At 34.4% G+C, this 144,179-nt stretch overlaps 2 protein-coding genes and 1 pseudogene across 3 annotated transcripts in view; all 3 read left to right on the top strand.

Annotated features, from left to right (window-relative positions):
- Positions 1-2,520, top strand: part of LOC145249470 (uncharacterized) — a 15,431-nt gene extending 12,911 nt beyond the window's left edge. For both annotated transcript variants that reach the window (XM_080111042.1, XM_080111043.1), the window contains exons 5-6: positions 624-793; positions 1,841-2,520. In XM_080111042.1, the coding sequence (XP_079967168.1) occupies positions 624-793; positions 1,841-1,922 (252 nt within the window). In that variant the 3' untranslated portion in view covers positions 1,923-2,520. The remainder of the gene's footprint in view (positions 1-623; positions 794-1,840) is intronic.
- Positions 2,521-3,108: 588 nt separating this feature from the next.
- Positions 3,109-3,225, top strand: LOC145249797 (5S ribosomal RNA; annotated as a pseudogene).
- A 51,976-nt stretch (positions 3,226-55,201) lies between these two features.
- Positions 55,202-114,328, top strand: LOC145249468 (rRNA N(6)-adenosine-methyltransferase ZCCHC4-like). The gene is made up of 12 exons (XM_080111041.1): positions 55,202-55,366; positions 58,380-58,581; positions 64,547-64,736; positions 71,899-71,990; positions 74,448-74,520; positions 78,734-78,950; positions 88,752-88,852; positions 89,344-89,462; positions 91,074-91,149; positions 92,277-92,400; positions 110,693-110,768; positions 114,182-114,328. The coding sequence occupies exons 1-12, from the start codon at positions 55,294-55,296 to the stop codon at positions 114,243-114,245; spliced, it is 1,407 nt and encodes a 468-aa protein (XP_079967167.1). The 5' UTR covers positions 55,202-55,293; the 3' UTR covers positions 114,246-114,328.
- Positions 114,329-144,179: the final 29,851 nt, after the last annotated feature.

Raw genomic sequence — 144,179 nt, 5'->3', positions numbered from 1 at the left:
AGTCTCCTCAACGTTCCAGTTCTCTTGGCACTCATCCAGTGGAGATCTAGCTAGTGCTTTCTCTCCTTGGACTTTCCGTCCTCCTTCACCTTCCACGACTATTTGGTGTGATGCCAATGAATGCAAACACCTTTTCTGGGGTGGGGGCGTAACTAACTTATAGTTATACAGTTTCAGTTTGCTTGATTCGATGTGTTGTTGTTGTTGGTGGTGGTGTTTTTTTTGGGGGGGGGTCTCACTAGAAGTTCTCACACAGGTCAACATCCGAGATTGCTCACTGATAACACTGATAATAACCGGTGGAGTCTGGGTGAGAAAAAGTTACCACCTCTTTTCGATAACCAATGCAAATCATTTTACGTTATCGCAACAGCTGTTTACCATTGATCTCTTGCAAGCAACAACCGTTGGTTTTCTCTGGAATTTCAGGGGCATTAGGCCTCTTTAAGGTTCCAGTACTCTTCACAAGCTGCCCCTGGAGGTCTGATTAGTGCTCTCTATCCTCGTCCTTCTATTCTTCTTTTTCTTCTTCTTATCGTTGTTTTTCTTCTTCTTTTCTTCTTCTTCTTTTTCTTCTTCTTCTTCATCATTCATTTATTTATTTATTTATTTATTTATTTCAGAACAAATATCTTTATGCGTGGGACGAAGCCAAGAAACAGGTGAAACCGAATCATGTCTTCTCTATCCGTCATTTCTGGGAAAATGTTCCATCCAATATCGTTGCTTCTATGCAATATAAACACATCGATAAAACTGTCTTCTGGAAATGGCAGCCCGGAAGCATTATGCGGTACGTTATTGTTGTTGTTGTTGTTGTTGTTGATGATGATGATGGTGATCTTAAAAATTGGCGCAATTTTTTAAAATTATATTTTAAAAAATGTTGGTACTTGTACAGTTTAATCAAGACATTAAAAAATAAAAACACCGAAAAAGTTATATTGTATGTAGCCGTTATGGAATGAAGTTCTCCGAAGAAAAATTCACTTAATTTGATCAAGTATTTTTTTTTTTTTTTTTTTTACATTATTTTTTTAGAGAGGAGGAGATAGAGAGTGAAATTTAAGATTTTCTTGTTAAAAAATGATCCTATTTTTTTATTTCTTATTGTCTATATTTTCAATGGGGTTTTTATTACTGTACATATAGATTCGAAAAAGTTGTCAACAAACAAATATATAACGAATAAATGTTATCAAAGGCAATATAAGTTACTTTTCTACTTAACTGGATATGTTTTTAGTGTTTTTATTTAATGCAACATGCTTATTCAGCTCGAAAAACATACAGTGTTTACCGATGTATTGGAAAATTTAAAATGGCGCCCGACTCTCTCTTTGACACGGTAAATTTGGGAAAAGGGCTTAAAAATTAAAAAAATATGCAAAATGCTGTTAAAAACCCACCGAATATATGTCAGTCTATGTCACGGTAACATATATTAAGCGAGTTTCTAACCGTATTTTGTCTAGTTTTTTATTTATAACTCCCTTTCCCAAACGTACCGTGTCAAAGTGAGAGTTGGGTGCCATTTTAAATTTTCCAATACATTACATCGGTAAACATTGCATGTTTTCAAGCTGAATAAACATGTTACATTAAATAAAAACACTAAAAACATATCCAGTTAAGTAGAAAAGTAACTTATCTTGACTTTGATAACATCTATTTGTTATATATTTGTTTTTGTTTTTTGGGGTTTTTTTTTTACAACTTTTTCGAATCTATGTGTACAGTAATACAAACGCTTTCAATGCATTTAACATATGTCAGTTTGGGTCATAATAATAATCTTTATTTATCTATTTATTCATTTATTTTGTTTTCTTTATTGTAGATACTATATATTTGACAACGCATCAAGAAGGAGTGTCAAAAGTGGAACGTTTTCCTCTTTCTTTCCTTTCTGCGCTCATTAGAGAACGAAAGAAAGCGACAATTATTATAGAAGACACACGAATACCATTGATCCCATCTTTCAAGTTTTGATTTGGAAACGGCACCAACCCATCAATTATGCATGTCATTTACCATTCATTTTATTTATTTCTTCGTATCATTCAAAACGTCTTTACAGTAGTACATCAGCGTATTTCATAAACTTGTCTTATCATAAATACGAACATGCGTGTGTGTGTGTGTGTGTGTGTGTGTGTGTGTGTGTGTGTGTGTGTATTTATGTGTGCTTGTGTGTGTGTTTAGTATATAACCATATTTATAACCCCCCTCTTTTTTGGGGTGGGTAGGCATTTCGTGTGTGTGTGTATTTATGTGTACTTGTGTGTGTGTTTAGTATATAACCATATTTATAAAAATCCCCCCCCTCTTTTTGGGGGTGGGTAGGCATTTCGTGTGTGTGTGTATTTATGTGTACTTGTGTGTGTGTGTGTGTGTGTGTGTGTGTTTACTATATAACCATATTTATAAAAATCACCCCACATCTTTTGGGGTGAGTAGACAGTGTGTGTGTGTGTGTGTGTGTGTGTGTGTGTGTGTGTGTGTGTGTGTGTGTGTGTGTGTGTGAAACGATCGAGTTATTATTGGAGCATATATTGTTTTGTGATTCCGTTTTTAAACATATTTATTTATTTCATTGTATTTATTTTCAAACAAAAGCTGAACTGAGAGTATTTGCTTAAACTTGCCTTACTCGGATACTACTACTACTACTACTACTACTACTACTACTACTACTACTACTACTAATAATAATAATAATAATAATAATAATAGAATGTACAATAATCGTTTCTATTGGGACACGTTTTTTTCTAAATGAATTAAACGGGTGGGTGAAGTATTTGCAGATACTTTGACCGAATCACGTGACTTTATGATAAAAAAGAAAAGAAAACGATAAAAAAAGAAAGAAAGGTGTCGAAACGATTATAACTTCTCAGGTATCGGTGACAGGTGACTCACTGTAATTGGAAATGTAGTATCGTTCATAGATACAATTCGTTATACTGAATCTCTCTCTCTAATAATATATATATATATATATATATATATATATATATATATATATATATATATATATATATATATATATATATATATATATATATATAGAGATATATATATATAATGTGTTGTCGTATATGTATGTACGGCATAATCACGTTGACACACCGGTTCTCGTCAGATCACCGAAGTTAAGCAACGTTGAGCCTGGCTAGTACCAGATGGGTGATCATTTGGGAATTCTAGGCGCTGTATGTGCTTTCCGCTTATCTCGGCATTGTTTCCAGTTGTCCTGAACCTCCACTTGCTACTGATATTCAACAATGTCGACTCAGGAGAGGTGTGGTTGGAGATTGCGCAACCTCTTGCTACAAAGATTTCACGCGCAGGCACCCTTAACAGTGGGTATCCATAATCTGTGAAGACTGAATGAAGCCTTTGTGTGTGTGTGTGTGTGTGTGTGTGTATATATATATATATATATATATAAACCTTTATATCAATATATTCTTGTCCTAAACTTGCTCATTAACCCTTGTCCTCGAATGGCTCTCCGCCCTGATAAGTGGTGGACCTAAATACTAAAATTGGATGATCCTTCAATTTTTTGTGATTAATAGTTTATTTACAGAATTTTAATCTGTTATGTTCGGCAGAAGGTATGAACCCCAAACTGATTATGATTAATGTAATTTGTAAAATGCATTTATAGTAATGCGTTTTTATATGTATGGGAAAATCTTTCCAAAATTATATTTTTTTATAGTTGATGATGAATGCGACATGTTGTGCAAGATCGAACCGTGATCATCGACTCCAACGATTTGGACATTTTTTTATATTAATATTCCCTCCAGATCGTGTGTGTTTTTTTTTAATTGTATATATTTATTTGTAATCAGGTTATTATTGGGTTGATTATTAACTATTTATTATTTTACACATTTTTACACTTATTATACATATACTTATTTGTTGCCTGTTTATTAGCATATTTTGTATGCCTGAGAAATTGTACCAGTTTATTTATTTCTTATATATATATATATATATATATATATATATATATATATATGAGAGGGAGAAGAGAGAAATGTGTGTGTGTGTGTGTGTGTGTGTGTGTGTGTGTGTGTGTGTGTGTGTGTGTGTGTGTGTGTGTGTGTGTGTGTGTGTGTATGCGGTTTATTTTTCAAAGGCAAAAAAATATATATTTATATTTTTTTGCTTTCATAATATTTTAATATATTATGAACGAAAAAATATAAATATATATGTTCTTGGACTTTGGAATGTAAACTACTGAAAATGTTAAAGCGTTTTCATTGAACTTAATTAATCGTGCCAATTGGAAAAAAAAATTTATATATATATATTATTAGTATATATTTTATATTTGAAAGTAAGTATATATATATATATATATATATATATTTTATATATATATATATATATATAATATATATATATATATATATATATATATATATATATATATATATATATATATATATATATATATATAATTAATATTCCCTCCAGATCTCGTGTATATTTATTAGTGACCAGATTATTATTGGTTGGTTTTATGATGTATTTATTATTTTCGCATTCTTTTTCGCATTTGTATATTTATTTATTGGCTATTTATTATCATCTTGATGCATACCTGGGGAATTGTGTCCACTTAATCATTTCCAATATATATATATATATATATATATATATATATATATATATATATATATATATATATATATATATATATATATATAAACTTTATCATATCATCAAAACAATAAGGAAAAGTTCAAGTGAAGTTTAAGAATAAACTTTTTAGGCCATGGCATTTCGAAGCTGATCCTAATTATTTCATAATGGCTTATATTTTTAAAAATATTTTTAAAGTTACCTACACAAACACACACACACACCTATATATATATATATATATATATATATATATATATATATATATATATATATATATATATTACCCTTTCGATTTACCCTTATATGTTGTATCTACTTTTAATTACTATTTACTATTTTATCTTGTTCCTTCATTCTCACTTCATATCTAAATGCCATTAAGCCAGATTTTTTTTATATTTTCATTTTGTATACTTCTGGCTCTTCTCCCCTTTTGATGAGAAGTATTTAGCTTCGAAAAGCCATGGCCTAAAGACATTTTTTTTTTTTAATTTCTGCTTAACTGTTGATGGCATTTGAGCACTTTTGATATTACTGTCTCAAAAATATTTGGGGTAGTTTACGCTTAACCGGGCCAGTTGAGTTTAAAAATTGTATTTTTGTGTTTGTCTTTATTTCCTTCACCCATTTTCACCAATTGTTTTCGTTGACAGAGATTGACCACTTTCGTTCCATTTAATATATATATATATATATATATATATATATATATATATATATATATATATATATATATAAACAATTATGAAGTCGATATGTACAAAAATTTTCGTAAAATATAGCAATGGGAAAATATGGAAACGCGGGGTTTTCAGTTCTTAAAAAAAACATTTTAGCATTTTGCAGTATTGCGACACAAAACACAATTATATAACAAATTTATGTTGCCAAAGCAAGATAAATTACTATTCTACCTACTGTGTAAGTTTTTTTTTTGTGTTTTAACTTATTTTAAAGCGTTTATTTACTTTCAAGCACAAATAGTGCCGAGTGCTAAGTTAGAACAAGAAAAAATGACCGACATTAGACGGTTATCTCAGGAGTCTGGATAATTGCCCAGAATCGAAAATTAATCAAAATACTTGTAGAAATACGCCCAATAAATGTCACCGCTTTGTTAGCTATACTGGAAAATAGATGAATCTATAAATATTTTCGGTTCTTCATAAACTAGGCTAATATCGTTGAATATATAATGGCCTGCTGAAGATCTCTTTCGCAGAAACATCGGCTACATAAGCTAATAAAAATAATTTCGAAATTTCAATGTTTTATTTGACTTCTTATAATATGTATAAACTGTCGGATGTTTCATTTGATATCCTGATAAGCTTTTAAAATATTCTGAGTATCGGCTTTTAAAATCGACTCAGAATTTCAGATTTTAAGCTTATGTACAGTGCTCAACACTTCAGACAGAGGGTTGTATTAATCATGATATATGAATAAACTCGCGAGGGGGTTAGAGGGAGGCGCCCTGATTTGTCCGGTCGTAAAATACGCTTAAATATGATATTTAAATTTGTCCAGATTTCGTATATATTATTAAAGCATCGCGCTTTCAAAAGTAAAAAAAAAAAAAAGTATTTGGGTGCCATCGGCTAGAATCGAAACGAAAAGCAACACTGTAGCATTCAAAGCTGGTGACGTTACCACTGTACCAACGTGACACACATATGAACTGGTTAAAATCAAAAATTGAAAATAAACTAAGATGAATGTACAAAATTATATAACGAGTTTTTTCAATGTTGACCCATTTTTGATCCCTTAAAAACTATTTTAACCGGTTAAAGACCCATAAATAACGGTCCATAAAAATCCAATCATTTGAGGCTCCTAGCGCCGCTCTGCGACTTTTAGTTTCAGGAGAGATAGAGTTTAAAGATATTGAAACAGACAGATAGACGGGCATACAGACAGGCGAGACATATCGCCTTTTCGGTCATGGCCTAAGGTTTCATGCCTTAAGTGATCATCAAACGCCCAAATACGTTTTTGTGGTTGTTTCTGTGTACTTCCGGTTTCACATATTTTTCATGTTAAACTCGACACACACACACACACACACACACACACACACACACACACACACACACACACACACACACACACATATATGTATATTATATGACAACTTTATTTAATCACATAAATTAATATACGAAAATATAATGTTATTCGTAAATTTTTAGTATTTACTTCGACAGTGCTCAATACATAGGTAGAGCTAGGTAGTAAGTTATAAAAATATACAACTCTTTGCATAAGCCTGACGATTTCTCACGAGAATGAAACGCAAATATTCTGTGTAGCTTAATTGCCATATATATTTTCATAACTTACTACTAATATATATATATATATATATATATATATATATATATATATATATATATAATGATTTTAATTACTTCCTCGGTTTAATTGTTTTTTTTTTTTTTGTTTTTGTTTTTTTTGTCTTTCATATTTTCTGTTCCCACAACATTTTATTTTGGGATTTAAATGGATTTTTGGAGGCTTTTCCCCAACCATTTATTTTCTGTATTTATTAATTTTTGCTATTTTTGCAAACGACAAGAAAAAGATTCTGCGATAGTTATTTAAAAAAAAAAAAAGTGAAATATTTATTTGCTGTATAAAACTCCTTGCATGTACATTGCATGTTTTGTGTTGTTGCAGTTTATTCAATAAAAATAATTCGAATCATTTAGCTTTCTGTTTATTTGTTGTTGAGCTTTTGTTTGATATTTGGATTGCATGTGATTTTGGTGATTAAAATAGGATTTAATCTGTTTAATTTTTCATATGAACATAAAAATAATTGTTGTAAAAATATTTTTTAAATAAGCAAACGAAACCCATTTATCCAAAATAAAATCGAAGATATGGAGTCTACCGCCATTATTTTAAAATAAATATTTTCAATAAATACTTATTGTTTCTAAGCAAATAAATATAGACATATCGCTCTTAATTTTGAGGTACTGCACACACACCCCAACACATAAAAATATTTATCAATACTGGGGAATGACAAAATTACTACTACCACTAAAAATATTATTATTTTTATTATTAATAATATTATTATTAATATCATTAATAATAATGATCAATAAAAAAATAATAAAATACAAAGAGCTATCTTCCACGGTGATTCCCTATAACCATTAACGTTCATTACAGGTATCAACCCCTTAACAATATACTAAGAAAATGCCAAGACAGATACAAGCTCACTAATGAAGATGAAAGAATGAACTACCTAATGTACATGGATGACCTAAAACTGTTTGCAAAAAGCAACTTGAGATGCTTATAAACACAACCAAAATTTTCAGTCAGAATAATCGAATGGAATTGGGAATGAAAAATACGAATTGCTGATCATGAGAAGGGGAAAATAAATATTTTAAATAAATACTTATTGTTTCTAAGCAAATATATATATATATATATATTGCTCTAAAATTTGAGGTACCCTCCCCCAACACACAAATACGGTGGAATGGCAACATTACAACTACCACTAAAAATATAATAATAATAATAATAATAATAATAATAATAATAATAATAATAATAATAATAATTTCATTTTTTCCTATGGTTTTCTTTAGGAAACATTAAAGAAAACCATAGGAAAAATGCCAAACTGAAGAGCACGAGGGCACGATGGGATACATGCATACTGGTTAAAAAAATTCACAAAATTACACGAAAGGCTAGCCCAAAACCTGAGAAGATGTATACAGGAAGCAAGCGTACCAGATTGGATGACAAAAAATAGAACCACACTGATACAGAAAGAGAAAAAGGAAGGAACGCCCCCCCCCCCCAGCAACTATAGGCCTATCACGTTCTTACCCTCTGTGGAAAATACTAACAGCACAACTGAGGAAACAAATCTATTACTCCCTGAATAATCGTGGATTTCTTACCGAGCGAAAAGGAAAGACAGCTAGAGAGGACTGGTTTGTATAGAAGACTGTGTGAATGACACAAAAAAGAACTAGAAAAATACATAACGCAAAAGAATAATTATAGCAACAAGAGACTCTAAAAAAAATCCACAAAACAGAAAACAGAGAAACAAAGGATAAAACAAGAAAAGAAAAATGGGAAGAGAAACAACTACACGGAAGATTCATAAGAATGACAAAAGATGAGAATAACGAAAACACCTGAACATGGATGCAAAAAGGATACGTAAACCAAGAAACTGAATCCCTAATAATTGCAGCACAAAATAACTCGATAAGAACAAACCACATCGAAGCAAAGATCGACAAAACACAAGAAAACAGCAAATGCAGACTGTGAACAAAGAGACAAAACAATAAACCATATTGTAAGCAAATGCAGCAAACTGGCTTAAAAGGAATATGAGAACAAGCACGATCAAGTGAAGAAGGCAGTACATTAGGAATTATGCAAACAACTGCATCTCGAACACACAGACGAATTGTACAAACATAAGCCAGTAACAGTACTTGAAAATGAGATTAACAAAATCCTATGGGACATGGACATACAAATAGATAAACTCATTCAAGCAAGAAGACTGGATGTCATAATAACTAACAAGAAAGAAAAATCCTGTCAAATTGTAGACTTTGCTGTCCCAGCTGACCACAATAGTGAATATCAAAGAAAAGGAGAAACGGAGCAAATACACAGAGCTAGCCACAGAACTGAAAGGAATATGGATGATGAAGTAGGAGCATTCGGAACAATTCCGAAAACTTTGAAAAAAGAATGGGAGAAATTGGAATCAAAGGGATGACTGGAAAAAATACAACAAACAACAGTCATGAAAACACCTTAAATATTAAGGAAAACCCTTGAATATGGAGACTAACACACATGAGCAACAAGCGCGGGCCAGACAAACTGCTGCAGAAGCAAAACATGAAGTGCTACACGGAACCAAGAACATTGAAGCCGCATATCTATAAGTTATCTACCCCCCCATCCCCCATTACCACATCACTGAACCCCCCCCCCCAAAAAAAGAAAAGAGTGAGACCAAACAACCAAGTAGAGTCAAGGAGGAAGGAAAGACTGGGAAGAGAGAACTGACCAGACCTCCATTGGATAAGTGCGAAGAGAACTGGGATCTTGGTGAGGCTTAGGGCCACTCAAATTCCAGTGAAGACCACCAGCCGCTGCCAATGAGAAATCAATGGCAAGCAGCTGTGGTGATAATGCAAATTTATTTGCAAATACTATCGAAAGAGGTGGAGAGTACTGGAAATCTGTGGAGACTTGTTGTCATTCAGCTTCCAGGGAACACTACAGGCTGTTTTCAAGGAGAGATCTTTAATGACCTGTGTGAAAGCTTATTGTGAGCCAATAATAAAAATAATAATAATAATAATAATAATAATAATAATAATAATAATAATAATAATAATAATAAAGTAACTGTAATAGGAAATAATCGAACACCAAAACAGATGTCCAAAGCCTTAACAGAGATTTTTGTTTTTCAGGAAGGCTGCTGCAAATTTAAGTTGAAACGTAATCTGCTATTCTCGAATAAAATCTGAGTTTTAAATGAGTAATTATAATTAATTTTTTCTGGAATTGTAATTATTTTGTTGTTAAATAAATCGCATGAAACGAACAAGTAATAAAATTTCCCCACCCGAAACCCAGGTGGTAAGACCTGGGAGGGTTGACCCAGGCGGCGTGCCTTAGTCTCATAATGCAAATGAGATTTTTTTTTCTATTCCATTTTCACCCCAAACAAGGCACATTGCCACTTTGTTGTAGGGGGCTACTATCAGGGACATAAGCATCAGGGGTACTGTGTAGGAAGTTGGGCAGATGTCGGTTCACGTTGCACTTGAACTTCTGCATGTCAGTACAGTCGGGGAAGCAGGGCCCCGGAAGGGAATTCCGAAGTTTAGCTGTCCTGGGGAAGAAACTACTGGAGTAAAAAACTCTCTTGCATCTAGGGATTTCTACTGTGAAGGGGTGGGATTTAGCTGCTTGTCAGGTTTGTCGAGGGTATTTACATCGAGGGGGTACAAGTGTTTGCAGTTCGTCAGAGCATTCACCGTTAAAGTACTTGTAGAATAGGCAGAGGAATGCAACATTTCGTCGATGGGACAGAGGCTGAAGTTTAGCTGACAGTTCAGGACCTATCAGATTGGCGACTCACTTTTGAACCTTGTCTAGGAGTGAGAGACGTGGCAGATGCACCAGCCCAAATATGACAACAATACTCCATACATGGGCGAATGATGGCCTTATAGAGGTATAGAATACTTTCAGGCATTAATAGCTTTCTAGCACGGTAGAGGGAGGCCGCGGAGTTTAAAAGATGTACTTCCAGTTAAAGAGTCATTGGCCATTGCTATTGGTGGTAGAGAAGGTTTCTTGTAGTTATTGAAGGAAACGAGTTTAGTCTTAGCAGCATTGAAGGTGACCATCCATTTTTGTCCCCATTCCACTATGGATCGGAGGTATTTCTCTAGTGTTTCTGCCATTTCTTTAGATATATGTTCATTTGTTTTCTTGTCGTGTCCGTTATAGAGCATGGTGTCGTCAGCATACATACCCATCTCACAGACATTTTTGTCAGGGAGGTCATTTATGAATATTAGGAATAACAGAGGTCCAAGGACAGACCCTTGAGGCACTCCCGCATTTATATCATATTGTTTAGATGTACGACTGTCAAGGATAACCTGGATTTTTCTCTTATCTAAGAAGGATCTAATTATGTTATGTATTCTTCCAGTGATGCCGTATGATCTGATTTTCTTGAGAAGACCCTCATGCCATTCCCTGTCAAAAGCCTTAGATATATCTAGAGCTACTGCTCTACCCTGCCCAATCCAGTGACTGGTATATATGTTCTGAGATTACAGTTAGGATGTCTGCTGTGGAATGGGCTTGCCTAAATCCATATTGTTGGTCAGTCAGAAGTTTAGCATCTGTAAGGTGATGGACTAGAGCTTGGTTAATTATTGTCTCAAATATTTTGGCGAAAAGTGGGAGGAGGCTAATGGGGCGATAATTTATTGGGTCAGTTCTTTCGCCAGAATTCTTGAAAACTGGAACTACAGAAGCAGTTTTCCAGTAGGCAGGAAAGCAAGATTCATTAAGGCATTTGTTGTAAAGTTTGGAGAGAACTGGAGCTACTTCAGCGGCGCACTTTTTTAATAGCACAGCCGGGATGAGATCAGGTCCACATGCTTTTGCAGTGTCAAGCTTTCTTATGATAGCATGCACCTGAGCAGGGGTGATTTTCAGATCGCCTAGAGTGGCGTCTGTCTGCAAAAGAAAGTCAGGGAGGGGGTGATTAGCAGAGTCCAGTGTGGAGTTGGAGGCAAACCGTCTGGCAAGTATGTTAGTTTTCTCAGTTGCTGAGCAAACAACCTCATGATTGTTGGATAGTGGGGGAATTGTTGATTGCCCATTATTTACTACACTGTTGTAGATTTTCCAGAAGTCTCGGGTTCCTAATTTCTGTGCTTCGATGTTGCTATTTCTTTCTTACAGTTATTTCTGGCTTCTATGTACTTCTGTCTGTTTGAACTGGACTTATGTCGGTTAAATTTGCGGTACACATGTTGCCTTTGTGCGATGGTAGCTGCACAAGTTGAAGTGAACCATTGGGGAGAGTGGGGTTTGCTATAGAATTTGCATGTGGGAACATGTGCTTCAATTGCCACTTTGAACCATTCAGTGGTCTTATTTGCGCAATGTTCAGCAGGCAGTGAAAAGATATTTTGCCATGGAGCGTCCTTGATGAGGTCACTGATGGCTTCCGAGTAAGCCTTTTTATAATATCTCGTTGTTTTGAGCCGTGGCTCTTTAGGTTTGGCTCTAGAGTTTATGGCGATTTCAACCATTACCACTGCATGATTGGCGTTCCAAAGAGGGCTGTGGGCATTCGTTACACAGTCATCAGGAACTGTGGTCAGAAACAGATCTAGAAGTGATGCATGTTGTTCTTGCTGGTCTGGAAAACTGGTTGAAAACGTAACCATCTGTGATAGGGAATGAGAAGTTACATGTCGTGGTACCAGCTGCGTCTGTGTAAGTAGAAAATCCAAGCCAGTTGTTGTGGTGGACATTGAAGTCACCAAATACATGCACTTGTGCGCTAGTGTCGAGGGAAAGTGCTGTATCTATGCTGTCAGAGACTTTGTTTATTAGGGTAAAGTCCTGGGTCGAGGGAGAGCGGTAGAGAAAATAAAAGTAACTAATATTATGTTGCATGTTAATTCTAAAGCACATAAAGGCTTGATCGTCCGATTCTAGTTTTCTTTCTCTAGTCAAGGGGAGGGTGTTTCGAATGTAGACTCCAAGCCCATGCATATGTCTGTCAGAGTCCTTACGGCAGAGTGGAAGGTATCCAGGCATGTTAAAGTAGCTAGAAGGGATGGAGGAGTGTAGGTTAGTCTCACTTAGTGCTAAGATATCTGGGGTGTTTGTTAGGAGAAATGCTTCAACATCATTTAAATTAGTTCTAAGCCCACAGATGTTTGTAAATGCGAGCCTCAAGGGAGAAGGCAGGTTGTTTTTGTTTGAGTTTTGGCCTGGTTTTAGCGTAATTTTTTAATGTACTGTCATTTTTATTTGTAAGAGTTTCAGTTTAGGTAAGGGGTGCTGAGCAAGTGGTTATGCAGAATACAAGACATGCAACACAGGCAGATCATCATCTGTCCCTCCATCTACTAGGGTTGTGGCCTCAGGATAGCCCACCGGGGATGAGTGCAGGGTCCCTTTCCATGCGCAACATGACACTACAAACATCCTGATATTATACAACTGTTGAGTTAGGGCTCCTGTACTACCAGTCGGGAACAGCAGCCAGGAACTGTCTATCCGGTACCCTCAACTCATCAGATGATGGTCAACCCAATCTGCTTGCACTGGCATTACAGTATTCAAGCACTCCCAAGTGGTTAGTGTTGTTACTGGGTTAGTTTATAAAGGTTATATATCTACTGAGAGATTATAATCCTCAAAGTGATTACGGGACATTGCTATTTCATTGTTTGTTACTGGAGGAGGGAGTGAGTAAGAGTTCATGCAGTGGAAGCAGCTATATTTGCAAACAGGTCTGTTGGAAGGAGTTAATATGGTTTAATGTTTGTTTCCTTTAAATTTATAATTGAGAAAATAAATAAGTAAAAAATAGAAGTAAAATAAAATTTTCTTCCTTTTATTTTTCTGTTGGCTTAGGAATAGGATAATGTGTTACAGAATGGCTTGATATTACGAATTAACTAAAAATTGCTGTACAAGCTCTGAATATTTTAGATGGCAGAAGGGTTATGCATATTCAATAGATACAAGTAAGTTCATTTTATATAAGTACAATACAGTACAGGTGGAAGTAAATTATACGCTATGGCGTCTACATTATGTATAATACAGTAAATAGATATATGGGGAGATTTCCAGTAGATGCGAATGTATGGGGGTTATGGGTATGAAGTAGGTTTCCATTTCTAATAAGGATATCTTCAGCTTTCGTTTATAAATCAGGAAATTGTATTTTGCGTTACAGAGTATCGGTTCAGTTTTTGCATTTAACATCGTAAGGCTAAAGAAGAGACAGCTATTGCTGTGTAATGTATAGCTGTAAATCTAAGTACAGACCGTAGTTAGTAAGTATCTACCTGGTTAAGAACAAACTAGTGCCTGCCTTAGGGTAGTAATGAATCGATGTTTAGTGATCATGACTTCCAATCGGTCAGCATGCGAAGGTTAAGGGCTGAAAGCTGAGGACCCCCATCCAAGTCGTGTGTAATGTATGCATGTTAGTGGCAGCTTGAGGAGTAGGGCAGATTGTTAGTTTTCAGGAGAGGGTTAAACTTACAGAATACAGTAGAATTAATTATTAGAATTTTGAGTGTCAAGTAAAGTTTAGTTATAAGATAAAAAAAATTTTTTTTTTTTTTAAATTTAATTTAACATGCAAATCAGACATAGGCAGTCGTCTTGGAGGTAAAGTATACATATTGGATATACATAGAATCCAGCTGGTGTTTGTACTGTAATGAGAGAAAAACTATTAGTGTATGGTGCGTCGGGATTCATAGTAAAATGCAGTCAGTTTGGTACGGTTCAGTAAAAGTCCTAGCGACGTAGCTATGGTCACTGCGTTTAAGTTACAAATATAATTGAAAGTAAAACAATGTTCAGTGATTTGATATAGCTAGCAGAAAAGCAACATTTCAATACAAGTGAGCTTATAGTAATAGATATTAAGTATACTACTTAAATAAAGTCCCAGCTTCCTATATAGGAGAAAATAATTCCTGGTTTGTGAAACATTCTGGAATTTTGTCTAGCCTTTTTATCGCTAGTTTACTTGAATATAGCATGGGTGTTTTATTCTTTGCCAAATAAACAGAATTTGCATAAAAAATAATCTAATATTTAATAGAAAGGGTTTGTATTACAATTCAGAGTTTCGAAAAAGTGGTCAAAGAGAAAAAAAAAAACACAAAATAAACATATAACAAATGCTATCAAATGCAAGATTAGCTACTGTTCTTCTACCCAACTGGAAAAATCTTACTTGATTACTATGAATGGTATGTCTCATCATTGGGACGTTGCTAGTCTTTCTCTACTCTATCGTTATTTGCATTGCATGTGCTCAACTGGGCTCCCATTGTTTTTGATACTTACTTGTAAGACATTCAAAACAAGAACTCGTCCTGTGCCATAAATGAAAATAATTTTTTTCCTCTGTATTCCTAGTATCAAGTGAAATTGCCATAAACAGATTTTCTCTTTTCTTAAAAAGAAATTCTGTTCCAATCTATGAAACACATTATCACAAGACTGTTTCTTTACAAACTACAACATGGCCATTTTCAACAAATACTTGTCATAAACCGATAGCATAAATTATCAAATTTTGTTCATTCTATTCAATATTTAAATCCTCTCATGATATTTTTCATCAACTCACGATCTTGTTAACTATTATACAGATTGGAACGATAAAATTGTCGCCCTAAAGAAAACAACACTACAGCTTTATTTTAAAACTTTTATTAAAAAAAAAAATAAATTCAGGTAACTTGATTATGCAATAAAGCTGACATCTATTCAATGTAGCCGCCTTCAGCTTCAACCACCACCTCGATATGGGTCTGGAACTGGGCGCATGACTTTTCCACAAGCGCCAGCAGGAGCTCAGCAAATACTCTGCAATCAGACTGGCTTTAGTTTGTTGGAGGTCATGTTGGTGATGTTCTTGACATATGACCAAGCGAAGTAGTTCAGGTTGGGGGAGGAGAGGGACAGTGAGAGAAGGGTACAAAGTCGTAGTACTCCTTCTGAAGCCAAGCCTGAGTCTCTTTGAACTTGTGGGCTGGCGCCGAGTCCTACTGCCACACCCAGGGTCTACTAACAGCCACCTGATTATACCAGGGGATCACCACACTCTTCAGCACACCCAAATACACCTTGGTGTTGACTTTCAAGTTGACTTCGAAAATGTGAGGTGCCATGATGTGGCCCTCACTTGAAACCACACCAAAGACTAGAGCCATGGCTGGAAACTGTTTACATAATTCTCATAAAAATTCGTTTCATCACAAATTGTCGTTTATTGTGATTTTACATCAAGTGACAATTCTCAGTTACATTTTTTCAACTTGAATGTTATGACCTAATTTATATATATATATATATATATATATATATATATATATATATATATATATATATATATATATATATATATATATATACTAGCAAAAGTACCCGTCCTTGACTGGGTTCAAAAACAGCCTACAGAAAATGGACTCTGATTTATGAAAGTATGATAGGTTATGAAAAGGAAAGGTTATAAATTTAGGTTGAATTTGGGGGTATCAAAACCAAAGCAAAATATGATTTAAGTAAAAATAAAATAGATAAACCCCATAATTTATTATACCATACCTGTTCACACTGAAACACTTATCACAATATTCTATGGATCTATATTGAAAAACCTTGTTAAACTTTGTGACATATTTCCATTCTATGGAGGTCAGGCGCAAACGAACACCTCATAATTTTATTATACCATATTTCTTCAAACTGAAACATAATTATCAAAGTATACTTATGCAGATAGATATTTTCATATCTATCTGCATAAGTATAAGTTAAAGTTTGTGCCTATTTCCATTCTATTGAGGCCAGGCGCGAACGCAGACCCCACAATTTTATTATACTATCCCTATTTAAGTTAAAACATACTTATCAAAGTATTCTTATGTACATCTATATCAAAAACACTTGTAAACGTTTTTTTTTTAATTTTTAAATTTTTTATTTCCATAATTTGTGGACCAGGCACGAACGCAGATCCCACAATTTTAGTGAACCACCGTTCTGCCAGATCAAACATACCCATTCCTGTGTCTCGATACATCTTCCATCATTATATGTAATCAGTTTTTTAAAATAGTCAAGCATATAGGAGCCTATTCGTGACCACACACACACACACACACACACACACACACACACACACACACATTCAGCTTTATATATATATATATATATATATATATATATATATATATATATATATATATATATATATATATAAAACTTGAAAATTTTAGCTACACTTCATCAATAACAAAAGATCGCTTTGTGGCCCGTTGTATTCATCCAAATTTGCAAATAATATTCTTCATCATTCATGACTATCCATCCATTAACCCTTATCCTCAAGTGCCTTTAAGCTTTCATAAGTGGTGACACATTAACATAAAAATTCTCAAATAATATTCTTCATCAATCAACCGACAATCTATCGATCTGATTAACCGTTATCCTTGAGTGGCTTTTAGCCATAACACGTGATGCCTCACTAGTAACAAAGAACAATAAAACGTTGATGACAGGCTTTTTTTATAAAAAAAAAAACTGTCAGTCACTTTTCAGCAACATGATACAGCCAGATGAAATTGGTCAGTCATTCATACATAAGGAACTTACAAACAATTTGAACGCTGTCGCGTGATATATTTATGTAATCATCTCGGTTTTTATTGTCTTTTTTTTATGCTAACTAGTAAATATGCACACCCTCCAGTCACACATTTTTTTTTTTTTGGTTTGTTCGGAGGATTGTATAATATAATAAAAATTCTACTTGTTCTACGAATACGCTGGCTGTGAATGTTTCTCCCAACCCCATTTCTTAGATGACGTAAAATTCCTACGTTACTTGACAATTTTATCTTCTAATTACTTGAGGATCGTTTTGGAGATGATTACGGGCTTATTAAGTGATTATCCTCTGTTTAGCAGCATCAAAGGATGTATCGCACCCTTTGGAACCTTGTTACAAATAGTTTCACATGAGCAAACAGTTATCAGTGAATCCAACTATAATTAATTGGCAGCCATTTTGTGTGTGCAAGTCGTTCTGAAATAGACCAGAATTCTGCGAGATTATGTTGCAAGAAGTTCTGTTCCGGTTTTACGTTTGCATCATAGATTGCATATTCATTCTGCCTTAGAGAGTTACGCTCGTCACTATATTTATTATTATTCACTCACTAGGAGTTCTCATACTGGTCATCATGAAAGATTACTCACTGGTAACAACCAGTAGTGTTCCCTGGAATCCGGGTGACAACAGGTCTCCCCAGGTTTCCAGTCCTTTCCGCCCTCTACAAATGCCGTTTGACATCGATTTCTTGCTGAAAATAGGCGGTAAGCCTTTCCAAGGTTCCAGTCCTCATCGCACTCATCCATTGGAGGTCTGGTTAGTGCTGTCTCCATGATCTTTTCCTTCTCTTCGACCTGCTTCGAATGTTTGGTGTGGTGTCAGTCGATGCTAACACTGCAATTGTTTTTCTTTTTTGAGGGGTAGGTGGTTAGTCAACTTGCAGTTTTGCGCTTTCAGTTTTCTTGTTTCCATGTGATGTTCCACTATATTTTCCCACTATATTTTCCCATTTCTCTTGCAGTTTCTATATGGCCGGTTAGGGTTTGTAGTTCATGTTGTATTAGTGTCCGCATTCGAGGATTTTCCTTGAGATTTCAGCCATTTTCATTATTGCTATCCATCATATCTTTTCAGCTTTCCTCTTCATTCCAATTTCTCCCATTCTTTTTTTTCCCACTATTTTTCGGGATTGATCCTACGATTATTGATGTTATCTTGACTTGCTTCACGTTCATCATTATTATTATTATTATTATTATTATTATTATTATCATTATTATTATTATTATTATTATTATTATTATTATTATTTATATTATTATTATTATTATTATTGGCTCACATAGAGCTTTCACACAAGTCAACAAACGATCTGATTGGAAACCTGTGGTGTTCTCTAGAAGCTGAGTGACAACAAGTCTCCCCAGACGTCCAGCTCTCTCCACCTCCTTCGATAGCATTTGCAAATGAATTTGCATCATCGCAACAGCCTCTTACCATTTCTCGCTGGCAGTGGCCATTGGTTTATACTGAAATTTGAGTAGCACTCAGCATCCCCAAGGTCCCAGTTCTCTTCACACATGTCCAGCCGAGGTCTGGCTAGCGCTCTCTCCTCAGTCTTTCAATCCTTCTTGACCCTTCTCGGCTCTTTGGTATTACTTTTCTATTGGGAGGAACGGTGATGAGACAATGGGGGTGCATGAGGGGGGTGTAGAACGTGTAGATATGCAGCTTCGGTGTTCTTCATTCGCTGTAACGCTTATTCGTTATATTGTCTTCTTGTATTATTCTCCACATTCAAGGGTTTTCCTTAATATTTCAGCCATTTTCATTATCGTTAGTCATTGTATTTTTGCAGCTATTCCTCTGATTCCAATTTCTGCCATTCTTTTTTCAAAGTTTTTCGGGATTGTTCCTAGTGCTCCTATTATTATTGGTACTATTTTGATTTTCTTCATCATCCAAATCCCTTTTAACTCTCTGGCTAGCTCTGTGTATTTGCTTCATTTCTCCTTTTCTTTCATACTCACCCTTTGGTCAGCTGGGATAGCAAAGTCTACGATTTGACAGGATTTTTCTTTCTTGTTAATTATTACGACATCTGGTCTTCTTACTTAGATGGGTTTGTCCGTCTGTATGTCCATGTCCCATAGGATTTTGAGGTTCTTGTTTTTGAGTGCTGTTGCGGGTTTATGCTTGTACCATTTGTCTGTACGCTCAAAATGCAGTGGTTTGCACAATTCCCACTTCCTTGAGATTTTAGCTGTTTTCAGCGTTACCGTCTATTGCATAATCTCAGTCTTCCCATCGATTCCGATTTCTCTTAGTTTATTTACCAAGTTCTTTTGGACTATTCCTAGTGCTCCCACAATTATTGGTATTGTGTTGGTTTTCTTCAGGTTCCATATTCCTTTCAGTTCTCTGGCAAATTCCACATATTTGTTTCTTTTTTCTGTGTTTTTGATCTTCACCCTGTGGACTGCTGCAACGGTAAAATCTACAATTTCGCAGTTTCTTCCCTTTTTGTTAATTATTATGACATTGAGTCTTTTTTGCTGGACGGGTTTATGTTTGTATCTCCATGTCCCAAAAGATTTTGTTGTTTTCGTTTTCCTGTATTGTCTCTGGTTTGTGTTTGAACCATTTATCAGCATGTTCAAGGTGTAATCGTCTGCAGAGTCCCCAATGCACTGACTTCCTTATGCAATTGAGTCTGTCCTTATATTCCTTTTGGGCAGTTTCCGGCATTCACTTATCATACAGTTTACTGTTTCGTCTCTTTGCCCACAGAGTCTACAGTTACTGTTTTCTTGTGTTTTATCTATTTTAGCTTTAATGTGGTTAGTTCTAATTGCGTTGTTCTGTGCAGCTGTTAGTAGGGATTCTGTTTGTCTGTTCATGTGTCCTTTTCTTAGCCACATCCAGGTGCTTTGATGGTTCTCTTTTTTTGCTATTCTGATAAATTATCCATGTATTCCTTTTTCTTCCCACTTTTCTTTTTTTGTCTTTTTGTTTATGGATTCATCGTTTCCTGTATTGTTCTTCCTGGCAGCGCCTTTCGCTGTAGTGATCAATCTTTCTATGTTTTGACTTATGTATTTTCCCATCTGGTTTGCGATCGAACCTTTTTGCCATATATTCGAGGTGTAGTCATCTGCAGATTTCCCAATGCACTGCCATGTAGTCGCGTCTGTCCTCATATTTGGGCTAGTTTGCTGCATTCACTTATTATGTTGTTTATTGTTTCGTTTCCCTGCCCACAGTCTATATTTACTGCTTTCTTGTGTTTTATCTATTTTAGCTTTAATGTGGTTGGTTCTAATTGCGTTGTTCTGTGCAGCTGTTAGTAGGGATTCTGTTTCTCTATTGATGTGTCCTTTTCTTAACCTCCTGGTGCTTTTATGATTTTCTTCTTTTGTTATTCTGATTATTCTGATTATGACGTTGTGTTAATCAACATTTGTTTTCCTAAATCTTTTTTTCTTATACATTAAACTAGACCTTTTAGCCTGTAAAAACGGGCAAAAGTTATAGCCCGTTGAATTAGAATAAGTGCTTTATGCCAAACTTCTAGAGTAAATGTGGTATTGTGGCGACTAATCCCTATTCATTCCTAACGGTACATCAAACGGTTACTATAATACTTTGTTACAACTTATAATATCAAAGGGCCATACAAAATTCCAGCCAGATCGGTCCAGTAGTTTTGGAGAAAAACTGGAACAGACAGACAGACAAATAAGCAGATATACTTAGAGAAATAATATAGAGGTTAAAATATTTTTTGGTTTGAAGATGGAATTATGTTTTAAAAAATCAATTTCAATAATTATAATTAATCGTAATTTGTGACCCACTCATCGTCATCTCTGGGTGGTCGAATGGGGATGGCTAACATCATAAAATGATCTTTTGGATTTCCGGTCAAAGGTGCATATATTTCAGGGGATGAGAAAGGGAGGCCAGTTAAGGCCAGCCATCCGGGTGTGATGCAGTCAGTTAAAGTTGGATGTCCGAGAATCAGTTGAATGTGTGTGTGTCTCTTAGCTTAGGATTGTGTTCACTGGACTTATGATTTGATTTGGTCAGGCAAAGGTCTTTCAGTTGCAAGTCTATTGTTCAGAAACCATATGTGACTTCAAAAAATAAATAAACCTCCGTTAATTGTTTCTGTCTATAACTCTCTCTCATTGTATGGTGTGTGATACTTCGCTCTCACTTTATACAATCTCTATTACTCTCGTTTCCCTCACTCACTCTTTCCCTATTCTTGATAAAAAAGAATACTAGAAATCTGGACGGGCGAAGCACATGTAATAACAAAAATACATAGAAATAATAAATTGTTTACGAACCATAAATAATGTGAGACACGCAGATATTTAAACAATTCTCGAGCGAGAAACTAGAAATCTTACTGATAAAAAAACAATTACTTATTCATACAGTGTGAAACAATAAAAAGTTGCTCTGGAAAAAAACGAAATGATTTCATTTCCGTTTGATGAAAATCGATTTTCGTTTTTTGTTGCAAACCATCTACTAGTTGACTAGTTGTGTACAACCCCCAAGAGCGATAAGAGCATTCTATCATGTCTGAACGTAACACAATGTTCAACGAGAGAAATTTGAGATGCGCGACTGTACAACTCATGTTCTCTGCCGATCCAAATTAGGACAACAAGACCATTGCCAGCGCCCTCAAAATGCATCGTTGGATTGCCATAAAAAACAGACACGTGTCCAAGAGGATGAAAACAAAATTTCTGGCCATGATTATGGTCTTTGGTGACGTTTCAAGTGAGGGCCACATCATGCCATCTCACATCTTCGAAATCGGCTTGAAAATCAACACGAAAGTGTACCTGGATGTGCTGAAGAGTATGGTTATCCCCTGGTGCAATCAGGTGGTCACTGGCAGACCCTGGGTGTGGCAGCAGGATTTGGCACCTGCCCAGAAGCCCAAAGAAATCCATGCTTGGCTTGAGAAGGAGTACTGCGATTTTATACCCTTCTATCACTGCCCCCCCCCCCCACTTCTCACTGGAATATTTCGTTTAATCATACGTCGAGAACATCACCAACATGACCTCCCACAGCACCAAGGTCAGCGGTGATTGCAGAAAAGGCATGCTCCCAGTTCCGGACCCATATCGAGGCGGTGATTTTGGCTGAAGGCGGCTACATTAAATAGATGTCAGCTCTACTACATAATCAAGTTACCTGAATCGATTTTTTTTTTCAATAAAACTTTTAAAATAAAGATGCAGTGTTGTTTTCTTCACTTGGCGACACTTTTATCGTTCCATTCTGTATAAAACCGTAAAAGCTTAGGTAAAGGTGGAAACTGACATATACAACTGCTTTGACAACGCCGCTCAAGGAGAGAATTAAAACAAGTTGTAAAGAATTAAATGCCCCGAAAAATGACTAAATAAGATAAAAACAAAAAATGTTCACAGATAATAAAAATGGGGGAGGGGGTGGACAATGCTTCGTAATCTATTTTCTGTGTTTTTACTAACAGGATTTACATTTTGCGTTTTTCTGGTGACGTTTTTGTATGCGGTTTCAAAGATTCTAAAAAGGGTGTGACGCATGTCAGTTGGTACGGCATGAAGAAACATTAGACTTATTGTTTTCTTTTTATTTTTCTGCATCCGTTCGCATGTTTGCTAGCTTTTCTCTTGTTTTTATTTTCTAACCCTTTTTTTTATGGGGATGGTGTATCCTAACAGATGCCAGTGACTCACCGACTATTTCAGTATTTTAAAGATTCTAATCGTTCCCTTGGGCACAAGTGTTTGTATTTCTCTTGCACTTGGTTCACCAGATATATTCGACAAGTAGATTTTAGAAATTCCTTTTTCGTGGGATCGATTGCTCCTATAATTAATGGAACGGAGAAGATCTTCTTAAGATTCCAGTTTCTTTTCATATCGTACATAACAGACACGTGTCCAGGATGATGAGAACAAAATTTCTGGCCATGGTTATGGTCTTTGGTGAGGTTTCAAGTGAGGGCCACATCATGCCACCTCACATCTTCGAAGTCAGCTTGAAAGTCAACACCAAAGTGTACCTGGATGTGCTGAAGAGTGTGGTTATCCCCTGGTGCAATCAGGTGGTCACTGGCAAACCCTGGGTGTGGCAGCAGAAGTCCAAAGAGACCCAGGCTTGGCTTGAGAAGGAGTACTACGACGTTGTACCCTTCTATCACTGCCCCCCCCCACTTCTCACTGGAATACTTCGTTTGGTCATACGTCGAGAACATCACTATATATATTTTATCCGTCTCTCTGTCCGTATATGTGCGCAAACCTTTCCATTTTGTTAGCAATAATACACACAGTTAATCCGTTAAAACCCGGCTCAAATAGGCTCTAAACTAGCGGGTCAAAGAGATCGATTCTTAATTTTTAGAATCCCCCCTCCAAACCTGGCGATTACATCTCGCAGCTAACCTTTAAATTCGTTCGTCCTTTTAGAGTAACTTCTAAAGATCGCGGTTATGGAAGAACGCGAGAAAAAAAAATCTCTTTAGACATTAAAAATAGTTTTATCTGTCATTTTTGTTATATAGGAGGGGGGGGTCCAAAAGTAATGCCTCCTATTTTTTTTTTTTTTTATATATACCGTTCGAATCAATCAGAAGAGATTGCAAATTGCATTGTTAAGACGATTGGACCGATAAAGTTTAATCTCTCTGTGACGGTGTGAGACTCTAAGAAAAGCAATCCATGGCATGGACATGCGTCAGAAGCAGAAATGCGTCATTGAATTACTGGTAAAAGTGTATTGAGAATGGTGACAACTATGTAGAAGAATAAATTCTGTGACACAAAATGTTGCTTGCTTTAATGGTAACACTCCGTTTACGTAGCTCTTCAACTTTTGGAGGTAAAAATAGAGGGCCTTACTTTTGGAACGACCATCGTCCACACACACACACACACACACACACACACACACACACACACACACACACACATATATGTATATATATATATATATATATATATATATATATATATAGAGAGAGAGAGAGAGAGAGAGAGAGAGAGAGAGAGAGAGAGAGAGGGGGAGAGAAAGAAAGAGAGAGAGCGAAAGAAAGAGAGAGAGAGACGAAGGTTGTTTCTGCATGGATGATTCCAAAAGCATGAAAAAGAAAGCAATTTAAAATTATTTCGCCCCTTTAAGTTGAACATTGTCAGGGAAATAAATGCAGTCAGCTGGTCTTGTGCAAGATTGCGATTTATGTTTGCTTGATCGCTTTAGATCGTCTTAATAACGTTATGTCTGTATTTGGCTTTATAACTGTTAAATTCGAGAGAGAGAGAGAGAGAGAGAGAGAGAGAGAGAAGGGTGGGGAGAGAAAGAAAGAGCAAAAACAGTTATTCACGGACATCTGAATAAATAACTAAATAAATAAACAGTAAATACATATATATAACAACAAAAATATTCCCTCCTCTCTCTTCCCTCTCCTTCTTTATATATATATATATATATATATATATATATATATATATAGAGAGAGAGAGAGAGAGAGACATAGAGACAGAAAGAGAGACAGATAAGACATATAATTTCCAATGTGCTCAAAGTTGTTTCTCTCTCTCTCTCTCTCTCTCTCTCTCTCTCTATATATATATATATATATATATATATATATATATATATATATATATATATATATATATATATATATATATATATATATATATTAGCATGGGTGCCCGAGTGTTTCTACGTGAGTCGATGGACAACAGGTACGAATCCAGGCGACTCGATCCGTCGAGTCACTATATTGGAGCTCTGCGGCCCGCTCCCTGTTGCTGTCCGATGATTTCTGACTTCTTCTGATTTCCCTATCTAAACTATCATCTTTTTCTAAATTAACATTCCCTGGGATTGAACGTCCGTTTTCTCTTAACTTTCGGTGTATGCTTAGATAATTTGGGCAAGCCTGTTTTTCAAGGCGTCATTTTTGCCGCCAAATTGTCTATCGCTTTTAAGTTTTATTAATCCACATTTAAAAACCAAGTGTAATATAAGTATGGTATGTCTATCGAAAGAGGGTATACTACATTATAACACTACCTAAGTTGGGAATGCCGGGAAGAGGCATTATATTATAGAATCATGATATTATATATATATATATATATATATATATATATATATATATATATATATATATATATATATATACTAGCAAAAGTACCCGTCGTTGACTGGGTTCAAAAACAGCCTACAGAAAATGGACTCTGATTTATGAAAGTATGATAGCTTATGAAAAGGAAGGGTTGTAAAGAGATAGCTTCGAATTTGGGGGTATCGAAACCAAAGCAAAATATGATGAAAGCAAAAATAAATTATTATACCATACCTGTTCACAATGAAACACTTATCACAATATTCTGCGGATCTATATTAAAAAAAACTTGTTAAACTTTGTGACATATTTCCATTCTATGGAGGTCAGGTGCGACCGAACACCCCATAATTTTATTATACCATATTTCTTCAAACTGAAACATAATTATCAAAGTATATTGACGCAGATAGATATGAAAAGTCTTTATTAAAGTTTGTGCCTATTTCCATTCTATGGAGGCCAGGCGCGAACGCAGACCCCACAGTTTTATTATATCATCCGTATTTAAGTTAAACCATACTTATCAAAGTATTCTTATGTACATCTATATCAAAAACACTTGTAAACGTTCTTTTTTTTTAATTTTTAAATTTTTTATTTCCATACTTTGTGTACCAGTCGCGAATGCAGACCCCACAATTTTAATGAACCACTGTTCTGCCAGATCAAACATACCCATTCCTGTGTTTCGATACATCTTCTATCATTATATGTAATCAGTTTTTTAAAATAGTCAACCATATAGGAGCCTATTCGTGACCGGACACACACACACACACACACACACACACACACACACACACACACACACACACACACACACACACACACATTCAGCTTTATATTATAGATATATATAGCTTAATGCGTAAGAGGAAAAGAGAGAGTTCAATTCCACAAGAGGAGACTTATCTGGATAATGCCAAGCCCAACAATTATCATTGGAACTTATACAATAGGACAACAGGAGTATGAAATGAAGTCACATATATTGGGGAATATAGATTGGTTCATTTATTGAATAATGGAATACAAGCAACATTTGGGGGATAGAAGGGAAATTTTGCTTGTATTCCATTATTCAATAAATTAACCAATCTATATCCACTAATATATAGTTTTGTGACTTCATTTCATACTCCTGTTGTTTGTTGTTATATATATATATATATATATATATATATATATATATATATATATATATATATATATATATATATATATATATCTATATATTCAAACACGTTTGATTGAACACGACTGAGTTCTTTTTTCCGATTTTGTTGGATGACTTTTTGATAACTAATCGGATGCATCGATTGAAAGCGCTTGAGAAGAATATGGCCGAACAACTACTGGGCACTATAATATACAACATGCCAGCCGGAATAAAAAAAAAAAGGCCGCTTGGCGAATTTAAAAGTTATTCAACAAAATCGGAAAAAAGAACTCAATCGTATTCAATCAGACGTGCTTGAATAATGACTTGATGAATATATATATATATATATATATATATATATATATATATATATATATATATATATATATATATATATATAGTAAGTTATAAAATATATTAAGCTACACTGAATATTCCGCGTTTCATCCACTCTAGGACTCTTCAGGCTTATGCGCGAATTCTGTGGTTGAAGAGTCCTAGAGTGGATGAAACGCGGAATATTCAGTGTAGCTTTATCGCCATATATATTTTATAACTTACTAACTAGCTCTACCTACGTATTGAGCACTTTTGAAGTAAATACTTAAAGTTTACGCATAAATTTATACTTCGTATATTAATTTTATGTGAGTAAATTTATATATATATATATATATATATATATATATATATATATATATATATATATATATATATATATATATATATAACTACTTCATTTACTCACATAAAATTAATATACGAAAGTATAGATTTATGCGTAAACTTTAAGTATTTACAGGCGCATAAACCTGACGAATCCTATAGTGGATGAAACGCAGAATATTCAGTGTAGCTTAATCGCCATATATATTTTATAAATTACTATATATATATATATATATATATATATATATATATATATATATATATATATATATATATATATATGTATATATATATATATATATATATATATATATATATATATATATATATGCGCACGGCGTTTTTATTATTTCTTTTGTTAAAAAAAAACAAAAAAAAACAATAGCCGTTGGCATCCAAAATCGTATAGCGTCCCTCCTTCTCAAAACAACTTATAATCGTTAGTTTTTAAAAGATAGATCGCCATTATGATATGAGAAGACCTTTTTGTTTTCTTCTGTAATAAATATGATCGTTGGAATTCAAAATGTTGGATGGGTATATGAAATGAAAAGCGTGTTTCTTTGTCTTTATTTATTTACTGATTTTTATTTTATATGTATATATGTACATAATGTGTGTGTATGTGTGTGTGTGTGCATATATATCTATAAAGCTTACACTGCACCTTCTCATTGGCTACACTTTTGCCTCTTACCACCTCCTCCTCCCCTATACACGCACATTCCTTCATTACACTGAGGAAAACAGAAGGTACGGTTGAAAATTGTGTTCTTGAACAAAAGTTATTTTTGAAAATGAATAAAAAAAAACAAAAACAATATAAACTTGTATACTTTTTGCATTATATATATATATATATATATATATATATATATATATATATATATATATATATATACATGAAAAGGATGCGTCCAGGATAAATGTTTTCGCATGCTTCATTTGCTTTAAGTAACTTTCTTTAAATAATGTTCTATTGTTTTTATTCAAGAAGTCTGAAGAAAGGCTGGTTATGTGAAGATTTTCAAACGACATAATGCTTGAAATTGTCCAACCGGTATTGAAACAATTGTAACTTTCAATGAAATACACTTTTTGATGCTACCAATTCATTTTTTGAAGTCTTGGTTTTGTTAATACAGTATATCAATGATAATTTTGCAGCTTACTTTTTAAGTCATCTCTTTTTGGCTTAAAATTCATTGGTATATGAAAATTTACTGAATTATACGAACCCAGTAAAATTCTGAATTATACGAACCCAGTAAAATTCAGTATATTACGAACAAGTCTCTCTCTCTCTCTCTCTCTCTCTCTATATATATATATATATATATATATATATATGTATATATATATATATATATGTGTGTGTGTGTGTGTGTGTGTGTGTGTGTGTGTGTGTGTGTGTGTGTGTGTGTATATAACTACTTCATTTACTTACATAAAATTAATATACGAAAGTATAGATTTATGCGTAAACTTTAAGTATTTACTTCAAAAGTGCTCAATACGTAGGTGGAGCTAGTTAGTAATTTATAAAATATATATGGCGATTAAGCTACACTGAATATTCCGCGTTTCATCCACTCTAGGATTCCTCAGGCAGGATATATATATATATATATATATATATATATATATATATATATATATATATATATATATATATATATATATATAACGTTTCATCCACTCTAGGACTCTTCAACCACAGAATTCGCGCATAAGCCTGAAGAGTCCTAGAGTGGATGAAACGCGGAATATTCAGTGTAGCTTAATCGCCATATATATTATATAACTTACTATATATATATATATATATATATATATATATATATATATATATATATATATATATATGATTGTTGAGCTGGATTAAATCCGACGATATGAAATAAAATGGAGGTGGAAGGACCTGGATACTCAACGTTTCGCCCGATTTATGCGGGCTTCTTCAAGAGGGATGGTCATTGACGAGAGAGTCGGAGGATTGGGGCTATATATAATGATGGGGGAGAGCAGCGTGTTTTCCTTATGTAAATTAGATGTCATATATACATATATATATACATTTTATGAGAGAAAAAATAAATTAGAGTAAACTAGTGTAGTAGATTACGTCTAAAAGATAAAATATCGTAGAGATAAAAAAAATGTTTGGAAATATAGCGGTGATGGATTAAATAAATAAAATATCATTATCTATTTTTAGACTCCATTTTATCACCTCCTATTCTTATTTTTAGATACCATCTTTTAAGTTACTGCGCTATTTTATCCCAATTCAATTATTTCTAATTTAAAAAAAGAATCTTTCGTAATCTCGTGTCATTTTATTTATTTAATCCATCACCGCTATATTTCCAAACATTTTTTTTTATTATAATCTCTACGATATCGCTTGCGAAATATTGTTATTAATTACGAGATTAACCGTTCTCCGTTTTTTTATAATAGATAATGAACTTCAACCCTCTACCGCTGCTGGGAGATACGTATCGTCGAATTATGTCTTTTAAGACTCTTTCGTCTATGTGATAGTTTTTATGTAACTGGTTACAGTAAAATATATTTATGGGTGACGGATTATTATCCCTTTCCCTACCAGCAGCATGACTTAAATTGTTAATAAACACTTTAATTTCTTTATCCACTAGAAAGTTTTGAAAATGATTATTTATCAGTACTTGTTTTATGTTTCTTAATTCACTGTAGAAGATTGTTTTACTAGACGAAATCATTTTTGCCCGTTGGATAAGGTTTTTTATTATTGCTACCTTATAACGAAATGAGCATTCACTTCTATAATTTAGGATACATGAATTAAGAGATGTGGGCTTTTTAAACACTGAAGTAATAAATTCATCATTGTTGGAATCAATATAGACGTCTAAAAATGGTATCTTGTTATTTATGTTGAGCTCATAAGTAAAATTAAGGACGGAGCTAGTTTGAAATGTACATCTTAAATCCTCTATCTCTTTGATATTATCGGCAAGTATAAATACATCATCAACGTATCTAACATAAATGTAAGTTTTTTTTGTAGAGTTGAATATTTTATTTTCCAGGTTGGCCATATAAAAATTACTGAAGGTTGGGCCCAGAACAGAACCCATTGCCACGCCGTCTATTTGTGTGTATATATTCCCGAGGTGATCATAGAACGGGACCTCAGTGGTACACATTACTAATATCTTCTTCAAAATCATTGGGTTCATTTTAAGTGGTGGAAGAACTGGATTATTATATATATTATCAATAATAATATTAATTGTCTCGTGTACTGGCACGTTAGTAAACAAACTTTCTACATCTAGTGAGGCAGTTATTTTATAATTAGTTTTTGTGGCGTGAAGGATGATAGAAGATGTATCAAGACACAGGAATGGGTATGTTTGATCTAGCAGAACTTTCGTTCATTAAAATTGTGGGGTCTGCGGTCGCACCTAGTCCACAAAGTATGGAAATAAAAAGAAAGTTTAAAAATAAAAAAAAACGTTTACAAGTGTTTTTGATATAGATGTACATTATAATATTTTGATAAGTATGTTTAAACTTAAATAGGGATGGTATAATAAAATTGTGGGGTCTGCGTTCGCGTCTGACCTCCATAGAATGGAAATAGGCACAAACTTTAATAAAGACATTATATATCTATCTGCGTAAGTATACTTTGATAATTATGTTTCAATTTGAAGAAATATGGTATGATAAAATTATGGGGTGTTCGTTCGCACCTGACCTCCATAGAATGGAATTATGTAGGAATTTTAACAAGTTTTTTTTATAGATCAACAGAATATTGTGATAAGTGTTTCAGTGTGAACAGGTATCGTATAATAAATTATGGGGTTTATCTATTTTATTTTTACTTTCATCATATTTTGCTTTGGTTTTGATACCCCCAAATTCGAAGCTATCTCTTTACAGCCCTTCTTTTTCATAAGCTATCATACTTTCATAAATCAGAGTCCATTTTCTGTAGGCTGTTTTTGAACTCAGTCAAGGACGGGTACTTTTGCTAGTGTATATATATATATATATATATATATATATATATATATATATATATATATATATATATATATATATATATATATAAAATATAAATTTCTTACAAAAAAATGGCCGCCTAAAATAATGTGATTTGAAAAGTCATTTTATCACAAAATTTATATTTCATTTTAGGGTTATATGCTAATTAATATTTTAAAATTTATTTATTTTCAGGCAAAAAATATTTTTGGAAGCATTCAGGGTCCTCAATGATGAATAATCCAAAACGTTACTTTCGCCTCCTTATGTTGCATGAGTTCAAACTTGGGCACAACGCTTACGAAACTTCTGCTAATATCAACGAACAATTGCAAGCAGTTGTTGAGCAAAATCCTCGTCAAAGTGTTAAAGAAATGTCTCAGACACTTGGCGTCAGTACTGCAACAGTTTCACGCCATTTACAGAGCATTAGAAAGGTGAAAAAAAAACCCCTCAATAAATGGATCCCTCATGAGTTCAATGAGATTCCAAGACTTAGGAGATTTGAAGTCTGCTCAATAATGATCCCTTCTTGACCAAATTGTCACTTGTGACGAAAAGTGGATCCTTTATGATAATCGTAAACGATCTGGTCAATGGCTTGATCGTAATGAGTCTCCCAAACACTTCCCAAAGCCAAAGTTGTATCAGCAAAAGATACGGCGACAGTTTGATGGTCTGCAATCGGTGTTATCCACTGCAACTTTTGGGAACCAATCAGACTATTATTACAGTAGAGATCTACTGCAATCAACTTTCCAAAATGCACGCTTCTTTGCAAAAGAAGAGGCCCGCCTTGGTGAATCAACGTGGTCTAATTCTGCCCCACAATAACGCGCGGCCACATGTTGCAAGATTGACTCTGCAGAAATTCACAGACATTGTAAAGGATGAAGTTAGAAAATAATATGTTTGGGCATATTTTTCCCCTCTCTAGTCGGCAGTTATTAGAACGAACGCAAAATCAATTTCGATTTAAATAAATTTCAAGTTCAACTTTTTAACGCATGCGTGTAAATATAAGTATTTTTATTTATTTATTTGTTATTTTCTTTATTTCATTTATTATTCATTTACTTATTTATTTATTCTAGTTTTAATTTAATTTGATTTAACCGTTTTTGTTTTTTAATTTCCGGCTGAAGGCGCACAACTCTTGCTATAAAAACGAACAGTTCATCTCCCTTGGTCATAATTCGTGGAATTTCAATCTATTTTTTATTATCTTTTTTTAACGCATGTATGTGTATGTGTTTATATATATATATATATATATATATATATATATATATATATATATATATATATATATATATATATAGTTAAGTGGTTGTATTTAAATTCTGAAAAAAAAAACAACATATAGACTCATATATTCGAATTAAGAATCAAATCGTCCAACGCATTGTTCTGAATATCATTTGCCGGATTATTCTGCTACCGATACCATTGATTTCGAGATCCATTGTATACATATTTCAATGCCCAAATTCTATCACTCACGGGGATATATACAATGGAATGATATATCCAATTAACATCTGATACACTGTGCCAACACCTAAAAAGATTTTGAAGTACATCTACCAAACACACTCAACGCACCAATGAATACGGCTGCCCGGTATACCTTTCGGAAAATCAATAAGGAGCAACCACGCTTTTTTGTTATATCGGACTAATGCCTTCTCCCCTGGACCAATACTCTGCCTACCCGGATTTATAACCCCGGAGGACATTGTACACCTTCCGATAATGGACTGCCCAGGTTATATGAAATTCCTTTTCCTATAATTATTTCCATATAATTATCATTCACCACTCAAAAAACTATTTTCAATATTTGTGCTGAAAAGCAAAATAAGTGTCTATTCACAGCTGAACATTTTGTTAACCGCATTTTATTTCCTCTGATCATGTGAGCCTTTATTGAAAATTCATGGATTAAGGAAATCAACATAAACCCTTCCATATATTCCTTTTGTCAAACAATAAATTTTTAATTCGAATATATGTGTCTATATGTTATTTTTTCAGAATTTAAATACAGCCACTTAACTTATATATTGCTCTACGCTTAAATATTGAGCTTCTCCTTTTTGGCTAGGATCGCCCTGGAAGTATTACTTCAAGTAATATCTATCAGGATCTTTCATCTGATTTCTAATCAGTGTCTTATCTCGATTATATATATATATATATATATATATATATATATATATATATATATATATATATATATATATATATATATATACGTGTGTGTGTATATATATATATATATATATATATATATATATATATATATATATATATATATATATATATATATATACTAGCAAAAGTACCCGTCCTTGACTGGGTTCAAAAACAGCCTACAGAAAATGGACTCTGATTTATGAAAGTATGATAGCTTATGAAAAGGAAGGGTTGTAAAGAGATAGCTTCGAATTTGGGGGTATCAAAACCAAAGCAAAATATAATGAAAGTAAAAATAAATTAGATAAACTCCATAATTTATTATACCATACCTGTTCACACTGAAACACTTATCACAATATTCTGTGGATCTATATTAAAAAGCATTGTTAAACTTTGTGACATATTTCCATTCTATGGAGATCAGGTGCGAACGAACACCCCATAATTTCATTATACCATATTTCTTCAAACTGAAACATAATTATCAAAGTATACTGACACAGATAGATATGAAAAGTCTTTATTAAAGTTTGTGCCGATTTCCATTCTATGGAGGCCAGGCGTGAACGCAGACCCCACAATTTTATTATACCATCCCTATTTAAGTTAAAACATACTTATCAAAGTATTATTATGTACATCTATATCAAAAACACTTGTAAACGTTTTTTTTTTTTTAATTTTTAAATTCTTTAGTTCCATACTTTGTGGACCAGGCGCGAACGCAGACCCCACAATTTTAATGAACGAAAGTTCTGCCAGATCAAACATACCTATTCCTGTGTCTCGATACATCTATCATTATATGTAATCAGTTTTTTAAAGTAGCCAACCATATAGGAGCCTATTCATGACCACACACACACACACACGCACACACACACACACACATTCAGCTTTATATTATCGATATATATATATATAAAAACATATATATACATATATATATAAACGCATGTATGTGTTTGTATATATATATATATATATATATATATATATATATATATATATATATATATATATACACACACACACACACACACACAGGGTGACCCAAAAAAAAACAGAAGACATTCAATTGTTTTTCTGAGCATTTTACAGTCAACGGAGAAAAAAGGCCAAAGACCCTAGTGTTTTGATGTGATGTTTTTAATATAATGAATTAGTTATGACCAAAGTATCATTTCATTCGGACAAAACACTAAGAAACGGGGCCTAAGTAGAGTTGGGCCCCGTTTTTTTTGGGGGGGGGGTCACCCTATATATATATATATATATATATATATATATATAACCAAAAACTCCTTGCTTTATCTCTCTCTCTCTCTCTCTCTCTCTCTCTCTCTCTCTCTCTCTCTCTCTCTCTCTCTCTCTCTCTCTGGGAAAATGCCAATAGATGCACGTTTAGTACGCTGTTCCACAAGAAAACGTATTTCTTTTGTAAACGAACGTTTACAATAAAATAAGCAATTAAAAGGTCAACTGGGTTACATTAATTCTTTCTACTTCTTTGAAGTAATAGTCAAAAATGTAACACTGGTGACTCCGACCAACATCAAACGAAATCTGATTTTCTTTTCTCAACGGAGACGAGCAAACAAGGAAACGAATTTTGGCGCCACGATACTCAAGATTGTATGAACTGGAATACTTCGACAAAATTATGCACGTGTCTGATAAATTTCAACGCGATTGACCTGTTTTCAAATAAATGCCGTGGTAAAGTCTTCTAAAAAAAAATTTTTTTTCTACTTCAAAATATATTTCTACAAAAAGTAACTTCCTAAACACACACACACAAAAAAAAAAAAAAAAAAAAAAAAAGACAGAATAAAAAAAATCAAATTTAGCTAACTAAAAACAATCTTCTCTGAACAAAACATTGTTTACAAAAATATTAGGTTAGTGCAAAAACAATATCGTTTTCTCACATATGTTACTTTTACGTGTGATTTCTGAATTAAATTCATTGATATATATAGCCATGTTATATATCATTTTGAAGCGCGTTTTTCGTTCTATCGAATCGTGTTATTCTTACCGTTCTCAATCTCTTCATTCATTTTTTTTTTTTTTGCAGGCTTTTTCGACAACATGGACAAAATTCAAATCCGCACGATTTTCTTCTTCCAGTTCAAACTAGGCCGAAAAGCTGCCGAGACAGCTCGTGATATCAATGATTCGTTTGGCCCAGGAACCACTAACGAACGTGTGGCACAACGATGGTTCAAGAAATTTCATAATTGTGACGAGAGCCTCGAAGATGAGGACGTTCGCGGCCGCCCGATTGCGGTTAATAACGAACATTTGAAAGCCTTAATTGAAGCCGATCCTCGCAAAACCACACGAGAAGTTGCTGTTGAAGTCGAGGTCGACCACTCAATAGTCGTTCGCCATTTAAAGCAAATAGGGACATCAGAAAAGTTCGATAAATGGGTGCCGTATGAATTGAACGATAATAATAATAATAAAAAGTCATTTTCAGGTGTCTTCTACACTCCTTCTGCGCAACCAAAACTACCCATTTCTTGAGTGGATTGTGACGTGTGATGAAAAGTTGATTCTCTATGACAATCGGCAACGTTCGGCACAGTGGTCGGATGCTGGAGAAAAAAGGTTATGGCGAGTGTTTGGTGGTCTGAGTCCGGTCTCATCCATCACAGCTTTTTGAATCCATGCGAAACAATTACGGCGGAAAAGTACTGCCTGCAAATTGACGAAATGCACCAGAAGCTCCAACGTATGTGCCTGATATTAGTCAATATGAAAGGACCAATTCTCCTCTATGACAATGCTCGCCCGCATGTTGCTCAACTGACCCAACCCTGCAGAAGCTGAACGAATTGAGCTACGAGACTCTGCCTCATCCGCCATATTCATTGGACCTCTCGACCGCCAATTATCACTAATGGGATAAATAAATTTGTTTCTCGTTGGCAAAAATGTATCGATTCTAATAGTTCTTATTTCGATTAATAAAGTCTATTATGAAAGGAGTTATGATAAGCAGGGTTTTTCACTGTCACCCGGGTACGCCGATGATAATTAAAAAATAAAAAAAAAATCACATCTGCCCGGCTTTCTCCAGTACTTCGAGAGTCTTGGCCTCCCCTCAGTGGGGAGCTTAACCGTTCCCTGGGACAGTCACGTTACATTCCGCCCCCCCCTTAGACCAGCGGTTTTCTGAGGAAACAGATGAGTCTAATTCATCCACACACACCGTCTCTGTCCTAACCAACCAACACTTTGCTTCTCTTCGACCCCCTGCTGTCCTTTTTTTCTTTTCTTCTGGCGCAAGCCCGCGCAACACTTGCTAATTTGCATACATGCACTCATACACTCTCTGTTACACAATGAACTTGTATCGAAGGCCAGCTGGAAAGGGATTTCTTTCTGGATATAACAGATATAGTACAGGTTGGATACTTTTAAATGACACGTTTTCCGGGCGAACGGGCTATACCTCGTCATCATATTGTAGCACAGTATATATACATGAGTATTGTGAATCTTTCTTGAGTGTTCTGTAGCAGAAACAAATGGGACTTTTTTCTTCCTCGAATTAATGCCTCTCCCCTGTGCTATTCGGCCACATCTTGACCAGTCAAGGGTACGGCGCATTGATACTTCCTATCCCCAAAGGAAATCGGGCAACATCCGGTTTGAAGAAGAACAACTCATTCTTACGCAGAGAGACACCAAACGGAACGGACCTCCTTTTCTTCTCTCTCTCTCTCTCTCTCTCTCTCTCTCTCTCTCTCTCTCTCCCTCCCTCCCTCTCTCTCTTTCTCTCTCTCCCTCTCCACCTCGGTGTTATCTCTACGCTAAATGAGAAAATATCATCCAAACACTACAAACTAGCGATTGAAGATACAAAATGCTCGAAGAATAAAAACCTTTTGCAAAATAACTGGATTCGGCATTAAAGAACCCGAAAAGGGTTGATATGCCGTAAAACAAAACAACCAAACTACTTTTTCAAAAATACTGTGTGTGGGGGCCTCAAATAAACTTCCAATGGGCAGCATGTGGCGGCTTGTGTGACGTATGTCTTACATGTCTTATATACTTTAACATATCATTGAAATCAAATAAAATTATTGATAATTTATAAATTCCTGAAGTTTGAAGGTTTGTTATTCCGAGAAGAGAAGATAGGAAATGGGAGTGGTCGCCCAGAAAATGTCTCTGGATATTACTGGAGGAAACCCCAACGCCATCATTGCTGCCAGATAAAAAAAATGACACTTAAGTAAAGAAATTATTGATTTTTTCCTGAAAGTCAAAGACATTTTTTTTTTAATATTTACCAGCTATGCGTTGTCTGTGAGTAATTGGATTCATTTTAGTAATTAAATTGTTTTTGTTTGTTTGTTTGTTTGTTTGTTTGTTTTCTGCACGTTTTCCTTTTATGAACTTTTGTAAAGTAGAAAACGCTTCTTATATATTCTTCAAGTAAAACGTGACTTATTCTGCTGATGTAACCTCCGACCGTCTTCATGTCACCTTTTCAAATTTGGAAATCTAATAGTGAAACTCAGGAACATGTACAGAATTCCGAAGTTGATTCTTGTAAAATATGGGGGGTGGGGAGGCGTGAAATGTAAGCATATAAACACCAGTAATTGTACAATTACCCAAAAGACAACCAAGTCGAGAAGTTTTTGTTTAACGTATTTCAACCTCTGGGGTTCATTTTATGCCAAGAAAAGGTTTAACTGTTTTTTGTTGTCAATTTTTTGAGCAGCTTATTTTTTTTTTCCAAATAAAATTAAGTTTTTACGTTTCTAGTTCTTTATAGTAGGAAGTCAATACCTTCAGACAAGAAAAGTTTTATTGGCGTTCTCATTTTCATTTGCGACTGCCTCGACTCACAACGTTTTGGGTCCGTTAGAGAGAACAATAACATTACAGAAGCAGTGAAATATAGAACAGATTTGCTAAAAAAGAAAAAGAAAAGAGTTTACCAGTTTTATATAAATGTGAAATAGACAAGTGTTCGTCAAATCTTAAATTTATAGAATGTACTTATCAGCTGACTTTGTAGCGGCTGAATCGCTGAATATGTCACTTCCAAAAGCAAGTAAGTTTTCATGGGAACGTGTTAAATCAAAGTATTTTCAAGTAATGAAAATCGTTTCAAACCCTAAAAGTATCAGGTCTGTTTGAAAATAATAAGCTGACACAAACTTAGAAACTCCTACAAAACGTAGAAAACAAACAACCCAAATCTCGACAGAAAGTTTTCTGGGGTGGGGGGACGTATGCTTAACAACCACTTTGTCTTTGATGACTCGCATACAAGCATTTTTCATCTTGTGCACACATTCCTACACACTAGGAAGAGTTAGGGGAACAGAAACGAACTCACAGCTAAATACGCTCTAACAAGCTAAGAAGAAGGTAAACCAATACACATACACAATACCACGCTGCCAAATACTCACATACGTTTACTTACATTACTTAGATGTGCATATTCTTCACATTATAAACATATTGACTTTGACTGCTAACTCAATCTTCCTCAGCAAACACAAGTTTTACGTAAATGAAGATTTTCATAATTGAAAGTAACTTTTATATTCTTATCTCTTGTATAAAAATGTTTTGTTATAAAATTTCATTTTTCTCAATATTTTACATTTACAAAATTTTGTTTATGTTTTAGTCAACACTTGCTAACTGGTGACCCATTTTAAACACTTATGTTTTTATTAAGACGTTACTAGTAGTAGTCTGATGGAAATTTTTCTGTCTCTATGTCTATCCTTGTGGCCATGTCACTAGTAAGGGTGCTGGAGGTAAACGTTTCGTCTGGGCTGACGTTATCTCCCTGATAGTCAGGGACCCGAACCTTAGATTTACCACTAAGGAGGCTGTCCTATCAGCAGGTGCAAAGTACTGGGGCTGCTGTATTGCCATTTGGTGAATGGATTCTGGACCATGCAGTAGTCTCTGGTGGGGCCTCTCGATGCCATACTAATGGGTAATTGTTATGGCTTTACCTTATCATGTGCTACATAAAAAAAAGAAAGAAAAAAAAATTTCCTGTCCTTTTCTCTCTTACTTTCCCTCTCTATCCTGCTCTAACCAAGTATGCCGACCTGTTCCACAAATCCCAAAACCTCAACATGATATATCTCCAGAAAAAAAACTCGAATAAACCTAGAACCCCATCTTCCAACATAGACCTCTATTACCATGTCTCCTTCTCCAACATCAGGGGTCTACATTCCAACCTTCCAGTGGTTGAAACCCAATTACAGGAGACGAAACCGGATATATTCTTTCTAAGCAAAACTGGAATAGGGCCGACCACTTTCCTAGATGAGTTCATAATTAACGGATACTCTAACTTAACATCTAAATCTGACCCCCAAGATCGCCATGGTCATGGAATATGTGCCTACATTAAACATGGCTTCCCGTGTGGCAGGGATATCTCTAGAGAAGATCCTAATTTATCTTATATGTGCTTCCGGGTTGCACTTGCTTACACCACTACATTTATATTTGCCCTCTATCGGCCCTATAACAGCGGAGATACTATCTTTAAGAGTATATCTGAGAAAATAAACCACATCCTGTCTGTACATCCCTCGGCTAACATTCACATCTGTGGTGACTTCAACGTCCATAATGTGGAATGGCTTACCCACTCAAATAAGACAGACGATGAGGGGAGGTTCTGTTATGATTTTGCCATTGCTTATGACCTCACTCAGATTGTTCGTGAGCCCACCCGTGTGCCTGATACTAGAGGTCAGTATGTAATCCTTCTAGACCTTTTTCTCTCAACTTCCCCTGAGCTATGTTCATGTTCCGACCACTCCGTCATATCAGTTAAGATAAAAATGAAATGTAATAAGTCCCCAGACGTACCCCTCCACCATACTGTATACCGATACTCCATGGCTGACTGGGATAGCTTCCGTACATTCATATCTGATCTACCTCTGCATTCCATGTTTAAAAAGGATGTGTCCTCTATAGTATCAGACCTGACTGAATGGTTACTTGTAGGCATAGACCGATTCATACCATCTAAAAAATTCCAACAAAAACCTAACAGCCAGCCATGGTTCTCCCCAGAATGTGCTGCTGCCATCGCGCACAGAAATCACATTTTTCCATGCACTAAGACTAAAGCTGCTTTCAAGAGAGTTATATGCTCAGTCTGTTAAATCCAAAGTAGCTGATCAGCGGCTTGGTTCCCACCAGTTTTGGCAAATAACAAATAGGATCCTGAACAGAAGTGTGCATTCTATCCCAACCATTATCAATGGACAAGAGGTCATCTCGTCAGCATCAGACAAGGCCAAATTATTTGCCAAGAACTTTGCAGCTAATTCTATCCTATGCGACGAAGGCTATCAACTCCCCATATTCCCTCCTATAACACAGAACATGCTAGGTAACATACAAATATCTGTGCATGAGGTCACCAAGCTAATCAAGAACCTGACGGCATCCCAATTATAGTGTTAAAAAAGCTTCAACCAGAACTTGCCCCCATACTTATGAAACTGTTTAAGTGTTTGCCTCCAACACCCTGGAAAACCTCATCAGTATGCCCTGTATTTAAGAATTCAGGTGATAAGTCATCTCCCTCTCAGTACAGACCAATAAGTCATGAGTAAGTTACTGGAATCCATATTAAATAGAGAAATAGTCAACCACCTCAGCAGAAATAACCTTCTTAGTGACACGCAATATGGTTTCCGTTCTGCAAGATCTACCGCAGATGTGCTAATGGTTATATCTCATAGGATTAGTGAATCTCTTGACAAAGGTTTCCTTTCTAGGGCAATTGCTCTTGACATATCAAAGGCCTTCGACAAGTTATGGCATAAAGGCCTACTTCACAAGATTTCCAGCTACGGTATAACTGGAAATGTTTTCTCAATCATTAAATCATTTCTCTCTGATAGGCTCATAAGAGTAGTGGTCGATGGACATTAATCAGAGGCATGCAGTATTAATGCTGGAGTCCCTCAGGGATCCATCCTGGGCCCAACTCTCTTCCTGATCTACATTAATGATCTCCCTAAACACATACTTTAATCAGTCGTTGATATCTATGCTGATGACACGACCATTTATGGCAACACATCAAAGGCCGTAAATGACAAAGTTCTCTCTGATTCTCTCTCCTCTGATCTCGAGCACGTGGTTCAGTGGGGGAAGACGTGGCTGGTTACCTTTAATGCATCTAAAACCAAACTCCTATCTTTACATCATCAACGCTCTGATCCCCATCTGGCATCAATTCAAATGGATGGCTCTCGTCTAGGAGAAGCCCCATGTTTTGACAAGCTTCTGGGCTTGACCTTTACTTCTGATCTGAAATTGAACACGTACATCAAGTCTGTTGCTAAGGTCGCTGGAAAGATGGTGGGATCCTTCTACCGCTCCAGAAGATATCTCACTACTGATGCAATTCTCTATCTATATAAAAGCCAAGTACGTCCAAGGATGGAATACTGCTGCCATATCTGGGCAGGAGCTACTAAAAACAGCCTATCCTGTCTTGACAGAGTACAAAATAGACTTCGGATGCCCTTTTCTCTTCCCTGCAACCTCTCTCCCACAGAAGAGATGTTGCGAGTCTATCTTTGTTTTTTCGTTATTTCCATGGCAGGTGCTCGTCTGAACTCCAATCTCTGGCCCCCCCTCGCCAATCTTTTACGAAAAACTCCCGTCTAGCTGAAACCACTGTCAAAAATTTTCCCCACTCTTTATCTGTGCCTAAATCAAAACGTAGATTCCATGAACAAAGCTTCTTTCTTAGAACTGCACGCCTGTGGAACTCTGTTCCGTCTGCCTGCTTCCGATCTGACTACAACCTGGATGTCTTCAAGTCCAACATAAACAAATTCCTGATGAACCGCCCCCTTAAGTAGACACTTTATTAAATCTCCACACTAACATACTGTACATGCAATAACCCTTATCCCTGAGTGGCTTCCGGGTCTTGATAAATGGTGACCACCTTGTAAAAAAAAACAAAAAAAAACTATCGATAAAATGCACTATCTGTATCCAAGAGCAGCATAGACTTCTGCTAATGGTATTTCTTTGAGAGTTCACATCTTGATCTTTGCACTCTTACAGTTAACTTCTCAACTATGGGAGGAAGAAAATATATATTTTCTATGACGTGTTTTTAATTCTTAATATACAAGATTAAGAATATGAAAGTGGTGCCATTTAAAAGCTAAATGCATTAACATTTTGTAAGACTTGCTTTCGGGACAAGATCAAAGTGTATTATCTGTTCTTCAGATGCTGCACTTCAATTTCTTGTTCTCTGTCAGTGGAGGAGAAATCCTTCACGACTGAGACAATTTTTATTCTTGTTCCTTTTCTCCACGTTAAAAAACGACCCTGGTGTCTAACTCTGTCCCGGGGGGAGGCATTGTAAATAGGAACTTTTTGTAAGACTAGTGAGATGGCATAGTAAATTTATGGCGAATGGGGGCTTATACCCAGTTAAGAGAACTAGGTGCCCCTCAGCTTCAGAAGATGTGATTGAACAAGTCAGAACTACCCTCCAATTGGCAAGAATTTGACTACTGGCTTGATGTATGTCATGACCAATGATACTCATATTGAACATCTTGAAACGTTCCATGAAAAACTTGAGATTACAAGCTTTCTGAATATACCAGATGCGTTTTTACATCCTTAATAGTTGTTGAGATATTCAGTGTCAAAATGTGCCCAAGATTTTTCGAACACGTTGTGTGTATGTGTGTATTCAGAATGACTGCACTTTTTCCACAGATTAAGTTGCAGTCATTTTGGGATCCAAACATTTTCAGTTGACTTTGCTATTTACTGCTTTGTCCATAACTGCTCAGTGAAAATTGTCCGCCATTTTTTAAGTGAAACAGTCAGCATGACTTTGCCATTTTTTTCACAATTATTCCATTTAATTTTAGTTGCTTCATTTTTTAAAGTTTTATCCCTTGTCACTTCTTTTAAACTATAAAACAATTTTGCAGAGGTTTATCCCCTTGTCATTTTTTTTAAAAATTGAAACACTCCAAAATGACTTGGCAACTTCTCACAATATTTCCATTCTGATGAATTCTATTGTAATATAAACATATCAAGATATCTAGCAGCATGCCCATTAATGTCACTCAATTGGCCACTTGCTCCAACTGCTGATATATGCCAGTTAAGATTCCACTCTCAACAATCAGTCTGGAAGAAAATGGATCATTTCGGTGCGCTTTTATCTATTTACTTACCAAACTCTACTGTTTGGTAATTAAATATGATACAGGGTGGAACGATAAATTTGTCACCTTAAAGAAAACAACACTACAGCTTTATTTAAAAACTTTTATTGAAAAAATCAATTCAGGTGACTTGGTTATGTAATAGAGCTGACATCTATTTAATGTAGCCATCTTGATACAGGTCCAGAACTGGGAGCATGCCTTTTCCACAAGCACCAGTGGGAGCTCGGCGAATACTCGGCAGATTACGGCGTCAGACTGGCTTTGGTGTTGTGGGAGGTCATGTTGGTGATGTTGTCGACATATGACTAAATGAAGTAGTCCAGCGGGTTCAGGTCAGGGGAGGAATGGGACAGTGAGACAAGGGTATAAAGTCGTAGCACTCTTTCTGAAGCCAAACCTACGTCTCTTTGGACAGCAGCCACCTGATTGCAGGGGATTACCACAGTCTTCAGCACATCCAGGTACACTTTGGTGTTGACTTTCAAGCCGACTTCAAAGATGTAGGTGGTATGATGTGGCCCTCACTGGAAACCACACCAAAGATCATAACCATGGCTGGAAACTTCAGTGAGCTGTGCCCTCAAGCTTGAACCGTCCAGATTTGCATTTTGAGGGCGCTGGCAATGATCCTGTGGTCATAACTTGGATCGGTAGAGAGCACGAGTTGTACAATGGTCCATCTCTGATCTCGCTCATTGGACATTGTGTGTCTTTCAAACATAGTAGAAGGCTCCAATCGGTTTTGGGATTTGTACACAATTGACCAACTAGTAGATGGTCTACAACAAAAAAAGAAAATCAGTTTTCATCAAATGGAAATGGAATCATGTCGTCTTTTCGAGAACAACAATTTTATCATTCCACCTTACCTTGTATAATTATAATTAAATAAATTTCGAACTTTACTTTCAATTGTTTTTTAAACATCTTCATTTATTTGCTGATAATATATATACAGGTTGTTGAAGGTATCCTCGAATACCTTAAACACTTTTAGAAAAACATAAAATGAAACCGTTAAATCGTAGAAATTTACAAATTCTTGTTGCTACAAGAAATTGTAAATTTCAACGATTTAACAAAAAAAAATTGTATAACTCTACATTTTATTTGTATCTATCTGTTAGAGAATGGATCGAGAAAGGGGTGTAAATTATATTGTAGACATGTTTACAGGAAGTGAGCGTCAGCTGATCGGATGCGTGTGAGTCATGTGATCAGGTTAGCTGAATCGAGGAGATTGGTTTTAGACATAGAAGGTGACGGACGGCTTAACAGTCGTTCCCTCCCCTTCACTGGGGGGGGGGGACGCTGACGTGTATATCGCAAGCCAGAGATTCACTTCCATTTTTCTGCGGTCGACATCTGGAAGGTGAATAAAAAACTATAAAACCAATTCATTGTTTGGAGTGAATAAATCTTCATCCCAAAACAGGTACCAGTCTCCCTCCAATACATGAGATGAATTCAGGTGGACTAACATCGTGAACGCATGAAGGTATGTCTCAAAAATACATGTACCACACACACACACACACACACACACACACAACAGCATATGAACAAATAGACTGGACCACTAGACGATCACATGACGTTCCCCCTTATTAGATAAATATACAACATATCCTCATTCGGCTTCTATCAATTTGAGTTTGAAAGCGACTGCAATCTTTCATCATGTGGTATTTATTTGTGTCCTCCATTGCTCGGACTATTGTTTCCTTCAGAGAGGATTTGATGATAAAAGGATGCTTATTAACTTCCTTTTCAATAATGCCCCACACATAATAATCCAAAGGATTAATGCCTGGTGAGTTAGGAGATCGTAAGTTTGGTGCAACACGATCATAAAAATTCTCGGTCATAAAATCCTGAAGTTTGAGAGCTTTATGGGATGGTACTGAATCTTCTTGGAAGACATCGCCCCTTCTATTAGCTATGCTGTATATCTGTTACAAGAAAAGTCTCCCTTCTCTTGTAAGTAAGAAAAACATTAGATAAGTAAAAATGAGAGTAGATAGACTGAGATTCGAACCTGGTAATCAAGGTTCAGGAATAGGGTCAGAAATGGAATTTTCGCATTGTTCGGTTTTTACATAAAATAGTTTAGATATGTTGTTTCAAAAGGAATTTAATTATTCAATTCTTTTTATGAAAACAGTTAGAAGAACGAGCAAGAGCAAGTTTAAATATGTTGCAAAAATAAGTGAGGTCGAAAAATAGGTTAGAGAAAATTCATTGTTTGCAATAGTGGTTTGGAAATGTGCCAAACAAAGTATGTTTAGGCCACGCGAGTTCTCCACGAGCTCCAGCATGTTTTAGACATGCGTATGACGTCTTTGTTGTCGTCTTTCAACCAAATTGAAGTTAATGTGAAATAATCATTGATATGAACTTTGTGCCCTCTCATCTTAATGAACTTTGTTCCCACTCTCATTTATAATGAACTTTGTGTATAAACCTCATCCTTAAGTAATGTCTCTCTCCATCTTAAGAAATGTGTCTCCATCTATATCATAAGTGATGGCTGTTCCCCTCCTGTGATAAAAGAACTGATAACCCTCCTCTCTAAATATATGTTATGAGTCCACGGACTGTAAAATGTAAAAATATTCTCCTTCTCTCTTCTATGTCTCCCCCTCATCAATATACATGTCTGCCGTCTCTAGTAAATATGAATGTCCCCATCCTATTTCTTTAAAAGATCCCATCCCTATGCAACATATCCAAGGCTTAACTATGGTTTAACGAGTCTCGACCAAGGCATCTGCATTGACTCTAAAGCCCCGTGGATTAAAATAAGGAGGCATGATGTACCTTTCACTGCTAACAACACCGAAAACTGTTGCCGGAAACTGCATGTACATAACAGTTGGAACTTTAGTGGGATCCGCACATAGCCACTTATCATTTCTAAAATTGACTTTTTGATTCTGGTCAAAGTTTTTTCATCAGAGAAAAACCAAAGATACTCCTATTCTTCTGGATGCTTCAATTTGTTTAAGTTTATCCTGCCTTGATTGAGTACAAAATAGACTTTGTAGCTTAGTGGGGGGTGCCCTTTTCTCTTCCCTGCAACCTCTCTCCCACAGAAGAGACGTTGCGAGCCTGTCTTTGTTTTAGCGTTATTTCCATGGCGAGTGCTTGTCTGAGCTCCAATCTCTGGTCCCTCCTCGCCAATCTTTCATGAAAAACACCCGTCTAGCTGAAACCACTGTCAATAATTTTCCCCACTCTTTATCTGTGCCTAAATCAAAGCGTAGATTCCATAAACAAAGCTTCTTTCTTAGAAGTGCACGTCTGTGGAACTCTCTTCCATTTGCCTGTTTCCCACCTGACTACAACCTGGATGTCTTCAAGTCCAACATAAACAGATTCTTGATAAACCGCCCCCTTAAGCAATCTAATTTATAAAATTTCCATTACTGACGATTACTACGATATTATCCCATTGATTCTGTACACGCAATAACCTTTATCCTCGAGTTGCCTCCGGGCTTTAATAAGTGGTGACTCCCATGTAAAAAAAAAAAAGTCATTTTGCATGCATTTAACGATTCTCTTTTTTGAAATTCACCAACTGTGACAATCAGGCTTTAGTAGGATGCATTCCAATTCTTGCTGTAGCTGTTCATTTGAACCTGAAATCAGAAATTGGTCAGTCATCTCATAAGATATATAGCAATTTTGTTTTTATTATTTTGTTTAAACAAAAAATACCTTTACTAAAGTTATGATTTTCAGTAATAAATAAAAAACGCAGGAATTTATTTTTGCTTTTATATATATATACTAGCAAAAGTACCCGTCGTTGACTGGGTTCAAAAACAGCCTACAGAAAATGGACTCTGATTTATGAAAGTATGATAGGTTATGAAAAGGAAGGGTTGTAAAGAGATAGCTTCGCATTTGGGGGTATCAAAACCAAAGCAAAATATGATGAAACTAAAAATAAAATAGATAAAGCCCATAATTTATTATACCATATCTGTTCACACTGAAACACTTATCACAATATTCTGTGGATAAAAAAAAACCTTGTTAAACTTTGTGACATATTTCCATTCTATGGAGGTCAGGCGCGAACGAACACCCCATAATTTTATTATACCATATTTCTTGAAACTGAAACATAATTATCAAAGTATACTTACGCAGATAGATATGAAAAGTCTTTATTAAAGTTTGTGCCTATTTCCATTCTATTGAGACCAGGCAGACCCCACAATTTTATTATACCATCCCTATTTAGGTTAAACCATACTTATCAAAGTATTCCTATGTATATCTATATCAAAAACACTTGTAAACGTTTTTTTTTTTAATTTTTAAAATTTTTATTTTCATACTTTGTGGACCAGGTTCGAACGCGGACCCCCATGATTTTAATGAACTACGGTTCTGCCAAATCAAACATACCTATTCCTGTGTCTCGATACATCTTCTATCATTATATGTGATCAGTTTTTTTTATAATAGTCAACCATATAGGAGCCTATTCGTGACCACACACACACACACGCACACACACACACAAACACACACACGTTCAGTTTTATATTATATATATATATATATATATATATATATATATATATATTATTATTATTATTATTATTATTATTATTATTATTAATAATGATGATGATGATGATGATGATGATGATGATGATGATGATGATGATGATGATGATGATAATGCTGCTGCTGCTGCTGCATCTTAATTTGTAACAATAAAATAAAATAATTTTTTACAGGAACATTACGAAAAACGCCCCTAAAGTCCGTATTAATGAATTCGATATAACTTGAAGAAAAATGAATTTCTCGAATTACCGATATTATCATTAAGTTAAGCATTGTTTATTTAATATTTTCACACACACACAAACAAAAAAAAAATTATAATAGCAAAAGTATTTCTATTTCTTTTTTAAATTACAGATTTCACATAATTTTTATATGCAAGATTTTAATAATTTCCTTGCTCGCAAGAATATGAAACTTTCGGTGTAACATAATTTTTTATATAATATTGACCATTAATTACAAAAAAAAAAATAATGTAAAAACAGGAACATAGAAAAATAATTAAATTAAAAAATGGTAAAATTTATAGAAACATTTATAATAGAAATGTACGGATGCCCAGTAAGGGGGAAAAAAACAGCACCCCTCTTTCCTTTTAATTATATCACGTCATTCTCAGAGAGCTTTTCGACTGTCTCAAATTTTGTGCCTCCGTATATTCCGTATTTCCAAACGTATGGTTTGTTGTGGTTTTGTGAACGGCAAAAACACTCGGTGTTTGGGTCTAATTCAGCTATTTTTTGTGCAAACAAAATGTGTTTTTATTTAAATTTAATTCAATATCTTAGGATTTTATATTACTAATTATCTTTGAAATAGACCCAGAAAACTAATATTTATTTTTTAAAGTATTTTTACAATGAATTTATTTAACTTCAAAATTTAGCTGAATTAAGTAGCTCGCCGTGAAAACATTTTCATAACTTATTTTTTTTCACGTGTACAAATATTTTTTTTCTTTTGGAAATTAACTTTAGTCCTTAATCTTTCAAATACAATCAAAAGGTATCTGGATTGAGGTAGTTGCTTGTCTAGCTGCACTGATGAGCTGTGAAGCAGTACTGTATGTGGATGACATATATATATATATATATATATATATATATATATATATATATATATAACTACTTCATTTACTCACATAAAATTAATATACGAAAGTATAGATTTATGTGTAAACTTTAAGTATTTATTTCAAAAGTGCTCAATACTAGTTAGTAAGTTATAAAATATATATGGCGATTAAGCTACACTGAATATCCTGCGTTTCATACACTCTAGGACTCTTCAGGCTTATGCGCATAAGCCTGAAGAGTCTTAGAGTGTATGAAACGCAGAATATTCAGTGTAGCTTAATCGCCATATATATTTTATAACTTACTATATATATATATTGAGCACTTTCCGTTGAATTAAAAAGTCGGTCAATTTAGCTCTTATGCGTAGATCATCGTATAACGATTTGATCACTGTCTGTCTGACGTAATGAACATTTAAATTAAAATGTTTAAAATTCAACGCTATTTCACACGGTTAATAGTAGCCGAATGGATACGGCCTCCGCTAATCGAGCCAGAGATGTCTCGTGTCGCGGGGTTCGAATCGTTCGACTGGTAGTAATCGTGACACCCTGCACTGAAGAATCCCGAAAGGATGAAACAATAGTGTCTGTAGGTATTTAATTATTATAGTAAAAAAATAATTATATATATATATATATATATATATATATATATATATATATATATAAATGAGATGTAGTTTGCTTGAAGCATTGTGTGAGATAGGTATATAGAAGAGATTTAAAAGATTATCACAATGCGTGGAATGGAATGTAGGAATGGAATGGAATTTGAGTAATTAACATTATTGTTGTAATTGTTGTTAGATTTTCTTTAATTTGTTTTTTTTTCTTTTATAATTTTTTTTTTTACATAATCTTTTATTTTATTATAATCATTCTTTTATTATTTATTTTTTTTATATCTCATTGCTAATGCAATTCTCTACGTGTATAAGAGCCAAGTACATCCAAGGATGGAGTACTTTTGTCACATCTGGGCAGAAGCTATTAGAAGCACCTTATCTTGCATTGACAGACTTCAAAAGAGAATTTGTAGTTGGGAGATGCTTTTTTTCTCTTCCCTGCAACCCTTTCCCACAGAAAAGACGTTGCGAGCCTATCTCTGCTTTATCATTATTTCATGGCAAGTGCTCGTCTGAGCTCCAATTTATGGTTATTCCCGCCCTGTCCTGACTTTCACAAAAAAACACTCCTCTAGTTGAAATCACTATCAATAATTTCCCCCCACTCTTTATCTCTGCCTAAACCTAAATGTAGATTCCATGAACAAAGTTTCTTTCTTAGAACTGCATACCTGTGGAACTCTGTTCCGTTTTCTTGTTTTCCAACTGACTACAATATGGTCATCTTCAAGTCCAACATAAACAAGTTCTTGATGAGCCATCCCCTTAAGTAATCCAATTTACCAAATTTCGACTACTAACGATTACTATGACATTTTCCCATTGACTACTGTACACTCATTAACTCTTATCCTCGAGTGGCCTCCGGGTCTTGATAAGTGGGGACTCACTTGTAAAAAAAAAAAAAGAAGTATTTTATGACCGGGCTATGCGGGGTGTCCCTGCTAGCTTAGATAAATACTTTTGCAGTTTTAACAAAGGGCAACAATAATATCAGGCTGTCTCCATTTACGCTGCTGAACATCTACAGAATGTCAACATCGATATATTATATTTTTGACTTTTTTTTTTTTACTTCAAAGAAGTAGGAAGAATTAACGTAACGAAGTTGGCCTTTTAATTGCTTTATTTTATTGTAAATGTTTGTCTACAAATGAAATACATTTTTTTTTGTACATTAGCGGACTATATGTGCATCTATTCACATCTTGCTTGAGAGAGAGAGAGAGAGAGAGAGAGAGAGAGAGAGGGGGGGGTTTGGATATGAAAACGTCTTTTTGTATTTTGTATCATAAAATAGATCCTGTTTTATTTCTGAACAGATATATTCCATATGAAAGAGTCCGTTTGTGGAATTTCATCAGGTCCCGCTAGTTTTTTTTTTTTTTTTTTTTTTTTTTTAATTGATTAGGCAATGCCCAATGCAGAAGCATTGGCGAGTCTAAGTCTGCCCGTACCAGTGTCAGGTGAAAACCTGTTATTGATGTAAAAGTAAACTTGTTCTGCTGACCAAACTGGATTTTCTGTTTTGGTTTAAAATAAATAAGCAAATTGGCATGAAAGAAAATCTATTAAATTTTTGTAAACATTTTTATTTTTTTAAATACATTTTACAAAAATAAGTAATACTTGATTATATTTTGCATAAATAAATAAATAAATAAAATGCTACTGTTTTTGCATTATTTAAATATATTTTTGAGAAAAAAAATCAAAATACTTTAACAAATATAATACATGCGAAGTCTATGTAAAATATTGCCGAAGTATTTTTTTTTTTAACTCCTACGGGTAACTTCCAAAATTTCCGGCATTAATTCTTTGCATCGTTCGTGACGTATCGGTCACATGTCTGTCTCTGCCAACAGTCGTCTGTGATTGTATCATTCTAATGTAAACAAAGGAGCGATAATTTGAAACTGTGATAAGAATTATAAGATGTCAACCTTAATGTAAAGCAATTAGGATGGTGTGATTGATATGGCAACCAATCCATAATCGGGATTATTTTTCTATTTTTATTATAGTCGGGAGTCACCAATTGTAGGTGTTTATCCACAGGATCATTAAAGGTAAATTTAACAGGATCGCAGATTAATAGAAAGGACTCAGCAATCTACATCCTTCCATAAAGAAATAAAAATGAAATCCGGAAAATAACAGCAGTTGGCAAAGAACATGAAATTGCTAAATTAATATAAAATAAACAGCATTTATTTATGTATTAGGAATATTCATTTAAATTGTTTCAACGTAAGTGTTTTCTTGTGTTGAATATTCATAATAAAGATTAATGAAGTGAGGATTTTGTGAGGATAGCTCGAGATTTGAAATTACTGATTTTTTATGATCAGGGTGCCGAATCAGGGCTTGGTCCATGTGGCTATTTTTGAGAAAAAACAGCCCGTAAATCCATGTAAGTGTACACATGTGTGTGTGTGTTTGTGTGTGTGTGTGTGTGTGTGTGTGTGTGTGTGTGTGTGTGTGTGTGTGTTCGTATCATAAGAACAGTAATTCGAAAAGGAGATTTAAATCCTCGCTCGATGTGGTAATTTTCCATGTTGGGTATTAAAGTTCATGCCTGTCGCACGTAAAATCATGACCAGGGTTTTAATGTCTCCCCCAAATGGAGTTTACTTGAACACGTATTGAACTTGTGAAATTGAAGAGAAAAACTGATTTGATTTTGATGGGTAAATCTTTATATTCAGGCTTTCTCAAACGTTCCAGCCTGTTTACTGTATTCATATTTTTTTATTTTTTTATTTTTTTTTTTTTTACATTTTCACCCCAAACAAGGCACATTGCCACTTTGGTGTAAGGGGCTACTATCAGGGGCAACAACTACTGGGGCACTATGTTGGGATTTGGGCAGCAAGATGTCGGTTCACATTACACTTGAACTTCTGCATGTCAGTACAGTTAGGGAAGCAGGGAACTGAAATGGAATTCCAGAGTCTAGCGGTTCTGGGGAAGAAACTACTGGAGTAGAAAGATCTTTTACATCTAGGGATCTCTACTGTCGGGTTGGTCGAGGGTGTCTACGTCGTGGGGGCACAAGTGTCTGCAGTTCGTCAGAGCATTCAGCATTAAAATACTTGTAGAACAGGCAGAAGGATGCAACGTTTCGTCGATGTGACAGAGCCTGAAGCTTAGATGCCAGTTCAGGGCCTATCAGATTGGCGACTCTCTTTTGAATGTTGTCTAGGAGCGAGAGACTAGTAGCAGATGCACCAGCCCAAATGTGACAACAATACTCCATACATGGGCGAATAGTGGCCTTATAGAGGTACAGGATACTTTCAGGTGTCAGTAGTTTTCTAGCATGGTAGAGAGAGCCTACCTTTTACGCAGCGGCCCTGGCAATGTTTTCAATATAATTGTTCCAACTCATGTTTCCTGTGAACGTTAGGCCAAGCAGTTTGAAAGATGTACTCTCAGACAGGGAGTCACTGGCCATTGCTATTGGTGGCAGAGAAGGTTTCTTGTAATTATTGAAGGAAACCAGTTTAGTCTTGGCAGCATTGAATGTGACCATCCATTTATGTCCCCATTCCACTACAGATTGGAGGTCATCCTCTAGTGTTTTTGCCATTTCTTTAGTTATGTGTTCAATTGTTTTCCTGTCATGCCTGTTATAGAGTGTGGTGTCATCAGTATATATACCCATCTCAGAGGCAGTTTTGTCGGGGAGGTCATTAATAAATATTAGGAACAATAGAGGTCCAAGGATAGACCCCTGAGGCACTCCCGCATTTATATCATATTGTTTAGATGTACGACCGTCGAGGACAACCTGGATTTTTCTCTTATCTAAGAAGGATTTAATTATGTTAAGTATTCTACCAGTGATACCGTATGATTTAATTTTCCTGAGGAGACCCTCATGCCATACCCTGTCAAAAGCCATAGATATATCTAGAGCTACCGCTCTGCCCTCCCCCGCTTTGTCCAGTGAATGGTATATACGTTCAGAGATTACAGTGAGGATGTCTGCTGTGGAACGGGCTTGTCTAAATCCATATTGTTTGTCAGTCAGAAGTTTACCATCTGTAAGGTGCCGGACTAGAGCATGGTTAATTATGCGAGGAGCGTAACATAGTTTATTTTCTTTTATGTGTGCGGTGGTGGCATCACAACGTCATGTGCCTATGCATTTTTTTTTTGTATGCGTGTGTATTTCAAAGTGGTGATCACTGTGAAATGTTCTTGTCGGACATTTATTCTAACCGGGCATAACGGTTGCCACAAACTGAAGCACTTATGCCACCTTGACGCACATACTCTTTACTTATCTGACAAGCAACAAAATCCCACCCTTTCATTGTTGAGCTTCGTAGATGCTAAAAAGCCTTCTACTCTAATAGATTTTGGAATCTCCCTCCCCCCACGTTTCCTGCTTCCCTGACTGTACTAACCTCCAAAAGTTTAAAAGTACTGTGAACAGACATTTCACTGCTCAACTCCCCAAAATCCCTTATTAGACACAATCCTAATAGTAGTCTCTAACGTCCAAGTGGCAATATGCCTTGTTTAGAGAGAAAAAAGTAAAAATAAAAAATAAATAAATTGCATTAAATAGAAAAAAAAAACCCTCTTTTTTGAGAACGGCTTTCTAAATAATAGCATTATTATTTCAGCCCGGTCCGTAAACGGCACAAGTATCATTGGAGCATTTAGTTTTTTTGTTTGATTTTTTTAGATATAACCCGATTTAAATATATTTTAATAGATATTCCAACTTGTTGGTCTTTTCAAACAATACTAGCGTACTAAAGCGAAACCGGAGATTCACTTCAGGCCCTCCTTTCTGTTCACAACTGCTCTCTTTTTACCGTCGCTGCAGTTTAGGCTTATCTTTTTTTTAATAACGAAGATGGCTGGCCAAGTAAACAACGTCGATGTTATTCTCGACGTAGATCCAAGTAAAGTTCCTTCGTGCCCACACGGTGAGTTACTTTTCAGAATGGTATTTTAAGATTGGATGTCGAACAATTATTTTAATTATTTAAGGTTCAAATCGATTTATTAATTGCCATCTTCGTCTTGGCTAATGGCCTTTTTCATGACATCCCATTAAACCCACGTGGCTTCATCGAATAAATCAATTTTGAATTTAAATATATTTAATCAATTTAAAATTTATTCAAAATTTAATTCATATAAGGATTTTACTCTTATCTATATGTTTAAGGAAAAGTTGTATAATTATGATATTTAGATTTTAAAAACCTAAAAAAAAAATTTAAAAAAACTGGGGTTTTAGACGTCCTTCATTATTTTCAGTAAAATAATATTTGGTAAATTTTTATGACGTGCCCCAGAAACACCCCAACAACCTCCCCATGTTAAGAACCGCTTTCGGAATACCCCCCCCCCCAACCTCGAAAACCGTTCTTAACTTGGGGGGGGGGCGTTATTCCGAAAACCGTTCTTAACATGGAGTGGTTGGGGTGTTTATACTACGCTGGGGCAAGTCGTAAAAAAATATCTAATATTTAGATATGGAATTAATTGAAAAAAAAAAAAAAAAAAAAAGGTAATGTGCAGTATCTTTCCAACTTCAAAAAATCCTTTAAAATTACCACTATTACAGGTTTTCGAGAATGCTGGTGTACTTTTGCCACCATGCTGAAATAACATTGTTGAAAGCTGTTCTTAACATGGAAAGGGGAGAGTGTTTTGTAACTATTTTGTGCTTCCACCTGACAATTTAATAAAAATAAAGAAAAAAGATATCGTGAAGTTAAGAAGCTTGAATTTAACCTGGAAAAAAAAACTAAAAAATAGCGCGGTGGCAAAAGTGCACAAGCACCGGGTGCTGATAACGAAAATAACGTTTAAAATTCCAGGAAACGAGTAATTTCCAAGATATGAAGAACTTATAGTTTCAAAAAGTGGGAGATCGCTTTTCTATATTAATTTATCGTAAAATGAACACCCACTTTATAGCCACCTGGGGAGAGGCATCTGCTATATATTTTTTTTTAAGGTGTAGTGTTTATTTGGTAATTGTGGCCTGGTACACCAATACAAAACCTACTTTAAAAACTTGTTTTCCATGGGGTTCGGGTGAAAACAAATATAGCATTTAAATAGGTAGTCTTCCAGGTATGATGGTAGCCATTCAAGGCGTACGCAGGTTTTTGAAGAGGGTTGATATGCCATAAAACAAAACGGCCAAACCAAAAAAAAATGAGAATGGAGCTAACCGCTACTTACAATTATATGAGGACCTTGGTATCATCCTATATTTTCCTGTAGTAGTTGGATAAGCAGCGAGCGCACATTGAACCCCAAAAAATTTGAAAAATTAATCTTATTTACTTAAAAACAACAAAATAAAATTTTAAATGTTTATTCTAAAATAGTGGGGTAGAGGCTTATCTCTAATGTAAAACTATAGGGAAATTCCATGAGTAGAGTTTCTTTCCCGGAACTGTCCGTTTGTGGAACACAATACAGGGTGTTTGCTTCCTGGTTGACTATAACATGGTCATTGTTTTCTAACTATTTACCCAACACTTACCCCTTATCTCTCCCTAATTAACAATTTTCATATGTTGTAGTATATCTTTCGTTTTGGTCTTGCTGGATTCCAGGACAAGAATTTATCTAGTCTGGTGGAGTATCTAGCTTTGTGCTATTACTTGAGGTAACATCATTTGGAGAAGGTACACCATTCCTTGTAAAAGCTAATGTAAGTTAGCCATAGTGAGGAGATCTTATTTAGGCAGCGAATACTATGTGTTTTTTAATATTTGATCAGGGTTTACTTCTAGAGAAAAGTATCTTATGCCAGGTTTTTCTGGCAAACCCCTGTACAGGGAGACCTGAGACACTCAAGGATAGTGTTTTAATAGTGTTTGCTAAAATATATGCACACATTCCATGGGTTTTTATGGTAATCCAAAAACTTGAAAACAAAACTTAAAGTTAAAAATTTAGAGACTTTAAAGGAATCTGAATTGATAATTGTATCGGAATCTGGAATTCAGAAAATTGAATATGTAATTGAAATCAGGGAAATTTTAGAATCGTCCCATCACTAACATATATATATATATATATATATATATATATATAAAAGAGACGTTGCGAGCCTGTCTTTGTTTTATCGTTATTTCCATGGCAAGTGCTCGTCTGAGCTCCAATCTCTGGTCCCCCCTCGCCAATCTTTCACGAAAAACACCTGTCTAGCTAGTAATTTCCCCCACGCTTTATCTGTGCCTAAATCAAAACATAGATTCCATGAACAAAGCTTCTTTCTTAGAACTGCACACGCGTGGAACTCTCTTCTGTTTGCCTGCTTTCCACCAGACTACAACTTGGATGTTTTCAAGTCCTACATAAACAAATTCCTGATGAATCGCCCCCTTAAGTAAGACATCTTATCAAATCTCCAATACTAACGATTACTACGATACTATCCCATTGATTACTGTACATGCAATAACCCTTATCCCAGAGTGGCTTCCGGGCCTTGATAAGTGGTGACCTCCATGTAAAAAAAAAAGATTATTTATAACTATATTCGCCCCTTTAAGAAACCTGTTTCATAACTGTTGAACACTTTGTGATTGGCCTATGTGCGAGATCGTGACCGTCCAGTCACTCGATCACTGTATATCGACATTTAATAACGTTAATGCTTTTATAAATGTTTAAATTCACTTGAATATTGTTGCGGTTAATGGTGTTCCTTACAAATGGAGACAGATATCTTTGTTGATGGGTTCAAATTCTATGACCAATTCTTTCCTTCTCTGGTGATGGATATTTTAATATCCGAAATTAATAAGAAAAATGTCAAGTTAAAAAAAAAAAAAAATTGATTTTTAATAAATATTAGCATCTTAACATGGTTTCAAAACAGTTTGTCTGTTTGTTCAAAATTTTTAATTTTATCACAGACAATTGCCAATCCTCATTAGAATGTTCTTTCTTGTTTTTAATTTTCAGGTCCAACCCTATTGTTTGCCCGTTATGGCGATAAAGGAAAGAACACAAAAAGATTCTTTGCATGCTCGGCATGTCGAGATCGAAAGGAGTGCAATTTTTATCAACTGGAAGATGAGAAAGTTTCCTCCGTCCGATTGGAAGCCCGAAAAGTTATCAACAAAAAAGGTCAACCCCCGTTCAGTCACGCAAAATGTGTACAACGGTAATTCCGTTTTTTATTTTTATTTTATTTCTTGAGTCATCGGAAAAAAAATATTACTTTTGATAGGATTTGTTCTTGTTGACTAATTTTTTGGTGTAGAAATTATCTACAGTTAGTCACTGAAACCTATTTGCTTAATTTTTTACTATGACATGATCGTCTGCTGGGGAAGGTAACTTGATTAATTTGTACTATGGGGGCATTTATAGAACAGTTGTTACGTCCTGGGCATGGTAACCAGCTTCGCAGGTGTTAAATGCTATATATAGAATGATAGGTACATTTCCTAGATCAAAGGGTTGATATGACATTTGCTATGTCTGGTCTTGTGTAGAGTTCTTGGCATCATTACTGTCAGGAACCATTCTGCTTGAATTGTATGACACCATCTATGATATAAATCTCACCTGTCTGTTTAAATGTATGCATGTATATTTTGCAAAAACTTTCGCCAGAGGTGACAGATCCTGACAAAATTGGTATCATTTTGAAGCTTGATGTCTCGGATGACAAATATCGAAAAATTGGTCAAAAACATTAATTTCTTCACCATAAACTCTGCCATTTTGTACAAGGAGAGGTCAATTCCCCCCCCCCTTTTTTTTCTAGACATTTTAGCTAGTCATCGTCACTGTTGGATTGACTTTGGTTAATTTCAACACTTTTGACTTCTGGTCGTGTCATGAAGACATCAACATTTTCTTTTCCGCCTTTGCGGCATGAGTTCGAGCTTGTCTGCCTACTACCACTTTTTTTTTTTTTGCTCAACACACACCTCCAAACACCCAGGCAACGCCAAGAATCCAGGCTAGTCTATAATAATCAAACGTTTTCTTCTTTTTTTTTTATACTAAAATAGAATTGTTTTATTTTAACATTTGAAGAAGCATTTTAAGGACTAGAGTTTCCCTAGCAAGTTGTACTTCCTGTTCTTGTCATCACAAGAGAAAGAGGTAATACAGTTTGTATGAGATCATTGAAGGTGGATTGGCAGGTCGGTTCCCAGCTCATCCAACTCTCGAGTTCTTATAAAATGCTTTTTCAATATCAAAATAAATTTATAATTTTTTAAAGAAAATGTGTCTGCTGCTAATTGTACGCAACGTGCACATTTCAAATGATGGACTTTGCCACTAATGACGACAAAAACTCTACACAAGACCCGTCAGACCAGATGTATCAACCCCTTGATGTAAGGGAAATTTTATCGTTTATCGTCTATGGCTTATTGTGTTTAATATCCGGGGTGCTGTCAAGATGGAATAGTCATTCCAGAAACGTCTCCATGATAAAGCCAAACCAAAATACATTCTGTGTAAACAATTTGGTCAAATCACACCAATTAGTTTAGTGTACAGAAACGGGTTAGTAGTGAAATTTCAGCTTGTGATATCACGTTTATTTTTATTTTTTTTTATTATAATGTAATCTTTTCTCTACACTTTCTTTTGCTTTATTTTGTTTTGTTTTTTATTTTCAAGTTATTATCGAAATTTCGAATATTTAGCTATCAATTTGACTGCCATTTTTCTTAACTAACGCTAGACACTATTTGTTTTTCGGACCAAATGTTTTAAAGTGAGTAAAACACAAAAAACTTTTCCATGTAGGTAGAAGAGTAACTTATCGTGCTTTGTACACATTTATTTGTTATATTTTTGTTTTTTGATCACTTTTTCGTACCAGTGTGTATTGTAAAATAAACCCCCCACTTTTTTTTTTTACAATCCTTTGCATTATTGTATTATTGTTTCAAGCTGCACTGGTTGTGCAGTCGATGGTAGATAAGTGTTGCATCATATGTTTCTCTTCCCTGCATTTTCAAATCGTCAGTTTTGTAATCTGATCTCGTCATAACAACTTTTGATCATCCTATCCTTGTTGTCGGACAGTCGAACATTTTCCACTGAAGCCATGGTGCTCTTGAATCAGGAGTAAACATCTCAGAAAGGAGGATTCTCATGTTAATATGAGGAAGGGGGGTGCATTCTCTAGCCTTCTGGTCCACAGCTGCAGTCTGGTCTCTTCCTGAAATGCTGTTAGGGGTTCAGCATGATTGAGAAAATTTCTTGACGTCACATTCATAAAGGAGATGACATTCATCACTGGTTGCGTTTATGATCTTTACTTGACTGGCAACTTCCTGACTCACATTTGCGAGGGAGAAGTAAAGGAGAACTAATGGATTATTCAAATATCTATGTATCTTATATAGAGTTCAAGTGTTAGTCTCAGGAAAGGGGGCCCCTTGATTTCTGAGTACTTTGACTGAAGTAAAATGAACATTGGGGCAGTGAGAAGATGCATGTTGTTCAGCTTCAGGAAACCTGTGATCAAACGGCAAGTATTGTTCAATGCTAGGTCTAATTATTTTTACTGTTTTTTTGACCCCAAACAATGCACAGCGCCACTAAATCTAAGGGGCTACTAGTTGGTACTAGATTAGCAGAGAACTATGTAGGGAGTTGGGCAGCGAGGTATCTGTTCATATTATGTTTAAACTTCTGCATGTCAGTACAGTTAGGGAAGCAGGGGCCTGGGAGGGAATTCCAAAGTCTAGCAGTTTGAGGGTAAAAGCTATTTGAATGAAAGGCTTTATGGCATCTAGAAATCTCTACAGTGTAGAGGTGGGATTTTGCTACTTTTCTGGTTTGTCGAGGGTTTTTACATCGAGGAGGTTGGCTTTGAGATTGTTGTCCAAGCACTTACCATTAAAGTACTTGTAAAACCCACAAGGATGCCACAATTTGGCTTTTTTTTTTTGCATTTGTTGATTTAGTTCAAACAGAACGCGTAGCAGAGGTGTATAGCACAGGGCAAAGGGAGGACATCTTAATGATGTGGCTCCCCATTTAGAGTTGATCAGTTTTTATAAAATGTTGTTCTAGGAGTTGACTTCTATTTTTATCTTGTGTCCCTTGAATGAGAGTGTCGTCCAATATTATGCCAAGATATGCAGGATTGGTTTCTCAAGTTCCAGATTACATGATGTTTTGGAGCCTGTTTGCCTCCAAATTCCTGAGATGGAACCAAAAGACGTTTTTTGTAATGTTTGTATGCAGATAGTTACTCTCGTTTGTTTCTGCTGCTTCAAATGTACTTTCTTGGAATGTTACACACAGGTCGTCAGCATAGATGAACCGTTCAATGTTTGGGTCCGTTGGTTGCTCATCAATTTGCTGATCGCGGAGACTTTGTGGGTAGATCGCATGGTATTGAAAAAAAAAAACGTTAGTGTTGCCAAACATTCAGAACTTTACAGCAGAACTGGAGACACAAGAGCAGTCACATGTGCAGTTTGAGAAGAGCGCACGCTAAATAAAAATAATTGCCAATTGTCCGTCAGAGTTTACTTGAGCTAATTGTTACCGTCATGTGCTGCACTTTCTAAAAAGACGAGGTTGTTTCACTTGCATCGAAAATTGCAACCTGAACCTTTATGAAGTGATGGATGAGATTCTGATACTATACACTGGCATTCAGGTGATGCAGAGCTTGTAGACAATTATGATACTTACTCACAAAGGACCCCAACATCAGTAAATGTGCTAGCTTCTTGACTGCATTATTTGGTTTCACTTATTTATGAGTCAGCCTTTTCCCACATGAAGATCATTATGTCCAAATACCGCTCCACCATGATTGAGGCTAGCTAATAGCAACTACTGTCCAGACTATGCAACGGATTCCATCTAATGCAAGTCATCAGATTAAGGTAATGACAAAAAATTTACAGAACTGTTCTGTGCAATATAGGTTGATACAATAATGCAACATACACCCATACTGTACATATAAAAATAATTTACAATATATTTGTAAATGTTTTTATTTCTAGTAGGTGGTAAATCATTTAGACTTAGTCATGTCATATGTAGTTCTCATGCTGAAAAAGTTTGTGCACTCCTGGTGTAGATATTATATAGTAATAGAACTAGCACACTGCCTTGAAGTTGAGCCATTCTTTTTGATTTATTTATTTTATTTATTTATTTTTTTTTTTTTGATTGATATTCAATCATCCTGATGAACTCACTCGAATCGGGATGAAACGTTGATAAACTCAAATGTTTTAAGTTTTCCTCATTTCCCATAACGGTGAAATGTGAACAGACATCTTGCTACTCAACTCCCCACAATCCTTTGGAAATATGATTTGCTTGAGGTGAAAAAAAAATTCTTTCAGTCTTAAAAATATTCTTGGTTGCCTTAAGCGATTAATTAGAGTAAATTTAAATTTGAAAATGTCGCAAACAGATGTGTCACAAATGAAAATGAAGAAATGAAATTGCTTTTTCTTTTGTTCATACATTAAAAGCATATAAAACATTCATACATTAAGACCATATAAAACTACTGGGAGGACATTGTAGTTTTATGAGGTGCCTTCAATAAGTTTCCAGACTTGTTTTATACAAGCATTTAAAATTGTCGTAGACTCTTGAAAATTCGGCTTTACATCTTATGAGATGACTGACCAATTTTTAAGATTTCAGGTTCAAATGAACAGCTACAGTAGGAATTTGAATACACTCTACTAAAGCCTGATTGTCACAGCTGGTGAATTTCAAAAATTCAATCTGAATGTGAGGACACTTTAGGGGAATGGTATGCAGTAAAATTCTGTTTTAAACTTGGAAAAATGCCACAGAAACGTTTGGATGCTTCAGACTGCTTTTGGACTATCTTGCTTGAATCGAGCATCAGTTTTTGAGTGGCATAAGAGATTCAAGGAAGGCAGGGGGTCTGTGAGAGATAATGAGAGGTGTGGAAGGAGTAAGAAAGTCAGAACACCAGAATCGGTTGACCAAATAAAGAATTTCATGGATAATGACCATCTTGTGTCTATAGAGACAATAAGTGCGCAGTTTTGATATCAGTGTGGGAACTGTACACACTTCTTTCTTAGAACTGCACGCCTGTGGAACTCTGTTCCGTCTGCCTGCTTCCCTCCGGACTACAACTTGGATGTCTTCAAGTCCAATGTTAACAAATTCCTAATGAACCGCCCCCTTAATTAAACACTTCATCAAATCTCCACATTAACGTAATGTACTTGCAATAACCCTTATCCCTGAGTGGCTTCCGGGCCTTGATAAGTGGTGATCACTGTGTAAAAAAAAAAAAAAAATTATTCGTGAAGAACTGAAGATGCAGAAGATTTGCACAAAGTTTGTCCCAAGGGTGCTCCATCCTTGTCACAGACTATTTGACTAAGATAAGCATCAAGACAGTTCCTCACCCTACCTATAGTCCAGACCTTGCTTTCTGACTCTTGATTATTTCCTAAGCTCAAGGAAAACTTTAGAGGTTGCCGTTACGAGACAACTGAGAAGATGAAAGAGGCTTTGATGAGTCATTGACACGCTCATACAAGATGACTTCCATGAAGCCTTCCAGAAGTTGTTGGAATGGTACAAGTGTATTACAGCCGGAGAAGATTACTTTGAAGAGTACTAGAGTTTCATGTGTGTACGATCAAGAAAAGTACTCGTATGGAAAAAATCTGGAAACTTATTGAAGGCACCTCATATATGACCTTGATTGTATCACCTGGACTAAACAACTAGCCAATCGCATTGAGGTGTCTCAAAATCACTTAATGTTATGGGACATCGCTTGATCGAAAAAAGTAAAATATCAACCCTCTGTCAAACTACTTCCCTACCGCCTCTGTTTGATAAAATCAAAAGTAAAACTTTAAACTTTTTGGTCATGTCAAATGATCAGCCACTTGCCTGTCAGTTATGATTTGAGGGTATGTTAGAAGGCAAAAGAGGCGGAGAAAATGTTTTTGATTGGACATCTATCAACAGTTGGGCGTCCATCAACCAACTTGCTCTGGATTGGGAGGAATGGTGAAAAATAAGTCGCGTAGGTTCGCAATCCGCATCAAGCAGAAGCTAACACTGATGATGATCATACATTAAAACTATGTTTTACTTTTTTTTTTTTTCTGTTTCAGATTAAAAGCATTTTGGGACTGTCCAGTTGTTAATCGGTTGATGTGCCAGACTTGTGGTATCTTACTTCTGCCCACTGAGCAGAAAGTGCATATCAACAAGTCGCACGACCTCGTTAAGTCGGTCTCAGATGAACTTCTTCAGAATCCAACAAAACTGTTTCGTCCGCAAGGAAAGGACAAAGTATTTGCTGTAAGTATTTTTTATTTTTTGGACATTTTTGTTATTACATCTTGGCTATAAATAATTTAGGTTCTTGTCCAAAATTCACCATATATATACAAAAAAAAAAAAATCATAGAAACTCTGTATGTGTCCGTGCTAGAACAAAAATGTCATATTCTAGAAATCATGTCAATTGATCAAGTAGTTTTATTTTTAACTAATAAATTCAAATTTTCTGAGTGAGTAGGACCATCTTATGTCACCATCTTTAAAAAATGGAGATAATTCAACAATAATTCAAACTTGCGAGATCAACTGTGCAATGCCTAGGATTTCCCATTAATCCCTTATAATCATTAAAAATGATTTTCTTTTATAAAAAAAAACTTCGATTTATGTGATTTTGGGGAAATAATCTTTTTATTCTGTCATGGGGGCGTACATCATAAAGATTTTTTTATATTTTTTTTTTTTAATATGGAAGAGTTTGGGACAAGTACCATATTTTTTTACTTAGACTTGTCGAAAGTCTGTTTCAATGACAGAATGTTGATTAAGCAGGTGGTTGTTTCCAACTTTATCTTGAGTATCATGTTAGTGTTGGTGATTGTTTTTATTGTATCCATCATCACAGATTTATTGTATCCATCATCACAGATTTTAGTTTTGTTTTCGCACAAAAACATGAAAATATATTGAACGAAACGAAACAAATCCAACCCTGCAAAATTTTTCTGTAGGTAAACTTTGAAGCGTTATTATGAACTGGCAGGCAAAATTGAGCAGTAAATAATTTCCCCATTAGCAGGCAAATTATATAAGACAACGCAAATGCTCTGGCTACCTCACTGGCACTTGAAATTAGGGCGGAAAAATTTTGATTGATTTTTCCAGGAGGAGTGGGGTGTGTCCAAAAAGCACAGCTTGCCTTACTATCGGGTTAGGTTGATGCCCAGCCTAGATATAGATACAATACTCCACAGACCAATGGTGACTTTATTAAATTTATCCTATCTTCAATATTGTGCAACTGTCAGAAGTTTCTAATGTGATTCCACTACATTCCTATCTGCATCGATTATGTAACTCTTGCTTCACAATTACATGCACAGCCACTCTTATAGGGCATATCCATTGTCTTTCAAGACTGAATGGAAGCCATGCATGCATATTAATCTTTTAATGATCCAAGATAACAATTTCTTATAATGGAAAACTTAAAGAAACATTTTAATCCAAGGGAGATAACTCTAATTCTTTTACTATGAGTTATGGGTCTTTCTTCTTTTTTTTTTTTTTATTTTTTTTATTGTAATAAATATTAGGATTCCTCACCTATACGTTACTTCGAATTTTTTTTCTTGTTCACCATAACAGGGCATATTGCCACTTGGACTACTCTTGGATATCAGTCTACTATTTGGAACTATTTTTTACAGGGGACTATTTGAGAAGATTAGCAAGATGTTGGTTTACATTACATTTAAACTTCTGCATATCAGAATAGTTAGAGAAGCAGGGACCAGGGAGGGAATTCCAAAGTTTAGCAGTCTGAGGAAAAAAGGTATTAGAGTAGAAGAGTTTTCGATACCTCTACAGTTAAAGGGGTGGGATTTTGTTATTAAATGGGTTTGTCAGGAGTATGTACGTTGAGTGGGTACAAGTGCAACAAGTTCATCTAAGATTATTTCATTAAAATACTTGTAAAACTTAATATTAATCGACTATTTAAAAAAATTTTCTAGAAACTAAAGGAAAATTAGAATAATTTTTTATGATTTACAAAATTTTGCGTAATATGATGTTCAGTGATGGAATCGGATGTTTCTTAGGATGTTATTTTTCTCCTGCATAACCCTCGGACAAAGTTTCACTAGTTTAATATATGATCCATTCTTGCTGCTTTTGTTTTTTTTATTTATTAGACCTTTTTTTATTTACTAGACCTTTTTTTTATTTACTAGACCTTTTTTTATTTACTAGACCTTTTTTATTTACTAGACCTTTTTTATTTACTAGACCTTTTTTTTATTTACTAGACCTTTTTTTATTTACTAGACCTTTTTTTATTTACTAGACCTTTTTTTTATTTACTAGACCTTTTTTTATTTACTAGAACTTTTTTTATTTACTAGACCTTTTTTTATTTACTAGACCTTTTTGTATTTACTAGACCTTTTTTATTTACTAGACCTTTTTTATTTACTAGACCTTTTTTTATTTACTAGACCTTTTTTATTTACTAGACCTTTTTTTATTTACTAGACCTTTTTTTATTTACTAGACCTTTTTTTATTTACTAGACCTTTTTTTATTTACTAGACCTTTTTTTATTTACTAGACCTTTTTTATTTACTAGACCTTTTTTTATTTACTAGACCTTTTTTATTTACTAGACCTTTTTTTTACTAGACCTTTTTTTATTTACTAGACCTTTTTTTATTTACTAGACCTTTTTTATTTACTAGACCTTTTTTTATTTACTAGACCTTTTTTTATTTACTAGACCTTTTTTATTTACTAGACCTTTTTTATTTACTAGACCTTTTTTATTTACTAGACCTTTTTTTATTTACTAGACCTTTTTTATTTACTAGACCTTTTTTTATTTACTAGACCTTTTTTTATTTACTAGACCTTTTTTTTATTTATTAGACCTTTTTTATTTACTAGACCTTTTTTTTATTTACTAGACCTTTTTTTATTTACTAGACCTTTTTATTTACTAGACCTTTTTATTTACTAGACCTTTTTTTATTTACTAGACCTTTTTTATTTACTAGACCTTTTTTATTTACTAGACCTTTTTTATTTACTAGACCTTTTTTTATTTACTAGACCTTTTTTTATTTACTAGACCTTTTTTTATTTACTAGACCTTTTTATTTACTAGACCTTTTTTATTTACTAGACCTTTTTTTATTTACTAGACCTTTTTTTATTTACTAGACCTTTTTTTATTTACTAGACCTTTTTTTTATTTACTAGACCTTTTATTTACTAGACCTTTTATTTACTAGACCTTTTTTATTTACTAGACCTTTTATTTACTAGACCTTTTTTATTTACTAGACCTTTTTTATTTACTAGACCTTTTTTATTTACTAGACCTTTTTTATTTACTAGACCTTTTTTTATTTACTAGACCTTTTTTTATTTACTAGACCTTTTTTTATTTACTAGACCTTTTTTATTTACTAGACCTTTTTTTTATTTATTAGACCTTTTTTTATTTACTAGACCTTTTTTTATTTACTAGACCTTTTTTTATTTACTAGACCTTTTTATTTACTAGACCTTTTTATTTACTAGACCTTTTTTTATTTACTAGACCTTTTTTTATTTACTAGACCTTTTTTATTTACTAGACCTTTTTTATTTACTAGACCTTTTTTATTTACTAGACCTTTTTTATTTACTAGACCTTTTTTTATTTACTAGACCTTTTTTTATTTACTAGACCTTTTTTTATTTACTAGACCTTTTTATTTACTAGACCTTTTTTATTTACTAGACCTTTTTTTATTTACTAGACCTTTTTTTATTTACTAGACCTTTTTTTATTTACTAGACCTTTTTTTTTATTTACTAGACCTTTTTTTTATTTACTAGACCTTTTATTTACTAGACCTTTTTTATTTACTAGACCTTTTTTATTTACTAGACCTTTTTTTATTTACTAGACCTTTTTATTTACTAGACCTTTTTATTTACTAGACCTTTTTTATTTACTAGACCTTTTTTTATTTACTAGACCTTTTTTTATTTACTAGACCTTTTTTTTATTTACTAGACCTTTTTTTTATTTACTAGACCTTTTTTTATTTACTAGACCTTTTATTTACTAGACCTTTTATTTACTAGACCTTTTTTATTTACTAGACCTTTTTTTATTTACTAGACCTTTTTTTATTTACTAGACCTTTTTTATTTACTAGACCTTTTATTTACTAGACCTTTTTTATTTACTAGACCTTTTTTTATTTACTAGACCTTTTTTTATTTACTAGACCTTTTTATTTACTAGACCTTTTTTATTTACTAGACCTTTTTTATTTACTAGACCTTTTTTATTTACTAGACCTTTTTTTATTTACTAGACCTTTTTTATTTACTAGACCTTTTTTATTTACTAGACCTTTTTTTATTTACTAGACCTTTTATTTACTAGACCTTTTTTATTTACTAGACCTTTTATTTACTAGACCTTTTTTATTTACTAGACCTTTTTTTATTTACTAGAACTTTTTTATTTACTAGACCTTTTTTATTTACTAGACCTTTTATTTACTAGACCTTTTTTATTTACTAGACCTTTTTTATTTACTAGACCTTTTTTTATTTACTAGACCTTTTTTATTTACTAGACCTTTTTTTATTTACTAGACCTTTTATTTACTAGACCTTTTTTATTTACTAGACCTTTTATTTACTAGACCTTTTTATTTACTAGACCTTTTTTTATTCACTAGACCTTTTTTTATTTACTAGACCTTTTTATTTACTAGACCTTTTTTATTTACTAGACCTTTTTTATTTACTAGACCTTTTTTATTTACTAGACCTTTTTTTATTTACTAGACCTTTTTTATTTACTAGACCTTTTTTTATTTACTAGACCTTTTTTTATTTACTAGACCTTTTTTTTATTTACTAGACCTTTTTTTTTATTTACTAGACCTTTTTTATTTACTAGACCTTTTATTTACTAGACCTTTTATTTACTAGACCTTTTATTTACTAGACCTTTTTTATTTACTAGACCTTTTTTTATTTACTAGACCTTTTTTTATTTACTAGACCTTTTTATTTACTAGACCTTTTTTATTTACTAGACCTTTTTTATTTACTAGACCTTTTTTATTTACTAGACCTTTTTTTATTTACTAGACCTTTTTTATTTACTAGACCTTTTTTTATTTACTAGACCTTTTTTTATTTACTAGACCTTTTTTATTTACTAGACCTTTTTTTATTTACTAGACCTTTTTTTATTTACTAGACTTTTTATTTACTAGACTTTTTTATTTACTAGACCTTTTTTATTTACTAGACCTTTTTTATTTACTAGACCTTTTTTTATTTACTAGACCTTTTTTTATTTACTAGACCTTTTTTTATTTACTAGACCTTTTTTTATTTACTAGACCTTTTTTTATTTACTAGACCTTTTTTTTATTTACTAGACCTTTTTTTTATTTACTAGACCTTTTTTTTATTTACTAGACCTTTTTTTTATTTACTAGACCTTTTTTTTATTTACTAGACCTTTTTTTATTTACTAGACCTTTTTTTATTTACTAGACCTTTTTTTTATTTACTAGACCTTTTTTTATTTACTAGACCTTTTTTTTATTTACTAGACCTTTTTTTATTTACTAGACTTTTTTTGCCTATTTTTAATGGGCAAAAAGTTATAACCCATTGGCTTTTTTTTTTTTTTTTGCTGATGTTCACTCCTAACAAGGCATATCACCACTTGGATGTAAGGGGCTACTATTTGGTACCATGCCTGGGAAAGATTTACAAGATGTTGGTTTACATTATATTGAATCCTCTGAATATCAGTACAGTCAGGGAAGCAGGTAGCAGGGAGGGAATTCCAAAATCTAACTGTTCGAGGGAAGAAACTATTAGAGCAGAAAAACTTAGAATGATAACTTTATGCCAAATCGACGTTTGAATAAAGTTAGTGCTCATTTACCCAACTATTAGCATTACAAGCGAATGCTGTATTTTTGTGGACATCGGCAATATTACATACCTAATGTGCTTCAACAAGTAATATCTTTTTTATTTGTTGGTCAGTTTTTAAAAGAATTACATTGATGGAAAGAGAATAAAATAAGCATTCTAATGATGTTAATTTATTTTTCTTTTATGCATTCAATATTTAAAAAAAAAAAAGTTAAAAAAACATATTTAATTTTTAAAAGGAAGCACTAATAAGTGGAATTTCGAAGAAATACTTTCCTTCTCATCAGAGGGTAGGGATTAGCAAAATGCGGAACTGGATTTTGCTTGCAAAAGTATTTAATGAATGAATGAAACTACAAGTAAGTCAAATTACTTGATAACAAATAGTGAATCAGAGGAAATAGGGTGAAGAAAAAGGTGATTTCACGCGAATGGATAGTCTGGTGAAGGGTAAAATATCCAATAACGGTAAAATCCCAAAAAGTTGATTAAATTTCCATTTCCACAAGTAAAATCCAAAGGAATATATATATATATATATAAGTTATAAAATATATATGGCGATTAAACTACACATTTCATCCATGCTAGGATTCATCAGGCTTATGTTCACTTGAATCCTAGCACGGATGAAACACGGAATATTCTGTGTAGCTTAATCACCATATAACTTACTACCTAGCTCTACATACATATTGAGCACTGTTGAAGTAAATACTTTAAGTTTACGCATAAATTTATACTTCCGTATATTAATTTGTGATTAAATGAAGTAGTTATATATAATGTGTGTGTGTATATACCAATATTGAAATATTTTAAACCATTTCAATTTTTTCACGTGTATTGCTAATTTAACAATTTTATTCGGCATTAAATAACCCATGGGTGGAGTGTGTAAATATCTCCAGTGGACGATCTGTAAAATGTCGAAAATCGAATGCAGCAGCAAATCCTGGGAACATGTTTACCAGAAAAAACAGTTGGAAATAAGTCATACACCATCTACTATGGCTATGCGATTGCTACAGCTATGTACTTGGGAAACAGAAATAGTGACATGAGACAAGAAAAAGAAAGAAGCAACCTTAGCAGAAGTTTATCCAATGATGTTGCGTTAAACAGAACTGAAAGGAAAAAGATAACAAAATATCAAGGACTTATGTATAATATGAAAAGAAACTGGAATCTTAGGAAGATTTCTATCGTTCCAGTAATTGGACTCATGAAAAAGAATTTCAAAAAACTACCTGGCAAATATACCCGGTGAACCAAGTGCAAGAGAGATTCAAACAATTGCACTTAAATTAAAGAGTCAGTCAGAATCTCAAAAAAGATCTCTTGGTTGGAAAATGTAAGTTAGCGAGTGAATGTCTGGCATCCGGTAGGATACTCCATCCCCAACTTGAGCAAACTGATAAGAAAATTGAAAATAAAAAAAATTTGATATACCATAAACCAAACTAAACCATTTCTGCATTTCTCTTTTCAGCAATACCTGTTTTCCAAATCATCCATTACGTTCATGATGGATACTTTAAAGGAACAGAATGTCACGCACGTTTTGTGTATCGGAACACCAAGGTTGGTTTTGTTTAAAAAAAAAAAAAAAAAAAAAAAAAAATCCCCCCCCCCCCCCCCCCCCCCCCCAGCGAAAGGATCAGAATGCATTATGGTTAAATATTTTTTCAGGTATTTGTCTTGAAAAAAATCTAAACACCGACTATAGTTGAGAGCGACTCAAAGGTTCCTTTTTTCATTAACTGCTACACCAAGATGTAGGGGAGAGTGCCACTCCATTCGCAGGATTACTTCACTTGCTCTTGATCCACCCCTTATAATAAGTGTTTAGTAAGGGAGCATAAAGTACCATTTTTTAACTCTTTGGCATGATTTGACTGAGAATTGAACCTCGACCTCCTAGTCCATTAGCAAACATTCTTAGCATTATGCCAAATGAGAACATTTGTCTCTAAATATGTCTGTCTCCCACACATCTGTATAAATGAACAATTATTTGCTATAGAGAGGCTATAGAGTGGACTTGCACAAGAATGCTTTGCCATTTGTCATAGAGTGCTGGATATACGAGAATCATTCAAGGGCACCCTAGAACACCATCTTGGAATGGTACTGCATTTATTGATACAAAATGCATTGAAATTGTTAATTAATATTTTCTGTGTTATAAAAAATGTGTATGTCTGAAAGAAATTACTGTGAACAAGAGATATCCTTAATTTGCAATATATATACATATATAATTTTCAGAATGTGAGAGATTATATAACTATTTTCACAGCGAAACAATGTCGCAGCTCACAAGAGCCATGACCGTCAACAAACTGGAAGTCCAAGACTCGAGTTTCACCCTCGTTTGGACTCCTCAGTTAGACATATCCTAACTCCAGATTCGAAACCCAAGCCTCTTGCATGCAAGGCAAGCACTCTGCAAACTTTTGCTCAGTTGGCAGAGTGCTTGCCTTGCATGCAAGAGGCTTTGGTTTCGAATCCTGTGTTAGGATATGTCTAACTGATGAGTCCAAATGAGGGTGAAACTCGAGTCTTGGACTTCCGGTTTGTTGACTGTCATGGCTCTTTTGAGCTGTGACGTTGTTTGGTTGTGGAAATAATTATATATATATATATATGTGTGTGTGTGTGTGAAATTTAAAAAAAAATTTTTTTTAATTTATTAGGATTTTCATTTTCTTTTTAATTCAAATTTTGGATATATCTTTTTGAGTCTTGGTAAATTTAAAAGAAATGATTTTAGTGTTTCAAAAAATTCAGATGGTAGACAAATTAGAAGGAAAATTTTAAAAAATTCAAAATTTCCAAAATTGATTATGCCTTTAAATGCTTGTAGAATCTGTAGAGACCAATTGAGCTGAGATTTCCAGAAATGATCTAACCTATAAGATCAAATTAAATAGTGGAAATTTGAAAACAAATAAAAGAACCTTCAAAACAGACCTTGTAAAATTTGGCTGAAATGACAGTCTTTTTATTTTTACCATAAACATATGAATACTAAACATTGAAATGTCATCTTCTTTGTGTATTAATCAAGCTTTTATTGACAATATTATATACAAATTATAGGCTACAATTATAGCCATGTTAAACATATCACAAAGGCGGGATTTAAAATCCAAGAGAAAAGCAATTTGAGTTTTATTCTTGGTGTATATCAAATTAAGGCACGATAAATGTTTCCTGCTGGCTTTTAATTAGTTTGCTATTTAGGCATATCGTTTGAAAAACCTGACATTCTTATATCAAGAACAATAAGAAGCAACTGATTTTAATTTAAACTTTTTTTTTTTTTTCATTAAAAATTAAAAGAATAAAAAAAAAACAAGTTTTCTTTTTCTAGACTGACAGGCCAAAATTTTGAAGAATTAAATAATTTTTTGATATATTTATTTTTCATTGTCATTTTTTTTTTTTTTGTAACCATATACTTAAACAAAAACTAAAAGAATAAACAAAATAAACATGATTTTAAAAAGTAAACACTTTTTTTTTTTGGTCCCCCTGACAAAGGAGAGAGTGAACCTAGTAATTTATTCTTGTTCATTTGTTTGCACTTTTCTCATAACCATACTTTGGATTCTTTTGAAATTTTGCACAAACATTAGTCATGGTGAAAGTAAATTTTTGCCAGAACGGATTTTCCGGGATAACTGTGGTTGCGTCCCTGGGGGCCATTATAGGGGTAAAATTGTCCCAAAATTGTTTATCCAGAAAGTAAATTTTTATCAGAACGGATTTATTCACTAATGGAGAGGGACCCCCGCATGTTTCGCTTGTTTTCTTTTAACTTTCTTTTTATGCTCAACTCATATTAAAAAAAAACAACATTTCTCTTAAGTCTGAAAAAAAAAAGCTTGTTTATTTTTTACAAAGATTTTTAGTAAATAAAAAAAACAAACAAAAAAAAAACAGCAGGCGTCGTTTGTTGTGCCTTAATTTTCTTAGTTTTTTCTATTTATGCATACAAAATTAAGTTCCAGAATTTTATCCTTTTCTTTCCAGCATTCATGAGGCAATACAGAACGCGACAAACTTGAACCTGCAAAGTCTCCTCATGGATTTGGATCACAGATATGTAAGTTTACAGACTGATTTTTTAAATCAAATGCACATTTTTTAATTTGAAATTAAGTATTGGAAAATATTCATTTTAAAAGATACTTTTTTTTATTTATTTATTTTTTCTTTATTCATTTTTATGTTGTGGAAAATATTAAACAAATAAGTGGAAGTTTCATTGAATTTTATTAAAGGCCAGATTTTGTTTTTTCATGTTCATTCCAAACAAGACACTTGGACGTATGGGGCTATTATTTGGGACCACGTTTAGAGGAAATAAGCAAGATGTCAGTTTACATTTAAACTTCTGCATGTCAGTACAGTTAACAGGGAGAGAATTCCAAAGTTTAACAGTTTGAGGGAAGAAACTATGTTACACCACATGACTCCACAGATTGCTTGCCGGCCCAACATTGTGTGTCGTGGTTTTGTTCACCATCGTTCTAGTTTCAGGCATTTTGTCTTTTTTAGACTAATGATCATTGATTCAGACGTATGGTTACACAAGTAGAAAAATAATATAAAACTCAACACAAAGAAAACGCAGATTCTGATGTTTACATTTACGGTTGGACTATGGGTGCATGTGTCACCATCTACCCTTTACATGCTAGTCCACATGTATGTTCAGTTGAAGCTATGTCAGTCAGTTTATGTCGATCTTCCAAAGCTTTTCCAACCTGGCCCAAGCCATGATCTGTCCCCAACTGTCTCCAGCCCTGAACTTCTGTAAGCATCCAATCAACTCTAACTGTCATCAATGAATCGTTTCTATTGTTGCTTATTCATAGCCACTCCCCAATATTATAAAACTAAATATATTGCTATTCCTTGTTCAATCCCATCATTTATCACATCCAAACCAACATTCTTACATCAAGTTGCTTTTGTCTATCTTTCTTTTTTTTTTTTTTTTTTCGCTTTCTGGGGGAGAGGGGACGTTGGCATACTATCACAGCTATTAGAGTAGGTTTTCTGGAATCTAGCGATCTCTACAGTTAAGGGTTGGGATTTTGCTGCTTCTTGAGTTTGTTGAGGGGTACAAATGCAATGAGTTCATCAGAGCACATTTTATTATATTGATATACATACAGCATTTTTTTTTATTTTGTGAATAAATCTCCTGTGCATAGATCTTCTAGTTTTAACATATCCAATGAAAATTTATTTTAAGTAACTTACTGCAAATGTTTAGCAGACGATTTTTATTGGATGGAAAGAAATAAGGGATAGTAATTGTCTGTATTTTTGAGATGAGGTGTTTTCATTGATTGAGATTGTCGGACTGACTTCCTCATCTTGGTTGTTATTGTCACAACATTTCGGCCGTTTTGCCCTCCGGCCTTCGTCAGGTGAACCGTTTGTTAGGAGTCTCGAACCCAACCCCTTATTATTATGGGGGTACCGTGTTCGGACTCCAGCTAGGCTTTGGGACATAGTTGCTGATTATGGCCAAGTGGTCCTAGACGTTGTATCAAAGTTTACAGTTACCCAAAGGTGCTGAGTTCAATCCTGAACGAAGGCATTGAAAAAGTAACATTGAAAACAGAGAATCAGCAACTATGTCCCAAAGCCTAGCTGGAGTCCGAACACGGTACCCCCGTAATAATAATAAAGGGTTGGGTTCAAGACTCCTAACAAACGGTTCACCTGACGAAGGCCGGAGGACAAAACGGCAGAAACGTTGTGACAATAACAACCAAGATGAGGAAGTCAGTTCGACAATCTCAATCAAATAAGGGATACTTCCATTGTTTTTTTTAAAAAAATCATGTTTATTAATCCTTTGGACCATGACCTAATTAAGCAATAATTAGCCAAAAAGACAATAGGCAATTACCAAAGTTATTGGATAACATTATTAGAAGGTTGAAATATCAGCTGTCGTCTTTTTTACTATGTTGCTAGAACCGATAGATTGGCCGTGCAGGGTTAGAAGGGTTAAAATAAAAAGGAAATACTATGATTATTTAAAATGTTTAGATTGTGATGTAAGTATGTGTGTATCTATATATCTATAACGGTGAGAATGTGTGTACGAGGACACTTCTCAACCTATATACTCAACAAATTTTTTATCTACAGATTTGAAATTTGGTATTTAGACGTGGAAAACTTTTTAATCGGTTTTCATCTGGAAAAAAGGGCTGCTAAGAGGTCAAAACTGAAAAATTAGTACTTAGGGGTCATCAGATTTTTATCTGTTTGTCAACTGTTTCACAAGGTATGAAAACACTTTTTGAAGTTCGTAGCAAGCTGGTCTAACGGTTATCGTATTTGACTCGCTGTCTTTAGTGGTCCTGGATATGACCTTAAACTATATCCGATGGTGAGGCTCCAGCTTGCGGGCTCTGGGGAGTGTAGAGCCACCCTTTAATTGCCATTGCTCCCAGGTCCACTCTGACCCGGAGTGGTAGTACCTGTTAGGGTCCTAACTATGGGTTAAATAGAAACTGACTTGCAAAACACAAATATATTAAAAAAATTTTCTACAAAATCTTTGAATTCGGCATTAAATAACCTGAAAAGGGTTGATATGCCGTAAAACAAAAAAAAACAACCAACCACTGTCTTTAGGTTTTGATTTTGATCCCAGCTTCAGTTTTTTTAATTTTTTTACTTGTAAGAAATGAACTGTTAAGAAAAAAATATACTCGCATGCACGTCTCAGATTCTTTATTTATTCACTTTTTTAAAAGGAATTTAACGTTACATTTAATACTGGGCAACGCCAGGTACATCTGGTGTGTATATATATGTGTGTGTATATGTGAAATTTTCAAAGGAAATATTAATATTTATATATTAATTCGATCTTAAAATATTTGAGATATGACATCAAGATATGAGGGAAGTCAAAATTATGTAAATTTTGATTTCCAACATTTATAGTTCATGAAACAACGTTTATAGTTCATGAAACAACATTTATAGTTCATGAAACAACATTTATAGTTCATGGAACATTATTTAGTTCATGAAACAACGTTTATAGTTCATGAAACAACATTATTTAGTTCATGAACCAACGTTTATAGTTCATGAAACAACGTTTATAGTTCATGAAACAAAAAAAATAAAGTGAATTATTTTTCCTTATTCCATAAAGTTTTAAAAAATTAGCAAATATATCACTATTCATTGTTCAGTCCCGTCAGTTATCATTTATCATTTATCACACCTGAACCGATAATTTTACATCAAGTTCCTTTTGTCTATCTTTTTTGCTGCATGACCTACTTTTTGGCCACTGCCTGGGTGATTTGCAAATGTCTTGGAGAACTAGGTTAGACGATGTATGTTTTTATATATTATTTCACTCCCAGGCATCTCGTCTTCCGCAGCATGGAGTGAAATCGATGATCTCGGACTTGTAGTATTTCTCTGCATCCATTTAGAGACCGTCGCCCTCTTATCCATGTTTAACCCATCTTGGTTCCTTGGCTTCTCGGACCAAACTCAAACTATGCTTAACTCTGCTTACTCAAAACGGAGCACCTGACACATCACGTCTGGTCCCCATTCGGATACTTCGGGTGCAAACTGACCGGTCAACCAAGTTTGATACATGTCACAACATGACCCATTGACCCCTTCTGCACATGCATGCTCGCTCAACTTATTGTTTCCCACAATTCAATCTGTTGTTTATTCCACTAGACAGATAATTAGATAAACAGACAACTAAACAAATGCTTTCCACCCAGTGTTTTTAACGTAACACTTTTGTTCTTTTCCTTATCTTTGTCCTCCCTTTTCCCAATTAACGTCTTTGTCGCACGTGCCGCATAAATTTTAAAATAGTTATTCATGTGCCATAAACATTCCATTTTGCATTTTTTCCCTATGTCTTCATTCAATAAATTTAAAATCTTCATTTTTCTGAAGACTTCCACCAATCCAAATGAAACCGATAAATCTCTCGTTTTGGGGATTTCTTCCTGTGTTTAATTGCTTTTCCTTTCATTTTTTAATACATCATTTTCATTTTTTGATATACTGTGTATTTTATCCTTATATTATACCAAAAGAATATCTGTACTAGGAAAGATAAAATTAATTTCCTGAGCAGACTAATTCTGTACAACTTTTATGTCCTACTACAAAGATCAAAATCAAATATGTTACTAAACCTTATGACTAGAATCCTTGTTCCAATTTATTTGTGAATATTCATTGAATAAAATAAAATTGATGTTGAAAGTTTTATTTTATTGATTGTTTTTCAGATGCAGGTTTATTCAACCGAGAAGTATTGCTATTACAACATGTTTAACCATCATTTTTTCAATCCGGCCTCAGAGATGGCATTCAAGCAATTCCTGACTCCGGCTGGTCCACCCAAAAAGTTTGCTGTCATTGTTGACCCACCTTTTGGTGGCATGATTGACGTTATTGCACATTCTTTAAAGAAAATAATTCAAACCTGGAAAGAAATCGCTCAGAGTAATTTTACCCTTTATTTTTCTATATATTGTATCTTTCTCTCTTTTTTTCTCCCTCTTTCTCTCTCATTCTTTCTCTTTTCTTTCTCCCCCTCCTCTTTCCCTTATTCTTTCTCTCTCCCACCCCTCTTTCTTTCTGCTTTCCTTTTTCTCTCCTTTTCTATATTTTAAATACAAATAAAATGTGACTACCGTGAATGAGAGACCATGTCTAAAAAGCACAGTCTAAGTAGGGAGTTGAACAGCGAGATGTCTGTTCACATTGCATTTAAATGTTTGCATGTTAAGTACAGTCAGAGGAGTAGGAAACGGCAGTTTAGCAGTTCGGGAGAAGAAACTGTCTAAAAGGAATGGTGGAAGGGTGCAGAAAAATAGGCAAACCACCAAGATGGTATAATAACGTATGTTTATGGACTTCTGAATCAATCGATCAGCCCAGATCAGGCTGCCCTGTGGCTTCCTGAGACGAAATGCACCTACATTGACGTTTTTTTGTTTTCTGATCTTTTTTGTAAAACTTAATTATGTTCTGCAAAACCAAAAACAAAAACAACAGCCTATTCCTCCCCCCCTTTTTATTTTATTTTTTCCTACCTTACTCCCGGTCCTGGATATGACCTTAAACTACATCCGATGGTGAGGTCCAGCTTACGGGCTTGGGGAGTGTGGAGCCACCTCTTAATTGCCATTGCTCCCAGGTCCACCCTGACCCGGAGTGGTAGTACCTGTTAGGGTCCCAACTATGGGTTAAATAGAAACAGATTTTAAAAAGGAAAAGACACAACAAAAAAAGAAAAAAGAAAACAAATATATTCTATTAAATTATCTATTTATTTATTTATTTTTTTGCCCTGTCGGTAGGGCATGAGAACAAACCGACTGCCCCCCTGCAGAGGGTAAAAATCCCTCAATGGGGCAACCAGTTAGCCGTGGGTTGCTACCCGTAAAGTCTTAGGACGTGATCCTGGTGATTGAGCGAACCTAAACCAGGATACATAGAAGTTTAGGCACCGCAACACATTACTTTGGCCCTTACTTCGATTAGACGGGCGGTCGGAGAGGCCCGATCCGACCAATCGGCCAGTCACGCCAAGCCCCACCATATATTGCCCATTCCAAAAACCCACTACTAATACAACACATCCCCCCTCTCCCACAAATAACCCTACTCCCTAATATATGATGGAAAGCGGTGGCTGAGGGTCAATCGATTAGGTGTGAATATCGATGACGAGGCTGTAAACCCCTCAGGATTGCTACAGATCCCATAGCAATATCAAGAGAGAACAGATAATCATTATGATACCACCAAAGTCGGTTATATCATCATTGTATCCCTGTAGAGGCTGGGCGAATGGGTTTCCCCCCAGGCTCTTCCCAAATAGGACTCCGAGGTGGGTGGGGAACAAAGATGACGAAAAAAGAAAACAAAATATATGGCTTATTCCTCCCAAAAACCACCCAACCACCCAAAGAGAACCCACTCTGATGTCTCTGACATCAGTAGCTCTGACGAAGAGACGATAAAACCAAGGAACTCAACATTCGTAGTAATAGAATCAATGGAGGAAACTCCTTTGAGCAAACTATCACCTTTTAAAATTGAAAAAAATCTTAAAACTCTAAAACCAAAGTCTATTAAAAAACAATTTAACGGCAGCCTACTAATAGAAACCCATAACGAAGAACAAACTAAAGAAATAATGAAACTAAAATTATTTGAAAACATCAAAGTCAAATGCTACAGACATCCAACCCTAAATACCTGCAAAGGAGTAGTGAAAAGCCACGAACTTGCACTTTGTCCCTTGGAGGAAATCCGGACAAACTTACAGAAACAGAATGTGTTAGATGTTCGCAGAGTTCAAATTAAAAAAAACGGTGAGAAAATCAATACCAATACATATATACTAACTTTCGATTCCCTCACCATACCCAAAGAAGTGAAAGTCGGATATATGAAAATAAATGTAGAAATTTATATTCCAAACCCCCTCCAATGCTTCAAGTGCCAGAAGTTTGGACACCATCAAGATCGGTGCACACGATTACCAGTGTGTGGAAGATGTGGAGAAAGTGGTCCACACATTGACTGCAGAAAAGATTTCAAGTGTGCCAACTGCCTGGGAAACCATGGCGCTGGCTCTAGATATTGCGAAATATGGAAAAGAGAAAAAGAAGTGACCAAACTAAAACATATAAAGAATATATCCTACCCAGAGGCCAGGAAAATCATCGAAACTAAAACATATGCAGATGCAACAAAAAAAACTAATCCAATCAACAATCAAAATGGTCATATACATGCAACGGATACAACTGACAAGAAAATTGATGTCCTAAGCAAACTAATAAAGGAAATGAAAGAACTATTAGAAGAAATGAGGAAAATGAATAGTGCAATGTCTGCAACCAATCCAAGGATAATATTAAGTAAAGACACTACTGAACCACAAAAAGAAACAAAACCACAAACCATTTCTACAAAAACAACCGAACAACCATCAAACACATCACAAGCCAGAAAAGAATCAAAAATCCCCCCAGACAAAAAACAAAAACAAACAAAAACAGGAAAAGAAAGATCCCGATCTATATCTCGAACAGGGACTCCGACAGAAAATAGATTTGAGGGATTGGAGACGATGGAAGTTGAACACAATTCCAAATGATGAACAAAATATTACAATGGAATATCAGAGGGATAAAAGCAAACCAAAATGAACTCACATTATTAATAACAAATATGAGCCCAGCACTTGTCTGTCTACAGGAGACCTTTCTGAAAGAAAATAATACCATCAACATAAAACACTACACATCTTACAACTACATAAATAAAGATACGGACAGAGCTTCTGGAGGCACATCAATACTTGTGAAGAATGAAGTCCCTCAAAGACAAATAAATATAAACACAAACTTGCAAGCAATTGCAGTTTCAGTGACTCTACATAGAACTATAACACTTTGCTCAATATACATCCCTCCAAAAGATACAATCAACGAAACTGAGATAACTCAATTAATAAAACAACTCCCTAAACCCTTTTCTCTACTAGGAGATCTCAACAGTCACAATGTAATATGGGGAAGTAAAGAAACAAATAAAAAAGGAAAAGAAATAGAAAACATAATAAATAAAAATAATCTATGCCTCCTTAATAATCAAAACTACACCTATATGTACCCAGCAACAGGTACTTTCACCGCCATTGACCTTACCTTATGTGATCCTTCCATATATATGGACTATGACTGGAAAGTACACAATGACACCTGTGGGAGTGATCATTTCCCAATCATCCTGGAAAGTCTAAGTACTAGCACTGAACAAAAAACACCCAAATGGAACCTACATAAAGCGGATTGGGAAGACTTCCAGGAACAGTGCAAAAACCAATTAATTATCGAAAAGAATGATGAAGATGACCATTTGAACTACTTCATTAAAACACTCACAAACATAGCAAATAATACCATACCGAAAACAACCAAAACCAACAATCACAACAAACCTTGGTTCACAAAAGAATGCAGAAAAGCCATCAGAGCTCGACGAGCTGCCTTGAGAAAATTCGAAAAGTATCCAACAAGCGAAAATCTGGATTTATTCAAAAACAACAGAGCAAAAGCCAGACGAATCATAAAGGAATCCAAAAGAACAACCTGGAGAAATTATATATCCAAAATTAATGTGAATACCAAGGCGAAAACAGTTTGGAACATGATGAGGAAAATAGAAGGAAAGTGTAGTAGTACACCAATATCCCACATCTCTAAAGGCAACAAAATATACACCGATCAAAAAGACATTTCCAATAACCTGGCAGATAATTTATCAAAAATTTCATCATGTGACAGACAAACAGAGAAATTCAAAAAGATTAGAGAAAAGGAAGAGAAAAAGAAAATTCTATTTAAATCACAAAATACTGAAAAATACAACCAACCTCTTACCTTGCCTGAATTAAAAGAATCGCTAACCAAATCCCATGACACAGCTACAGGGCCCGATGAAATTCCATATGAAATCCTCAAAAAACTTCCAGAAGCCTCAATGAAATACCTACTTGAAATTTTCAATATTATATGGTCCAGTGGAAACGTACCCGAGACCTGGAAAGAGGCCACAATAATACCAATCCCCAAATCTGAAAACTCAAACATCCAATCCCAATCAAGTAACGTCTCAGATCCATTGAATTTCAGGCCAATAGCTCTAACAAGCTGCATTTGTAAGACCATGGAAAGGATTATAAACAAAAGACTAATCTGGTTCCTGGAAACAGAGAATCTTATTACAGAATTTCAAACAGGATTCAGGAAAAACCGAAGTTCAATAGACCACATAGTCAGACTTGAAACCTTCATCAGAGAAGCCTTTGTAAGGAAAGAACATTTAACAGCAGTGTTTTTTGACATGGAAAAAGCCTACGATACTGTGTGGAAGTACGGTGTTACAAGGGATCTGAAGGCGCTTGGACTAAAAGGCAGAATGCCAATTTTTATTGAAAATTTTTTAAAAAATAGACGGTTCAGAATAAAGGTTGGCACAGCTCTCTCGGACTTGAAAGAACAAGAGAATGGAGTACCTCAAGGGAGTATACTGTCAGTGACCCTGTTCAGTATCCGAATTAACAACATTGTAAAAAACCTTAACCCTGGGGTAGATTGCTCCCTATATGTGGATGACTTCCTAATATGCTGTAGATCTAGATATATATCTATAATAGAAAGGAAGCTTCAATTGTGCTTAAACAAAGTAATGAGATGGACGGAAGAGAATGGATTTAGATTCTCCAAAAGAAAAACGAAATGCATGCATTTCTGCAAACTAAAGAACATGCATAATGATCCTGTCCTAACCATGGAAAGAACGCCCATACCCATTACTGACCAGTACAAATTCTTAGGGATTTTATTTGACAAAAAGTTAACATTCATCCCACACATAAACTATCTGAAAAAAAAATGTAACAAAGCTGTAAATCTTTTGAGAGTGATAGCACATACCGATTGGGGTGCAGACAGGGAAACACTCCTTAAACTTTACAGAGCACTAGTCCGCTCAAAGCTAGACTACGGTTGTTTCATATATGGATCAACCCGAACATCATATATAAAAAGCCTAGACCCTATTCACCATACTGGCCTAAGATTGGCCCTAGGAGCATACAGAACTTCCCCCGTGAACAGTCTATACACGGAAGCATACGAACCCCCACTAGATCTAAGGCGAGAAAAGTTAGCCCTTCAATATTTACTGAAACTGAAGTCTTGCCCAAACAATCCTGCATACCAATGTACCTTCTATCCTAAATATGAAGAACTCTTTAACATGAGAAGAAAAACTATCAAAACGTTCGGGCTCCGAATGAAGGAAAGCATTGAAGAATCGAAAATTCCAATCTCCAGCATTCACAACTTCATACTGCCTAAAACACCCCCATGGACCATGAAACAAGTTGAAATAAAACTCAACCTAAATAAAAAGTCCAAATCTACCACAAACCCTATTGAATACCACGACGAACTTCAACATTTAAAATTACAATATTCAGACTACACCTTTATCTACACAGACGGGTCTAAAAGCAACAATCACACTGGATGTGCAGCAACGTACCATAAAACCACAATGAAGAGAAATCTTCAAAATGAAGCATCTATATTCACTGCAGAGACTATAGCTATCGATCTAGCACTCAACATAATTTCAGAGGAAACCACCAAAAACTTCATCATTCTCACAGATTCTCTATCAGTCCTATTATCTATACAAAATCAAAAACAAGAAAATCCACTAACAACAAAATTAATAGAAAAAATCAATATCCTTTCAACTACTAAAAACATTATTCTTGTCTGGATCCCCAGCCATGTGGGGATCAAAGGCAATGACAGGGCAGATACAGCTGCAAAAAGATCTTCTCACCTTCCAACTGACAATTTTAAGATTCCACATACTGATCTTAGACCCCAGATAAAAGCATACATACAGGAAAAATGGCAACTGCGGTGGAGTCAGCAAGAGGGCAACAAATTATACTCAATCAAACCTGAACTTAAGGAACGATGTCCGGACATCAAGAGATCACGCCGAGAAGATGTGATACTGACTCGGCTGCGCATAGGGCACACCAACTTTACTCATTCTTATATACTAAATGGAGAATCGGCGCCAGAGTGCATCCCATGCCAGGAGACACTCACAGTAAAACATATCCTAGTTGGGTGTGATGACCTTGCCCCAACTAGAAAATTATATTATACAGAAAGAAATATGGAAGACCTTTTTGAAAAGGTCAACTCAGCAAATATTCTAGCATACCTAAGGAAAGTAAATTTATATAAGAAAATTTAAGGAAATTTAAAGTCATCCAAATATACACATCCATGTATAAATACAACATTTAATTTCTTAGTTCAATTTTATAAAAAAAGGGAGGAAAGGCTGAAAAAGTCATTCCCCCCCTCCCAATAAAAAAGTTAAAAAAAAAAAAAGGACTCCGGCATTAAATGACCACATAGGTTGATATGCCGTAAAATCAATCAATCAATCAATCAATCAAACAATCGATCAGCCAAAGTATTGGAAATCAGGAGCTTTTGGAGATCGTTAATACATCTTAGATTGTAATAAGTGTGTCATTATTTTGCCAATTGATGTTCAAGTAGATTGGTGTCTAGAACAGCTGTAACGAAGCGGTACACTCTCTTGGTAACTTAGTGCATGTGAGCGTGTGTGAGCAAACAAGCAGCAACCATAGGATAGCTGGCTAGTAAAAATATTAGCAGCTGCCGTTAAAGCACATATGCAAATTAAGCGAGTGTGCATGTGCTGATGTCATGGTAAGAGGGAAAGAAAAAAGGGCAGGATGTAGTCAAGCAGGAGAAGCAAGTTGCGTTTAGGGGAAGATGGACGTGTGAAGACGAGGGCAAGAAAGCGCTGGCTATAGCAGGCATCAGGTGTCGGGGAGAGAGACTTTTAAAAAGCAAATCTAATATGGCAGAGCATTGTAAAACATTTTTGAAAGATAATGAAATGCGTTATTGTTGGAAGAACCACAAATTTTTTTCATTTTCACTTAAAAAAATAAATGCAAAGTCGGATTTTTATTTCTTTCCCTTTTTTTTTTGTTTGTTGCTTTGCGACGGTACCAGACAACGTGTGGGTCTGAGTGACTAAAATGTAACGGCCATGCTACACAGCTTACATTGTGTTTCTGAATTTTTGATGTGAAAATTGATAATCTGGATTATTCAGACTACTGTTCTCATCTTTCGATAGAAAGATTTCTGAGTTAGTCAAGATACATCTTAAGTTACATCGACTGAAACGTTGCGAAAATAACACTCAAGATGAGAACAGTAGTTCAAAGAATATGGAGTGAACATTGTCATTAAGACTTTTTTCTTTGTTGCTATTTTTTTTTCAAATAATTGAACCCCTATATCTGTATATACCCTGTATAATATCCAGATCGGACACTACCATCTATGACAACACTTCAAAAGGCAACAACAACCAAGATCTCTCTGAGTCTCTCGTCTTCGACCTTGAACACGTGGTGAAATGGGGCAAAAAGTGATTGGTTAATGTTAACGCACCAAAAACAAACCCATCTTTTCACCATAAATGCTCTGATTCCCACACGGCCGCAATTGATATGAATGGCTCTCGTCTCTAAGAAACTCCTTTTTTTTTGACAAATTTCTGGGACTGACCTTTACTCCTGACTTGAAATGGAAGACCTACATCAAATCTGTTGCCAATGTCGCTGGAAAAATGGTTGGATCATTCTGCAGCTCCAGAAGGTATCTTACTCCCGGTGCAATCCTCTACCAGTATAAGAGTCAGACATGTCCTAGAATTGCATTTCAGGACATGTCTTTACTGTTTCCACATCTGGCCAGGAGTTGGTTAGAGCACCCTATCCTGCCTTAACAGGGTTCAAAACCTAGTAGGTGATGCCCTTTTCTCTTCAACCCCTTCTCACAGAAGATGTTGTGAGCTTGTCTCTGCTCTATCGCTATTTTCATGGTAAGTGCTCGTCTGAGCTTCAATTTATGGTACCTCCGTACCAAATCTTCACAAAAAACACATCTAGCTACAACCACTATCGACTATTTCCTCCACTCTCTGTGCCTAAATCTAAATGCAAATTCTATAAACAAAACTTCTTTCCTAGAACTGCCCGCCTGTTCTTGTTGAGCCGTCCCCTTAATCAAATTTACTGAATTTCTACCATTAACGATTACTGCACTGTTGTCCTGGTAACCATCATACATTCATTAACCCTTATCCTCAAGTGGCCTTCAAGCCTTGATAAGTGGTGACTCCCTTGTAAAAAAAAAAAAATTTTTTTTAGAATTGAAAACCATGTTCAATTTTAGAAGAGTTTTCAGTAGGTATCTAATCTATATAAGTTTTGAACTCGAAGTTTGTAGACAACGAGCAAAGATCTTTCTCGTGTGCACACTAAAAATTATGTGTGGAAAAAGATCCAGTATTTTTATGAAGTGATTCCAGTTTCTGATTGGTTGCTAGGAGAATGTGGCTCCAATTGATTGGTCAGTTCCTATCGCCAGTGTATAAATAGAACCTTCTAATTTTCTTTAATTCTTCAAAAATATTGCAAACAAATATGTAAACAACTCCCCACTTTTCTTTCTGGAAAAAAAATTCCAACTGGAAAGATATCAGGGACAAAAATGAAAATTGACTCAGTTGAGGATTTCTCATTCTCTTAAACAGAAGACAAAACAGATAGTACACTTTAGTCTGAACATGAATATTTGCATGGCTAAGCAGCTGGCAACAAAGAGTAAGTAACAAAAAAAAAAAAGAAAAAAAAAAGGTAACCGAAATCATCATATCTCATCTATTTGAGGGGTCCCAAATTTCTGACCTTGAAAAATTTATGTGATAGTTTTGTAGACGGTATAATCCCAGAAAATGTAACCTCGTCTGAAATTACCAGGTGCTATTTTATCAATATTTTAAAAAAACAAAAAAAAACAGGCATTTTCCAGTACAGCTAACAAAACAAAACAAGTGGTTTAAAACAAATAAATAAATGTTACCAAAAGCAAGACAAGTTACTCTTCTACCTAGGTAGATAGATTTTAAAAAATTTTTTATTTAGTTTAAAGCATTTATTTAATTTGAAACCCAAGTAATATCGAGTGTTGAAATGTAGAAGCAAGAAAAAAATGACTGATATTAGGTGATCATCTGTGGAGTCTCGATAATTGCTCAAAATAAAAAATTAAGATACTGATAGAAATCCTAATTGTTGTTAGTGAATTATCACTGATAAAAATCTTGTGTGAAAACACCAAGGTAGTTACAAGACTAATAGAATGGGATAGAAAGCACCAGTTCATAATTCACAGTAGCTTCTGATGTCGCAGCGGTAATGTGCATTGTTAGAGGTGAACACGAGTCAAAAAGTCGTAGAAACTGATCCGTATTAGGGAGCATGGAAAGCTCTTTTACGAATGCTGATGTGAATATTTTTTGTTTTCTTCATAATTCTGTCACAGACTTTCAGACAAAGTGTAGTATCTGTTGTGTCTATGAGCAGCATATTCTTTTCATTGTTTTGACTCTTAAGTATATATCCGTTAATATCTTATACGTTTTTATATAGACTGATGTGGTTCTCGGTTGATTGATTGTGTCGGATAAATACTTGAGAGTCAAAAGAATGAAAAGATTGTTCTGTTGTCACAGCCCTAGTGATTATTTATTTTTATTTCATTTTATTTATTATTGTTTATTTTTTATTTCCAGATAAAAAAAATTCCATTTTACCGATTTTCATGTTCCAATCTTACTTTATGGAAAAGAACATTTTAGAAAGTCTTCCTACATTTTCTATGCTCGACTACAAGGTATGTACTATTTTTATTGATAATTTTGTAATTTCTCATCCAAAATGATGGGCAACTGTAATGTCAATTGCTATTTTAATCACTGGATAAATTGAGTACCACAGAATTATCATATCGTGCTGTTGTGATTAATGTATTTTTTTTTTTTATTGATGTGATGGATTTTTTAGTTTTTTTTATCAGTATGCCGTGTTTGATGTAGGCTTGAGGAACAACAATTAGCAGAGTGTAAAATTTTCCCAGGTCAAAACACTAAAAATGATTTGTTACATTTGTGAATGCGTGGTGCTTGGATGATTCCTTTTGTCTGCCAGCATAGTTAGAATTTAAAAGTTACACTTGGTTGAATTTTTTTCTTTTGCAAACGAACGAATGATTGTCAAAAAAATTTGTATGAATCTTTTAAAAAAATCCTGACTTTTTTCATCTTTTTTATATGATTTGCTAATAATAAAGTAATGTAAGTTTTTTTGCTTTTATAATTATTGTAGGTGACCTATTTGAATCATCCCGTGTTTAATGCAGCTAAATCCAAAACTGGATCCCCCGTGAGGATTTTTACGAATGTCAAGCCTCATCTGATCCATATGCCAAGCAGTGACGATTTTTGGTAAGTGAAGTTATCTTAAGTTTGTGTGTAGAAGTTCACCTCTGTTGTACAATTCTTCATTCTAGTTTGCTTGAATTCTTCAGTCTGTTGGTTTGGCACTACTATTTGAAGGTATCGTCTTTTTGACTTAAATGCACCAAACAGTGATGTTATTGCTTTATTTATTTTTTTGATGTATCGGAATAGGAAACATTTCCAAGGCACATGTTAATGATAAAATGATGAATATCTATTGCTTTTAGATGACTACATCTATACATTTTCATTTGCAAAAATATATGCACATGTGGTGCCCCCTCACTCCTAATATATTTAGAAATTGAAAAAGAATCTGAATTGGTAATTGTATTGGAATCTGGAAAAATAGTCCCAGCACTATTATATATGTACACATAAACACGCACATGGGTTTTTATTATAGAGTGGGGGATGTTATTTTTGGCATATTGGCAGTTCACAATATGACATTATATTGGTCCTTATAAATGGTTCCTGGATGAGTTCTGCCTAATAATGTTCGTTTTAATTTTTTTTTTTTTTAAGATATGAATGATATAATTTTTGAGTGAAGTAGTTTCTAAAGTCTAAAGTATATATGTGAGACCACATGCTTCCTAACCTCGACAACAATCACTAACCCCAACACTGTACGTTATTGATTTCTCTTTCATCTTCGCTTCTGTGTTATCATCTCTCACATTGGTAGCTGCCGAGTAGACACGCAATGGCTTACAAATCTAAAAACAACAAAACCACTTAAAACATAAACTCTGACATATTCCGCAGATGTTAGTTGTGCTGTGTTCTCCCCTGTCCGTGAGCTGATTGACCTCTATGCCCAGTCCTGTGTTCCAGTTACCATCACACCTTGATTAACAATCCTATTTTCAAATGCCTTTGTGTAGTGTGACTTGGTAAAACCGCCCCCGTCTCCGCCATTATATTTCTTATGACTTAACCTCCTATACTTTTGTTCTGTTAACTAGTTCCTCTTTTTGTTATAGTTTTCCTCTTTTTTTTTTTTTTTTTTTTAAATCACCTCTAACACTTGGGAAGAGGGGACGTCAATACTATCACATGATTAGACATCTTTTAATGAAAATTGAAATAAATACCTAAAATTGTTAGTTTTGGCGCTGAATAAATTCACTCAATTCCTGCTATGAAAGCTGAATCAAGAATTAAGGGGCAGATAATTCAGGAATTAGAAAGAATGATAGTAATAATAATATTTCTTTTTGCTGCTAGTCAGATGATTCAAGGTTATTTTTGTTGAAATTGTGGAGAGGGCCAACTTACTAGAAGTTATGACAATGTTTCAAAGGAAAAATAGAAATAAAAAAGAATGGAAATTTTTTTTTTCATTGTTAGTCAGATGGTTTGAGGTTATTATTGCTGAACCATCGTTATAACTTCCAGTTATAATGATGTTTCAAAGGAAAAATGAGAAAAAAAAACAATGGAAAATATTTTTTTTTTTTTTTTTTTTTTTTTTGAAATATTTTTGGTTTTAGTCTTTTTTCTCCATCATAACTTTATCAGCTATGTAGACATGAATACATAAAACAAAATATTTAAATTTAAAAATTTATTTCTTTTAATTCTTTTCAGGTTTTGCAAAATTTGTAACCGTTTCTCGTCTTCTGAGAATAAGCATTGCAATAAATGTAACCAATGCACGTCAAAGGTGAGTTGCAAAGTACAAACCATTTTAATCCATTTCTCGTCTTCTCCGTTGAAGAATCTTTCTTTCCGTATTTTCTTAAAAAATAGAGGATGACCGACATGACAGTTTGTCAACCTTAGAAATTTTTTTTTTTTTTTTCTTTTAATGGAAATCGCTCCAGGCAAAGAACAAAGCCACTTGATGTCAAAAATTAACAAGAATGAAAGATGATTATTGCAAAAATAGTTTTCCTCTTCCTCTCCACCCACCGTTTCTTCCTCACCCAGCCCAAGCCTCTCCCGAATACACACATAACTCTAGTTGGCATAAGATAAATAACTTTGTGAAAAAAAAGTCAATTACTTCCCTTTGCATGATAAATGACCATTTTTAAAAAAAAATTTTTTTTTATTTATTTTTTTTTTTTTTTAATTTGTATGGGTTTTATTGAGTATATTTCAAGTTTTAGTGAGACATACAGATGTTTGCTGTTTATATTATATTTTATTAAACTAATATCTGTCCACCACTCTCTATCTCCGTCTCTGCTTTTCTCCCTTCACTGTTTTCCCTCTCTTTTTCTTAACCCCCTCCCTTTTTTTTTCCCACTCAAGCCATTCCTCTCACAGATACACACAGACAACTATTCTTTATATATTAGATTCCTCAGGGAATGAGTTGGTATTTTCTTTTCACAAAATGGCTGAGACCCCCTCCTCATCCTCCTTACCCTACGAAACCTGGCCCAGTTGAGCTGTGAAGAATGAATAATTTTTCTTAAATTTTAAATGCTATTCATCCGAGGCAACACTGATCAAGAATATACCAACTTTGTGGGTGTTTGTTTTGTATTTTTTTAAAAACTTTTAGCTGGATATACATACACACAGGCAGACAAGTAACGTTTTATGTTATAGATTACAAAAATTTGGAAATGAAATTCAATAATTGAATTCAAATAGAGGCGAAAAAAACATGGCTGCAAACATGTAATGCTGATTAGCTGAAACAAAATGAAATAAAAATGTCTTGTTTTTGAAAAAAAAAAGTGACATTTAAAAAATTTCATATTATTGGGGCATTCATTCCCAAAAATGAAAATTCTTTTGATTGTAAAGAAATATCTATTCTTTTCTTTTTTGTCCTAGAGTGGTCATACCTATATCCATTGCAACCAGTGTAAAAAATGTGTGAAACCCAATCGCTCTCATTGCCCAGTTTGTAAGACATGTGAATTACCAGACCATCGGTGTGGATTTGAAAAGACCGAAAGTAAGTAAAATTTATTTGCATTCAAACAATCAACTGCTTACATCATTCTCTCATTAAAATTCTGGTGCTAGCATAGCAGATTAGGCTGTTTGAGGATACTGGTTTCCTGTCCTAAAAAAACCTAACGTTGATGTTAGTTTTTTTTTTTTTTTTTCTATTTCCTATGCAAAACTCAATCATGTTCTGCAAAATCAAAAAGTAAAACAATTTTCTTCTACAAAACAACCAAACTAAACGCCATGAATAAATATTTGAAGAAATAAAGAACTTGAACTTGATGAATAAAATCTTTTTCCAAAATGACTGGATTCAGCATTAAATGACCTGAAAATGGTTAATATGCTGTAAAACAAAATAACCAAACCAATTCATTAAAATTATAAGATCAAATAATAATTTTTCACATTCTAGCGGTGTTCATCTGGCATTGCTCGTGTGGAGATATCTTAGGTTGGTAGGTTTCTGGAAAACAAAAAAATTTTAAATATCAAGTTTATAAGTTTTGCCTCAAAAGAAAAGTTAAATATAATATTTGGAACATGAAATAGAAAAAATTTAGTGCGGTTCTTAATAATTTTAAATCTTAAAAATGCAGTAAGAAGCAAATGTTTAAATATCTGGACTTTTTTTAAAATACATTCTTTGTTTAATTTTATTTGTATTTTATGAAACAAAGAAAACTTATTTTAAAAAAACTTTTTTTTTTATATATATTCCACTATATTTCAATCATTTTCTGGACCTAACTGATAATTTCCCCTAGTGACCCCAGATAGAATCGAAAGAAATTTTCCATGGTGTCTTTAGATTCCTTGAAGAATGTAATCCTTTATTGAAACGTATTTGATTTCTATAATATACAGACATTGACTTTTCTAGATATACTAGCATGGATACCCGACGTTGCCCGGGTGGACAGGAAGTTCGGTTTGTGCACAGCTGCTATACTAAAGATATTGAGCAACCCCTCACTAAAGAACGGACAACTTCCCCACCAGATATTTGGGCAGCCTGTGTGCTGCCCCCCCCCCTCTCCCCCTGATAAATGAATCAAAACAACTTTTCTTTCAATCAAAATAGCAGCGAGTGCCCGTGCGACCGCAAAAAAGGAAAAATTAGTTGCAGTAGGCAAGCTCAAGCCTGAAACACAGAAAAAGGGGAAAAACGTTATTGGCAAACGCTTTTGTTCATCAAACCCCGACGACTTATCACGTCATGACTCTGCAAAATAATGTTTTTAAACATACTTTCAGTTTGCTACGCGTGTGATTTTTGAAAATGGCATTGCAAAAAGTGACCCTTCCTTGCACGAAATGATCCACCGCAGAATTAATCTATTTTTCTAATTTTCGTATATTATGCATCTGAGACATCGCTCTTTCAGATGGTATCAGATTCAACCCAGTCTGATGTGGCTGATAAGTTTTTAGCGGACATACAAACACACAAACAAACTGACGTTTGAGATTTATATAATAGACTAGCGGAGGTATCTGGCGTTGCCCGGGCGTTTAGAGGTGTGTGTGTGCTCGGGGGGGGGGGGATAAATTAAAACAAAAGAATAAGCGAAGTAATCACCCTGTTTAAATATTTAAAAAAAAATGTTAAAACTTTAAAAAAAACTAACGTAAGGCAAACAAACGATGTTAAAATTTCTTAAAATCGGAAAAACAAAAAAAGAAAGTGCGAATGCGATGGAAAAAACCCCTCAGAAAAACGAGCGTTAAAACTTTAAAAAATCTGAAAAATAAAACCACAAAAAATATAGAACGTGAAAAATGTCTTAAATAGCCCTGTTTCAATTTTAAAACTTTAAGAATCAAAAAAAAAAAAAGACGCCGACCTCTAATCAAGTGAGCTAAGAGGACGTTAACGAAATTGGGTTTTTTTTTTTTTTTGATATTTAAACCAAATCATGTTCCGCCGTCATTTGCGCATGTGTAGAAGCTATCTTGTCATGAGAGGATGATTTTTGCTGCCCCCCCCCCCTGTACAAAAATGGCTAGTTTAGGGTGAAGGAATTAATGTTTTGGGCCAATTTTTCGATATTTATCGGCCGAAGGTTCAAGCTTGAAAATGATACCTATTTGGCAAAAATCCGTGGCTTGTGTCGAAAGTTTTTGTGAGACATACAAACACACACACATACATACATGCACACATTTTCGCTTTTATATATATAGATTAGCAGTCCACTCGATATTGCCCGGCCATAAAATATGCATAAATATTATATTTTAATTAATGCAGAATGGATGTACATAAATCTAAGACAATGGCAGAATCGTTAGAAAATAACCTCCAGACAATATTGAAATGAGGCTGCAAATGGATGGTAGCATTTAATGCTAGTAAGACTAAGCTGCTCTCTTTTAACAATTACAGGATGCCTCTTTAACCACCAATATCCATGACAAATAGCACCCTACCTGAGAATTCTTCCTTCAAACTCAGTTTAACATTCATAGGCAATATGAATTAGAACAAATACATTGAGGACATTGCAAAGGCTGCTGCAAAGAAGGTGGATTCCTTCTATCGTGCTAAAAGACTACTTGCACCTGAGAGTATCCTGTACCTTTACGAAGCCACTATTCGCCCATACATGACGTATTGTTGCCACATCTGGGCTGGTGCATCTATCACTAGCCTCTCGCGCTTGACTAGGGTTCAAAAAAATTTTCAATCTAATAGGTTCCACTTTATCAATGATGTTGCATCTCTGTGCCTGTTTTACAAATATTTTAATGGAATATGCTCTGATGAACTCGTTGCAGTGGTGCCCCCTTGACGTACATATCCCTAAATACTAGAAAGCTTTCTACTCTAATAGTTTCTTCTGACTGACAAACGGATAAAAATTTGATGACACTACAAGTTTTTCAATTTTGACTCCTTGGCAGCCCTTTTTTCCAGATGAAAACCTATTAAAATGTTTTCCACATGTCTAAATACCCTATATACCAAATTTAAAGTCAGTAGATCAAAAATTCGTTAAATATATAGATTGAGAAGTATCCTCACATACACACACATTCATAGATAAAGAAGTTACATATGTGTATATTTTTATATATGTATATTATTCACTCCTAAACTAATTAACTGATCATTATGAAGTTTGGAACATAGCTGCTAGGCATAATGGTGGCTAATGTGGGTTATATTTAGTTTTATACAAAACATGAACATTCAGATACTTCTGACAATTTGAAGTTTTAACAATAGGTGTTGTATTTTTTATAAACAAGTGTATTTAACGGTTTACTGATATCGATAAACGTTCATATGTTTACATGTCTATTGAATGTATATAACATGTATACATTTATGAGTGTGCCTATAATCGTCTAGTGTTCTTGTATTTGTACGTGTCGATATATTCACAGATACAGTCCAACAACGGACATATGACATTTACAACAAAAAAGGACAAATAACAGTACTCTAGGGATTTAACATCCGGCCAATTGGAGAAACATATTTCAGCAACTTTTTTTACAGAAGTTTCCCCATTGGAAAGCTACTTGCTGATTCTACAGGGTGCCTTAAGACATTACGACCTGTTGACTTGACTCTCTGTCTGTCTCATTCAGGGGGGGGGGTATACCATAGCAAAAAAAAAACTAGACCTGAGAGAAAAAAAGTGACCGCAAATTCTACGTATACAAAACATCTAATGATGTAATCAACATGTATCACTCATGACCATGGCTGATGTCTGTCACGTATATTTTTTTATTTAGCTAACATTCCTGTTTGTGTTAACACTTACTACTTACAAGAAAAACATTACAAATAATATAACAAACAGAAGCAACTTTGGAGAACTAAGAGAAAAATATGCAGAATACATAGAAATATACACCGATGGGTCTAAAACTATAAACGGAACAAGCGCAGCATGCACAGATGGACAAAATCAATATCAAATAAGACTGCCCAACGAGGCTTCAATATATACAGCCGAACTGCAGGCCATCAAAATAGCTCTCAAACACATCAAAGACATCAACGAACAAAAAGCCATAATATATACAGACTCCCTATCCTGTATCATGGCCCTTGAAGTAAAATCTAAACATCCTTTTATCACAGAAATTATACAAGAATACAATGAAATAACCGAAAAAAACAATAAAAAAATTATAATAGCCTGGATACCAAGTCATGTCGGCATTCCAGGAAATGAAAAAGCAGACAAACTGGCTAAAGAAGCCACAAACCACCAAATGGAAAAAATTAAAATACCACACACAGACCTAAAAAGAAAAATCAACGAATATATAGAAAACATGTGGCAAGAGGAATGGAACAAATGCACTACAAACAAATTGCATGAACATCAACCAATAATTAAAAACGAAAAACAAAAAATTTTTAAAGGAAGAAGAGAAGAAATTGTACTAAACCGAATAAGAATCGGACATACAAAATTAACTCATTCCTACCTAATCAAAGCGGAGGAAACACCCAATTGCACACTCTGCAATCAACAACTAACAATTAAACATCTACTGACAGAATGTAGAAAACACAAACACACTCAGAAGAAATATTTTAAAACAACAAACATTAGAAAAGTGTTCCAGGAAGTGGAACCCCAACAAATCATAAACTATTTAAAAGAAACAAATGTATTCAAACTCCTATAAAGCAAACAAGTAAAATTCAGTTTAGAAAAACAAATCTCTTACAACTAAAACAATTTTTCAGAAAACCTAAAACATCTTGCTTCAAAAGATAAACTTTTTCAAGAAACTTAAAAATTTTTTACAAGAAACTGAAAATCTATTATACCAACAAAACTTTTTTGGCATTAAATGACTCTTAGAGGTTGAAATGCCGTTAAACAAATACACTCACTCACTCACTCACTCCTGTTTGTGTTGGTTATGAAAACTAACATTCCTTTTCATTTCTAACATAAATATTTTTATCCGAAAAAATACCTTTTGCCTTGATGCATTCTTTCTGTTATTGGCCGCCCGACAAAGGACGGATTGGAACTAGTAATTCACTCCTGTTCGTTTGTTTATTTTCACTTTTTTCAATAATCACACCTTGAATTTTTAAAAACTTTTGCACAAACATTAGTCATGTTGAAAGTAAATTTTTTGCTGTATGGATTTTCCAGGATAACTCTGGTTGCCTCCCTCCTAGGGGTAAAATTGTCCCCAAATCATTCCTCTGTTCGTTTGTTCGCATTTTTCTCAACAACTGCTGCTTGAATTTTTTTTAAATGTTGCACAAACATTAATCATGTTATAAGTAAATTTTTGTTAGAACGGATTTTCTGGATTAATTTTGGTTCCTCCTTACTGGTAAAATTGATCCCAAATTGTTCATCCATTCATTTGTTCACACTTTTCTCCATAATCATGCCTTGGATTTTTTAAAAAATTTTACACAAACATTAGTCCTGGTGAAAGTAAATTTTTCACTCATAGAGGGGCTCTCACATGCTCGGCTTGTTCAAAATATTTCTAACCTAAACCCTGACAATCGGCCATTGCAGGCTAACTGGTATTTTCTGGGAGCCAATAACATGGGTATTAGACATCAATTTGTAATATTTCTTGAATTTCAGTTTCTTTTAAGTATCCACAAGAGGTATAATATGGGCAAAGCCTCCCATTTTTAAATTAAGTCAGATTGTGGTTTCAAATGAGGGCCACCTCCTGCCATCTCACTCACATCTTCAAAGTCCGCTTGAAAGTCAACACCAAAGTGTACCTGGATGTGTTGAAGAGTGTGGTGATCCCCTGGTGCAATCAGGTGGCCGCTGGTAGATGCTGGGTGTCACAGAGTACTCTGCGCTGGCTCATAAGTCCAAAGAGACCCAGGCTTGACTTCAGAAGGAGAGCTACGACTTTGTACCCTTCTCTCACTAGCTCCCCTTCACCTCTGACCTGAATTTGCTGGCCTATTTCGTTTTGTCATACATTGAGAACATCACCAACATGACCTCCCATAACACCAAAACCAGCCTGATCGCTGCCATTTGCCGAGTATTCGCTGAGCTCTTGCTGGCACTTGTAGAAAAGGTATGCTACCAGTTCCAGACCCATATCGAGGCGGTGATTGAGGCTGAAGGCGGCTACATTGACTAGATGTTAGCTCTACTACATAATCAAATTATCTGAATTGATTTTTACAATGAAAGTTTTAAAATAAAGCTATAGCATTGTTTTCTTTAGGACGACAACTTTATTGTTCCACCCTGTAATGTCTCTGTAGACATGATCCCAAATAGTAATTCCTTATGTCCACGTGGCACTGTGCTTTGTTTGAAATGAACAAGTATATAAAAAACAATATGTAAATCATGTAGCAGAAAGAAATCTGCACACGAGAAATGTTCACGTAATTTTATTGATACAGAGATGATAGAAATAGTATAAATGTTGTTTTGTCAATGGAAAATGAGCGTTATCGAAATTTTGAAAACTGCATTGATAAATGAATGTTTATTTATAATTGATAAAATTTTTAGTGCCGGTATTTTGTACTCGGACTTTAGCACAGATGTTGATAGTTATCATATTGTTTTAGTTATAGATAAAAACTGCCCATTTCAAATGACAAACACTTGTGAAAGATATTTTTGTCGGAAAATACAAAGTGTTAATAACAGTGGCCAACAAAAACAAAGTTTGTCATGCTGCCTAAGATGTTTCAACTGTTTTTATCTAATTTGAGGATGCTGATTTCAGAAATGGGGTCACTTTTTTTTTGTATCGGGTCTAGTTTTTTTTTGCTATGGTATACCCCCTTCCCTCTGAAGGAAGCCAATAGCTTCAATAAAAACAGGCAAATCGAGTAAACAATATTTTCATGCAAAGACACATTTCATGAAATCACACGATAAAAATTCTAAGAATAGACATCAGCATCCATAAATTGATGTTCTACTGATTTCCATAGAATGGGGAGCTCCGGCATCATCGCACTTGATAAACCAACAGTAATCTGCAAGAATAGTGGCATCACAATGACCTTGATAGCTTTATGTCACTGATGTCTTGACGGAAGCGCTTCTCTTGCTCGTTGCTCACATCACATAGATTTTCCAGAAAACGGGCAAAATGTCTGTGGAAAAAATGTAACTTGATGCTCATATTTGTACCCAGTTGATGGAAACTTATCAGTAACGTTTCAACGAGCTCTTTGTAGTTGGGCGCCTTTATTTTTCCCCCCAAGAAGAATTTTACTACATTCGTAAACGGTGTCCAGGCACTCAATTCTGCAGGATTCATAAAATTACAGAGATTTGCGTCATTCATGAAATTTTGACTCTGGGGTCCATCAAAAATTCCAGCTTTTAATTTCTCTATTGTTAGGCCTAAAAATTTCATGCAAATATATTTGAAACAGTCACCATTTTTCTGAAGAGCCTTCACAAACTGTTTTATGATGCCAAGCTTTATGTGAAGAAGAGGAAACACAATTTTGGAACGCTCCACCATTGAGAGTGCCAGGAATCAGTTCACTGCGCACAGGCCAATTGTTTTTTTTATTCAGTGCTTTGTCCTTACTCTGCTATCTCACAAACAAGAAGAGGAAACACAATTTTGGAACGCTCCACCAAAGAAGAATCCAGAACATTGAGAGAGCCAGGAATCAATTCACTGCACAGGTCCATCTTTTTTTATACCCAGTGCTTTGTTCTTGCCATGCTATCCCACAAACACAAGAAGCAAGGTAATTTTGTGTAGCCACCTTGTAGCCCAAGGAGAAACCTAACCATTTTCAAATCAGCACATATGATCCATTGGTGAAATCTTTTCTAGAACAAATTTGATTTCATCATATTTTTCTTTGAGGATCGTTGAATGGCCTAGAGGAACTGATCCATATAAGTTGGCATTATGAAGAACACATTTTAAACTTCTTTTGGAACAGTATATAAAAAGGTGCTAATCTTGAAAATAATGCTGTTTGAAACCAATCTTCCGCAGCAGGCCAACAATGTTGTTGCAATATACTATGTCATTTTCCTGAATTAAATATAGCAAGAATTCAATATGGTATTTTCTATAGAAGGTTATGAGAGTTCCAGGCTGAATTAGATTTTTTTTCTTTGAGTCTTGAAAGCTAAAAGTTCAGAAAATTCTTTGGAAAAGTTGAGATCTCTAGTCAGATCATTAAGTTTTCCTTGAGAAAAATCTTATGGTAATGAAGAAGGAGGAAAACCAACATCTGACACAGTGGCTTCATTATTGTCAGTCGACAAAGCAGAGGCCTGGTCTTCAGAACCAGGCAATTCCAATTCAGGCAACCTTTAAACAGTGGAACAGGAATTTCATTGCAGTGTGGAATTGGCTTAATTGCAGACTTGAGGCTTGGATAAAATAAAGAATTCTTGTTCTTTCTGTTGATTCCCTTTATTTTGACTGCACAGAAATAGCAGTCATTGAAATGTTTTTTGGTTCACGCCAGACCATTGGACTACCAAAGCAGAGTGATTTTCTATCCTTTTTTGTCCTTGTCGAAGATGCTCAACACATTGCTTGCAAACAATATGTGGTGCTCATACCTTATCTTGATCATCCAACATTATTTTGAAGTAAGCAAGGTAAGCACACTTTACAAATTCACTGATCCTTTTCCTGTTAGATTGCAACATATATTCTCCACAAATATAGCAAAACACATTTGGATTTGTTAAACAACATCGCCTGATGTAGTGATACTTAATTTTTGCTCCAAAAATCTGCGACAAAAGTAAAATAATGCAGCTTAATTATTTCCTGTCTGACTTAATGAATTCCTAACATTAAGAGAATAAACCTTACTTTGACCCAGAAATCAACAAAAACATTTCATAATCGGTAGGCCTATTTACTACTCAGTGTCCACTTCTTACCAACTACATACCTCATTGTATAGCAAATTTGACTTTTACTTTAAGGTTTGTGATGTCATAATCAATTAACATACATGACAATAACAACCTACATTTGTAATTATGAAGCTAGAATGTATATGCACCTATGATTCAGTAAGATAAACTATTCTAAAAAAAATTTAACTCTGAAGACTATTACATAATCCACAGATATATTTATTTAAAGAAAAAACTAAAAACTGAAAAAGAAAAAATTACGGGTATGAGAAAGTAAAATTAATAATAACAAATAAGTGTATAAAAATGAAGGAGTTAAAGAAATCGATAAACTAAAATTGAAAAACTGAATAAGTTCATAAAGAAATGCAACATGAAATATCACATTACATGACAAAGTAAACAAACATATTGTCTAGAAAAAGAAATGAGTAAAACATACCGTTGATGCTGGAGATGAGAGTGAATAAAAAAACAAAGAGGCATGCCGTGTCGCCAGTGGTTGCAAAAAGGAAATAAAGACCAACCGGAAGAGGAAATTAGGAAGAAAGTAACTTTTTAGTCAGGAGTAACTTAAAGGGAGATAATCGGTTCAAAACAAAAAGGCAGAACACCTAATTTTAAGGTAAAAAGAAGGGTATAAAATAGCAAATATCTCAACAACTTGACCTGAAAAAAAAAAATGATTTTTTTGGAATCAACTTGGGAACCTTGGGCACCAAAAAATGTGTTGGCCAGTGTAATTACTCTGGATGATGCACGTGTAATATGAATGTTAAAGACTGGCTTGGATCAGAGAAGGATTAATTCTGGAGAGTATAAGATGGTTACAGAGTAGGAGACTTTGATGGTGTAGTCACATTAAAAGAATGGATGAGAGTTTTTGAGGTAGTAGGTGTAGATCAGTTGAGTTTGCAGTGTCAGCTTACAGGAGAAGGTCAAGGAAAATATGAGAGAAAGTGATAAGGATAAACTTGAAAGAAAGAGGGAGGAATAAAGACCTGACCAGAGATAGGTTAATTCGGAAGTTAATTTCTAAAAAGTCATCCAATACATGCCATCATGTAAAAACCGGGTGATAAACTGATGATGATGAAGCTTATTCAATTTGTTTTTGGATATTTTCCTCGGGCAATGCCAAGTGGATTCTAATAGTATACATGCGCATACATATATATTTATTTATTTATACATTTATTTATTTATACATTTATTTATTCCAGATTAAAAAAGAAAAGAAAAAAACATTGAATTTCACAAGATCGTTGAGAGTTCTCAATAAAAATAAATAAAAAGCACAAGATATTATTTTATTCAATTGATGTAAACAAAATTACCATAAGTCGCTACAATAAACATATATATATACACACACACACACATATATATATATATATATATATATATATATATATATATATATATGTGTGTGTGTGTGTGCATATAAACACGCACACAAAATAAATTTTTGCCAGAATGGATTTTCCAGGAATATTCTGATTACCCTCCTAGGGAGCATTATAGGGGTAAAATTGCTCCCAAATTGTTCATTTGTTCACACTTTTCTCAATAACCATGCCTTGGATTTTTTACATTTTGCACAAACATTAGTCATAGTGAAAGTAAATTTTGCACTCGTGAAGGGGGACCTCGCATGCTCGGCTTGTTGCAACTTGATTTTGCTCTTTTAATATTAAGAAATAGTGGCGGGATATGTGCATCCTCAGCAGCACTCTAAATAGCTTTGATGCATAGGTATGGCCACCGCTGTCTCTGGATTGAACTGTTGGAAAAATTGTCATTGTTGGACACAATGAATAAATTAAAAAAAATGGTTATATATTTTATATATATATATATGATGATGGGCTCTCCCGTCGATTTCGACGTATGAGGTTCCACCACAACAACTAAGTTGCTCGGCAATCCGCACAGATGATTTGTTTATCATGGTGAAGGCTTTGTGTAGAACCAACTACGCTTTTTGGTATAACTGCTAACCTTTGTCGATGCAGATGACTACCAGAGGACAGATTATGCAGTAAACGACAGGTTTTTACATTAGTTTTCTTCTCCTAGATGAATGTCTTAACGAAGATTGGGGGTGCATCTCTCCCAGCGCCTAGGTACCAACCTGGAAATTTCTACGACTTGTCACGTTACATACAGTACCTAGCCTTCCTAAATGGTCACTCATCTGGTACTGGCCAGGCTCAATGTTGCTTAACTTTGGTGATCTGGTGAGAATTGGTATGTCAATGTGATTGTGCCGTATATATATATATATATATATATAATACTTGCAACGTTATGTTGCTAGTCTCAGTCTTTAATACTATTATGATATTTGATTGTTTGATCTATTTCCTGCTACCTTTATTCCAACTCGTTTGACTCGTTGGTCTATTGGTCTTCATCACTTCACTGTTTTGATACGTCATTCTAATACAGCTTCCTACCCCACTATCTTATTCCCAAAGAACTGCAAGGTTGTGGAATTCTCTTCCTGCTCACTGTTTTCTTTCTACTTACAGCCTTGGCCTTTTCAGTAGGCATCTCCTGGTTTTTGCAATCATCAGTTTTCGTTCTTTTTATATATATATATATATATAATACTTGTATTTTATTTCTTCAAATCAACCATGCTGAGGAAATCTTGAAATAATAATGAAACACTGATTAATATATAAATTTTTTTGATTTTTCTATCACAGTAGAATATTATTTCCATAATTTTCATTGTATATATATATATATATATATATTAGACAAGTCTATATTCCAAATTTCAAGATGTTGACCATCTTACCCTTTATTTCTTTAAGTATATTGAAATGCACAATTCTTGACAGCACCTGTTTCGTAGTGCAGAATCATCTATGTAATTTTTATGTTAGTTTTTGAATTTATTCCACTCTTAACTCATCAATTTTAAAAGAAAATAAAGGAATATGGGTAGGATTACAAAATCCGAAAATTGAACATGTTTTCCCATAAACATATAAACATATGTTTGTTTATGTCTGTGGGTGTAATGTTTTAATTTTATTATTAATAGTTAAATGAAATCTCTATCTCTACTTATGTATGTCTGTCTGTGTGTCTGTGAGTTCATTCTCTATGAACTCCAAAATAACTGGATCAATTCTTTTTTTTTTTAATTTCACAAATGTGCTTTATGTGTTTGGGAATGTTCTTAGATAAGTATTGGGATGCCTTTGATAAGTATTTAAAATCAATAAGCAAAAAAATCCAACTAAAGGAAGAACAGTCTAATTTTGAGCAAAGTTAACACTCTTATACAGCCTCACAAGTGCATTTGTTAAGTTTTATCACTGCACAAGTAGAAGGGCTTGACATATAAAATCAACAGTAGGTTCTTTGATAAGACAATGAATGTTTCTGTTTAGAGCACAATTTAACCATGAAACTTTTGCATTTTAAACTTGGATTCCAGCCATTAAAAAAAAAAATAATTTTATAAAATCAACGCTAAATTCTCTACAGTGCAATGTAAACAATGTATTGTGGACTAAGTAACTGTGTGGAGGCATGTGAAGCTCCATTCCAGTGCACCATTGTGGGTCTCTGACTAGAGCAGGCAATCAATTGATTTGACAAAAAAAATGGTTTTCACCGATTTCAATAACAATAAAAGCATTGGAAGTGTGAAACATTTGTTGATTCTCATTCAATCCCGGGCAACGTCGAGTGCCCCTGCGAGTTGCTAATAATAAGAAATGCTCAAATAGAGATATTGAACTCGTCAACAACTCAGTGCGGCTCAAACTTTTTTTTTTTTTTCTTAACGAAAATGATTTCTAGTTAATAAGTAGAAATTATAAATTTTGTTTAAAAAAAAAAAGAATAACTAGTCATTTTTTATTACTTGGTTAAATGACCGACTGGCTTATCTCCCCCTTACTTTAGAGGATTTTTTTGCTCATATCAATGAATGATTGGCAAAGTATGATAAAGCTGATTTTTATTTTTAATTAAAATTTCACTCTATAAATTTTCCTAACTTTTGGTATAGAAACCTGTTTTTGCCTGGTACATACATATATCAAGGAGTTTTCCTGTTAATTTATTTGGAACTGTGATTTTTTTTTTTCACCTGTTTAAATGCAATTTTTCAACCGTGTCCCTAGCAGTATATAAGTATAAAATGTAAACTTTTTGAAAGATATCTAAGAGAATAGATATCTAATCTCATATCTGTAATTTGATTGCCCTCACCTTTTCTTCTCTGCACCCTCTCTCACAAACATGATGCTGCTAGTCTCAGTCTTTTCCATAAATAGTTAGGACATATGGTTTCTAGAATTGTCTGATCTATACCCTGCTTCTTTTGTTCCAGCTCATTTGATTCATTGGTTTAGTGGTCTTCATTAATTTGCTCTTTTGATACATCATTGTAACACAGCTTTCTATTCCAGTAGGGTCTTTCCAGGAACTGTAGGCTTGTGATTTCCCTTCCTATTGACTGTTCTGTCCTTCGCAGAAACGTAGCTATAATTTAATTGACCCCTACTACTCTTCTCTGCAACATTATGTTGCTAGTCTCAGTCTTTAATACTATTATGACATTTGATTGTTTGATCTATTTCCTGCTACCTTTATTCCAGCTCGTTTGACTCGTTGGTCTTCATCACTTCACTGTTTTGATACGTCATTCTAATACAGCTTCCTACCCCACTATCTTATTCCCCAAGAACTGCAAGGTTATGGAATTCTCTTCCTGCTCACTGTTTTCTTTCTACTTACAGCCTTGGTCTTTTCAATAGGCATCTCCTGGTTTTGCAATCATCAGTTTTCGTTCTTTTTAGCTCCTTACATCAAGTGGCATTATGCTTTGTCTGGAGCAGTTTCCATTAAAATAAAATCTTTAAAATGTTGGAACATAATTTGTATGAAAAAAAGACAAAAAAACTGGAAACGTATGCAAACGCATAAACTAATTGATTGCTGATTTAGTATGTCTATCAAGAATGGTGGGAGGGTGCAGAAAAAAGTAAACTACGTTGAAGATGGCATGATAGATCAATCAGTCAACAAAGTGGTGCGATATGGTTAATGCGTGATAGAAGCAGGATACAGAGAAAATGTTTGATAAACACAATAGATCGTTTATTATCTATCCATTCTGACAGTCACTGATAAGAAACGTTTCAACAAGGCAGTGGTTGTCAGTTGATTATCGTTAAGTTTAAAAAAACAACCCCAAAACTTATCTACAAATCTTGAAAGGTTAAAAATAAACATCTAATCTTCAAGAGTTGTTTATATATATATATATATATATATATATATATATATATATATATAGCATAATCATGTTGACACATTGGTTCTTCTTAGATCACTGAAGTTAAGCAACATTGAGTCTGGTCAGTATCAGTTGGGTAACCATTAAGAAATACCAGGCGTTGTATATAGGAGGGCATTGACACCTCCCTGCAAGAATTGTAAAAAAAATGTCATTTTCCCTGACATGAGACTGGTTTGTGAATTTGATATTCTCCAGACATTTCGGGACAAGCTGGTTCAACCTGCATATAATGGATGCTGCTGTGTGTGTGTGTGTATATATATATATATATATATATATATATATAGTAAAAACCTGAAGAAGGTGCTCAATACTATTGCAGAGCAAATATATATTTTTTATTTTATTACCATTTTATCTGTTTAGTTACACATTTCTTTTACTGAATCGTATCAACTATCTAGCAACTTCTTCAAACTTGAACAAATCGTAATAACTACTTCTGTTCAAGTTTGACAAAGTTGCTGAATCGGTGAACAGAAACATGTGTAACTAAGCAGTTAAAACGGTAATAAAATAAAAAAATATAGATGTGTGTGTGTGTATATGTGTGTGGCTGTCTCATTTCATTTTCTTTCAGGCAAAGTTTTCAGAAATCAAGGAGACCCTACCTGGAGCTAACACTTGAACTCTATATGAGATACATAGATATTCGAATGTTTCATTAAAGTTCTTTATCTCTGAAATACAGAGTTGTGTGTGTATATGTATGTATATATGTGTGTGTCTAGATTTCTATGTATGTATACATAGATGTCTCTATACATATTTATGTGTATATATACAGGTTGTTCCAAAAGTTTTGGGCACATTTTGGCATTGAATAGCGCAAGAACTATTAAGGATGTAAAAACACGTCTGGTATAATCAGAGAGCTTGTAATCTCAAGTTTTTCATAGAATGTTCCAGGATGTTCAATATGAGTATCATTGGTCGCACACATACATCAAGCCGATAGTCCAATTCTTGCTAAACGTGTCCTAGCATTGCCTTGTCAATGGTTGCAACAGCTTCTGTTATTCGGACCTTCAGCTCATCTGTCTCTTGGAATGGGAGGCACATAGACCAGTCATTTAACTCTTATCCTCGAGTGGCATCCGGGTCTTGATAAGTGGTGATGCCTATGTAAAAAAAAAAAAAAAAAACCGCATAAAAAAATCGCAGGGTGGGAAATCGTAAGGCCAGGGCATGAGATTGTAATCATCTTGCCCAGATCATCCAATCCATCTGTTTGACAGTGTTGTGGTCAGAAACTGTTTAAACTCCAGTGTGGTGGTGGCTCCTCCTGTTGGAAAATGAAGTCATCAGATTCTTTTTTTATTCAAGCAGATATGATGACTTGAAATGTGCCCAAGTCTTTTGGAACACCCTGTGTGTGTGTGTGTATATATATATATATATATATATATATATATATATATATATATATATATATAAGCATATCTCTCTCTCTCTATGCATATGTGTGTGAGATATATAAAATGTCTATATGTATATGTCCGATAAAAGTGAATCCTAAAATAACTTTTTATCTGAAAATCTCCTCTCAGCCCACAAAATAATATTTCCTCATGAATGGCTTGAAAGGGTCAAAGTTCGTGTCAACATTCTCATAAGTGAATTTGATTAAAACAATTTATTCAGTTTTATATCATACGATAGCGATAAATGTATCAGCTAAAAATAGATAAGCTAATTTGAAGTATTGATATTTAGTTCCAAAAATATATTGTAGGCGACAGACATTAGGCATATTATTGTCGCATATTTTTATTTGAATTTCTTATCTTTCAAAAGTATCTAGCATATCAAGTCGTTGGATTTTCAAAAGAAAACACAAGATTTAAGCTTTTTATTTATATGGCATAATCGCGTTGACACATCAGTTCTTGTCGAAGCACTGAAGTTAAGCAATGTTGAGCCTGGTTAGTACCAGATGGGTGACCATTTGGGAATTCTAGGCGCTGTATGTGCATAATCGCGTTGACACATCAGTTCTTATCGAAGCACTGAAGTTAAGCAGTGTTGAGCCTGGTTAGTACCAGATGGGTGACCATTTGGGAATTCTAGGTTCTGTATGTGCTCTCCGCTTATCTCAGCATTTGTTTCCAGTTATTTTGTATATACACTTCACTTGCCACTGGTATTTAACAATGTTGACTCTGGAGAGGTGTGGTTGGAGATTGCGTACCTCCTGCCACAAAAATTCCATGCGCAGGCACCCCTTCATTGGTATCCATAGTCTGTCAAAGACTGAAGGAGCCTGTGTAGGATTTATGCTTACAAATAGAAACTTTGCTTCTCCTTAACCAATTTACAATTGTTATTGTTGCACTGTTATTTGCAATATAATATCGCACTTCATTACAATTTAAAAATTACTCAGTTTGACCTAAACAACTGCGAATATGAAACATTTTAATAAGCAGGGGGATATAACTCATTTTAAATTAAAAAATATAAGTCACATCTCTATATAAATAAAATGAACTCATTTTTTCCCGTCTGATTTTGACCTTAATAGGATTAAAAATCAAGATATTTCATGCAAATATAATATGCACAAACGGCAGAACAATATCTGAGGTGTGTTATAGGCTTATTATTTCTCAAATTCCTCGATAATCTTAGATTTCTATACTTTTTCTGCTGAGAAGTCACGGCCAAAATCGGTTAAGATCAATGGAAGTGGTAAAATATTTTCTCTCTTATAAATTCCTCCTCCCCCTGCCACCACTTAACACCGTTTGGGGATCGTTCACAAGGAACAGTTGAGAAGAGAACACTGGTTTGGCTTCGTAGTTCTTTCATGTGAAGTTATTTAAAATCACTAAACTAAGCTGCAGTGCTCTGTGGCGTAGTGGTTAGCGTGCTGGACAATTCACATTATATTTTCACGTTCGCGCCGACCTACCGTAGTCAACTGGAATGGACTTTTCTTGTTGGCCGAACTGTTAATGTTGCAGATGTTTTTTTTTTGTTTTTTTTTTCACACTTTATTTTCCTACTTTTACTCATGACTCCGGGTTTGATCCTTCCTACTTACCTACCATAACCTTTTTTAAAACTCCCCCCCCCCCCGTCCCGGAAACAAACACTCGGGCAACGCCGGGTACCCCTGCTAGTTAAAGAATATAATACAAGCTAAATTTATCTTAAGTTTAAATATGTGCAAAAAGTAAGAAAAAAGTCAAATAATTTCACTGTATCCCAGACATCGCCGGGTAGAGGCTAGCAGTCTCTTTATGAAGTTAACTATATGTATATGTTTGTATATTTCTATGTACAGGATTTATTCCTAAACTAATGAATCGATCATTATCAATTTTGGAATAAGTTACTATGCGTAAGAGTGAGTAATGTGAGCTATGTTTAGTTTGATAGAAAGGGGAAAAAGAGGGAGTGGATACTTTTTTGTGAAATTTAATTTTGTGAAATTTTACCAGTAGGTGTTGAATATCAATAATTATTCCCAAAATTATAGGGTTTGTTTTTAGGAATATTTTGAAGAATTTTGGTGGGCATAATATAGGCACCACCTCAGATTTGGAAATGAAAGTTACTAAAGATTTGCGTTCAATTTGATCCGTAGTCATTAGACATCTATTGAATAAGATTTCTTGAATTTCATTCCTTTTTTATATCACTTAAATTTTATACATGTTTTAGAATAAAAATCATGTAGTGAATTATAACCAAAGTTGGAATAAGGATTCTTTACATAAGGTTTCAAATCATTCTATATTGATTTGAATATTTGTAAGGGGACATAAAGTTGTGCAAAACTGTTCTGCATTCTTCTAGTCTTGTTATTAAAAAAAAAAAATGTGATTTTAAAGATTCTTATAATCTTTGCCATCCGACATCAGTTTTTCTAAAAAAAATTCTTTTTTTTGAAGTGAAGGTGAAAAAAAAAAAAAAATTCCCTAAAAACCTTTTCCTTCGGAGAAATACATTTCAACCTGATCAGGGTGAATGCTGGTAATACCAATGTCACTTATTTATTTTGAATTTGTTTGTCACAAATAAGGAACAAATTATCTTTTGATCAACCAACTTTTTTTTTTGTTTTTTTGTTTCCTTTCTTTTAAAACTTTTGTTTCTTTATTCAGCAACGTGTCATATATGTGGAGAAACTGGACACAAAAGAAAGCAATGTCCGCTAACGATGACCAACATTGATAACAGGTAAGAATTTCTATTTTCTGTTTCTGTGCTATGCTTGCAAGGTACATCGATTATAACAGAGTGCATATGAGCGCGGTGGAATATAGCAGCAGCAGCTGTAAGAAAGAGAAGACATATGCAAATTAGAAAGTGTGCTCAAACTGGCATCTAAAAAAAAAGAGAGAAAAAGGTGAACACGTGCTTGGGGGAGAAACAAAGTCAGTATCGAAGAGAATGGACATGTAAAGATGCGGACAAGAAATAGCTAACTACGGCCGGCGTAAGATCAGTCGATGTCGAAGAAAATAGACGTGACAAGTCAAGGAGCATAATGTAGTTGGAGGAAAGAAAAACACAAGCCAGGTAAAATAAACTTGTGGCAGCAAGAGATATTTTAAAATGGTTTCGAAATTAACGGCAGTAAATGCTTTTGTTAAAAAAGAAAAAACTTGGATTTTTATTTATTTATTTGCCAATTTGCAACGTAAGGGCTACGTTAAATGATGCCTCCATTCAGTCTCAAGAGACAATGGATACTCCCTGTAAGGGTAGCTGCATGAATAAATGTAAGGCAAGGGTTGTGCAATCCTGCACCACACGTCTCCTACACCGGCATTGCTTGAGTCCAGTGGCAAGAAGTGCTAGACGACTGGAAGCAATGTCGAGATAAGCGGAGAACACATACAGCACCTGGAATTCACAAATGATCACCATTTTAGTATTGACCAAGCTCAATGTTGCTTAACTTTGGTGATATAATGGGAAGGAGTGTGTTAACATGATTGTCATATATGTGCATAGTCACAAATATAAAAGAATAAAAAAAAAAAAAATTCAATTGTTTTATAATTTTCCAACAGAAAAGTTTCATTTAATCTTATTACAGGATTTTTTATTATAAATTTGCCTGTTTGTAAAATTATTACAGGATTTTTTATTATAAATTTGCCTATTTGTAAAATTATTACAGGATTTTTTATTATAAATTTGCCTGTTCATAAAATATGTTAAAATATATTTTAATTCATGCAGATTTCGAATTTATTATTACAGACCCAATCTCTATTGAATATTATATTGTATCTAATATAGTCGTGATTTCAAAAGTTAAAAAAAAAAAAACTGATTTGGGTGCCATCAACTAGAATCGAAACCAAAACATTTATCGTTCCAGCTGCATTCCCTACACTTTGAGCCATCAACAGATAGATAAGAAAGAAAATTTAAAATTAAAGCACTTCAAGCTATGAATGAATTTACACATGCGCAAAAGAAATAGAAATATATCGACATTTTTGCATTTCAAGTTGCCGACATATTTCTCTATGCATTCATTATTCGTCCATCTAAACAAAGATTTTACTCGTTATAAACGATCCTTTGTGTATGATTACTATTTCCTGTTAATTGCTGTGTTATGTGACCAGTAGTTTAAAAGTTTATTGATAAAAATATTTTTACATGCACACATATACATACATCTACTGTTTTATATATAGAGATCAAATAAAATGTTCCTTTTGTTGTGTATAGATGACCAACATGATTCAGACCCCACAATATTATTGTAAAAATTTGGAATAGAAAATCGATAACAGCATTTAATTATTTGGAAATTTCTACTTGGGATGATTATTTTTTGTACTGAGCTTTTTTTCATACATCCCTGGAAAAAAATTAACAGAAGGACCATAAATATTAAATAGATTACTAAACTGTTTGGTTTTATTTATTTTAAATAGTAGTAGTAGTAGTAGTAGTAGTAGGCCTCTCTTGGTCAGAGTTGATTATGAATGAAGCATTCTTAGCCTAGTTGTCCCTACCTGTTTATTTGGCTGGAGCAAAATTGCTTGTGGTTGAACAGATCCATGCAGAAGTGACAGATTCTGTTGCAAAATACCCTAAAAGCATTCATAGGGTGGGTATTTAGCTAGTAACTTTTAAAATTATTGAATTTTTTTTTTTTTTTTTTTTTTTTAAAACTTTTCCTGTAACTGTAAAGATAAGTAAGTTTAAATGTTTATTTTATCAATGTCTTTTCTTATATTTCTTATAATGGACAAAATGTATTTTCAGCACCCTTATATATAGGTGTGACAGCTAAAAATAGCATTACATTATATATGACACTTTTTCAAGTCTAAAGGAAATTATTCTTAAATTCACTTTCTCAAAATATAATAGGTCTTTCCATTCATATCTTAACGTACATGCGATACCTTGTCCTCATCAGCTGCTAAACAAGGGAGGTAATACAGTTTTGGTGACTAAAGCATAGCACCGAGAACAGCCTTTGCCACCAGACAGGGTATGAAATGACATCACCTGTCATTAATGATCATCGTTTGATGTCACGTAAACCCAAGGAATGTTTCATTTAGCATATACGTATTATGATTGCTTTTGTTTTAACCAAATATGGTTTGATGTTTGTTAAGCTGTGGTTTGGAGATGTTTTCTGCAACATTTTACAAACTGTGACCAGATCATTATCTGTTTAAAAAATATATATATTGGTAAACACTCTCCAATACATTAATCTGCATCAAATTTCTTCAATTTTTTTTTGCATATTGTTGACTATCTAGATTGTTTACCGAGAAATTATTTTGATAAGAGCGTGTACCTCACCAAATGCAGGACATTAGGCAACTACTTTGCAACAAATGCAAGAAATAAAATAATTACCAAATGTACTAAAAGGTCATTTAAATAAAAATATGAATCTTACATCTTGTTTAATATTGAGGTCTTCTGTAATGAGAAATCCTTTTGATAAGTGTGAACCTACAACATATGCAAGAAACAATAAAATAATTATCAAATGTACCAAATTGTTATTTAAATAAAAATTATTAATCTAACCTGTTGTGAAGAAGCAACAAACTTGATCAACTATCAAAATGAGCATAAGTTATAAGTATGATGTTTGAAAGGTCATTTTCGGCAAAAGGTTACACAGGTGTAACCAAACACAAGTCAATCCAGTGAAACAACAATGGACAAATATAACCCCTTGGAATTTTGCTACAGTAACAATACCGCCCCAAAGAGGTGTTTCAGGTGGTTATAAATGGTTATATAAAATGAAAAAGAATATTGTTGTTTGAACATTTGGGCCTGAAAAGAATCAATCGACTGAATTCTCGTTCTAACAACCAACCAACAATCATCGTTACCAACAATAAAGATATATGGTTATATTTTCGTATATCAGTTTTACATCATTCTTTTAAACACCAACTTTACTGAGAGAAATGTAGTTTTTACCTTGAATAATAACAAAAACAATTTAAAAAAATATTTATTTAGAAATAAAATTTGTCTCTGCTTATTAATTTATTGTCAATTTGGATTATTGTTGGGAAGAAGGTTATTTAGTGCACTTGACATTTCAAATAATGTACTTTTTTTTTTCTTTTTCCCCAAATCAGGAAGAGGCCCAGCTCAAATGGAGATGAAAATAAACCAAAGAAAAAGAAAAAGACAAAAAGTTAATTTTTTTTTTAATTTTATTATGTCAATCTACTGGATTAAAAAAAAAAGATTAGAAAAAAAATAAATTCTTTCAATTAAAAACATGCAATGTGGTTCCTTTTCTTTCTACCTCCCTCCCCTCTCTGCCAAGCTGACCTAAATATGTCAGTGGGCAACTGAAGTCTTGAGTGACAACGATTGAGGATGACCTGGCGGTACTATCAGTACCACAAGTAGTTGATTTCCGGCACTGTTAACCATTTTCTGCGACCAGGTCCAGAATCGTCGAAACTGGACTACGATGGTTTGAGATGAAGTTCGTACTTTGGATGATAGCTGCTACAAGTAATGTGTTTCTGTTGTTTATTCTCCAATTATGTCAATCACTTTTAAGGTAAGGCAGGGTTTCTAGTTGAAGAATCGTTAAATTCATTCATCAAGGATTCTCCAGCTGTACCTCATGATATCAACAGTAAAAATGAATTTGGAAAGCATTTCTTATTGCTTAGAGAATTTTTAAAAATTATTTCACACACCTTCACTGTTGAGGTCCCCTAAATGCCAGGAAAACAAAATAACTTTATTGATTATTTTATTTTATGGAATGTCAACCTTTTTCTTATTACCTAGTGCTGAATCCAACAATTTTGGAAAAAAAGTTTTTATGCTTCAAGTTTTATATTCAAATATTTATTCATGGTGTTTGGTTTGGTTGTTTTGTAGAGGAAAATTGTTTTTATTTATGATTTTGCAGAACATGATTTAGTTTTGTAAAGGGGAAAAAAAAACCATCAATGTTTAGTGCATTTTAGGAAGCCATTATCTTCAGACAGTCTGATCTGGTAGCACCAGCTGGTAAATTGTTAGGTACCATTCTCATTGGTGAGAGAATGCTCTTTATTTTTTTATAGATGTGACATATCTATCAGGAGTTTTTTTTTTATTTTTGTTGATTACTCAAACTTTGTTTCTTTCTTATTTCTCTCTATATAATAAAATAATCTTGCTTTTTCCATCTAAATTCATACAATTAAAAGCAGATAACCAAAATCTTCCTTCACACATCTTTTGCATTCAACACAACTACCACATCAAACAATATGTTTAAGGAACAACACTTTGCATTTTTACTTAACGTAGTAAGTTGTTAGATTCATTCCAACATTTGTGCCTCTTTCAAAAAAAAATAACAATTACTTTCCCTCCATATAATTTATCTCCTCTCACACAACCAGTAAACATCAGAGAAGAATTTTGCATCAGTGACCCAGTTTCAGAGTACAGCCACATTCCGTAGCAATAAATCTTTTTTTCCTTTTCTTTTCTCTTTTTTTTCTAGTCTTGATGTCAGACATTCAACCACCATCTCAGGTATTCTAACCGAAAGATCTTTTTAAGATTCTAACTGTCCTTTTTAAGCGCAATTGTTTGTATTTCTTTTGCACTTAGTTCACTAGGTATATTTGCCAGGTAGTTTTTAAAATTCTTTTTCATGAATTAAGTCACTCCTATAATTATTGGAGTGATATTCCAGTTTCTTTACATGCCGTACATAAGGCCTTAGTATTTCATTATTTTTTCCGTCTCAACTCTGTTTATCATTTGAGAACTATGGATGTCCAATACTGTGATAAACAGATTAATACACATCCTTCCATATCTATTTAAACATAACATGAAATATTACTACAATTACTGTCATCCATATGTTTAAATAGCCTGTTTGTTTCTTAAAGCAGTGAGGTATGGATGCCCCAGACAGACAGTTATAAACATGTGTTAATAAACATTCATCCATATTTATTTGAACATAGTAACATGATATATTACAACTTCTGCCATCCATAGATTTACATAGTCCATTTATTTTCGGAAGAAATAACACATTTTAATAAATCATCTCTTTTGTAACTAAAATGTGCATACTTTTTTCTTCTTACTTTCGTTTATTCAAATTTTTATTTAATATCTGTCTTCAAAATAGTTTCCCTGATTATTCTTTTTATACTGTTACCACGTGGAGTGGTTCATATTCACTTGGAAATTCTGGGTATTCGCCGTCAATGGCTGTTTATTTAGCAATGAATGTATTCCTATCTACGGATGACTTTTGCACATGTGTTTAAATCAAAACACCAGATATTTTATTTTCTAGAGAGGTGTGTCAATCAATCACATTTTGTTTCTTCTGGCCAGGTGCATGTCTGTGTCAGGTATATTTTATTTGTTATTGCCAGATGCCAGTTCCAATCAAGAAGCAAAATCTTTTACCCTGGAACAGAAATCAACTTATGACATTGCATTGTTTTGATGAAAGGGCACTTTTTTCTTTATTTGTGATTTTTTTTTTTTTTTTAATTTTATTTTTATTTTTTTTTTTTTTCGACTTCATCCTTTGATTCGTATTGGATTCTTCAAATTACTGTTCCTGTTTTAGAGTTTTATTTTCACAACTTCTCAGTTGATGGAATCTCCTATTTTCTTTGAGTGTATCTTGTTGAATTTGGTAATCTGCATGGAATTTCCAAATAAAACCTATTTATCCTCCAGGGGTAGCATGCTCTTGTTCTGTCAGCCATAACTGGGTAAAAGTCCTAAGTAATTTACAGTTGTATTTTGAGTGTCACCTACACTGGCAATTGAACCTTCAACCTCCAGAAGAGTGTAACTTACAACTGAATTTTACTAATTACTTTATCCACTATGCCACGGGTCCTTCAAAGGCACCACTAATTCTATATAATATTCGCTATGATGGTTCTTTCTTTCTCAAAGTAATCAATGAAGAATATACAGAAACCAAAACCTTACTTGCTGATGTTTGTGTGCATTAAACACAAACATCTTTGAATGGCTTTTACTTGCTACTGCCCACACAGCTGATTGCTGATTCGATTCTGAAGTAACACAAACTCCTTTTGTTGGATTGAAACACATGCAAGCAACGCCTTAAATTTTTGACAAGTTCTTTTTTATTATGAGTGAAATTTTTCTCATTGAAAAATCTTTTATGAAAAATGATGAATACACTGCTTTCTGATATCTTCAACTTTGCTATTTCATGTAAATTCAATTTACAGTCAACCAAAATAAGTTTGTGGATTTTTAAAAAATGTTTTCAACTTTGTGACTTGAACGTTTGCTATCATTTATGTTTGTACAATCGTATTTATAGTTAGCATATCACCTATTAAGTTTTCAGGTGGAGCAGAGTCCGAAAAACACATTAAGCCATTGCTTTGCTTGAACAGTATTTTTCCCATCAGAAAGTAATGCTTTATCAACAAACAAAATTCAGATTTTTTTCATTGTTTTTTTTTTTTTTTATACTTGCAACAGTAGCTTCATTTAAATAACTAATTTGTAAGGTAATAATCCGATTAGATTCAAATTTTGACACTTGCTATTTGAAGGCTAGTACTTTATAAAAATCCTATTGAACTTTGATTAGGTGCGCCATCTATATGTCAGGCTGCATTGTTGGATATCTTTAATGATGAGAGAAAAGGAGATGGGATGATAAATGATGGGAGGACTAAGTGATGGGTTATCTTCCCATTTTTTCTTCTTTATTTACATCATTTATTTATTTGTTATCCTCTGATATGCTGCTATTACTACTCTCTCTATTTACCTCCTCCCATCACTTCGTTTATTACCCTTTTCCTACCACTTCTCACCCTATCTAAGACATTCAATGATGCAGACTATGGCAATCACAAAATTGAGTTCAAACCTCAGTCTGGTCTATTACATTATGTATTCATCACATTAGGGAAGGCACAAACCCCTTGAATTTGTGATTTAAATAGCAGTTTGTGTTGAATTCCCCTTATCCACGTTTAGTAATTCAAAGGGCTTATATGTCGGGGATGGGCCTACCCCCCCCCCCCCCACACACACACTTCCCCTCTGTTTTGTTGTTGGGTCTTCAGATTTCACATACAATGTTTTTGACAAAAGGGAAAGAATTGCTGTTTTTGGGGTCAGCTGTTATTTTAAGTAGGTGTTATCTGGAGATTTTCAATCCTCTCATAGTATTCCTCATCATTTCAACTGTCAATCTGTCCATTTTATTAACGCTTATCACTAAGTGTTTTTAGATTTAAGTGCGGAATTAAAACGAAGAAAAAAAAAGGGGGGGGGCAATGCCAAACAAAAGAAAAAAAGTTTTCTCCTCGCTCCTCTCTACAAATGTGAATATAAATCACAGTAAGTAGCTTGATAGTAAGCATAGAAATTGACCTTGCGCCAAACATCCCTACAAGGTTCTTATTTACTTGCCTCACAAGGGCAGACACAAGGTCAGTTTTAAATTGGGGGAAAATTCAGTTCTCAAAGAAAGGGTACTCTGGATAGGAACAAAGATAAAAATTGTCTCAGTCATGAAGGATTTCTCTTCCACTGAGGACAGAAAAGGTTAAGTATAGTCTCAGAACAGATGGTATTTATTTGCTCCCCCACCGAGCAAATTAGGCACAAGGCCGATTTTTAATGTGAGGAGTGAAGGGAGGGAGAAGGGAAAAAGGGAACCAGCTCCCGAGAGGTGGGAAATGGGAGCTGGTTAAAGGTCAGGCATATGGGGTTGCCCCCACATCTGGTCTTTGCTAGTCATAGCTAGTCATAGCTAGTCATAGCTTGCAGTATCTGCCGGAACAGATGGTATTTATTTGCTCCCCCACTGAGCAAATTAGGCACAAGGCCGTTTTTAATGTGAGGTAAAAACCAGCTCCCCTAAAAGGGGTCACTCTGGTTATCAAAAATAATAATTGTCCCAGTATAGAGGGTTTCCCCTCCATTCATTGACTGGTACAAATTATCTTAAGTGCAGTATCTGTCGGAACAGATACTACACTTTGATCTTGGCCAAAGGCCTTTTATAGTCTCAGAACAGATACTACACTTTGTTCCTAGCCAAAAGGCTAAGTACTACAAGGTTCAGGTGAATTTTGTCGCAGCATTTCGGAGAGAGGGAGGGTTGCATAAATCTATATCGGTTTTGATTGTTTATTGGAGATGATAGAAAAGAGATGTAATCCAATTTGGAAGGGGTTTGGGGGAGGGAGCACAATCCACTCGCCCCCACCCCGACCCTAAGATTCTTATTCAAAATGGCCTTCAGTTGGACAAAGCAAACTTTGTAAATGTCACTGATAAGTAAAGTTTGAAGTAAATAAAACCAGAAAAGTGTTTTTTTTTTAATCAGTTCAGCTTGATCACAACTTCCTGCAATTTTCATCAAACCTTATATATAATATATCAATTATTCTAGATTAAGAATATATATATATATATATATATATATTCCCTCTGCTTCACTTTTTTTGTTTTCAAGTAAGATCTTTGACTTGTTGTTTCATCAAATACTTCTGCATGCAAAATCCGATCCCGCATTTTGCTAATTCCTACCCTCTGATGAGAAGGAAAGTATTTCTTCGAAACTCCGCGGATTAAGGACTATCCATTTATCTAGTGTTTCCTTTTCAGATTAAATATGTTTTTAACTCATTTCAAAGTGTTTTTTAACATATTTTAACTATTTGCTCATATATATATATATATATATATATATATATATATAAACTCTTTAGTGTAGTTTAGTTTCCTAGAAGTACATCCACTGAAACATGTGTCTACCAAAAAGTGCTCGATGAGTTAACAGAGCAAGTATATTAATTTATTTATACAAACATTAATGGCTACATATGTGCATTATACACCCCTAAAACAGGTGATTACAGAAACATGTATGCACATGTGTAGCCATTAATATTTGTATAAATAAATTTAATTTATATAAATATTTTATATGGGAGTCACCACTTATTAAGATCCGAAAGCCACTCAAGAATAAGGGTTAATGAGTGTACGGTAATCACTGAGACAACAGCATATTAATAGTTTTTGGTGGAAATGGGGTAGAAATGGATTATTTGTGTCGGGGGGTCTCAACAAGAACTTGTTTACATTGGACTTGAAGACGACCATATTGTAGTCGGCTGGAAAGTAGGCCAACGGAACAGAGTTCCACGGGTGGGCAATTCTAGGAAAGAACAACTTGGATGTCTTCAAGTCCAACATAAACAAATTCCTGATGAACCGCCTCCTTAAGTAAGACACTTTATCAAATCTGCATTACTAACGATTACTACGCTATTATCCCATTGATTACTGTACATGCAATAACCCTTATCCCCGAGTGGCCTCCGGGCCTTGATAAGTGGTGACTTCTTTGGTAAAAAAAAACGTTGTTTATGTAATTTGCATTTAGATAGAGATGGGGAAATTGTTGATGGTCGTCGTAGCTAGAGGAGTGATTCACATAATAATGGTATTACTCCACTAGTATGTATAAATTTGGAGATACACACACACACACACACACACAATGCCTCCTGGAGAGAACTTGAATGCCTACTAGACACTGTCCTCGAGTGTCTAAGGTCTCTCTGTACAAGGGTTTGTCAGAAAAACCTGGCATGAGGATACTTTTTCCATAGAAGTAAACCCTTACCAAATATTCAAAATCACATAGTATTCGCTGCCCAAATAAGATCTCACTATGGCTAACCCACATAAGCTTTTACGAGGAGTGATGCACCTTCTCCAAGTGATGTTACCTCAAGTAATAGCACAAAGCTGGATACTCCACCAGACTAGATAAATTCTTGTCCTGGAATCCAGTAAGACCAAAATGAAAGATATACAACATAGGAAAATGATTAATTGGGGAGAGGAAAATTGTTTTCAATTTCTTTACTAACTCAGTGTTTGAGAAATAAAGAACTTAAATGGAACGTTCGAATATCTATGTATCTCATATAAAGTTCAAGTGTTTGCTCCAGGTAAGGGGCCCCTTGATTTCTGAGAACTTCGATTGAAGTAAAATAAAACAAATTTTATATTGTTGAGATATATGTTGAATGGACAATTAAGCGTTACCAATAACTATTATTTTGATTAGAACTGAGGAATTTGGAGGAATTGTTTGATAAAATGTCAGTTCAGCTGAGTTAACATATCAATTACAACTGAATTAAAGAATGACCTCTGGTGACCCTGAAGTATCAACAGCTCATGAGAAGGCACAAGTCCTTGGAGCCTGATTTAAATGTGAGAAGTGCGGAATTAACATTTTATCAAAAGCCTTCCAGCGGAGAGTAGCGTGGTAGACTTTGATTGGTTGCCAAGAGGGGATGACCCCATCCACCTCCCTTGAAATCAAAAAGGTTTGCACACGTTTTTAACCAGTTGAGTTCCAGAAAATTTGAGCAGAGTCCCAGTGCGGTTTCAATTTAGTCATGGGCATTTGCAGAGAGCTGAGCAGACAACCCTGGGCAGAAACAACCAATCAAGATGAAAAGCTGACCATATCTTTGCTTCTTTTAAAGAAGCAAAGTTGATACCTTGAAAATCCGCACTCTGATACGAAGGAGAACAGGGACAAAAGCTATTAATATGAAAAATAAAACTGATTATGAAACATAAAAATCGATTGACTAACAAGTTCCTGTAAGAAAAATAAGCTTATGATTCAAAATACCATAAAATTCTGATCAAGTTCCTTTTTAAAAGAATTTATTGGTTCCCCGACAAAAGGAGGGTGGACCTGTAAATTCACCCTTGTCCGTTCATCCATTCGCCTGTCCGCACTTTTCCCGATAACTACATCTTGGAATTTTTTGCACAAACATTAAACATATGAGTAAAAAAGTAACAGAACGGATTTTCCTGGAAAACTCTGCCACCCACCCCAGGGGTGCCTTTCGGGTTAAAATGGCTAAAATTGACACTTTTGTGCTTATTAAAAATGATGCTTTGGATTTTTATAAAACGTTTGTAAAAGGGGTCATCACTTATCAGAGCCTGATAAGGGTTAATTCATTCAAACCAATCATTAAGATATTGGTATATCTAATATATAAAATTATATGTATGTATAAGTAATCGTTTTTTAAAACAAATTCGGTTCTTAATAATTTATATTTTCTTAATAAATAAAAACAATTGAAATTAAATCTTTTGGTCAACCCAGACCTTCGTCATGATACAATGGATTTCCCCATTCCCTGAACCAAGACGCCCGACAATGTAGGGGGGGGGGCGATTCATTAAGAGAACAAAAGTATATAAAGTAAGATTAGTAAAAAGTTGATGTTGGGCTCCGACGTGTTTTTGAACTCTAGACAAGAAGACACCTCACAGTCTGAGATCAGTTTCAAAATAATCAATCACTTCCAGGGCAAGCATAGAAGTAGGCAATTTCTATTGACCAGATGTGGTGGTGACTAAGACAAAAGACCGGACGTAGGATTTCCGATTTTGTATCAAGGAAGTCCAAGTTAATTTGCTACAGTTTCCAGTTGACGGCAATTTGTGGCTTGGAGCAGACTAAGAGTTTTAGTAGACCCGAGATGAGCTGACTTCAACCAAACGATAGTGATGGCGTCAATAGCCATATTATATCAATTCAGTCTTAGTTGACACATTGAAACTTAAGATATGGACGTTAGTGGTTAGGGAATGTTTTCCACAATGTTTTCACACACACACACACAGATTACAACTGACGTGTTTTCTCATGTAAGTTAACATTGTTTTTAGTTATTATACATGTGTAAAAAGACGATAGGGGCTGCCAAGGTCTTTTGAACTCTCGAGACAGGAATACGCCTCACATTTTCTATTACTCAGATGTAGCGATGATTAAAACAAAAGACTAGACATAGGGCGTCCGATTTTGAGTGTATAAATTTAGGAATCAGAGTTAGTTTTGACAGTTTTAGGTTTAGGACAGTTGATGACGGTTGGTGGCTTTTCATCTTAAATTCTACGCAATTATACAGAATGTAGAAACTATGCATAAATAGAATTCAGCATAATAGTGAAATGAAATCTAGGCTTTCGGGTATGCTGAAAACGACTATCACATTTAAATTTTGTGCAGACGACTAGTTTTCCGGATATTAAGACCTTTATCATCCAATGTAATCTATTATGGAGGCCATGTTTTTCCCCCAACTGAAAAGTACTAATGCGCATGCGTGTTACAAAACACTTTCTCTTCCCCATGTTAAGAATGGCGAACGCCATTGACATTTATTAAGTATTGGAAAAAAATTTCTTATCTAGAAAACTACTTGTCTGCGCCAAATTTAAATGTGATGTTTGTTTTCAGCAGATCCAAAAACCCAAAGGTCGTCATTTTAAAGGTGAGTGTTAAGTTGGAAAGTAAGTAAAAATTTACCAAAACGGCTTTCAGGCAGCCCCCCCCCCCACCAATAAAACCAAATCATCACTAGGTGGCCAGAAAGTGGGTGCTCATTTTACGTTAAATTTATCTAGAAAAGTGATTCCCACTTTTGAAAAATATAATTTCTTCATATGATGAAAACTATTTATCTGGGCCACTTTTAAATGTTATATTCGTTTTCAGCATACCCGAAAACCTATCGAAGACCCCTAGATTAACAGGTGCAAGCTCATCACCTAGTTAAAAATGACCCAGACTATTGGAGTGATTGTCGAGAAGTGGTCCTTGGATGGTATGAACGAACCTACCTTACATTATTTGAAAATAATTCAATTTTTACCATTTTTTTTTTTTTTAACCTTACGTGGAAATTTAGCATTGCTATTCTGTCACTTGTCTCTAATATTGTTAGAAAATCAAAAACACCTCACCTCATCACACGCACACACAAAAGAAAAAGAAAGAAACATATAACGTAGCACCTTTGGCCGAAAGGATTTTATTTGTCTCAATGGATGATTTCAGTAACGCCTCCGCACCTCCCCCCCCCCTCCCTCGCCGCATTTCTTTTCAATAAACTTCCTCTTTACAATTACGGAAAGATTTATTTCCGGTCCTTACGACAATAGAAAGATGACAGCGAAGACAGTCATCGTTCCACCCACAAAAGAACGCTCAAGATTTTATTGTGTGATATATATATATATATATATATATATATATATATATATATATATATATATATATATATATATGTGTGTGTATGTATGTATGTATGTATGAGAGAGAGATCCCGTTGTTTTTTAATTGTAACATTCGACTCGGCGGACTTCCGATTTTGACAGGTTTCTTCCTCTATCTAACAAAATCAAATATACAAAGCGTTTCATTAAATACAAGAATAGCGCGTCCAGGAAAAAAAAAAGTGACACTTCTGCACTATCAGAACGAAATTTCGAAAATCCTAATACTGAAAACAATGGTATCTACATATTCCTCGTATTTTATCCAAAATTTACGAAAATCGATAAGGTAGAAAATTATTTTTTGAAGAAAATGATCTTATTTGCTTATGGAAGACCCAGGAGAGTTCAAAAGGAAGTAATTTTCCGTTTCGATTTAAACAAGATGGTCGCAGTTTTTCACCTGCAAACACGATTAAAGTTGTCTTTTTTTTAATAATTCAGTAATATTCAGATAATCTCGACTGCATAATTTGCAAAATTGATAGTTTATAAGAATTGACAAAAAAAAAAAAAAAAATCAGCAGAAACCATTGTTTTTTTTTAATCTAAAAATTCCATCGACTACAAAATTTCGTTCTGATAGTGCAGAAGCGCCAAAAATGTTTTTCATTATTTAACATTCGCATTTAAGGCTGAATTTTTTCTTTTTTTTTAATTTGAATATTTTCATTTCATACTCAATATACGAGCGAACATTGTTCAAAAAAGTATTCGCACCCATATTATATGAAATAATTGAACGAAATCAGAAAGAGAGATAAATGTCTTAATCTGGAAAGTTAAAACCAAAATGAAAATCATATTCATTGGTATAGAAAGCAAGGGGTAAAAACGAATAAAAATATCTCATCATAGAAATAGAGTGAAAGTGAGGCTTTTTTACTTATTTGCTTTTGAAGGTTTTTACTCGCCAACCTTGGTGTGACCACACACACACACACATATATATTAGTGGCAGGGGTGCCCGGCTTTGCCCCGGCGTAAAATACGCTGAAATATGATATTTTAATTTGTCTAGATTTCATATATATTTTTATAGAGTCGTGATTTCAAAAGTAAAAAAAAAAAAGTATTTAGGTGCCATCAGCTAGAATCAAAATCGAAACTAGCAATCAAAGCTGGTGACGTTACCACAGTACCAACGTAACACGCATATAAACCGATTAAAAATTATCTAAGATGAATGTACAACATTTTTAACAATTTTTTCAATTTTGACCCTTTTTGACCCCTTAAAAACAATTTTAATCAGCTAAAGATCCACGAAAATCCAATCATTTGAGTCAACTAGCGCCGCTCTGCGACTTTTAGTTTCAGAGGAGATAGTTTAAAAATATGAAGACAGACGGACAGACATATAGCCGTTTATATATTAGATATATAATGATAATTATAGAAATCATATTTGAATGTGATTCCACACACACACACACACACACAGACACACATATATAAATATATATATAAATATGTTTAATATTCACTAACATGTTTCATCTTTATAGTCATCAATGGATCTCTATAGAAAATCTCCTGGATCTTGTCTCATTTACTCGAACCTCTACTCTCCAACTTCGCTGCAGACGCTGCATGTGTCTGAAGTTCCGACCAAGTACTAGACAGATTAACAGGATACAATCCCAACAAGTCTTCCGAAAAAAAATTACATTTTTAGTCTCGATGTTGTCTCCCTCCCTCTACACCTCTATACTTGCACATCCCTCTATCAACCTCACCACCGATCTCATATCCAATAATCCTCATTGTTTTGGGATAAGGATTATAGAGACATACACCAGCTCCTCTATATAATCATCGTCAACAACACCTTCCTACAGTACACGTGCAAACAAATAAACAAATAAAACACCTAGTATAGAATGGAAGATTATTAGGAGGGCCAATACTTGCCACTCATTGAACTCACCATGTCTATTATGCTTATCAGAAAAACTTGAGATAACTAGGTTTAAAGACAGAGAAAAATTATTGAATATTAAACAAGAAACTGCTATATCCTGCAAACATTTCAGAATACACGCACTTAAGGAACTCTAAATTAGGAGACTGGAACTGCTATAAGTACAACTAACCCCCATCAAATAACCCCCCACAAAGAGGATGAGTGAGGTCGTAACTATAATCATACCCGTATGGGTTACGTAAATCACTTAATATTCTATTTCATCGAGCAGTTATGGTATTACTAGCCGAAATAAGTACCTGTATGAAGGTATATTTGAACCAAATGAGTAATAGATCGTTTTGAGTGAAGCTTGTAATAATGTATGCATATGGATATTTTTGGGTGTGTGCATGTATGGATATATGATCTTTATATACCCGGGTGGGAAAAAATAATTTATTAATATAAAAAAAAAAAAAATAAATAAATAAAAAAATGAAGAAATAAATAGATGAAAGAAAGTAAGGAATGAAGGGTGAATGGAAGAAAAGGGAATAAGGGTATTAGAGTGAATAAACAAAGATGAAGGTAAGTACTACAATATATAAGCTTATATACTCGATTTGTATAACCTAAATACTCTGATTTCTGTCATGTGTTATTATATATTAATATTGTATCGTGATACATCTTATGTATATCTGCCTTACCATCGAAAGAATGTTTGTTAAATATGAGGATAACCCTATGAACTTCATGCTGAATTCAATATAAATTTTTACGTAGTGTCAATTTTTACGGAAAAAAACCTACAACTTAGGAAAGTGTAACAAGCGGATGGGGCCATGAAACATAACTTGACGTGTGGAATTTGATAGAAAAAGTGAATTTATATAGTAAATGTATTCATGTCTGTTTCTACTTTAGATGTATCATTTGGTGGCACGGTACATGTATACATGTATATATGTATATGTCTATATTTGTGTGAGTTTGTATGTATAAGTGTATTTTATGTGTGCATGTATGTTTGTATGTTTATATATATATATATATATATCTGTATCTATATATCTGTATGTATGTTTGTATGTGGATGTATCTCTGTGTCTATTGTATGTAGATGTATGTATATACATGTATATTTCTGAACTATTAGAATAGGCTGCCTCGTATAGAATTGTTGTAACAATATAGATTACAAAAATGTATGGATGTCCGAATGTTGTTTATATATATGTTATATATGTATGTGTGTGTGGGTGTGTATATATATGTGTGTATGTGTGTATGTCTGTTGTGTGTGTGTGTGTGTTTATATATATATATATATATATATATATATATATATATATATATATATATAAATGTAAAGTTGGTTCGTTCTAAACAAATAAAACCCTATTTCTAAGTTACCAATTTATTTGAAATTTTCAGACAACCCATCTTTAGAGTCGAGGTATGTTTTTATGTTATTGAAATAAATTTACCTCGCGATTTATTAAAATTAAAATATTAAATAAAATAAATATATTTTTTTTACTGCGAATCTGTTCTGTTGATAAAACTGAACTTCCGGTTCGATTCATTTCACAGCCACGAATTGACGAGAGATTTCATTTTCTGTTAACTCGATAAGTAAAAAAAAAGCAAAAAAACTTACTCATGCAGAGAGTGATCCGTGTTGAAATAATAATGTTATTATTTAAAAAGCCATTCTTAACATGGGGAAGGGAGGGTGTTTTGTACCTATTCTCTACTTTAACCTTACAATTGAATAAAAACATATCATAAAACTTTAAACGTGGAAAACGATTTTAAAAAAATAGCGCGGATCACTCTCTGCATTAGCGCGCACACACACACACACACACACACACACACACACACACACACACACAAATAATAATAATACCATATTTTAAAACTTTAAATTCATTTATGTACTTATGTTTTTTAAATTTTATTTATGTTAAGACTTCACTCATGAAACATTACGTTTTAATTGTTTAGTTTATTTTCACGGCATTGTTTACATAAAAAAGTTTGTTTTAACTTTTTATAAACTGTTTCATTTTTACGACTTGCTTCAACGTATTATAAACACCCTAACCCCCCCCCCATGTTAAAAAAAACAAAAAAAAAAACGCCCTTCCATAAACCTCGAAAGCCGTTCTTAACATGGGGAAGTTAGGGTGTTTATAATATGCTGGGGCGAGTCGTAAAATTAACGAAGTTGCTATCTATTATTTATTGCAAAAATTGCTTGAAATTTATTTATTTGACAAAAAAAATTAAATTTTGGTACTCCTTGGGCGTTGAGTTCCATGGCGACCAGTAGAAAAAAATAATAGTCGCTCCCTTAGTCTCCCACCTCACCCCGCACGTAACATTTTATTTACTGACGTTGCCGTAACTAAACGATTATCTGTCACATTTACAAAAATTTATTTATTTATTTATTTATTTTGAAAAAAGTTTTACTTTTTATGAATATTAAAAGAAAAATGGGTACTCATGCAGAGAGTGATCCATGCTGAAATAATAACGTTATTATTTAAAAAGCCATTCTTAACATGGGGGGGGAGGGTGTTTTGTACCTATTCTGTACTTGCAATTGATTAAAAAAAAAAACACGATTTAAAAAAATAGCGCAGCACTCTCTGCATTAGCACCGAAAAATGTTACTAAACATTTATTAATAATTTCTCACTTTTACAAACATTTGATTTTAAATTTCTTTTTAAATGACGACTTTTATCGACTTTTTTTTAAATATCCCCCCCCCCCCGCTATGGTGTTTATTCCGAAATCCGTTGTTAACATGGAGAGGTTGGGGGTGTTTATTCTGGAAGCTGTTCTTAACATTTGTGGAGGTGGATCTAATGTAAAAAAAAAATAAATAAATAAATAAATTTAAAAAAAACTAAATCATTTACTAATAACTTCTCACTTTTACAAATATTTTTTAATTTACATGCGCAGATGAACAAATTGTTGAATAGTGCGAAAACAAAACATTTAGGTCCACCTCCACAATTTTCTTTTTTAAATGACGACTTTTATTGATAAATAAATTTACTTCTCCGCAACTTTTATTGATAAATAAATCTACTTCTCTGTCACGGGCACGCCACTGCACTGCACTGAACCCCTCCTTTTTTTGGTATTATTTTACTTTAAGGCCCGTCTCACGTTCGTATAGAAGAAAATGTTTTTTTTGTAGATTTCAGTGTGCTGAAAAAGAATATGAAAACCGTTTCCGTCGGAAATTTACCGTTTGCATGGTATGAACCCCGGAAGGTTGGAAGTACGCGCGAGCGCGCGCAAACATAAGCGAGCGTTTTCAATGGCGGAATCGCGCGCGCACTCGCGTACCTGACGGCGTTTTCAGAGCAATAATAATGCTTGGCGGAAAATTTCAAAGTAGATGAAAAACAAGAAAAATAAAACAACTTTGCGGGGGAGGGGGGGATGTCGGAAAGACCCTTTTTTTGTGGCGGACAAATTTTTTTTTTTTTTTTTTTTTTTTTTGAGAGGGGGGGTTAAGTTGAAATAGCATTAATAATCTCGGAAAGACTTTTTCTTTTTTTTTTTTCAGTGGCGGAGTGGCGGACAAATTACTTTTTTTTTGGGGGGGGGGGATAAGTCGGAATCAGAATGATAAAAAATGTCAAAATTATACACTTACATTATCTCCGTTGTTGGCAAATGTTCCTTGGCGCGTGTAACCGGTGGCTGGGTGGGTGCTATAAAAAAATATAACTTCCGGCGCAAATTAAACCCCACACCCCCACCCACCCCAATATATACGCGGAAGAATATCAATTAAAGAATTTTCGAATTTTTCGAAATTATTGATTCTTTCTACAAATAATGGTAAATATCCAGATAGGTTACTACAGAACACCGACCACTCTAATTTGTTTTTTTATAGGTAATTGAGGTCGCTGACAACGAATCTGATAGTCAAACTTGGGGCAAATTTACCGTTTGCATGGTATTTACCCCTGAACCCACGAACTACTTTTCACCATTTTGCAGCTTCCGTTTATGCTATGCGCATGTAGGCTGTAGCATAAACGACGGCTTCACCAAGCAAACTACGTTGGGGGGGGGGATTTTTGGGTGGAAAATTTAAAATTAGCTGAAAAAGAAATAAAACAAGAAAAGGAAAGCACTCCAAGTTGGGGGAGGGGGTAATTTATCTTTTTTTTTGTGTGTGTTTTTTTTTTTTTTTTTTTTTTACCTGAAACATAGAATTTTCAAAAAGTAACGCACCGACATTTACCAATTAGAACACCATTTAACATTTTCCGAAGATTTTACTGTGTACATTGGGGGCGCGGATGTGATGTTGGGCCATTATGTGGACCTCAAATATAAGCAAGTGTCTACGATAACGCAAAACCATATAACGAAATAACGCAAAATATATGAAAATCAAAACATTTATTGTATAAAAAATATATCAAAATATAATTTTAATGTATTTATATAATTTCTTTTCAGTGAGTGATTCAATTAATAAATATGATAAAAACATAATTTTTTTTTTGTACAGAGATTGTATGAAAATGTATCAAATATAATTTTAAATGAGCGATTATTCATAAATATAAAAACATTTATAATTTTTTTTGTACAGAAAGATTGTATGAAAATCTATCAAAATATAATTTTAAATGAGTGATTCATAAATATAAAAACATAATTTTTTTTTGTACAGAAAGATTGTATGAAAATGTATCAAAATATAATTTTAAATGAGTGATTCATAAATATAAAAACATAATTTTTTTTTGTACAGAAAGATTGTATGAAAATGTATCAAAATATAATTTTAGTTTGTCAACTGAAAACTAAAATACATGTCGGAAAGACTTTTTTTTTTTTTTTTTGCAGTGGCGGACAAAACACTTTTTTAGGGGTGGGGCGTTAACCTAAAAGAAAATGGCAAAATCATCCATTAATTTTCTTCATCGGTTGATTCATCCATGATTGGGAGGGGAGGCTCCACTCGCTGACGTGGACGTTGGGGGGGATAGAGGCGTGCAGCATGAAGAAAAAAATGATGGAGAATTCCATCTTCGCCATATTCCTTCACAAACAAGTATCTGGCCAAGTATTGGTATAGATATTTACTTCGAATGCCAGGGCGCTTAACCCATTCTTTAATGTCTCTCCATAGGCGCTCTATGTTCTGTGTGTGAACATCGCAGTTGGCTGGGTCGACGAAATTTTCTGAATGGTTCACCATATAGTGAGTGTAATCGTGGTCTTTGAGCGAATGGTAGGCACCCAACCAGTCACTCATTATAGTCGACCCAGCACGTATATATTTTAATATAATTGGGAGGAGAGTCCCTCGATCCCTCGTTTCACCGACAGGTCCTACCAGTGGAATAACAAATTTTTTTTTGCTATGTCTCTCTATCCCACCAAACAGCCAAATTTGTGATAAAGGACGGCCTTTATTGTACTTGGCATGTACCACTAAAGTCTCGTCTATTTCGACAATGACATTAGCGCCACCGATGGCTTCTTGTTCTGAAAACCAAAAATCTGTAACTTCACTGCAGAACGACCGCCAGTCAACAGACGTTTTGGTCGATATTTTTAAACATTTAACCATTGTAGCATGGTCCCAATTCTTGCTAAGCCAATGGTTAACAAATAGAATTATTTTCCAGGGTGCAATTCGGCAATCTTGAAGGAATGTTCTTTTATAGTCACTTGTGGTGAAGTTACAATATCTTCTTTTTTTCGATTTTGGAAGAAGATAACTCCCTCGGCATCTCCACTGACCCTTGTCCTCTCTAAAGGTGCACTCTTTGCTGCATGTATCGCATCTAATGTTGCATGCGAGAACGCCATGGCTTCTCAGAAATTTTAATGACTCTTTATCATTATTATAAAAAAAATGTATGGTTTGAAAATAATCTAACGTGCAATCTGTACAAGCAGCCATATTTTTAATTAATAATCTCCCGTGGGAGGCGAGGGGTGCGGGATAAGGGTTAGCCTCGAACCTTCAGTGCGCATGGGTGAGAGGGGGCTAATTGTAGCAACAGAAAACTAATTCATTGAAAAAAAAAATTACTCTTCTAATTACCTGATTAATTATTTATAGAAAGAATCAATAATTTCGAAAAATTCGAAAATTCTTTAATATTCTTTAATCTTTAATATTCTTCCGCGTATATATTGGGGTGGGTGGGGGTGTGGGGTTTAATTTGCGCCGGAAGTTATATTTGTTTATAGCACCTACCCAGCCACCGGTTACACGCGCCAAGGAACATTTGCCAACAACGGAGATAATGTAAGTTTATCATTTTGACATTTTGGGTTTGTATTACTGTACACAGATTCGAAAAAACAAATATATAACAAATAAATGTTATCAAAGGCAAGATAAGTTACTTTTCTACCAAACTGGATATATTTTTTGTTTTTATTCAATGTAACATGCTTATTCAGCTCGAAAAGCATGCAGTGTTTACCGATGTATTGGATTTAGTTTATTATTTATAACACCTTTTCCCAAACTTACCATGTTAAAGAGAGTGTCGGGCGCCATTTTGAATTTTCCAATACATCGGTAAACACTGCATGTTTTTCGAGCTGAATAAGCATGTTACATTACAATATAATAATAATACAAACCCATGTTAAACTATTCCGATTTATCCCCCCCCCCCAAAGTAATTTGTCCGCCACTCCGCCACTGAAGAAAAAGAATTGTTTTTAAAAAAAAAAAAAAAGTCTTTCCGAGATTATTAATGCTATTTCAACTTAACCCCTCCTCTCAAAAAAAAAAAAAAAAAAAAATTTGTCCGCCACAAAAAAAGGGTCTTTCCGACATCCCCCCCTCCCCCGCAAAGTTGTTTTATTTTTCTTGTTTTTCATCTACTTTGGAATTTTCTGCCAAGCATTATTATTGCTCTAAAAACGCCGTCAGGTACGCGAGTGCGCGCGCGATTCCGCCATTGAAAACGCTTGCTTATGTTTGCGCGCGCTCGCGCGTACTTCCAACCTTCCGGGGTTCATACCATGCAAACGGTAAATTTACGACGGAAACGGTTTTCATATTCTTTTTCAGCACACTGAAATCTACAAAAAAAACATTTTCTTCTATACGAACGTGAGACGGGCCTTAAAGTAAAATTTTACCCTTTTTTTTTTTAATAGTATTTTCGGGTGGGTATGCTGACAACAAATATCAGTTAAATTTTGCAAATAGCCCCCCCCCCTCCAAAAGTGGTGTTTATTCCGGAAGCTGTTCTTAATATGAGGAGGTTGGGGAGGGGGGTGATTATAAGGTGGACCTAATCTAAAAAAAAAAAAACAAGTTGTTTATGCGCACATAAGCAACTATTTTTTTATTAACTTTTTTTTTTAATTTTTAATTTAAAAATTAGTAAATTTCAATGAATAGAATAATAAATCATTTATCATTAATATGTGTTTTTGGTTTTGTGTTGAATGAAACTTTTTTTTTTTTCATTACAACAAAAATGAACCAATTTAAATCTTCCGGCATGTGTTTAAGGGTTACGAAATTATCAATAAATCGTTTAGTTACTAAGCCAACGTCAGTAAATAAAAAAAATGTTACGTGCGCATGCATTAGCCTTGACTGGGAGGGGGGGGCTAAGGGAGCGACCATTAAATAATTATGCTGGTCGCCATGGAACTCAACGCCCAAGGAGTACCTAAAGTGGTACTTATGCACTTATGTTACCGTGCTATTTTTTAAAATAGTATTTTCCTGTTAAATTCAAATTTTACAATATGTTTTTCTTTTATTAATTTGTTAAGTGAAAGTACAGATAACCCGGTCGGTTTCTAATGCGAGGAAAATCTAGCCCCCCCCCCCCAAAAAAAAGGGGTACTCTGGATAATAACAAAACATTAAAATTGCCTCAGTCTCGAAAGATTTCTTCTCTACTGAACGAGGAAAAAAACGGTGAAGTGTAGTTCACCTTCTGTTTCTCTCCCCCTCTCTCAATATCTCTCTCTATCCATCTCTCCCTTTCCCTCTCTCAATCTATCTTTCTCTCTATATCACCCTCTCCATCTCTCTTTGAGTCCCTTTCTCTCTCTAACTCCCTCTATCTCTCTCCTTTCCTCTGTTTCATCCCTCTCTGTTTCTAACACTCCACCTATCTCTCTCTGTTTATCTATCAATCCCTTTATCTCTATCTCCTTCTCTTTCTCTATTTTCCTCTCACTGTCTCTTTTCTATCTATATATCTTCCTCTCTATCTGTCCATCTCTAATCCCTCATCCTATTTTAGTCTCCTAAATTAATTACAGTGAATAAGGCATTGTCAAAACATGGATAAATCCTATTTTAATCACCTAATTTACTGACTGTGAGAATAGAAGTTATTTGGAAATTACTGCTACCTTGAACAGCACCAGAAGTAACTGGTAAAACCTTTCTAATTAAATTGATTTTGGCAGCCATTTGGTAACAAAATGACATAGCCTTAGCCCTTGCTGCATGAGGAATACCTGCGACCTTGCTGCCAAGTAGAAGAATTATTTATTCTACTTTAAAACATTCAACTTTTCAAAAATCTCATCTTCGACATCTCCAAAACATCCAATATGGGGAAAAATATTGCAGAAATGCAAACTTATTGTTTAGGATGAATGCACAATGGTACGCAAAAAATCACTTGAGGCTCTTGGTCGATCCTTGCAAGATTTGTGTGGCAATGTCAGACCATTTGGGAATGCAGTAATATTGCTTGCAGGAGATTTCAGACAAATGTTACCTGTTATTCTTCAATCAACACCAGCAGATGAAATAAATGCTTGCCTCAAATACTCTACTTTTTTGTTCCATGTGAAGACATTAAACTTAACTCAAAATATGCATGTACAGTTGCAGACTGTTCGATCCGCACAAAAACTTTTGCATCACTTGTGGGAAATTGGGTACGAAAAAGTGCCAGCTGATCAGAGTTAAGGGCAAAATTCTTTGACTTTTAACTTCTGTAATTTCTGTAATTTTATTTCCTCAAAAGAATAGTTAGTTTAAAAGGTTTTTGCAGATATTCAAAATATAAGAATTCCATTTGACTGAGTGAATGAGCTATTCTTGCAGGTCAATACAAAGATGCCCATGAACTTAACGCTATAATTAAATGTAAAATTCCAAGTGAGGTAGTCAAATACAAATCCATCGACACTGTTGTGAAAGCAGATAAAGTGGTTAATTATCCAACAGTTATATTTGCCAGGGATACCACCGCATGTATTGTAACTGAAATTTGGTGTACTAATTATCATGTTGTGAAATATAAACCAATCCAAGCTTTGCAATGGCACATAGCTTGCAGTAAAAAAAAAAAAATAACAAACAATATCATAGAAACAGCAATCTTAACAGGACCTTTCACAGATGAATATATCTTCATTCCATGCATTCCTATGATTCCACCGGATACATCATTACACTTTAGCAAATTGCACTTTCCAATTTTATTGTCATTTGCAATTACCATCAACAAAGCACAGGGAACAATCTTTACAATTGTGGGCCTTACAGTTACACACTGACTGTTTTTTCACATGGACAATTTATGTTACATATTCAAGAGTCACCAAACCGGAAAATCTCTATATCAGCTAAGAAAATGGAACAACAAAAACTGTGTACCCATGTAAAATGGAAATTTAAACCTATAAGAAACATGCTTTTTCTCATTTTAGAACTTTTTCCATTGTACCAATGTGAGCCCCAGCAACGCGTGGCAGGGTACAGCTAGTATTTATATATATATGTACACCCGTCTGGAGTTGGGTAGCATAATATTGCATATACGAAGAGGTTACCACGCTACATAAGTAAAGAAAAATACTATTATTTGTCTCTGTATGTCTGTAATGTGGGTGTGTATATATGCGCGGGTGTAGATAAATGTAGACATTTATAAATGTATTGATACACGCATATAGGTACATGTGGGGTTTAGATAACTTTCGGGTTTTATATTTATTCATATTTTGTTGGTTTGTTTGTTTTAATTTAATTTTATTTTAATTTTTATTCTTATTTATTTTTTTTTTTTTATTTTATTTATTTTTGTTTTGTTTTATTGACCTTAATGTAATTTTTACTTTATTTCTACGTAGTTTCAGAATTATTGTCTAGTTTCAGTAAATAAAACAAAGAGCGCTCAGCATGGATTCGCTTTTGAATATATGTATTAATGTGTGTATGTGTGTGTTGGCGGTGTCTGTGTATGTGTGTGTTATATGTGTGCTGCATGTATGTGTGGGTGGAGGTAGATTAAAAGGCACCGGTCAGTACTTGGTTGACCATAGCTAAGGTTATTAACTTACAGACTCTAAGACAAGAAAACTAAACTCTCAAGTACCCTATGCCATAAAAAAACCAAAAGTTAGGTTGGATGGGGGAAGGGGAAAAGAAAAAAGATGTTTATTATCTTCAAAGACCTCACTCTTCCTTTTACGGTTTTTTTTTTTTTTTTTTTTTTGACTCCCACCCAGGTTGTATTTTAACTTGATAAACGAAATAGAAAAATGTATTTGGTTGAAATGTCACTTTTGACGGTAATTCTTGGCCTGAAGACGTAATCCCCCAACGTGGGTGATTACAGAAACATGTATGCACATATGTAGCCATTAATGTTTGTATAAATAAAATTAATATATATATATATATATATATATATATATATATATATGATGAAAATAATGGAAATAGTATTCCGACAAAATAGAGAAAATAAAAAGGAACAAACCGTATTATGTGTTTATCAAAGTTTGATGAACACATAATACGGTTTGTTCCTTTTTATTTTCTCTCTATATATATATATACTAGCAAAAGTACCCGTCGTTGACTGGGTTCTAAAACAGCCTACAGAAAATGGACTCTGATTTATGAAAGTATGATATGTTATGAAAAGGAAGGGTTGTAAAGAGATAGCTTCGAATTTGGGGAGTATCAAAGCCAAAGCAAAATATGATGAAAGTAAAAATAAAATAGATAAACCCCATAATTCATTATACCATACCTGTTCACACTGAAACACTTATCACAATATTCTGTGGATCTATATTAAAAAAACCTTATTAAACTTTGTGACATATTCTATGGAGGTCAGGCGCGAACGCAGACCCCACAATTTTATACCAACCCTATTTAAGTTAAAACATACTTATCAAAGTATTCTTATGTACATTTATATCAAAAACACTTGTAAACATTTTTTTAATTTTTTTATTTCCATACTTTGTGGACCAGGCGCGAACGCAGATCACACAATTTTAATGAACCACCATTCTGCAGGATCAAACATATCCATTCCTGTGTCTCGATACATCTATCATTATATGTATCAGTTTTTTTAAAATAGTCAACCATATAGAGCCTATTCGTGACCAGACACACGCACACATTCAGCTTTATATATATATATATATATATATATATATATATATATATATATATAAGGTACGAGCAAAATGAATGCCGATGCTCAAAATATATAAACATTTTGACCCCTCCCTTTACTTAAAAATTCACCAAAAATCAGGAAATTTACCAATTTTAATGAAATTTTCAGTATTTATCAAATAATGATCGCGGGATGTAATGAAATTATTATTATTATTTAAATCTTAGTGGAAATGTATTATTTTGTTTAAACAAAAAATACCTTTACTAAAGTTATGGTTTTCAGTAGTAAATAAAAAACGCAAGAATTTATTTTTGCCGTTTTATATAAATAAAACATCGTAATTTGTAACAATAATAAAAAAAATAATTTTTACAGAAACATTACGAAAAGAAATCCTAAAATTCGTATTGTAGAAGACTAGGATATATAAATCCTAATCCCGTTACAAAAGAAAAATAATGAAACGAATGAAGGAAACAAAGACTCAATTGCTGGAATAGATAAACGTGTCGTTTATTTACTGTTGAAAGAATGAATGTTTTAGATATAACACGTATTCATGTCCGCGCGGGTGTAACCATCGTTTGTTGCTTGACTGGTGGTGTAAAAAGAAAAAGGAAATGTGTGTTCATCTCACTATCGTTTGTTCGCGCTTGGGAAGAGAAGTGAGGGATGTAGTTGAAAATGGGAACGATAGTCCATCGTGTAGACAAAGAAAAATATAGAGGGTTGACATCAGTTAAACTGTGCGCCATGTTAGCCGTCAGCTACGCGGTGGTGTTCTCATGGACAGTTCTATAGAGAGAGAAAGAGTGAGAAAGTCAATCCAGGTTATGGAGAGAGAAAGCGTATAAAGTGTACGTACGGTCTGATAGCTTTTTGTCCCACATAGTATCAAGTGGTGTGAGGCACGTGCGTGCGCGCGCATGCCGAAAAGGCACACTGTCGGTTCGTAGACCGAACAGCTCGAAAGCTGGTCCCAAAAGGAAGAAGCCGCTTATTGCTCCGATGGTCTTTTGCGCACGTGTGGATTTCCTTTGAAAGGGGAAGTGACGTTGTCCATGCGTGCGTGTATGTGAGTACATGTGTGTACGTTAGCGTGTGTGTATGTATATACACATGAATGTGAGTGTATGTACGCGAACGTGAATATATGTACGTGTGTGGACGTGGGCGCGTATGTTTGTGTGCGCGTATGTATATGACAAGTAATATAGCTTGAAATGTGAACGTGTGTTTCTGTGTTAGACTAGAAAAGGCTCGCGCAGTATTAATGAATTCGATATAACTTGAAGAAAAATGAATTTCTCGAACTACTGATATTACCATTGAATTAAGCATTGTTTATTTCATATTTTCACACAAAAAAAGTATAATAGCAAATATATTTCTATTTTTTTTTTAAATTACAAATTTCGCATTAATTTTATATGTAAGATTTTAATAATTTCCTTGCTCGCAAGAACGTCAAACTTTCGGCGTAACATAATTTTTATATAATATCGAACAATAATTAAAAATAAATAATTTAAAAACAGGAACATAAAAAATAATTAAATTAAAAAATGATAAAAAAATGATACAAACGTTCAAAATAGGAATGTATGGATGCACGTCTGGGGGGGGGGAGAAAGAAATCTGACACCCCTACCTCCTTTTACTATCATCACTTCATTTTGAAACAGCGTTTCGATTGGCTGAAATTTTGGGCCTCCTTATAATCGTGTTTACAAAATTTTAGTTTTTGCGTTTTTGTCAAACGGTAAATTACTTGCTTTTTGAGGGCTAATCAAGTTATTTTTGCACAAACAAGGTGTTTCTTTTTTGTTGTTGTTTTTTTTTAATTCAACATCTTATGACTTTTTACTAATTATCTTTGAAATAGACCCAAAAAAGTAATATTTATCTTTTAAAGGATTTTTACAATGAATTTATTTAACTTCAAAATTTAGCTGAATTGGTTAGTTCACTATGAAAACATTTTTCATAACTTTTTTTTTTTTTTTTTTTCACGTTTACAAATATTTTTTTTCCTTTTGGAAATTAAGTTTAGTCTCTAATATTTCAAATACAATCCAAAAGTAGTCGGAAACCTACAAAAAAATTATGATAAATCGGCTTTCAAAACTAGGTCCCTCTATTTTTGCCCGTATATATATTCATTTTCTTCTTGCGCTAAAATCTAACTTTTAATATTAATAATTAAATAATTGTCGGTGTCGTCTTTGCCATACCCATATATGCTATTTTCGTCTAGAATGCCTCTGCCTAGGCTAAGAACTACGCTACAGTAGTTTCTAGTTAGAATTAAAGTTTATGGGCAAAATCAAGTGTTATAGTCCATTCCTGTTTCGACTATTCCAGTAGTGCAACGAATAGTGCTTGTCCTGAATTCAACCTAATTAAATAAATAAATAAATAAATAAACTACCGAAAATCTTTATGATGTATATACCCGTCACGGAACGAAAATGTCATATTCCAAAAATTATGTAAATTGATCAAGTAGCTTATTTTATAACTAAGAAAATCCAACTTTATGGCGGAACGAGACATAGTATTTTAATCCGCCATGTTTAATAAATAAGGGAGATAACTTAATTCGAACTAAGGAGATCAGAATCAGCCTGGCAATGGTTGAAATCGTTAAAAATCGTAAGCAAAAATATCCTATTTATATAAGATATAAATAATCTGAGATTATTGTTTTCCAGAGTTTTTTTTTTTTTTTTTTTTTAAATTCAATTTTCACCCCAAACAAGGCATAGTGCCACTTTGAAGCAGGGGGCTACTATCAGGGACTTAATTAGCGGGTTCATTATGAAGGGAGATGAGTAGAAAGATGTTTGTTAACATTACACTTGAACTTCTGCATATCATTGCAGTTGGGAAAGCAGAATCCCGGAAGGGAGTTCCAAAGGCCCGCAGTTCTGGGGAAGAAACTATTGGAGTAAAAGGCTTTCTTGCACCTAAGGATCTCTACTGTAAAGGGATGAGACTTAGTAGCTTGTCGGGTTTGTCGGGGGTAGTTACGTCGGGGAGGTACAAGTGTTTGCAGTTCGTCAGAGCATTCACCATTAAAGTATTTGTAGAACAGGCAGAGGGATGCAACATCTCGTCGATGGGACAGAGCCTGAAGCCTAGCTGACAGTTCAGGACCTATCAGGTTGGCGACTCTCTTTTGAACTCTGTCCAGGAGCGAGAGACAAGCAGCAGATGCACCAGCCCAGATGTGACAACAGTACTCCATACATGGGCGAATGGTTGCCTTATAGAGGTATAGGATACTGTCAGGTGTAAGTAGTTTTCTAGCACGGTAGAGGGAGCCAACCTTCCTTGCAGTAGCCTTGGCAATGCTCTCAATGTATCTATTCCAGTTCATATTCCCTGTAAACGTTAGGTCGAGGAGTTTAAAAGAAGTACTTTCAGGCAATGTGTTCTTGGCCATTGCTATTGGTGGTAGAGAAGGTTTCTTGTAGTTATTGAAGGAAACAAGCTTAGTCTTAGCAGTATTGAATGTGACCAACCATTTTTGTCCCCATTCCACTACGGATTGGAGGTCATCCTCTAGTGTTTCTGCCATTTCCTTGGATATGTGTTCATTCGTTTTCCCCTCATATCTGTTATAGAGAGTGGTGTCATCGGCAAATATACCCATCTCCGAAACAATTTTATCAGGGAGGTCGTTTATGAATATCAGGAATAATAGAGGTCCAAGGATAGACCCCTGAGGTACTCCCGCATTTATGTCATATTGTTTGGATGTACGACCGTCGAGGACAACTTTGATTTTTCTATTAGTTAAGAAGGATTTAATTACATTATGAATTCTTCCAGTGATTCCATATGATCTCATTTTCCTTAGAAGACCATCGTGCCATACCCTGTCAAAAGCCTTAGATATATCAAGGGCCACCGCTCTACCCTCCCCTGTTTTATCCAATGAACGGTATATACGTTCAGAAACTACAGTTAAGATATCTGCTGTTGAACGGGCTTGCCTGAATCCATATTGTTTGTCAGTCAGGAGTTTAGCAGCTGTTAGGTGCTGGACTAGGGCTTGATTAACCAAGGACTCAAATATTTTGGCGAAAAGCGGGAGGAGGCTAATGGGGCGATAATTTAGTGGGTCAGTTCTTTCACCAGAATTCTTGAAGACTGGTACCACAGAGGCGGTTTTCCAGCCGTCGGGAAAACAAGATTCGTTAAGGCATTTATTGTAAAGTTTGGACAGAACTGGAGCAACCTCGGCAGAGCATTTTTTTAATAGCACAGCCGGGATGAGATCTGGTTCACATGCTTTTGAGGTGTCTAGGTTTTTTATAATAGCATGTACCTGAGAAGGGGTGATTTTCAAATCGTCTAGTGTGGCGTCTGTTCGCAGAGGAAAATCAGGGAGTGAGTGGTGTACCGAGTTCAGTGTGGAGTTTGAGGCAAACCGACTGGCAAGCAGATTAGCCTTGTAAGTTGCCGTGCAAGCAACCTTATGATTGTTTGATAGTGGGGGAATAGTTGACTGTCCATTATTTACTAACCAGTAAGTAACCAATGAAGTTTAACGAGGTTAATACAAGAGTGCCCAATACCGAAGTAGAGCCGGATATACTCTTTATTTGTTCATACATAACAGTAATATATTGCTACATATAGCTGACCGAAACATGCTCATGAATGTGTAGCAACATATCCCTGCTTATGTAAAAACAAATAAAGAGTACAAGATATATATATATATATATATATATATATATATATGAATATATATATATATACATATATACACACATATACATATATATATATATATATATATATATATATACTTGATCAATTTATGTGATTTTTGGAATATGATATTTTCGTTCAGTGATGAATACGTACTGTTTAAAATTAAAATTTTTTTTTTTAATTAAGTTGAATTCTAAATAAGAACTCAACGATGCGCCCATAAAACGAACATGGCTGCTGGTTTTGCAGACGTGAGTTCATTTCTTAAGCGCTTCAATTGAAGAAGAGAAGACGTTTTGACCTCCAAAAAAAATGACTCGAGATTAAGTGGTTTATTTATAAGATTATTGGCCACTTAAAATCAGCTTGACGATTTTTTCTTTTTCTTTTTCTTTTCCACTTCGAATATCAAGGACACCGATTGATAACCCATTTTAGTTTCAGCGACGCAATAGATTTTTGCATACGTATGATTCTACTTACTTGTCTCCCCAACAGGCCAGAGTTTGTGGTAATCCCCCCCCCCAAAAAAAAATGACACCCCGGATTGGGAAGAAAATAAAATTTGCCCCAATCTAGTAAAAACTCCTTATCTGATCAAGAACAGAAAAGATAAAGTGAAGCATGTATGTAAAGTTAACCGGGAACCAACACGTTGTATGCTGTTTCAGTTGCAAAGGAAATAACTTCAACTCGTTTTTTTTTTTTTGTACAATTATTTCCTCATTCTCTCGTTATCACCGTGACATCCCTCACGTGATTATCTCCTCCAGCGTTATTCGCGCCTCTAACGTGATCTCGAACGTTATTCACGTTTCTAACGTGATCGTCCTCTTTCTCCTTTTTATAGTCTTTTTTTTCTTTACGGGTGACGTCATTTCGAACGCATTTGCACACGTACGTCCGTTACATCCTATGCTACATCTGGACACATACTACATTTCGCTTCCTGACGTATATATTTGCCGTTTTCTTTACAAAATCCTTGCAAAATAAATATATCGAATTCGCCAACATTACCCGGTAGTAACATTTAGGTGATCATCAATTAACCAATACCCGGTTCTGAAATCGGATAGCTCTCTCAGACCAAACAGGACTACGTTGTTAAAGAGCTAGTTCATAACATGTTAAATTCCTCATAATCCCACTTATCATGGCATTGTTTCCATGCTATAGATGAAATCATAGTTAGTTTTCTGCATAGGCTTCGGTCCATTGTCGGCCCGATTCCTCTGAAAACATCACATGATTTGGAACTTGGCAGAATATATGGGGTAGATTGCCATTACCTTCCCCAGCGCAGTGGCATCTGACTCGCTTGTTTGCACCTATCCGTTGTCCTTAGGTCATCCACATAGCTGCAGTCGAATAACGTAACTTAATACCATAGAACCGTTGATCTGCTAGAGATTCATTCTCCTCCTCCATGTCTATCCAATGTCCTGCTGTCGACGTCATCAGAATTACCTTTTCCTAAATGCATGTTTTAACTAAGATTGGAGGTGCATCGCTCCCAGTGAATTAATGCGCCTCCAGATACCAACCTGGACATTTCGTATGACTCAGCGCGATACATACAGCGCCTAGCCTTCCCAAATGGTCATCCATCTGGTACTGGCTCATCGTTGCTTAACTTTGGTGATCTGGCGGGAACCGGTGTGTCAACATGATTATGCCGCATGCCGACTAAGCCAGCATTAAAGTTATTCATAATAGAGGATCCCCATTTGGCATCAATTGAAATGGATGGCTCTTGTCTTGGGGAGGCTCCATATTTTGGCAAGCTTCTGGGATTGACCTTTACTCCTGATCTGAAATGGAACATGTACATAAATCTGTTACCAAGGTCGCTGGAAAAATGGTGGGATTTTCTAC

The sequence above is a fragment of the Euprymna scolopes genome, chromosome 28 (genome assembly GCF_053919585.1).
Source record: "Euprymna scolopes isolate OS-2025 chromosome 28, ASM5391958v1, whole genome shotgun sequence".
NCBI classification, from domain to species: domain Eukaryota; kingdom Metazoa; phylum Mollusca; class Cephalopoda; order Sepiida; family Sepiolidae; genus Euprymna; species Euprymna scolopes.
Note: the sequence above shows the minus strand (reverse complement) of the source record. Positions and strands in the feature narration are given on the sequence as shown.

What these genes read in the sequence shown, in the direction of transcription:
- LOC145249468 (XM_080111041.1), top strand. Translation starts at nt 55,294, where the DNA reads ATGGCTGGCCAAGTAAACAACGTCGATGTTATTCTCGACGTAGATCCA. An exon ending in TTGTGTATCGGAACACCAAG is followed by an intron (nt 71,991 to 74,447) that starts GTTGGTTTTGTT and finishes TTTTCTTTCCAG; the next exon opens with CATTCATGAGGCAATACAGA. An exon ending in CCAAGCAGTGACGATTTTTG is followed by an intron (nt 89,463 to 91,073) that starts GTAAGTGAAGTT and finishes AATTCTTTTCAG; the next exon opens with GTTTTGCAAAATTTGTAACC.